The following is a 144,179-nucleotide window of genomic DNA, read 5'->3' on the forward strand; positions in this document are numbered from 1 at the left end:
CTATGTTCCAGTGGGGACTTTGTTTTGGTTACTGTTAGCACTGAGCTCTGAAACAGTGTGCTGCAACAGGGAGTGGCAGGAGGCTGCTTATTAACTAGTCATGACAGTATCTACCCACCCTGTGACTTCACTTCTGCTTTAATGGAAGGAAGGGCAAGTGGGTGGATATTGTCTGCCTAAAAAAAACATGAGACTATATTATTATTCTAAACCTAGCATATGCTAGAAAAATGAGAGACATTAACATTTTCCATGTTATTATAAAAATTTGCAATATACACAAGAAAATTGAAAAAAAAATAATTGTAGTGAACACCTACATACCCACACCTAGATTCTATCAGTAATATTTTAGGAAAGGTACTTTATATTGTATCTTTCCATGTATCCATCTTTCTATCCATCCATTAATTCACCTTAATTTTTCATGCATTTCAAAGTAAATTATGAACAGTACACTTCCCACCATATGTACTTCAACATGCATATCATTAAATAAATATGGTTAGCTTTTTCTTTTGATAAAAATTATATATGTAATGTATAATTTGTAAGTGTATGGTCACTGAATTTTTGACAAATCTATACAATAGTGTAACCCAAACCTGTCAAAATAAAGATTACCATCATCCCAGAGAAATTTCCCAAACTCCTTCCCATTCAATCTTTATTTCACCTCACCAGAAGCAACTACTGTTCTGATTTATTTTCAGTGTAGAACTTAATAGAAATGAATTCATACAGTATATACTCTTTTGTGTCTGTTTTTAAACTCAACATGTTTTGAAATTTATCCATATTTTGTGTATATTGGTATTTCATTCCTTTTTTTTGATGAGTACCATTCAAATGTATGGCTATACCATGTTTGTTTAACTTCTCTCCTATTGAAAGATACCTAAACTATTCCAGTTTTTGCTATTCTGAATAAAACTACTGTAAACTTTCTTAAATAAGTCTTTTTGTGGACATATATTTTTATTCTCTTGGGTAAATACCCAAGATTAAAATTACAGTAGAGCTCCATTTGCTCCACAATCTTACCAACATTTGGTTTATCCATTTTTAAAATTCTTGACATCTCAGTGAGTGTATAATGGTATTTTGTTGTGGTTTTAGTTTGAATTTAAAATGATGACTAATGATCATTTTTTGTTGTGTTTATTACCCTTCCTGTAATTTCTTTTAATGAAGTATCTGTCTAAATATTTTGCCTATTTGTTAGCTGGATGGTTTGTGTTTTTATTACTGAGTTGTAAGAGTTCTTTATACATCTTCAAAGTCAGTCCTTTGTCAGATGCATGTCTTGCAAATATTTTTACTAGCCTGTGGTTATTTATTTTCCTAATAGCTGCAAGTAATCAGAAGTGTTACATTTCAATGAAGCCTAATTTCATTTTTTTTCTTTTATTGTTATTGCTTTCTATGACACAAGTAATCTTTGTTTACCACTGAATTAAAAAGGTCCCTCTATGTATTCCTCCAAAAGCCCTATATTTTAGCTATAGGGTCATAAGTATATAATTTATTTTTTATTCATGTTTGGTTTTAGAGAAAGACAAATATCAAGGTTCTTTCCTTTTTTAATGGTACCATTTGCTGAAAAGACTTTTCCTTCCCCAAGCAAGCAATTACCTTCCCATTCTACAATATTTACCTTGAATTGTTCTTCTTTAAAATAGCAATTTTTTTGCAAATTTTATATGCTTATTTTTTAAATGTAAAACGAGCACTATTTACACTGTGTCAAAAATATAAGACCTGCCTCATCCTCCCCAGAAAAAGCCAGTCATAACAGACCAGTTGAGTCTGGCTCATGTTGTCATTTCCCTCTAATAGACAAAGGCTTCTATTACACAGAATAAGACAAGTCTACTCAGTCTGATGATTCAGAGATCCAGGGAAATGATTCACATGGCACTTCTTTAGTGCTGCTTACTAGCTGTGGTCTGTGGCTCATCTCCTTCCACTCCCTGACAGACAGACACCCTGCCCTCACAATTCTGAAATACTTGTTCCCAGAAAAGTCTAGGCTTTTCTCACTTCCAGGGATCTGCCTGTGGTTTATCTTTTCCATTAATGCCCTCATCCTGATATCTGAGGAGCTCTATTCATATCAGAGGAAGCTCTTCTCGATCTCCTCACAAATGTTGTATATTCCCTCCTAGATGCTCTCATGGCACATTGGTCATAAATGTCTTATATAACGTATCCATATTACTCTAATTATTCATCCTATATTTGTCTCTCCTCCTCACACACAGTATCCTTAACATGAGATTCTAGAAAGCATAAATCTCGCCTATCTTTCTTTGCACGTAGTAAGTTAAAACAATGAACATAACAACAGATTTGTTGGACAAGAGAATTTGAAATTTATGTTAAGCGAAGTAAGCCAGTTAGAGAAAGACAAATATCACATGATATCACTTATAAGTGGAATCTTAAGAACAAAATTAATTGATGAACAAAATAGGGCCAGAGGTATGCAAGCAGGGAGCAGAATAACAGACCTGGGGGAGGGGGGGCTGGTAGGCAGGAAGAGATTAACCAAAGAACATATATGCATATATGCACAAGCCGTGGATACAGACAATAGCATCATCGGGAAGACCTAGGGTGGGGTCAGAGTTGGGTGGAAGAAGGCAAAAAGGGAGAAAATGAGAGATACCTATAATACCAACAATGATAAAATTTTAAAAAATAATAAAATTAAGAAATAAAGTAAAAAATAAAAGTGACTAGAAGGATGTACTCCCCCCAAAAAATACACAATAAACCCACAAGAATTTGAATTTTCTGATTTAATTTAAACTTCAAATTTCTTTTACTTACTCATAATTATATTTATATTTACATTTACAAGTTCTCACATCTGGACCATCCAGTTTAGAAACTTTAATCATATTTTTATATCATGGAATGGAGAAAAACAACTCCCATGAAAGAATAACACACAACATTTGCAATTTTACATAGTGCATATTCTGAAATTTTCTTATATATGGAAATTGGAATAATGATTGTAGTGGGACATTTGAAGTACACCTTCTCAAACAAGTATTTTATGTGTAGCCTACTGTTTTTCAAATTAAGTCTCTTCTAGCATGCTATTAATATGTAGATGAAATCCCAAATCTGCTATGTACTAGCTGTGTGACAGGATCAGTAAGGACAGGCTGGGTTTTGCTGCAGTAACAGTGACCTTGAAAATCACAGTGGTCTCACTCACATTGCAAGACTCATCAGGAATCAGCCCCAGCCCTACTTTACATTGCCATCACTCTGGAATCAGGGTAGCGGAGCGGCCTGTACTTGGAATACTGCCAATGGCTGAGATGAAAGGAAAAGACACATGGCAAACCATACCTTGACTCTTCCTGGGAATGTCACCTACGTTACTAATGGCCACTTCTGAGTTCACAGAGCAGAATGCATAATCTTCAATTAGGGAGAAAATTTGGACCACAGTGTTTGGCAGAAGTAATCAATCCGCCAAGCGGCGGCAGGGCTCTGTGGCACCATTTATTTCTTTGTCTGAAACACCACCGATGCCCGACAGTGGAGAGCCGCGCTGCATGGCAGAACCCTGTGCTCTGTCAGGTGTCTGCTCACTCAGACACTGTTTGCTCCCTCGCCGCTAGCCCTGCTGAGCTGTCCCCCAGCAACTCTGCTCCTCCCAGGCAAAGGGAGCGCCTGCTGCTGCTGGCTTTCTCCCCTCCCCAGGCCTAGCTGTGAGCGCCTGGCTGCAGGGCTGTGCTGTGGGTCATCTCCACTTTCCTCCCTTCTTCTCTCCCCTTTTATTTCTGTTGTTCTCTTTTAGATGTTTCAATGCAGGCCTCTCAGGCATGCGTCTGTATTGAGCAGGGATTCCTCTGTTGAATTATAGTTGGTTAACTTGTTGAAATTTCAGGGGGGAGGCCAAGGTGTTTTCTCATGCCACCATTCCTCTGACTTGTTTCAATACTAAGAGAGAAGTACCGAAGTCTTCAAGCCATATTGTGAATTTGTCTATTTTTTATTTCAGTTCTATCAGATTTTGCTTCATGTATTTTAAAGTTGCTGGGTTTTTTTAAGACCCTAAACATTCAGAATCATTAGGTCTTCTTGGTGAACTGACCCTTTTATCATTGTGTAATGTCCCTCTTAATTCTTGGCAGTTTTCCTTGCTCTGAAGCCTATTTTGTCTAATATAAATATATCCCTTTTACCCTTCTTTCATTTGACTTTTAACTGAATCTTTCTTCATCCTTTTAACACATACAACCAGCTAAAATCCAATGGAGAATGTTGATTCATTGTAGCTCTTTCAGTAGAATGTTTAGGTTCTCTGCATATTTTGACTCACCTTCTGTGGATTGTAGTTTATATCAGTGCACTATCCAAAGCCTTCACCAAGCCACTTACACCGTTTCTGCATGCTCACCACCCAGTGGCTAGACTGGAACCTGGCGTGGGCTGCAGTCTATCCCATAGTTCAATTCTCAAAGCATCTGCTATGCTATTAAGCATCAGTTCTACCTCTGGCTCAGGGGCAAGACCAAGAGCTCATATGCATTTTATGGTATCATTTTTGCAGGCCGTCTCCTCCATTCAATCTCTCCAGCTCTCCTCACCACTCAGAGGTCCTCCTTTCTGGCCTTCTGCCTACAGGGTCTCAGCTTGAGTTTCCCTGCTCTACTATACACTCCACGTGACTGGATTGGCCTCTGCTGTCTGGCTCTTTGAAAGACTGACTACAAGAGGTACTGATAAGCTTCAAAGCTTTGAATCTGTTGAAATTTTAGACTAATTTTTGTAAAAATAGTCAGATACCCAGATACCAATTTTTCTTTTGTCTTCTTTCCTTTTTTCTGTTTTCTTTTCTTTTCTTCTCTCCTCCTCCTCTTCCTCCCCCCTATCCTCATTTTCATTTGGCTTTTGAATTGCACTTTTCTCCTCCTCCCCCTCCTCCTTTTTTGGATGAGTGTTTCCTCTCAGATTATCATCAACTTCATGTCACCAGTGAATCAAAGAGCATTAAACACCTTCTATCAGAGGCAACACAGGATGGAAGCAGGAGCATAGACGGAGAGACTTTATTTCCCTGGACCCAACTGCCCATGCGGCTTTTGACAAGTTATAGGCTTTCATTTTCTCTTCTGGAAGCACTAAAAATGCCTGATTCTGTGTTTCTGGAACTTTCCCTATTTTCAGTCTTCTCTTTCCAAATTAGGACCAAATTATAGCCCATTACTACCAAGATTTTTGCTTATTTTTTAAAATTTTATTCCTACCTCACAAGCAAGATATCAAGCTAACCATCCTTGTTCATTAATCAACTTCAGTTCTATTGAGGCTATTAAAGTCACTCAGACTTTCATATCCATGCTTCATGGTTTCCCACTCAATTCTACTCCAACTGCCACTTAGGTATTTATTAAATGTTACCAGAGTTAGCTCCCTTTTCTCACTGTATCAGGCTGACATTTCTCTCCTGGCCCGGTGATGATTACCTATCTATTATCTATCTCCTGTGACCATTGTCTGACTATGTCTTAAAATTGCTTTCTCAAATCAAGTTCATCGAGAAAAAAATACTTCAACACCCAACTGGATAGCCTCTCGCCTTTTCTCAAAAAGTAAACAGCTATGACTTGCATGCCCTATAACTGAAGAAGCCACCATCTGAATACCAGAACTGGTCCTAAATCAAAGGGGTTAAGTGGGAGATTTGTCCTCAGTTGCCTGCTGCACTCTGCCTCTCCTTGCAGTTCCTTTTTCTGTCCTCTCAGCATTTAGCTCTAGTTATTTAACTGGCCAAAATCCCCAGACCTGCCTGCTCTCTTGTATAAAAGGGGAAATTGTTAGGATACATGAAATCATACGGAATTGTTAAAGTCATACTCCTTCAGGGAACATTTACATTTTAAATAGCCTTGTCAGGACAAGTTATTCCTTTATCTTAATTCTGGATTTCCTAGCATGCTGATACTTGCAAAGAGGACCTAGTATGAGTCAGAGGCACCCCTAAAATTAAACAAAAAAACTTTCAGCTAATGTAAAGGATTGAAAGTGAGAAGAGTATTTTATATTGTTGGACTGTAGGGTGTTGGGGTGTCCTGTATTCCTGTATAAGAAAGATAATGTGTACATTTTGTTGTCCACAATATTCTAAGCTTCAAAGCACTTATAAAATAAAATAGTTATAAAATTAGGTGGATAAATGAGTGAAAGAAATTTATTATATTTTCTTAAAATGTATCTCTGATTGACCTAATCAAGCAGAATGCATAAAAAGTACTCACAAGCTATGGGTAGTAATAATATAATGATCTGCAAGGATTTGTAAAGCACTTCCTGCTCTTCAGTCATATCAATAGCCTTCACGGTTATAGAGAAGATCCATGTCACTAACAAAATACCTATTATATATGAGTGCCATGTAATTTTTTTAAGCAAAAGAGAAGTGAAGTTTATTATGGCAAAAGTAACAAAGCTCTTGGCATGTGAGATGGGTCCCAAAAAGGGTTGCCTGAGTGCCATGCATTTTAACTTAAACTGTGGAAACTATATCACAAAGTGTTTTATGTAGAACAACAGACTCACAATGGTTTCTAAGAAAAGGGGACGCATGGCTATATAAGTTTAAGAAAAGGTATAAATTATTTTTCCTCTTGGAAATTTAAAATGTATTTGACCATAGAAAAGGCTCTGAGTGGCTCTGCAGTAAAGAAATCTAACTTTTTTTGGCAAAACTTCCTCCAAATTGATGAAACTACTGGACACTTCATTTCAGAGTGCTCACTACCACTGTGATCCTGTACACATACTGCACAGCCCATTGTGGGGAGCATTCTCGCGAGACTCCTGTCCATGGGAAGGGATAGAGCCAGTACTTTTGCAAATCCTCCAGTTCATGGGCAGCGCTGTAGCGCACCATTTCTACCCTAAAATGCACAAATGTTGCTGCTTATGGAAACAAGCACTGGCACACTTTGTTGAATTGTTTTTCCTGTTCCTGTGGGGAGTACGTGGTAGATCCATTCATGTTTTTAATCCCAAATTCCTTCCACAGAATTAGGCCTTAAACTCTGCGTTTAGCCCAAACTTCTTTGTTTCAAAAAAGCCAGTTTTTAAAACTTCATTACTTTTTCTTTATAGCTATCACAAGGATTAGCAGAGGATAATTTGGGGGAAATTTTCTATCTCTGACACTCTCCCTCCCTCCTCCTTATACTAGTACATACATACATATGTACAATTTTTTCGTGGTTTGGTTTGTTTTTGTATTCTGTTGAGTAATATAGCATAGAGTAAATTGTATCCAAGGTAGTACATGCACATAACCAGAAAAAAAAAATGTGTAAGCAAATATATATAACCAGCCTTATTTTTTAACCCATAATGACCTACCCCCACAAAGCAGAAAGTTGGGAGAAATGTTGGTGTGATAGTTGAGGTGGTTTTGAAGTAAAACAGAATTGTGTGGATTCTAGGTAACCTTGAGCAAATTGCTTTATCTCTCTGGAATATGTTGTCCTTGTTTGTTGAATGGGAACATAACAGTTATTTGAAGACTATTTGAGATAAATCATGTAAATTCGTGGCACCTAACAAGTAATCAAAAGGCAGTAGTAATTGTGAAGGGAACAGCGTCATAGCAGAAATGTTATTAAAATCTAAGTCTTTAAAAATTGCATGTGTGCCATGTATACAGAAATCTAGGCTAAGACTATGTTTGATTTTACCAATGCCTTTTGTACGGTAGTTCAGATTTATGCCACATTAAAGATTCAATAAACATCTACAGGAACACTCTTCCAGCCCTAAATAGGGAGAATGATATTCTTTGACCCAAATTCTGGAAGCAAATAACCTCCCCACATGTCTTCTCTTCTGAGTAGAGGCAAATGGGATACTCAATTTAGATACTTCTCCTGTATCGTACATTTCTTCAAAAGCAACAATCATTTTCTGTGCAAAGATACTTCGATGCCAGTGGTGTACTTATTCCTATTTAAGTCAGCACTCAGTAAGTATTTGGGCAAATAAATGAATATTAGATAAAATTACCAATAGTATGAAGAGCAGGGATTTAAAGCAATGACTGGCAAGTAAAGAAAAAAGAAATCACACCCAGATACCCATTTTTCTAATACAACATTTTCCTTTTAATACCCCCTATTTGACCTCTCATATACTCTACACATGCATGACCTGAAACAAAACAAAGTGTGAATGAAACATAATGGTAAAAAATCCTCATGTTTAATCTCCCTTTGTTCAACTTCCCTGTCCCATGGTGGTGAAATGGGACAGAATCTCTCTGATGCAATGTCTCACAAATAGTAGAAATACAATACTTACTGCACTGTCATCTCTCTCTGTCTTACACACACACACACACACACACACACACACACACACAGAAACCCAGAGTACAGTAGACAGTGTTCCGTGTGACTGAAATCAAACAAAACACAAACAATGTCTGGATTACTATGACAACAGAGTCAATGCCACAATTTCTGGGAAGCTCTGGCAGCTGCCTTCAATTTTAAGTATTTGCTCTGCTACCTTATATCCTGTTAGCAGCTCTGCACACTTCAAAATGTGTGTCTTGGCCAATTAAAGAAGTTTCCCTGTGCTGTGTGCTTCGAAGCCTGCGGAAACAAGGCCAGAGCCAATAGGTGAAGCCCAGGGCTGAGCCACTTCATAAACCTCACTCAGGGAGAACCTAGGTGGTCTTCTCGTGCTCCTACAGGCTATGGGCAAACTGCAGTAGTGGGGCAGTGCTGTGTTCTTGTAAATTAATTACCGCAGAATTCCTCATTTCAGGGGAGGGTGTAGGTTTTATGTGCTATCATTTTTTCTTCTCTCACAGACATCGCCAAAGAATCAAAATGGAAAATGGAAAGGTGTGAGTATTTTGATCTCAGGTCACACTGAAGAGTCTTTTAACGTGATTTCATAGATTATTGATACCATTCATATAATAGTTTTCCAAAGTATAAAATCAAAATTGTACAACTTGAGTGAGCTGTAAAAAAAATAAGTTGATAGTGATAAACTTAAATTTACAATATTATTGCCTGTAGAGTTTAATGTTCATACGCAATCAACTAACAGTCTACTGGAACACTCTTCCAGCCCTAAATAGAGAGAATTATATTCTTTGACTCAAATTCTGGTAGCATGTCTTCTCTCCTGAGTGGAGGCAAATAGGATACCCAATTTACATACTTTACTGCCCAGGTCAGTTCTTGACACTCTAGGACAGGGGTGGGCAAACTTTTTGACAATGAGTTCTTAAACTGGACCGGAGGGCCGGAACAAAAGCATGGATGGAGTGTTTGTGTGAACTAATAGAAATTCAAAGTAAACATCATTACATAAAAGGGTACGGTCTTTTTTTTTTTTAGTTTTATTCATTTCAAACGGGCCGGATCGGGCCCGCGGGCCGTAGTTTGCCCACGGCTGGTCTAGGAGATAAAAACAAACAAACAAACAAATATCTGACACATGTGCCATCCAAGAAGTTGGTGAGACAGAACTCAGAGATATGAAAGAATTAGAATGCTCTAGAGAAAATATAGAACTAATGATATCAAATATCTTGCCCTCATCTAGGCAGTACTGTTAGTCACATTTTCCCCCCAAACCAACTAAACCCTCATTTACTCTGGGAAGTCTTCCCTGAATTTTCTAGCTCATATCTAGCCACATTTTTGTCTTATTTCATATCTTTGGATTTTAAAATGTGTTAACAAATAAGTCGCTTTCCCATCTAGATAGTAAGTCTCTTGGTCAGGAACCATATATGATTTTTCTTACATCTTCAAATCCAGTTGCTTTGTTTTGCACAAAGGATGTACCACTGAATTTTTACCTAATTATCATAAAAATAATGACAAATTATTACTGAAATATGAATTCACATAATGGAACAACCATAGAGGTAAATATTTATATGAGGTTATTATGTTGCAGGCACAATGGTAACTGTGACTCTGAGTTCCTTAAGCACAAGCATTGGTCTTTTTCATGCTTATTCCTTGTTTTTGTCCTAGCATGATGCCTGGCACAGTAGAAATGACAATGTTTGACTTAGGAAGGGAAGTTGGAAAGACAACATTGAAAGGAGGGAGGAATGAATCTGGGTATTAAAGAATAGACTCAAATATGAAAAAAAGTCAGGAATTCTAGACAAGAAGGACATTATCAGCAAAGGCAGATGGCTAAAGCTGGCAGTGTGGGAGCCTCCGTGTGTGTGAAACTACGTGGAAGCTATTCTAACTGCAATGAGAAATTTTCTTTATGATGACTTGGCACATCTGTAGAATAGGTAAGATATTTTTCATGCTGTGGAGATCAGAATAATTTAGAACTCAGGCCAGAAGTAATGGAGCCATTATAGGATCTTAAGAGGATGAAAAGCATTTTTTTTTTTTTTTTTTTTTTTAGGAAAACTACTTGGAAACAGCATTATGCAAGGTGGAGGAGAAAGAAAACAGTAAAGAAGGGAAATCAGTTTTGATCCAATTGTGATCATGTAATCATGAGGTGATGAGCCTGATCACCAGATAAAAAATCTTTTTTTTAAAAAGTGAGTGGGGTTTAATGATTAATTGACTGTAAGAGTAAAAGGGCAGAGACACAGTAAATATCCCCAAACTCCTAAATGTGTGACAGAGGTTGAGCTCATAAGTTGTGGTGCTATAAATTAAAATAAGAAAGTACAGAAAGTAGTTTGTTTAAGGAAAATGACAATTTAATTTTGTACATGATGATTTTACATAGCATGAGGTAGTAGAAAGAACATATTTTTATGTTAAAATATTTTTTATTGATTTCAGAGTGGAAGGGAGAAAGAGATAGAAACATCAATGATGAGAGAGAATCATCCATCGGCTGCCTCTTGCATGCCCCCCACTGCGGATTGAGCCCACAACCTGGGCATGTGCCCTGACCAGGAATCTAACCAGTGACCTCTTGGTTCTGGGTTGATGCTCAACCACTGAGCCACACCCAGCTAGGCTGCAAGAACATATTATTAATGATAGAATAAGCGTAGCCTCTAGTTCTGTGCAGAGCATGACAAAGGTACTTGGAGGTTCAATATTTATTTTTATTAAATCAATTGACATATCTGGGTATTTATGTTTCCTAAAAAATTAAAAGGGCACATAAATTCCTGCTATAATTATCACACTATGTGCATAAAATAAGATGGTGATTTTTAGAACTGTTATTGTCAAATCACAATTGTCAAATCTTTTTGTAAGTTTTAAATCAGAGACCAGGGGCAAAGGTATACATTTTTGCCTGATGCATAAAAAGGTAGTTTTTTTCCTCTTTTTAGGCTCTTACAGAAGGTTGCTCTCCAATATTCACTTTCAAAGGAATAAAAGATAATAAAACTATAGAGAACACTGAATTTATTTTCTGGGGGGGGGGGGGGGGACAGAAACCCTAGGATAGGCTGAGCTTTCTTCTGTCAGCCTATTACCTCTATTTTCCTAACTACAAAATAAGAACAAGACATCCCCTAACCATGTAATGTACCTGTTCTACAAGCTTTAGCAAACATGAGAATAGGGATGCTTAACAGGTAGAAGAGGGAAAAAGTGATGCTGGCCTACAAGGACATATGGCTTTCTAAATTATAGCAGATCCACAAGGAGCTAGAACCAAGAATCAAGGAGAAGGAAGGAGCCTGGTCACAGGGAATTTTTATTAAAAGGGGAGAAAGCACTCAATAATGATTAAGTGCATGGACTCTGGAATCAGAGAGAAAAGTGTTCATCTCAATTGAGATAAAACACAGCTCCTAGCTGTGGTGGCCACAGGAAAACTACTGAATTTAGCTAAGCCCACAAATTGTAGCATGGGTACCATAAGAGAATCTACCTTCTCTAATTGTAGAAAATAAGTACTCAATAAATGCTAGCTAACATTATTTAAAAGGAAACACTGTGAAATCTACTTTAATCAGCATGAGAACACCACTAATTTCTAGCCTCTAAATATAAGAACAGAAAAAGAAAACACAGGAGGGGGGCAAGGTGAGGAAGGGGAGGAAAGGTAAGGAAGGAGATGAGACAAGACAGCAGCAAGGATAGGTCAAAGAGGAGAAATGTGATAAAAATGAGAAAATGTGAGAGAAAAGTGACAGGAAACATTGAAAAGAACAGTGGTAAAAGAGAAATAGGAAAGGATTCTTAAAATTAATACTTATAATGTGAAATTTTCACATATAATTTCTTTTTTATTTAAATAGGAGCAGGACCAAATAAAATACAATTCTGAATGAAACTGGACACAAATGTTAATGGAAAGCTGAATTGGGGAGCGGAGGATAGGGGCAGAAAGGGCCTGGGTGTTGGCCATATGAGAACTGATTAATAGGGTGAAATATGACTTCATCTCATTCTTTCCTATGCCTTCTTTTTTTATATTCCTATAGCTATATAAAAATGCTTGTTTAAATAATGTGCATTGCAAGCCTTCTTAGTCAAATATGGTTTGCCCTTTATACACTATTTTAAATAAAGTACACTTATATAATTAGGAATGGTATATAATACAAAGTAAAGATATTATATTACACCAGGAAACTTAAGTTCTATAAAACAGAGGCTACATTCCAGCAAACTAAAAAATCTTTCTTTATAATCCCTATTCAGACACAATTTAGAATGAGGTAATGCCAGGTTATATGTCAACTAAACCATTCTTTCAATGAATCTCTGACCCAAATGCCTAAAGAATCTGTCTGAAGTTAATAGCATGTTGCAGAAATGAATACACTCTGTGGTCTATTTATTACAGATTACTACAGTTCTCACACAGGAACCAAAAATAATTTAAGTTACTCACATTATGCTTAGAAAATAAATATTAATGAATGATGACGGTTCATTGAGTTAGGACTTAATGCAATTTTCTTGTGAGCTGAGAATATCTTCATACACATTGAGATTTACACGTTTAGTGACCAGAGACTTCTGCAAATTTTTAATATGTAAGATATGAACATTCAGGGTTGGCCAAAGGGAAACCGTCTGGTGCCTGTGTTATATTTGATGACTCATCACCTCTCAACCCTCTCTACATCCCACACACCCAGAGGTACTGACCCAGGGACTCAGAGTTTTGGCTTCATCCTTTTCTATAATATTATCTTGTATCTCAATCCCTCCTTTGCAATTATTTGCTACCCAACATGGCATAACACAAACCAGACTAAAGAGTTCCTGAACATTCATGGATTGAATTTCTGGCTAATATATTTAAAATTGAAAGGTATTGTTCTTTTTATTTTTAAATAAAGTTCAGTGGTAGTGCTGTGAGGAAGATAATTTTGCTAGATCATGTATTAAATATATAGAGAACTCATTATTTTATGTCACATGTAGCCTGCTTTTGACTATTTTACTCCATGTTGCATCAGGCAATAATCCTGGCCAATTTCTAGAGTTATCTTCTGCTCCCTACTTGAAGGAGTTATAACAAAGTCAGACCCGGAGTAGGGAGCCTACTTCATTATGGGAGAAGGAGAACACATATTTGCCATGAGGTAGCCAGAGATCAATGATATTATTGGCACTCTATAGCATTAGGGTTTTAATAGTTATATTAGCAAAGCTACTTGAAAATTAAGATATTAAGTTATTAAATGACATTTGCACTTATTAAAACACCCAGGATTCCCCTTAAAAATATTCCACTTAATTTCTTTCTTTAGGGTTAAAAAAACCCCAACTGTTATAAAAGGCATTCATCAACATTGAATAATAAAATGGGAAGCACTAAAAAAGATTTCAAAGCAATGTTCTGAGAACCTTCCCATAATTTTACCACAAAGTGAAAACTTCTTCATTACAGTGGGGCCTTGACTTACGAGTGTCCCGACTAACGAGTTTTTTTGAGATACCAGCTGTCTCTTGGCCGATTTTTTGCATTGAGTTGATAGAATAATTTGATTTAATGAGCTCCTTAACGAGCTCGGTCTCAGAACGAATTAAACTCATAAGTCAAGGCCCCACTGTATTTGATAACTATGCATATATATTTTAAATGAATTTAGGTGACTATTTTATACCTCCATGTATATGTGTTAAATATGTGGGCATGTGTGTATGTGTGTGTGTGTGTATATATGTGTGTGTGTGTATATATATATGTATTTGAACATGTTGTGGACACCAGCATTTTTTTTTTTTTTAGTTTTTTAAAGATTAAACAACATACTGGCAATATTTCTCATTTTACTGGTAAGTAAGGTACTGTTAGTATTTCTATCATTGGTTGCAGAGTTGTCCAAACTAGGGCTATACACTATACATAATTTATTCACCTAATTGCTTATGACCATTTATATAGCTGCTTTTGCTTGCTTGGTTGTTTTTCTTTGTGATTTGTATTGAACAGATTATAAATAAATCTCTCCACATATTGCTGATCATCTTTTTAGAGATAAATTTCTAGAAAAGAAATTGCTGAGTCTAATGGCATGCCTGATTTTAAAATGTGATCATTGGTCCTCTAAAAATGTTACCAGTTTACATGCACACCAATAATATATTTAATTCACCCAGGATATAATCACAACTCAGTTGTTTTTAAATGTTAGAAAGTAAATAAATAAATAAGTAAATACTTTGCTTTCTGTTTTTTTTTTGTTAAGGAACTGTAACAACCTACTTACAAGTAATTAAAATGTGTCTTTTCAGAATCCCACTATTCACCCTAAATCATCTCTAGCAAAAACAAACAAACAAAACAGAACTGAGAGAGAAAATGAGGATGAGAGGTGTTTCTGTTGCAAATTTTTACACAGCTGTCAAATGAGATTGGTTGCTATTGTAGCAAGAGTGGCCATACCTGTCTGTGTGAAACTGTGGGGTTTTCACCTGTCAGGAGAGCTCTCCCATTCTCTCCCACACTTGCTCTCCCTCCCCTTTCCCTTTTCTTTCCTCGTTTCCTCCCTCCCTCTCCCTGTCTCCTTTGAGGCCATATCTTGTGCTATGGCACCTCCAATATTTATGATCACATCTCTTTAATTGACCCCTAAGAATCAGCATTGACTCACACACTCAATCGAAATGTGAAGTGGTTCTGGTAGAACATCATGAAGTTTAAATGACTTCAGCAATGTTCTTAAAACAAACGTCAAAGTGTTTGAACTACCAAAGTATAGCCTAGGATTATAAACCAAAGGTTACTATGGAATTGAGGGTCAGCTACCACAAAATCAGCTACAACACATGGGTAAGCAATTACACCCTCACTGCCTTTTATTTTCTGAAATGGCAGGGTGCCTTGGGCTCCCCCCACCCCTGTGACTTTGCCATGCCCTTGGCATTTGCCACATCAGACTGGCAAGGGAAGTTTCCCTGGTCAAAAGGTCATGAAGCCTTCTGCTGAGCCAAGATTATTGCACAAGCTCTCATACAGCACCCTTTCATGACTGCTTTGCTCCTCCAACTCTTTCATTTCCTTTAGGACCATCCCCTTATAAACCAAAGAGTTAACCCCCACACCTATTCAGATCTGGGGTCCACTAAGTGCCACATTCAGTCTCAAGTCCTGGCCCTGTGCTAGAGGAGGAAAGGATGATTCATATGAAATCAGAGGTGGAACATGGGAACAGCTTCATAGAATATCCTAATATCCCTTAATGATTCATAATATATAAACCTTCCATGAATGCACTTATTTTTAAAATCCATTTTAATTTTTATCTCTACCTCACGTAGAATATGAATTCTCCCAAAACATCAGAAGCAGTAACTTGCTATTGGCTTCTTAAAAATATAAGTTTGGCCCAGCTGGTGTGGCTCAGTGGTTGAGCATCCACCCATGAACCGAGGTCACCAGTTTGATTTTTGGTCAGGGCACATGCCCAGGTTTCAGACTCGGGGGCATGAAGGAGGTAACCTATCTATGTTTTTATCTCTCTATCTCTCTCCCTTCCTCTCTCTCTAAAAAATATATTTTTTAAATGTTCAGCAGTAGACACCCTTAAATATTCTGAAGGAGGGCTAACACCCATCTGTAAGTAATGGAAACAACATGAGTTGGGGAGTAAAATATAACTTGAGGCAAATCCCAGCTTCCCCACTTGATGCCAGTGAACACTGGGCCAGTATTTTCATCTTCTGGGGCTTCGCATTACTCTTATGAGAGCAAGTTAATATCACTTGTTTCTCTGGGTTGGTATGAGGATGAAATGATACAAAATCTGTGATTTGTGCTGCTCTGATTTAAAAATGTTTTTCTACTTCAAAAAATGTTCTTGCTGATGCATCAAATGAATATAATAACCAGTAACTATCTGCCTTAATATTTTAAAGACATAATTACAGTATTTATCTTTTATATAAGGTACATAGACTCAAAAATAACTCATTATGGTCACAAAAGTATTCATATTGACTCATACCTCCTTCTGGAAGAAAAATGACATTCATATTCTCTCTCTCTTCTCTCTCTCTCCTCCCCCTCTCCAGGCATCCAGCAAGGCTAGTTAATAGCTTAAGAAGGCTAACTTTCAACTGTAGAGTGATACTCTTAACTCAGAAGACTACAATCTGAATTTCTAATATAGGGACTTGCTGAGTTTTAACTCCCAAATAATGCTAACTCACTCATGTGTGTCTTTACATAGAATCTCTGTGATGTTTATAAAGTTTAAAAAATGCATATAAACTTGTAGTCCTTATTCTCAAGACTACCGAAAAGCAGGTCTGCCTTGCCTTCCACAGCTACAACACTCCGGATAATGAGAAGCTAGAAGCCTCAACTATGGAGAAGAACTGAGCTCTTCATAAGACACTGCCAGAAATGGGCACTGAACACGAAGCCATTGCTGGAAGCCGGTCCATCCTTGCTGCTTGACACAGTCGCTGCAGGAAAGAAACATCTGCACAGCATATGTTTCAAGGGACCTGGTGTATATAGCATACTGCTCTTAATATGTTTGCTCCCCTTAGCGCTGTGTGTTTTAACCAAGGTCACCTCTCCGAGAAAGGTTGTTTCCCCAGGTAGGGATTTTTCCCTGAAGTCAGGGAGGGGATGCCTCTCCTAGAAAGGTTGTTTCCCCAGGTAGGAATTTTTCCCTGAAGTCAGGGAGGGGATGCCTCTCCTAGAAAGGTTGTTTCCCCAGGTAGGAATTTTTCCCTGAAGTCAGGGAGGGGATGAAACTCCTTAACTAAGTGCCAGGCAGGCAGTTAATCACTACAAACAATCATGCTTAAGCTACATAATCTTTACTCCCTGGAATGGAGATAAGAAACGCCCTAACCTTTGTAATAGAAATTGACAGGATTAAAATCAACTGGGATAAATACGGATGTAACAAGACAATAAACAGCAGAACTTCGCTGGAGATCCAGACCAGAACTTGGCTGGAGATCCTGGCTAGAGATCCTGGCTAGGCTGCTGATCAACTGAACGCTGTCTCCGTGTCCTTCCTTCTTCGCCGACTCCATCCACACCTTTGGGGACCCCTGGACCTGCTGGGGTTGGACCCCGGCAAGCCATGACCTCCATGGGAATTCTATGGCATGTGCCACATCTACAGGTCAAACCCTTTTGTGGGAAATCATAGGTCTCTCTGAACTTCTCAGACACCTTCCTCTCTGTGCGTGGGTACCCTGCTTTTCTCTGCCCTCACTGGGGCTCCAGTCCAACATGCTTAGCCTCCATGCTGTATAAAATCAAACACTCCAAATAAAATCTGTGAAGTCTTTTTCATATCAAATCCAAAAGGATGTCTCTAAGCTAGGACATGGAAATAGGAGATTTCTTTAGGCCTTTTATGTTTGTTTTCATATTTACACTATCTATTGTTAGACCCCACCTCATATTTGATTTCAGAAATCATCAAAGGTGTTTGGTAAAATATATCAAAGGTGGATTCTATAAATCATGTCCATAACTATGCCACTGGATTACAGGATAAGAATGTTTCTGATCAAAGTTTTCTAGCTTATAAAAGAGCATACTTTAATAAAAAGCTGACAGTTGTTCTATCTAACCATAGGTGATTATGACTATAGGGGTAAACTAGCCTGTCATTTTTAATACCTTTTTTCCCCGATTAGGAAAAAGCCTGTTATCTATTTCTTTCCTGTGGCTTTAAGCATTCAAGGCTGCATCCGTAGTTTGAAATCAGCCACAGTGGAATAGGTATGCCATGAAAATTGTCAAAAGCGACAAATCAGTTCTTTATATATTTTCAGAGAGATAGTTATAAGCATTTATCAGCATGCCATTGAAATACAACCTATAGTCTATTTTATAAGCCAAACTGGGATGGCTACGAAGGAACACACCCAGGTTAGCTGCACTGAAGAGGTCTCTTTCCTGGGCCCCACTTTGCACATTTCAGAAGGAATTCAGAGCTCAGCAAAACAAGTAAAAGCAAATAAAGGACTCTTTACACATAACGAAGGCAAAGAGATTTGACAGGGATTGCGAAGAAGGGATAAGGCTGACTTAGATGCTGGTGACCTACTTTTAGTATTGTCTACTAAATCTCACAGGGAAGTGTTTAGCTCTGATTATAAATATTAATTAGATTCCAATCAGAGTACTATTTAAAGGATCTGTGCTCCTTAGGGAGAGGCATTTCAGATGATAGATAGATAGGCAGATAGATAGATAGATAGATAGATAAATAGATAGATAGATAGATAGATAGATAGATAGATAGATAGATAGATAGATGATAGATAGATAGATGCAGTGATATCTATATGGCATACACGTGCATAAGTAGCTCAGGTATGTAATATAATAAACTAGATGATTCTATGCTGTTAGAGACCCAGCTATAAAACAGGTGAATGAAATCACCCTATAGATAGACAGGATAAAATCTTTGCAGCTTTACTATGAATGGAAAGGATCAACATTCTTTAAGGGTTTTTTTGTTGTTGTTTTTGTTTGTTTTAATATTTTTTTTTATTGATTTCAGAGAAGAAGGGAGAGGAAGAGAGCGATAGAAACATCAATGATGAGAGAGAATCTTTGATCGGCTGTCTCTTGCATACCCCTACTGGGGATCGAGCCAGCAACCTGGGCATGTGCCCTTGACTGGAATCAAACCCGAAACCCTTCAGTCTGCAGGCTGATGCTCTGTCCACTGAGCCAAACCAGCTAGGGCCAACATTCTTTACTTTTGTATGACATCTTTCTTGTTAGTTAAGCACATCATCAGCTAAACAAAAATATTTATAGAAACAGCATCCCTACACATTTAAAATAAAGTTCCAAAGAAGCTGATACCCATTCAGTAGTTACTTCTTAAAAGTCTTAAGAGTAAGAGTAATTTGAGGCAGTAAGCTGCTTGCTATTATTCTGCACTGTGGGGAATGGAGTCTCAGGTTAGAGAATCTGCCCTAGTCCTTGAACTTGGTGCCAGCAAGATCTGGGAATGCTGAAAGCCTTGAATCGGTGCCTGGGAGAAGGGGGAAGGTCTTTTTTCTTTTAACCACAATGCCAGCAGAGTAAGGAGTGGCATTACTCACACCATACAGTCTTGCTGAGTCTACTGTTGCTATAAGTCTCATACCAGAACATGTTCTAAGCATGGAATGTGTGAAGCATATACCACACCACTCTGTTTTTGGAGGAATGAGACATTCTTTTAAAACCTGTCATCTTGAGTCCAACAATGTTCCTATTAAAGTAGCCACTGGGTTGTGTTGTGTTGTGCGAGTCTTTTGGAATGATAAATAAGAGGCTTCCTTTCCTTCTCTGGAAACACAATTCAACTGGGGAAGAAATTCCGTTTTTAAAGTTCTCCAGAGTTTAATACCCATACTTAGATTCCTTAGTCTAAATAGAAACAAAGGCAAATCTAGTTCACATATAAGGCAGTTAGAAAAGAAAGCACAAGTAAGGTAGTCTGGTTCTAAAAAATGTACCACAAACACAAAAAACTATAACTACTTTCATAATTTTATTTTTCAACATATCAGCCTTGGAGAAACACCCTGAGTGTAGGCTGTTGCTGGCAGGTGCTCTTGATTAAGGAAATAAGAACTGATTAGAGATGGACAAGAAAGGTTGAATCAGGAACGAAGTGCTTTTAAGATGGACTCATTTATATATATAAAAGGCTAAGTGTCCATCCTTCCCTCTGACCAGTAGTTATGATGCGCACTGACCACCAGGGGCCAGATGCTAAATGCAGGAGCTGCCATGATGCGCACTGGCCATTTAAAAATAAACAGCACCACGGACCTGGTACCAACAAACCAACACTCGGCTTCCCCCAAATGGGACACAGGCCCCACCACTACCCCAGAGCAACACCTCACCAAATCGCAGCCGAAGCTGCCAAGGCCCCATGGTGCAAAATGCGGCCCACAGCCCAGCCCAGCTCAGCTGTGGTTGCTGTGGGCGCCAGGTAATGACGTCATGTACAACACCCGGCTTCCTCTCCCTAGTGACTAGCCTCCTTGCAGTTTCTTCAGTCCAGGAACCTGACTTGCTTTATAGCCAGGTACAAACATTTTACAGTTTAACCAAATGTTTGTGAAGCGTTTTCACGTGCCTCATCTCATTTGATCCTCACAGAAGACCTGGAGTAGGTAGATAGGAGATTCGGGAGAATCCTGATCATGAATTTGGTTGACACTTCTATTATAGGGAAAGGACGAACAGCGATATTAAAATATTTCTTCTAATTAATTTCCTTCCAATGTGCATAAATCCGTGCACCGGGACACTCGTTAAAATATAAAATGGGCCCTAACCAGTTTGGATCAGTGGATAGAGCGTCAGCCTGTGGACTGAAGGGTCCCGGGTTTGATTCCAGTCAAGGGCATGTACCTTGGTTGTGGGCATAGCCCTAGTGGGGGGTGTGCAAGAGGCAGCTGATTGATATTTCTCTCTCATCAATGTTTCTAACTCTCTATCCCTTTCCCTTCCTTTCTGTAAAAAATCAATTAAAAAAACACATATATATCATGGTTGCTCTGGTGCCCTAGCTGGTTTGGCTCACTGGATAGAGCATCAGCCTGCAGACTGAAGGGTCCCAGGTTCGATTCTGGTCAAGGGCACGTGTAGGGAGTGGCTATAGGGTTAAGCCTCGAACTGACCTGTTGGCAAAGCCACAAACAAGTCCCAGCTTCGAGGGCACAGCCCTTTTAGCATAATTAGGCTTGACCTTATGGCTCCCTAGATCTTACCTGGGTAGCTAATGGGTTGTGGGAGATGCAGCAAGTGCTGGCAAAACAAGTGAGACTCACAAGAACATTGTAACTATGGTGACCACTACCTTGTTTACCTCTGGCTATAAAATAAAGGCTCAGCTTGCTGTCTGGATCTCTCTCTGAGGCCTCAGCCAGGCACAGGAAGATCCACCTACCCAGCTTATTCTCTCTGTCTGTCTTTTCTACATCCAAAATACCACGTGCGGGTGCGCATGTACAGTGCGATTGAAACTTCGTGGCCCAATGCCAGAAGTCGGTATTTTGTGGAAGAGCCACACTCAAGGGGCCAAAGAGCCGCATGTGGCTCGCAAGCCGCAGTTTGCCGACCAATGCATTAAGCCATACCAGCTGGATTGATTCTAAAATGTTTTGAAAATTAGCATTTCGGCATTCAAAATGCCTCTTTTTTAAAATATATTTTTATTGATTTCAGGGAGGAAGGGAGAGGGAGAGAGAGAAACATCAATGATAAGAGAGAATTATTGATCAGCTGCCTCCAGCACACCCCCTACTGGGGATCGAGCCTGCAACCTGGGCATGTGCCCTTGACTGGAATTGAACTCAGAACCCTTGAGTTCTCAGGTTGATGCTCTAGCCACTAAGCAAAACCACCTAGGGCAAACTGTCTCTATTTTAAACAAAATGTCATAAAGCATTAAACTGAGAAAATGTAAAAGTCTTAACATTTGTTTTATATTGTACTGGCACAAAGTATTACTTTCAATATAGGTCATATTTTTAATTTCAGAGGAATTTTCTCTGCTGACCTTTAAAAGGCAAAATTTTTTTTTCTATTTTTGAGTTTTCACCAGTATCAAATACTAATTTTATTGTCTGTGACTCACAGCAAAGGAAGTGTTCCTTTTTTGTAGATTATATTGATGATAATTTGACAATAAAGTTTTTTGTTTTTTTGTTTTTTAAATATATTTTATTGATTTTTTACAGAGAGGAAGGGAGAGAGATAGAGAGTTAGAAACATCGATGAGAGAGAAACATCGATCAGCTGCCTCCTGCACATCTCCTCCTGGGGATGTGCCCGCAACCCAGGTACATGCCCTTGACCGGAATCGAACCTGGGACCTTTCAGTCCACAGGCCGACGCTCTATCCACTGAGCCAAACCGGTTTCGGCGATAATTTGACAATAAAGTTTTTAAATTGACCAAGTTCAAGGTAGATATTGTATTTGTAAGTTACTCTTCTCAGCCAACTCTATTATGAACTTTGTAAGGGTTTTATAATTTTTAAAAACCTGTTCTTGACTGACATGCAAGCCTTCCATAATTACATGTCACCGTGCAATTCTTACGCAACGGGCCTGTGGTTTTCCAAATTTAGGACAAAGCATGTAGTTTTATCAGTGAATTGAGATTTAGTCTTGTTCTCCTTTGATTCCATAAATGGTTGTTCCAACTTCAAAAAGGGCCACCTAAGTTACAACTATTCTCTATTTTTTTTAAGGGTGAGAAATAACACAAATATTTGACATGCTGACAAGAGAACTTCAGCAACTTTCTCCCTGCCATGAAATACGTCACTCAGAAGCCCCGTTTCCTATCCCTAGACTTTCTAGATGAGTCTAGAAACAAACTCTCAGAAATGTCTGCCCATGAAGTTACAAGTGTTGACAAAACCTGAGTGATGGCCCTGGGAATGGAGGGTAGGAAGGACTGATGCCACAAATACTTACTCGTCCCAGAAATAGGAGGGCCATAGTTTCAAATATTCCAATGGAACCCTAGAATTAGACTGTACTGTGTTGAAAATGGTATCCTCCACTTGAAGATATTAGCATAAATTCCATGTTGAATCAAACCTATAATCCGTAATAACTTCCTTGGTAGAAGTATCTCAGATCAACAGACTGGCATGCTCTTAACTAGTTGAAAATACAAATTATCAACGACAACTTTTTGACTAGTTATGCTCAATATTTTCCCTCCATAATTAAAGTTAAAAGCATCTCAGCAACTTCCCCCTTTTAAAATCCATAGCTGTCTTCAATAATCACATGCATTATTCTGGCTATTTAATTCTTCACTTCTGCTTGTAGTGACATACTGTTGCATTAGGTAAGACCATTAATTTTGGTTGTACAGTCTCACTTGGTTACTTTTTATTCGTATAAAATTATCAGGAAGGGTTTTAAAGTTATATTTAAACTGGGGAAGGTGGGGTGGGGTAGGACACCACCTTTAAAGTCATTATTCTGCCTCTAATATTCGCTAACTGTTGTAAAGGTTGTAGGTGCCAGGCAATTCCGCCGGGAAAACTGAAATCTAATACTCCTATTAGGAACTCCCAACTAAAACAGGGCGCTGAAACTGCTGCCTGCAGCAGGGGTGCGGAAACGTGCTGCTCTTCTTGCCTAGGATATACGGTACAGGGGTACAGGGGTTGGCCCTGGCTCGGTCCACCTGCCGGCGCCGTTTAAAGTTTCTGAGGCTCGCAAGAACACAATGACTTGGATCAAACGTCCTAAATGGCAAGAAGGGTATTTCTACTGCATCCAGGAAGCCCCTAAACTCCTGCGGACTACGTCCTTGCAGGCGTCCATGCACTCGCCCGCCCTCCTCTATCACTGACCAGAGATGATTTCTGAGGATCCCTTGAAAGCCTGGAGCTTTATGGCTGGAAAATGAAACGACGCTGGAGTGTGGCCACATCATTATTTTGTGTCGCGCGGGACCAGATGGGCAGTCAGTGAATGGCGCAGGGACGTGATGGACAGTTTTATAATGTGATTTCCCCCCAGAAAGCTAAAGCCGGCTTCCTTTCCTTCTATTTCCTCTCGGTCTGTAGTGCTTGCGTTCTCCCCTGCTCTGCAATATCAATTAACTCAACTTCGCCGTGGAGCGGCCAAGAGGGAAGAGGGTGAATTGGTCTCTCTAATCTTGGTCAGAGTCGGAGGAGTGACGGCGACCAGGGGACTGCGGCGGGGACCCGGGGCGCCCCGCGCAGATTGCAGGGTGGATACGCGCAGGCGGTTATGGAGCGGACGGTGCTCTGGACCCGCCGCGGATAGACACCCTGGCGGCTGGAGGGGCCCTCTGACCTCGGGGCCGACTTAGCAGCCGCTGCCACCTCGCAGGCGCAGCATTTTCCTGCCATTATCACCGCTCTTGAGAAGTCATGGAAGACGCGACAGTGCCAGACCTCAGAGACATCGAGCTGAAGCTGGGGCGCAAAGTGCCGGAGAGCCTAGTGCGCTCCCTGCGTGGGGAGGAGCCGGTTCCCCTGGAAAGGATCAGGGACCCCTGTGGGGGGAGTAGCGGCGGCGGTGGCGGCTGTAGTAGCAGCAGCAGCTGCTGCAGCCTCCCTCCCTCCTTGTCGTCCTCCTCTTCGTCCTCCCCAACCTCGGGCTCCCCAGGAAGACGGAGCCACTCCAGCACCCTGGAGAGGCTGGAAACCAAGCTGCACCTCCTCAGGCAAGAGATGGTGAGTGCGGTGCGCCAGCTGTGGGCATGGGCCTCGCCGGCAAAATGCAGAGATGGGAGATGGGAAGGTAGGGCCTGGGAGAGAGGGTGGCCAGGGCTGCAGGGGTGGGTTCCGGTGCGTGGGAAAAGAGGGGGAGAGGAGCGCACAGGGGGTGCAGGTCTGGAGGCAGCCGCTGCAAGGCTTGTTTACCCCGGACTTTGCTCGGTTCACGGTTCGCCAAGAGAGCAGAGCCTGCTCTGTTCTGTGCACTTTGATTGCGAGGCCTTGGTGCTCCCTGGCTGCGTCCATTTAGCGGCCAGAACCCAGTCCCCAGGGCACCAATCCCCCCGGGTTTGCGGTTACTACCGAAGCATCTGGGGCCTGCTGCGAGCCATTCACACTTTAGGTTCCCAAAGGTGGCTCAGGCCATTGCGCTTATTACGGAAACACTTCCGGGTTTGCCGAGAGGTGGCGCCGCGGGGTGCCTGCAGCCTGGCTGCCTGACTTGCTCGCTAACTCCTCTCCCACCTCCATGGCCTCCGCCCCTTGGTGCAGCTGCTGTTCCAAGGCCACTGTTGAGCTGATTCTCCACAGCTGGTTCGGAAAACAATGGCCCATTCGTCCTGTCCTTGATGTTCTCATGAATAGCTTGCTACACTGTTTTGATCCAAGAGAGCAGGTGATCTCCAGGACCAGGGATTTGCTAAAAACCACTTCCTACCCTTCCCCCTCAGTCCTCAATCTGCAATTGTTTGCTGTGCTCTTTGCAAATGTTAGCCCAAGAAAGGGAGGGTGGGAGGAGGACAGGGACAGGGAACACTCTTTATTCCGGATGGATTTAGATAAAGGCACTTGCCATAAGCTCTTGTGCAAGTCACTTCTCTGTGGCCTTGGTGTATTTGTACAATGAAGTGGTTGGAGGAAATGATTCCTTCCTGAATATTTTGAGGAAAATGACAGCAAATCAACAGTATTTTCTACCAGGTTGGGGAGAAAGGACAGTTGCAACAGGGGCCTAATCGAAGGATGGTTGGAAGGATTTTCTACATAAATGATGCTGTCTGCCGGAGCTTCGCATTAAAAAGAAGTAACCAGAGGTGTTTCACTCCTCTCTTTCTGCAGTTGGAACACTCTGGAGGGAATGGATTCCACAGCCTAAAGTAATCTTGGCAATCATATGAGCACAAAAAGCCAGTCTTCAAGATCTGTCCCATGTTCAGAATTTTCACCACATGAAGTCTCTAGGAAACACTAAAAACCTCTCTCAAGTTCTTTAAAGCCAATCTATATCTTGTATGTCTCAAGTATTCATTTTCTCCCTACATGGAATGCCCAGATGTTTAAAAAAATATATAGTTATAGCCCTAGCCCCATGCCTCAGTTGGTTGGAGCATCCTCCCGTACACCAAGAGGTTGTGGGTTCAATTCCCTGCCAGGGCACATACCTAGGTTGCTATGGGTTTCATCCCCGGTGGGGGCCCATTTGGGAGGCAACTGATCCATGTTTCTCTCATATCCAGGTTCCCCTCTCTCTTTCTCTGTCCTTCCCTCTCTCTTTAAAAATAAATAAAAACAGCCCTAGCTGGTTTGGCTCAGTGGATAGAGCATCGGCCTGTGGACTAAGGAGTCCCGGGTTTGATTCCGGTCAAGGGCACATGCCCGGGTTGCAGGCTCAATCCCCAGTAGGAGGTGTGCAGGCGGAAGCCAATCAATGATTCTCATCATTGATGTTTCTATCTCTCTCTCCCTCTTTCTTCTCTCTGAAATCAATAAAATATATATTTAAAAATAAATAAAAATATATCCTCAGGTGAGAAGTATATATATACACACATGTGTGTGTGTGCATGCACGCACATGAATGGGTAGCTGTATGTGTATATATTCATACATCATGTGTAATGCAAATGATTTTATACTATATTTATGTTTCACTGTCCAGATACACAGGTTATACATATTAGTTATTCAACAAGTATTTATTAAGCATTTATTATACCTGTTAAGTAACTGGCTGCTGAAAGTACAAAATGAAAAAGTCAAGGAGCCTCTCTATTAAGGCTCTCCAATTTCTTGTACTCATTTGCCATTTATTATTTTTAGTATATCAAGCCAAATGAGTTCTGTAACTCCGTAGGTTAAAAAAAAAAGCATCTGGTTATTAACAACTAAAGACACTACTAAGGAGGAAAATTTCCTCCTATTCTTCTCGGTTCTTTGGCTGGTCTAACAAGTAAATTGACATAAGACAGATTAACAGGGGAAAAACAAATTTGATTTCTTATGTAAGGTAACCCCAATAAAATGTGAGACACAAGGTCAAGTTAGGCAGTTGAGGCTTATTTGAGTCTCTGAGAAAAGTAATGGAATAGGGCCCTAGGGCCTCAAAGGGGACAAAGGTAATTCTCAGGCCAAGAAGAAGAGCAGATGTTGGGAAATTAGATGTTTGCCTGGCTAACAGATAAAAGTTATCTCTGGTAATAGCTCTCTTTCTGAACCAGGCCCCTATCTACATTCTTTTAGGTAGTTAAGGGAGAAGTAAAATTTTTTCCTCCAGCCTGCTGGGTCTTGATTGTCTTCAGCTCAAAATAATCCAAATTCCAAAGTGGTATATATAGAGGTCATGTATTCTGTTCCTCTTCAACATTTTCCAGATATATCTGTTTTTCTTAATGAAAATGTTATAAAGTTAATAAAAATCTATTTCCCCAAACCAGATCTTGCTATGTGCAATGATTATGGTATCTTAATATATAAACTTTAAAAAGCAAATAGAAACAGTAACAGCAGAGGCACACTGCTAAATTGACTATTCATTATACTTTCTATGTGTAGCATCTATGCACTTAGGAGAATTCATGCCAGAACAGATGTCTTGTGTTCCATTTTGTACTCTAATAAAGGTCTCCATTGAGCACATGATAACACTGGCTATGAGACGTCAGAGAGAACGGACTGAACACAAGTATATTCCCTGGCCAATGTGAGAGTTTCCCCCCATTTTGCATAACTCTCTGGGTGTTCAGCTTTAGCATAGTTGCAAAGCAACAGATTTGTTTTCATGTAGACTTGGCAGTTTTCTTATAAACACCGAACAGATGCAGTTCTTCCTATCTTCCCCTGGTGTCTCCACGTAGAGAAGCTGAGCATGATCTCTTAATCATGATTTGTATGTCCTTGTCTATCCTCTACCATGAGCACTGAGTTAACCTTCTTAGTATTATGCATGGCCCCCCATATTTCATGCTCATTATTTTGAGATGTTCATAGATTTTTCTTCTGGATAGTCTAGAATTATCAGGCTTTGATCTTGCCTTCATAACTCCTTTCTAAGGTATACCTTAGCCATGCACACACCTTTCTAGAGACTTCCAGGAATTAGCCTCCTTTTCCTATTAGAATGGATGTGTATACCATGGACACAATACAGCATAGCCTTGCAGGGAAGTAGTCTTAAATTCTTTCCATACACATGACTTTATCATTGTCTCTCTCATCTCCTTTTATGCTTTTATGAATAATTTTCTTAACTCTTATTAGTTAATGTTATAATCCATGCTCATAGAGGCCTGTGAAATGCACTGTAATGGAAGAAAGTTGAAAAAAGATTGAACAGGGGGGAGAATCTGTTTCTGTGATCAAATTTCTTAATGTCAAAACTCTTATTAACAACATAAATAAGCACCATACATAATAGAGGTGTAGGAAGGAAAATATTGCAAAAGAAATTTTTCAGGAATATATTTGATATGACAGGCCAATTCAAGGTAACCATCAGGATTTTTGGAGGAGGGAGAAAATTTTCCTAATGTGTAAAGTATTTTGATTTTTATTTAAAGATGAGGAAATTTGACAATACAATAAAAAATGAAGAGATACACATAGGAAATATATGATAAAATTGGAAATAGATTTCAGACCTCTTGTGCAAATTATGCCCAATAATATTTGTTCACTACTTTTCAGTTCACAGAGTGTTTTAATATCTGTCATATCATTTGCGTAAGACCATACTGGGAAAGGAATTCTTTTCTTTCATATTTTACAAATGTGATCATTGTGGCTTAGAGAAGGTTGAGAAAGCAGGCCAAGGTCACACAGCTAATTAGTGGACAGAATCACAACTTAACTCATATCATCTGAATCCATGCACTGTGTTTTTATGACCATTCTGGTCTGTATCCCAATAATTTCCCTTCAAAATATAGTTTTTATACATCCGTAATATCTTATCACCCCCTAAAATACTAAGAGACCAATCAAAAGAATCCCTCAGGATGCATGCCAGGGGTTGTTTCAGACAGGAGTTCATTCAATAATCAACAAATATTTATTTAGTGCCTACTATGTACCAGGTCTGCCTCAAGACCGTGGGAATATGGAACAAAATATCTACTTTAAAAAAAGCCGGCCATCCAAGGTCTGTTATATTTGAAATTTTCTTCCGACTCTCTATGCAAAGACTCCTTTTGTTGGAGGGGGGTGGCACCAATACATTGTTATGAGTATTATACTTCTTTCAGCGCGTAAAGATTCCTTTTGCAACGTTTTCTTAAAAGTGGGACTTTAAACATTACTTATCAAATAGTATTACTCCAAGTTCTAGACTATCTCAGAATATCCAAATATTTTCCAATAATTATAAACAATCTTGGTCAGAACCTGCATTTGATTTCTTAGTGATTAATTTTATATTGCACTTTTACAGTATGTGTAAAGAGTTTTAGTGCTACTTCAATGCGTCCATTTCATACATCTAGCTTGAGCGTGAAAATTATCTACATCAATTTACTCTGGAAGAAATTTGAAATGCAGGAGATTATAAAAGCAATTACTAAAGAACGAGAACCTGGAATTAGAAGGAGTCTAATACACCTTCCCACATTTGCCTTCCTACATAATTACTGATTACAGAGTTTGTAAAGAAGTACGTATTACTTGTAGATGCCATATTCTGGATTTTAGTCAACTCTTTATTATGTTGGGATGGTTACTGCAGTGCCATTAGAAAAACTAATTTGAAAATATGGTGTCCTGATTTCCATATTTTTGCCAATTATTTGCATACCGGCTATGTAGTAGTGAGGTAAAAACAATCTCAAGTTAGTTATTTTTTCCTACTGTTAAAGCATTTAAACACCTCGCCCAATTCATCAACTCTTGCTTTAATAGTTTTCTAGGCAAATGCAGACACATCAAGTGATACTGGAACATAAATCAAAATGTTATCTTTCAGAGGGAAGGTGGGGTGTGAGGGTGGGGAGTGATTAGCAAGGAACTCATATGCATATATGCATAGCCCTTGGACAGACAATCCTGTGGTGAAGGCCTAGGAGGGGCAGGTGTGGGATGGAGGGGGTCAATGGGAAAAACAAAAACAAACAAAGGGGATATCTGTAATACTTTCAACTATAAATTTAAAATAATAATAATAATAATAGTAAAAAAAAAATGTTACTGATACTTTTTCTCACTGATCTTTTTCATGTGTGTACCCTGTGTTAAATGGCTTACTTATTTTGTAGTAAAAAGAAAAGTTACTGCCCCAACTGGTTTGGCTCAGTGGATAGAGCCTCGGCCTGCAGACTGAAGGGTCCCAGGTTCAATTCCGGTCAAGGGCATGTACCTTGATTGCGGGCACATCCCCAGTAGAAGGCGTGCAGGAGGCAGCTGATCTATGTTTCTAACTCTCTATCTCTCTCCCTTCCTCTCTGTAAAATCAATAAAACTTATTTTTATTGAAAAAAAAGAAAAATTATCTTAAATGTCCTCAAAAAGAATTTTACTACACGAACTTCACACTTACATCAGCAATACTTCAACTAAAGTAGGCAACAAGATTTATATCATGGGTTCTAAAATTTAGTTATTTTTTTAAGTTGGACAAAAACTTAAGGAAAACCCTTTGATATATAATTGAGAAGCTTAAAGTAGAAGGCAACTTCCTTGATGAGTTCACAAGAGAGCTGATAAGATAAAACGGGAATATAATTTGGCCAGAGAAAGATTACAAACAAATACATCAGCAGGTGTGTTATGCGATGGTGGAGATTAGACATAAATGTTGAGACTAACAGATAAAGCTGAGGAGATTTCTCACAGCAAATGTGCCTTGTACAAGGAATTAAAAGTGCTAATAACTATGTAAATTATAGGCTTAATTAATATTAGGGATAAAGACATAAAGGAGATCAGGAAATCTGATTCCTAACAGTAGATTCTTCTGTCATGTTGTGCATGGAGTATTATTAAACTTCCTTACTCTAGTAAACAAATCTTGTTGAAACATGTTTCCTTACACAGTGGCTCAAAATTAATGGCAGTGCAGGCAAAGATAGTAATGTTACACAGACAGAATGCTGAGGATTTATACATAACTTGAAAACAGTGACATTTCCAAAAAATGGATGAGCCCGAGGAATGTATGTTGAATGATTGGTACACTCATGAGGAACATATTCTGACAGAAAAAGAATTACCTTCCATTTTTATTCAAGTTACACAACCATACAGCCCTGACCTTGAGAGACCACATTTTACGCCAATTTTAAAACTGGTTGTGTTCACTTGGGTGATTGCGTGCATAAAAACACCTTTTTACCTTCCACTTTGTAGTGGTGAGTCACAATGAAAAGGCTTTTACACACACTAAGGCTTTAGCTTTTAAGCTACTACTTCTGAAACTGGGATTTATGTCTGGAGTTCTCTGGGGTCCCTGAGAATGTGTTTCTATTGCTTTGAAGGACATTTTTTTGTTGTTCCTCTTTAAAGGTTAATATTCACTACTCATGTGGTGGACCTCTGGTTGGCTGGAACCTTCACCAGCTTTGGAATCAGACACGCTAGGATTCCAGTCACGTCTAGAACAAGACAGGATACAAACCAACAAGGCCCAGCAGGCTGTCTCGGCCCAAAACTCTATCCCTGCGGAGACTTTAGCTCATCTTCCATGGTCCCTCATTCTAGCCGTGGCTCTTTCACTCACTGGTATATGGCACTGCGCAAGTTATAATACCATTTCTGAGCAAGTTAGAATACAATTTCTTTTTCACATAGGGATACAGGCATCTCTACCAAGGCGCCGTATGAACGCAATGAAATCAGAAAATCAGTTATTACATAGGCATTCAAAAACAGTGAGAATGATGACAGTTAACAGCTACTGTATTATGTCAATTACATGGCTGTTCTGTTGACTTTAGACAAGTAGCCCTAGATGGGCAATGCGGCTTTGCGACACATGAAAGCTTAGGCACCGCTTCTGCCAAACTGACTATCATAGCTTCAACCATGTCACTAGATCTTCCATAGGGACCGCATTTCTATACAAAAGCAAAAACGAAATGTGGGTAGCTTTTCCCCAGTTCCAGTGCAAGCATAGTATAGTACAGTGATGGCAAACCTTTTGAGCTCGGCGTGTCAGCATTTTGAAAAACCCTAACTTAACTCTGGTGCCGTGTCACATATAGAAATTTTTTGACATTTGCAACCATAGTAAAACAAAGATTTATATTTTTGATATTTATTTTATATATTGAAATGCCATTTAACAAAGAAAAATCAACCAAAAAAATGAGTTCACGTGTCACCTCTGACACGGGTGTCATAGGTTCGCCATCACTGGTATAGTAGCATAGGTTAATGAACCTAATTTCCAGTATCCTAGGTAGTCTGCGGAACTGGAGACTACTTAGAATGAGACCTTTCATTCATTCATTCATTCATTGTGAATTTATTTGGGTGGCATAGGTTAATAAAATTGTATAGGTTCCAGGTGTGCAATTATAATACATCATCTGTATATTGTATTGTGTTCACCACCCCAAGTCAGGTCTTCCATCACCATATAATGAGATCTTTCTATGTGCCAGGTACTCTGTTAAACATGTTATATGTATCATCTCATTGAAACCTTATAGTTATTGTAACTAAACATAATTTTCACAGTTATCTTATAAAGTACTGAGGCTTATTGTTGATGCTTAAGATTACCAAGATAGTAAGGAGATGAGCTAGGTTGTAGTCAGTATGTGAGCTTTATTTTTTTTTTAATTTACCTTTATTGTTGAAAGTAATATAGATGTACCCTTTCTTTCCCCATTGACCCCTTCTAGCTTCCCTCCTCCCCACAGGATCTGAACTTTTAACCATGACTGTAGTATTACATTTCATGCTTGAGAGTACTTCTATGCTTTTGTTGACACCCAGAATTAAATGTATATATCTGCTTTTCTTTCAGAATTTCAAAATATTAAATAGTTTAAACTGTATCCTTATTTACCACAGCTCTCCCAGGAGGAATAACTAAAGACATGGATGTTTATATGTAGCTATTTTTTATTATTATGTCTATTTATTATCCAATTTCTATGTATGTTAAAATGGCTATACCAACATGTACTTTTATTTTTTTACCAAAGTTAGACATACTTTATCTGTCATAGAAAAAAATTGGTGCTACAAGCCCAACCACTCTTTTAAAAAAATTTATCTTTATTATTAAAAGTATTAGAGATGTCCTCCTTTTCCCCCCATTGACTCCCTCCACCCCACTGGCACCCTCCACTACAGGCCTTTACTGCACTAGTCTGTGCCCATGGGTTATATATGCATATGTTCATTTTATAGATAAGGAAACTGGCTTACAGAGGTTAAGTAACTTGACTAAGTCACTAGAATTGGTTTCTCAGCCATTTATTCAGGCAAGGGCCACTGTGAGCCTGGCTACATGGTGGATCCAAATTACTCACAAATCATACTATATGTGAGTGCCATGAAGTGTGCTCATTTGCTGTGAATGCACGTTTTTACAATAATTTCATCACATATCTACCAATGGATCCATTGGTATTTCTTCAAAAACATTATTGTTTCCTTTTTATAAATTGAAGAGATGCTCTTTCATTATAAAACTTCCAGAAATATAGACATATTGAAAAAGGAAAACAAGCCCTAACCAGTTTGGCTCAGTGGATAGAGCGTCGGCCTGCGGACTCAAGGGTCATAGGTTCGATTCTGGTCAAGGGCATGTACCTTGGTTGCGGGCACATCCCCAGTGGGGAGTGTGCAGGAGGCAGCTGATCGATGTTTCTCTCTCATCGATATTTCTAACTCTCTATCCCTCTCCCTTTCTCTCTGTAAAAAATCAATAAAATATATATTAAAAAAGAAAAGAAAAAGGAAAACAAAAGTCTCCCTTCACTTATTCTCAATACTTTAGCTCCCCCCATATTATTCTATACCCCAAAGGAAACTGCTGTTGAAGTTTGGTATGAATCCTCTCAGGCCTTTTTCAATCTCTTCGCATATATCCTATCTAATAAAAGAGAAACATGGTAATTAGCATACGACCGCTACCCTTCCCATTGGCTAATCAGGGCGATATGCAAATTAACTGCCAGCCACAATGGCGGCCGGCAGCCAGGCAGCTTGAAACTAACATGAGGCTTGCTTGCTTCAGTGACGGAGGACTACAACGTTCCCCGCCTGCCTTGCCGGCCTCTGAGCTTGCAGTTTAAGAAACATTGTAACAAATATAGAAGCTAAACAAAACCCCAGAAACCTGCTTTCAGCCGGCCAGGATCTCAGAGCTGGAGTTATACATTGTTTCGATTATAGAACCGAAACAAACCAGATACCTGCTTTCAGCAGCAGAGGCCTCAGCTGGAGCCAGAGCTAAACCTGGCCCAGAATAAAAAAGAAAAATAAGAAAAAAGGGAGCAGTTGGGAGCTTCAATTGGCCTGAAAACAGCCCTCAGCCCCTCACCCAGACTGGCCAGGCACCCCAGTGGGGACCCCCACCCTGAAGGGTGTGTGACCAGCTGCAAACAGCCATCATCCCCTCACCCAGGCTGGCCAGGCACCCCACTGGGGACCCCCACCCTGATCCAGGACACCCTTCAGGGCAAACCAGGCAGCCCCACCCATGCACCAGGCCTCTATCCTATATAGTGAAAGGGTAATATGCCTCCCAGCACCGGGATCAGTGGAGCCGCAAGGCCTCCCGGCACCGGGATCAGCATGACAGGGGGCAGCGCCCAAACCCCGATTGCCCTGCGGCTGTGTGTGTGACAGGGGGCGGGGCCACAACCTCCCTATGGGCCCTGCTCTGTTCCTGACAGGGGAAGGCGCCCCAACCCCCTGATCAGCCCTGCTCTGTGTGTGACAGGGGGCAGTGCCCCAGCCCCCTGATCAGCCCTGCTCTGTGGGTGATAGAGGGTGGTGCCCCAACCCCCCCCCCCCAACAGGCCCTGCTCTGTGTGTGATGGGGTAGAGCCATAACCTCCCCATTGGCCCTACCCTGAGTGTGACAGTGGCGGCACCCCAACCCCCTGATCGGCCCTGCTCTGTGGGTGATAGAGGGCGGCACCCCAACCTCCCCCCCCCCCAACAGGCCCTGCTCTGTGTGTGATGGGGTAGAGCTATAACCTCCCCATCGGCCCTGCCCTGAGTGTGACAGTGGCGGTGCCCCAACCCCCTGATCGGCTCTGCTCTGTGGGTGATATGATGTATATACACATACACATATATACATACACATATATATACATATATACATTCACATAATTTTGTTGTTTTAGATTTCATTTTCCTTCATCTGACATGCATTGGATGATTACATTATGCCAGTTGGTACTGTAAACAGTTTCCATGTATATGTTGTTCTGTTCTCACCCCTGAGAACCTAATCTGTTAGGTAATACAAACAGATTCCTGATAGAACTTAAGAAATGTTTATCTAGTTAATTTTTATCCTATTTTATCACTTCTCATATAAACCTCAACCAGTTACTAATTAAAAAACTGCCTTGGTTGGGTCAGGCAGAATGTCCATCGCAGTTAAGCCTATATTCTAACTGACACATTTTAGTCTTCAAAATGTTAATCCCATCAGTCAGGAGTCGGGCACACTGGACTGTCTTTAGGGGTGATAGTTCAATCCTGACCTCTGATATCTTGTGATTAATTTCAGATTTTCGGGATAATTTCCCTCATTTCTAAGTTCTAGGGGGCATATCACATTCACATGCATGTCCTCCTCTACTATCAGCATCAGCTTTTCTTGAATAATTTTTAAGGTTTTAAAAAAGATTTGATGGATACCATGGATTCTTTTTATGCAAACTAAAAATGGTCAGAATTACCTGTTTGTAATTAAAATTATGGAATTTTCTCTCTGTATGTTAACTTAGGACTTAAGTCTCCAACTTTCCATATATTGAGAAGAAATTGAGAAGAAAAGTCCCTCCTCACAAGTCACTTTATCACAAGTTGGTGATAAAGTCCAACTTGTAAGGCTGCTCAATTCAGATACTGGTAGTTCCTTTGCTGACAATTTAATGATAAATAGCTCTGATTGGCTTTTCATTGGTGTGGTTAACTTTGTTTCCAAATTTTCTCTTAATTTCATAAAATCTTAAATTATGATGATTAAATTCTTTCATGCAGTCATTGAAACATGCAAACAGTATAAAATGATCTAAAGTGGAAAATACTAGAAAAAGTTCCCCACATCCCTTTACCCAATTTCCCCTCCTTAGAGACAACTACTAAGAATAATATTTTATGTATCCTCCTAGAAATTTTCTGAACACATGAAAGCATACCTCTGGTTTCTTACATACTTTAGCTATAATTATACATATATTTTTGTGACTATACGTGCATGCATAATTTTCAAACTGAAACTCTTAGGAGCTCATGTTGCAGCTAATTTTCTAGAGTCAGCAAACACTCTGGTATTGATTATAGGTATATATTGCTTCAAAGCATAACTTACAGTGCTGCCACTTTGGATAGATTACTGACAAAGTACAGCAGTCAGAGAGAATCACTCTATTTGTATAAAAATATTGCAGTTGATGAGGCAAAAATACAGAGTCAATAATCTCTAGAAATAGGAAGGAGCATCATAGGGTGCTCTCTCTCCAGGGGTCACTCCCACACCATTCCCTCCCCCTCTCCTTCCCACATAATCACGTATCTCCTAAACTCTAAGGGACCTCTTGAGACTCGCAACCAGGGGAGAATGGGCAGGGACAGCTAGGTCCCAGGTTGCTCTCCCTCCAGGGAGCACACCCAGCCATTCCCTTCCCCTTCTCCTTTCCCCACAGGTGTGCATTTCCTAAACTCCAAGGAACTGCACGAGACTTGCAACCAGGGGAGCAATGGGCAGAGGCAGCTCATCCCAGGCTAACCCCCGAAACCTGGCTCCAAAGTCCCTTTTTCTCTGACTTCCTGGTGAGCCAAGGCAGCCCAGCCCAGGCTCTCCTGTCGCTTCTCTATGCCCTTCCTTGTTTTACTGTCCTACGTATATTTTTTTCAGTCATCAATAAATTCTTGCTTGCTTCTCTATTACTACTACTACTACTACTACTACTACTACTACTAATAATAATAACAACAACAACAAAGAAAAGAGCAACAAAGGCCTTAAGGTAGAAAGAAACTATAGAGGTCATCTAGACCAATTCCCTACTGGCATGCTAGTCAGCTGATTATTTTTTTTTCAACTTCTTCAGTGATGGGTACTTCCCTGGATCACAAGACAGAACATTCCATGTTCAGACACTTCTATTCATTATAATTGTTAATTGGCAATTCCAGTTATTCATCAAAAAAACAAACTCTACAATCATTCACTATGGGAAAAAATGCTGTAGCATGTTGTGTCTACAAGCCATGGATTTATAACCTCAGATGAAAGCTCTCCAGTGTAAAACACAATAAAAGCTCAATGAGTTCCTCCTGGGTTTGTGGGTATATGTGTAAAACAAAGGACTTTTTTGCCTTTCTTGCAAAATGAGAAAAGAATGGCAAGGCCATGTCTTGGCAAGAGTGGAGAGAAACAGGCAGTCTTCTCACGGGCCAGAAGTGTGTATGTTCAAGGTGCCTTTATAGGTAAACTTGACACTGTATTTAAAAAAGGAAAAAAATATTCTTTGACATAGCAATTCTGGTGCCAGGAACATTTAGGATAAATATAGAAATTTACTTACCCTAAGGAAATAATGAATATGCACACAAAAATATAGTCTCTAATTTTGGTATTATTCATGATTAAAAAATAAAAATAATCTAAATGACCAGTAATGGTAGGTAGGTTATTTATGTGCATATGATAGAAATTTGTTTAGCTATGTAAATTATATTTTAAAATTACTAGAGGCCCGGTGCACAAATTTGTACATGGGTGGGGTCCCCAGGCCTGGCTGGTGATCAGGGTCATCAGGGCTGTCTCACCCAGTCCCAACTGGGGTTGGGCCAACTGGGTTCTGCCAGCCGGGGGTGACGGACAGGGGGAGGGACTGCAGGAGGTTGGCCGGCCTGCCGGAGTAGGGGGCAGATGGGAGGAGGGACCATGGGAGGTTGGCTGGCCGGCCCCAATCAAGGCAGGTCAGGGCCAACTGGCCTGGGGGAGGGACCGCGGGAGGTTGGCTGGCCACAGGCAGGAATGAGGGAGGTTGGTCGGCTGTGAAAGGTTGGCTGTGGGAGCGCACTGACCACCAGGGGGAAGCTCCTGCATTGAGTGTCTGTTCCCTGGTGGTCAATATGCGTCATAGTGACTGGTCGACCAGTCATTCCAGTCATAAGGGTCGTTTAGACTTTTATATATATAGATTTATGAACAGCGAAAACAGTTTTGAATATAATATGCTTAGGAAAAAAGGTTGGAGATAAAAATATCCTATAATATTCAGAGTGGTATCATTGGGTGGTGGAGTTATAGGTGATATATGTTTTTGTTTTTCTGTTTAGCTCTTGTTTCATCCAATTCCTCTACACCAAGTATGTCAAATTTGCGGCCCACAGTCCGCATGCAGCCACAACGAATACTCATAATCGAGTACTCATTTATGTCAGCCCTTTGTATTCAGCATGTCTCTATCGAAATAAACCTACGTTTCTATGAAAATTAAAGCTTTTTTTTTTTTTTTGCAGCCCACATAAACTTAAACCTTATTTATTTGGCCCATGTTAGCTGTTGAGTTTGAGATGCTTGCTCTACACTGAGTATATTTTGTATTTTGTTAAGAAAAAAAATGATAGAATTAAAAAAATAAAAAAAAAATTAAAGAATGTGTGCTTCAGAGTAAGGTAGAGTTGAAGTCAAGGAATTATAGCTCTGCCTTTTATCAGCTAAATGCCTTTAAGAGTTTAATATATATAAAATAGCTGGCGTTCAGCCTGCTAAACAGAAAGAGCTCATTAAGCATTAGTTTTTCTGTCCTTCCCATTTGATTAATAGCTTAACTCTTTGGTGCTTATAAGAAAAGATGAGATTAGAATTGTTTCTACTACTCATTTTTCCCTTTCTTCCCTTTATTCCATTTCAAAGAAAACGGGAGTATGACTACATGTAAAATAGCTTCTTGTCCTACACATACTAAGTCTGAGTTGCTAAGTTCCGCACTGAGTGCCTTTGCATAGAAGTAATACTTGGAATGCTTAGTGCCTAAGTAAGAATTGGCCACTTCAACTTAGGAATGTCCTCTCTGTAGAATAAGGTGCATTAAAAACCAACGGACCCTCATGATTTTAGTCACAGTAGCTGAGGCTAAACATGGACAAGTTCACCAAAGGAAGGTAATGAACTTGTCTGCTACTCTCAGAAATATTTACACGCATCCTACAGTCTCTTCACATGAGTGGAGGATATTAGGACTCGGATAGATGTTTGTATACATTTTTAGACAGAAAATTAGTTACTGTTTAAAGTGCAGAAAAGGGTAAGAAATAATCAACAAGAATCTCAAACCACTTTCTAGTCTTCTATCATTTTAAAAGGTGATAATAAAATTGTATTGCAAAGAAATAATGACATAAGGAACTAACAAGTATAACTTAATGACTGAGTTCAGTGATTTTAGTCACATTATAAAACTTAATGATTTAATGGTAGACTAGGAATTATTCACCAAAAAAAATCTTTCTGCAGCAAAAGCACATTATTATTTAAAATACATTTATTTATCTCTAGGGCTAAATATTTCAATGGGGTGAAAGTCTGACAAAATTCTATGAACATAATTTCATTTGTCACTTTCCTATTGTGCAAATTTTAGGCTATACATTTCAACTTGGTGAATAATATTACTATCTTTTTCTCCCTCACTATTATCACCTGGAAGGCAGAGGCTATGACTAATCAATGCTTATCTATATAATAAAACCCTAAGCGACCTGTATGGTGGAACGACCAGAATGACCAGTCACTATGATGCGCACTGACCACCAGGGGGCAGACGCTCAATGCAGGAGCTTCCCCTGGTGGTCAGTGCGCTCCCACAGGGGGAACGCTGCTCAGCCAAGGAGCAGTGAGCCGGGCGATAAAGAGCAGCGAGAAGGCAGGCGGTAAGGAGCAAGAGGTCCCAGACTACGAGAGGATGCAGGCAAGGCTGAGGGACTCCACTCCCCCAGTGCATGAATTTCGTGCACCAGGCCTCTAGTATTTCCATAATGCCCAGCCATTATTTAGGGATGGAGCAGTGAACATCTAAATTAAAGTACACTTTAGTCCTGCCTCTAAGTGTTGTGTTTGGAATGCGGTAGCAACATTTCCTTTTTGATTGGAAGATAGAACCCCAGTCCCTCCCCTGCCTCCCACCAGCCAAACCCAGTCACCTGGAACTTAGGTTGTTGGTTAAAGAAATATTAAAACATCTTTTGAGTGTTTGTTATTGTTCCACTTAACTGAAAGGGGTTTTTAGGGATAAAATAGGCAGGTTTAGGAAGTTTTAGGAATAAAGGGGTCTATGGGGGAGAACCACAGGACTGCAAAGCTGGGAGCTGCAGACGGTATACATTCACAGAATAAGGGAGCTGCCAGAAGGTATACATTTCCATAGAATAAGGGAGCTGGGAGCTGCAGAAGGTATTCATTTACAGAATAATGGGAAGGAAGCCACTCTTTCAGGGAGGGAAGAGGAAGGCCAAAGGGAATAGAAAAACAATAAGGGAGAAGAAGAAGGGAACCTCTCATGAGCTTTGAGCTCTGGAGCTGCTATAGTGACCAATCAGAGGGGATAGCAAGACACAAAGAACTGTAGCCTTTCTAAACCGTAGCAAAAAGGGACTTAGTGGGACTCTCTCCCCCTCCCCACATGGGAGTCTGTGCTTGTTTCTCAATAAAGTTCCACCTTTTCCTATTCCACCTTTTGTCCGTAGTTTCATTCTTTGAACCCACCTGGACAAGGACCCAGGAATCATCCTGCCCAGAGGAACACCGCGTGTTCCAGTTCAATGTTCGCATTTCATTATTACTTTTAAAAAAGGGAAGAACTCTTCTGCCTTTTTTGAAGCAATACAGCAGAATTTCTTCCTGGCTGCATGACCTACTCTATCCCCAGATACTGTCAGTCTCAAGAATCACTGCTCTCAGGGGCACTGCCATACCATAGAAATGGAGTTCTTTTTCTTCTCTGATCAGTACACCAATACATAATCATTTATTTTGGAAGCCTAGTTTAGTACCTGGGTAGCATCAGTCATCGGGGCATTAATTATCTGACTCTTCTTGGCACAGGCCTCAGTAGGCTTGGGGACGTAGGAGTACCATGTGACCTGGGCACACTGTATCTTATATGTTGGAGGCAGCTAAGCAAACTTCAGTGGAGTGTCACATTATCAACGTCCAGATGGGTAAGCTGGATGGACAGAATGAGAAAGGCTCTGTTTCCTGAGTGCTCATTGTAAGATTCAAAATGGAAAGGAGTTCCAAGGAATCAACCCATTTTTCTGTTTTTAATTTGGAACTAGTCTCAAAAGAGGGGAAAAAGCTACCAAATACTCCAGTATTGCTACTAAACCAGCAACAGTACCGGCTTCCTTCTGGACTGGTTTGTCCCTATGTGAGCTTTTTAAACACTCGTTTTCGCAGCGGCATTATTTCACCACCTTCCTAAAGCTGCACTAATGGGCTTTTGCTGCTTTTCATCTTCCTCTTTCTTATGCATGTTACCCACATCCACAGGAGGAGTTCCAAATATGGGGCAGGCATTTTTAAAACCCTTTTATTTTAACATAATGTTAGATTGTACATAAAAGCTACAAAAATAGTACCCAAAATCACTATATCACTATATACCCCTCATCCAGATTCTCCCACCTGTTAACAATTTACATTGACCTCATTCTCTCTCCTCCCTCCTCTCTCTCTCTCTCTCTCTCTCTCTCTCTCTCTCTCACACACACACACACACACACACAGACACACACACACACACACACTTCCTTACTTTTTTTTTCACCTTAAAAAGGGGCAGACAGGCGGAGCATGCCCCACCTTTCTTCCCTCGCAGGCGTGCATCTTGACTTTTCTCTCCTAAACTCTTAAGGGTCCCCAGGAGACTTGCAACCAGGGGAGCAATGGCAGCAGCAGCTCATCTCAGGCTTAACCCATGAACCTGGTCCCAAGGCCCCCTTTTCTCTGACTTTTCATTGAGCTGACAGCAGCCCTGCCACGGCTCACTTCTTTCCTATAATGTTTCTAGGGAGCCACTGCCCAGGCTCTCTCCTGCTGCTTCTACCCTAAGCCCTTCCTTGTTTCGCTGTCCCCAGCTTTCATAAACACACTCTCCAAATTAAAGAAAAAGGTGGCAGACATGCTATTACTTTACTTCTAAATACCTCAGTGAGTATTTCTCCAACGAGAACAGTTTCGGGGCATAAATGTCCTTCCTCCCTCTTGGAGAATCGCAGTCATAATTAATGACCTCCATCCTTTTCCTGCTGAGTTCAGACCTTCCCTGAGAATATCTTTGAAAGGACACTAGAAGTGGCTACTTCACATCGACCAGACCAGCATTCAGTTAGACAATATAGCAGGGTCTACCTGAAGCATATTAGGGGCAATCGGAAAACGCCCTCAACTTCTCACTTTCCTGTTGACTTAATGCCAGAAATTCTATTCTCACAAAATCATCTTTTCAGCCAGAGCTTATGTTCCCTATGAAAATATGAAGTAGCAGCTGGAAGATTTTGGAGCATAGGTGGTATCCAGTAGATACATATGAATGCCGGATACAGTAACAACACCATTGCCTTCTAATATTTGATCTGTATGGGAACAAGGATTTGAAGAGCCCATTTTGTTAAGTGAGAGAAAAGGTCACAGGAAAAGGATATAATTTTTTAGCATTTTTGTCTAAGAAAAGATGTCTCCTGTGAGTCATTATTTTGCACTTTACATCGTAGTTTACAAAGCATTTTCACATATGCTATCTTCTTTCCTCAGTCCTAGAGTTAATGATGTTATAATGCTTCAATGATGAATATAACACTTGCTACCTATGTTTCAATGCAATGTCTGTAGTTATATTTGCTAGAATACTGTATTTGCCCAATAAATGCGACTAGTCTTCTGCTTAATGCTATAGTTACTTGACCAAAGAAGTAATGACTCAAGCTATACTATCACTGTCATCACGTGCTAAACTCCTTTGGAGAGTTACATTTAATAGAAATATCCTTACGTTGAATTAACTCTTGAAAAACATCCACTTGTTTTTCCTTTAATCTGGCTATGTTTACACTTTGCCAAGAGCCATGCATGCCCTGACAACTCCGATGAAATGAAATATAATTTTAACTTTCATATTCTACTTCTTGAGTTTATTACTCCATTTTTAAATTTGTGTTTGTGTTTGCTTTTCAATGTAATATTTGTTCCAATTATCCCTTACTTGGAAGTTCTTAAAAATCAGTTTGGGGATGTCAGAATGAGTATGTGAGAAGAAAGTCAGGATAACTAAGAAATTTATGGTCTTCTTTACATGTGGTTTTGCCAGTGGGGAAAAAATGAACTAGAACTTGACAAAGATTATTTTGGTAAATTTTGGATTTCATGATGAATGCAGATTATGCATTGTCTTAATAGGACCCAAACATAAGAATGGGTCATAAAATCTCCCCCCACTCTTGTTGGTTACATTCCCTCCAATGCCATCCTTCAGTAGTAGCCTTGGAAATTATGTACAGTTCATGTCTGTAAACATGTATCCTGCTTCAAGGTAATCTTGTACCACAGGGAAATGAAATCTGTACCGTCTCCACCAGTACACTTAATGTAAAATAAAACTATTTTCTTAGATGTTTGTCTGGTATGATATCTTTGGTTTATCACCTAAACAAGTTGTTTTTTATTAGCAAACAAATTTGTTGTCCATGATCTTGATCTATACTTTGGAGTACATTTAAACTGATAAACATTCTTTTTAAAAAAAAATGTATTTTATTGATTTTTTTACAGAGAGGAAGGGAGAGGGATAGAGAGTTAGAAATATCGATGAGAGAGAAACGTCGATCAGCTGCCTCCTGCACACCCCCTACTGGGGATGTGCCCGCAACCAAGGTACATGCCCTTGACTGGAATCGAACCTGGGACTCTTCAGTCCACAGCCCGATGCTCTAGCCACTGAGCCAAACTGGTCAGGCCTGATAAACATTCTTTATGTGATGGTAAGCATTTTTTGGATGTATTTGGTTATTCAGTGGCAGTAATTTTTAATTACTCTCCTTTCCAACCATGTTAAACTTTACATTTATAAGTGGAATTAAAAGACGAATTTTATAGAACATGGAAAACTTATTTAGTGAAACAACTGACTACTTCTGCTCATATGTGGATTCTTATGTGGATTCATACATGATGAAGTCAGGAATTTTGAGAAGATCTTAATGGTTGTCATGATGTACACTGTAAACTTACTATAATTATTATATTATTATAATGATGAATACTGTAACTTTAAAGAGCAACTAACAAGGCAGTGAAAAAAGCTTTCTCAAGCAGTGCTTCTCTCAGCCATGATAGAGAGTAATCTTTTTCATGAACCAAAGCTTTACTTGGCATCAGACATGGAAAATCAACATGCTTGGAAGCACACTGCCAGCACAAAATGGAACCGCTCGGACATTTTTATTTGATTAATAAATGAAATGAGCTCTGAATATGATCATTAGCAGTCAAAAAATAAATAACAAGAACGAACGCGTAAATGGATGCTACATTCTGTGTTGGAGCCTTTTAAATAATCATAGCACAACCATCTTATCTTATTGGCATTGATAAGCAAGTGGGTTGAAATGATTATTGTTAGACTCTGTAACACTGTTTTATTTAAAACCACTAACCATTAAGTCTCCTAGGAGCACTGTCAAATGCTCACAACGCTGAGCTGGAAATCGAGATAGGGAGTGATTTACAGTAGATAAAGACAAGGCCAGGATTTTCTACTTCCCAAATTGGTTGTTTTGAGTGTCATGGAGTGGCCAATATAAATAGAGGAAAAGAATTTGCATTTACACTTTAATTCCAAAAGTTCAGACATCATTACTGGGGATGATCATAACATTAAGGGTTGGGTTATTTTTGTTTTCTGTCAGTCTTAAAACAAACTGATTCTATTTGGATTTCACCCCAAATTCTCAAGGAGTAATATACTTTTTCTTTTTTTTACTTTTACTTTTTTTAGATCATTGAGTTAATTTTGTGATGATAGTATCAAATCACTTGAAAAAGTTATCCTCTCCATGAAAATAATCCAATGCCTTTTTGTAAGCAGATTTTGGTGCTACTCATACTATCTAACTCTTCTAAGAACAAATATTACATGATTCACACACTTGGAAATGAGTCTAACAGGAATCTATTTGCCATCTCTTGACTTTACACATGAGATTAATTTGACCCAGCCAAAAACCTTGGTTGTTCCAATTAAACACTGATGATGCATATCTATAGGAAGTATACATATTTCCAAAGCCTCACCCCCTGCTGGGCCTTAAAGACAGATGGAAACTCTCAGTTGCACACCATTTAACTATGCAAATGCCTACCCTGGGCACGGTTCACCACCTCTGCTTCTAGAAATGTTACTATAACAGTAATCAAGTGAATGCAACACATATTTTTAAGCACAAACCACATCCCACTCCTGTATAGGCCCCAGAAGAAATACAGTTGAAAACACAGAGTTCAGATTATTTGCAAACCAATGAGGTTATTAGTAAAACAATAGCAATATTTAACCACCATGCTATTAAAAATTCTGGTCTAATTCCAAAGGCCCATGTTCTGTAATAACGTATAATTTTTATATCAAGCAAATTATATCTATCATAACCATTCAACACTATGCCTAAGACCTGGTCATTTACATCTTCATGTACAACTCCAGCCCCACCTAAGTTCCTCAGATGTGCCATGTGGACTCTTATTTCTTGACATTTGTATCGGTTGTTCTTTTTGCCTGGATATTTCTTCCTTTCCCGGTGCTGTCCCTCACACCTCATCCAGTCAACTCTGACTTTTTATCCTCCAAGTCATACCACGGATAACGTTGTACTATATATTTTTTTCTCATTTTTTACTTTTTATATCCCTCTCTAGAACATAAGTTCTTGCATAGCTAAAACCATGTCCAATATATTTCATCTCTATACATTTAGCAGAGTATAGGAGCTCAGTACTGGAGAAGTAAATTAGTAACGCTGTCTAGAAAGTGCCCTGCCAAGAACTGGTTTTGTAGGAGGGTAACCATAGGTGGAGGGAAAATTAGCCTGGGCAAATTTGGGGTAGAATAAGCACTTGTTAGTTAGGAATCTGTAATGAGAATGATGGAGGCAGGTGAGAAGGTTATGTGGGAATTAGTGTAATGAGATAGGAAAGGTAAAACAATCACAATTAAGAGAGAATTCTCAGCTTGAATATGGTTGGATAAGCAATAAGGACCAATTGTAGTTATTTGAGGAAGTTGTGTAATAAAAGCTGTTATATTTTTGCATACTTACTCATTTTTTTCCTTAAGATTTTCTTCTTGAGAACTAAACAGTTCCATGTGTTTTTTATTATGGGATCCTTAAAGAATGCTGTACTTTTGAAATACTCATAAACAAGAAAGCATACTGCTGATTACTAAGGAATGAAAGTATGCAATAAAGTAAAAAATGACAAAAATATTTTTGGAACAAGGAAAGAGAAGGTTATACTTGTACAAGATATAAATATTCCAAAATGTTTGTTTTCTTCCTACCAGATATAATTCCACGATTCCATAGGTTTTATAATTACACAATAAATTAATGTAAGTTGCCTGTATTAGAAAGTGGATATTTTCTAAACAAAAATATTTAATAATTTAATGGTTTTAATCATTCAACTGGCATTGAATGATCAGCTATTTATATAAATTTCCATGTTTATGATTGTGTGATTTATCTTGTAATTAAGGTTTTTTCTCATTAAAATGTAATATACACTCCTGATAGTTATTTTAGAAAGTACATAAGTATAAGTGGGAGGCAAAAACAATGATTATATTACCCAAGGCCATTATTATATAATTTTTGTCTTATTATATTCAATTATTTTTCTTCTGTAATTTTCCTTTGCAGTGTTGAAATCCTAATATATGCCTTATATATTTCTTTTTTGTAGAGCCTATATTTTTGCTTGGAATTGTATCATAAACCTTTTCCTATGTGATTTTCCTAAACCTAATTATTATTGCCTGAGTGAGATTCCATTTTTTGTGCATTTCTCTGATACTGGATATTTAACTTGGTCTTTATATTTCTGTTGTGATGATACAACAGTTCAGGTTATTTCCTTAACAATTCCTAAGCTGAGGGAATAAATGTCATTCCTTTTGCAACATGATTTTCTAATTAATTTTTTTGGTCAGACTGAATATTCGAGTAGGTTTTTGTTAAGGGGATCATGAATGCTGTCTCTTGGGCTCTTGCATAGGGAAAGGAAGCATGTAGGCCATGGGGCTCAGAGCCAGGGAGGTCTAGGTCTGAATCCCGGCTCCATCATTCCATGGTTGTAGGACACTGGAAATTACAGATCCTCTCTGAGTTGCAATTTAATAAAATATACTATTAGAGTTTTTATGAAGATTAGGTGAAAAAAAATATGAAGTACTTGTTGTAGTGCCTGGAACTAATACTTTATTAAAGGCTAGTTATTACTGTTTATGCTGTTATTAATGTTGTTGGAATTTTTTGCTATCACTATGGAAGTTAACCTGGATTAGTTAAAATTTTCTATGTGGGATTACAAACACAATAATTAAAACAGCAAATGCCTCCACTATCGCTAAAATGCATTGTTACCAGGACTGTTCCTCTATCTGCCATCAACCCTGGGGCTTTACCTATGAGAACTATGGCCCTTTCCTAGAATTCAATACACCACCCTCCAGGTGTTCTTTACCTACTTCCTGAGCAGTTAATTCTGATCATTGCAAAACCAGCCTAGAAAGACGTTATTGTTATTACCGAAAATTGAAATGGCAACCACACTGATTAATTTATAAAAGCAGCACGTACAGAGTGTTAGGAGAGACCAATGCCAAGTTTTAGGCAACTGCAGAAGTTTCATTTCTTTTTTTTTTTTTTTAATATGTTTTTATTAATTTTTAGAGAGAGAGGAAGAGAGAGACAGAAACATCAATGAGAGAGGGACATCTTCATTGGGTGCCTCCTGCACGCAGCACGCTTACTGGGGATGAAGTCTGGGGATGAAGTCATAACGTGGGCATGTGCCCTGACCTGGAATCAAACCAGTGACCTCTTGGTTCCTGAGTTGACACTCAACCCCTGAGCCACACCAGCTGGGAAGAAGTTACATTTTTGAAGCAAGAGACAGATAATAGGGAAAGAAAAATGGCCGTTCTATTACTTTTAGAGACACCCAAATACAATACTGCTTACACTTTATAAGCGGCATCCACCAAGATTTTAATTAGTAGAAAATAACCTCGAATTCTAGGTAAAGTTTGAGCTTTAATTGCAGTAACTTTGTCTTCTTTTTCTGTATTATAATTTAGGATAAACTTTTAAGTTTTAACTTTAGAATATTCTTTAAGGATTTTATTTGGGTAGGAGTCATATATTTTCTTTAATAGAGATATTAAATCAACCCAAATAGAGCCTTATTTAGATAATTCATACCCAAGGGAAAACATGATCTGGCATCATCTTTGCTAATTATATGGCAAGCAGTTATATCCAGTAAAACCCAGCAATTATTTAGTATAATTTTTTATCATCTGAGCTTACGAATTGTATTTATGGAAGGAATTCCAAATAGAAAATGAAACATTCCTTAAAAAAATGAATAGTTATTTAGGTGCTAGTTCACTGGGAAGCATTCCATCTTAGGGTATTTCTGTAATGTTTTATGGGTATTGAGTCAAAGTTTTATTATAAGCATCATTCTTATGTTTAGTTTATAATAAAAAGCATGTGTAATTATAACATAAAATTTTAAATGCTTCATAGATGAAATTTCAATGTAATGTTAGGAGAAGTCATCATCTGAGCAAAAATAGTGAAACCCTTGGTAATGTTATGAATCTGGGTGTCTGGGCATGTCCTGATGCATTCATCATGTACCATCTGCTCCAATAATTCTTGCCATCAGCTGCCATAGCTTGTCAGTGGGTACTGTAGATTCCTACCTATACATCTACCTTTATTCATTCTAGGATGGATTTTTCTGCATGGCTGTGACATGAAACATACTAGCAAACTACAAGTCCTGTATTTTAATAGGACATTTAAAAGCTATAGGAAAATTAGGACGCAGTTAAGTCTGCATTGCCTTGATTGTTTTCTTCTCCATGCTTTCCACCTGATGTGATAAGAACTGAGAAAAGTGAACCACCCTATTCCCACTAGTTCTTTTTAAATGTGGTGACCCATCTGTTGCCATATGCCAGGCATCTGCTTTTATCATCCTCATTTGTGATCCTTCAGAGATAGAAGTGATAAATTAACATTGAATTTATTCTAATTTTTACTGCTACTGCAAACCATTTAATCTGGCAGCAGTGATTTTCAGATGTAAGGAAATGCAAGAGGATAAGAATAGAAACAGCAATGTATTCCCAGCTACATTTTTTGAATAGGTGAACAACTTTTAGATAATTGTATTATCTCCATAACTCCATTTTGTAAACTTTTCATTTAATTTATTGGGGTGACATTGGTTAATAAAACGATGTAAGTTTCAGGTGTACAATTCTATAATACATCACCTGTATATTGTCTTCCTCCATCACCATTTCTCCTCCCTATATCTACTCTTTTATCTCCCTCCACCATTTCCCTCAAGTTTTTCCTCTTTGTTTCATCCTTTCACCTTTGTCACCTAGCCCCACAACCTCCCTCCCCTCTGAAAGCTGTTCGTCTGTTCTCTGTATCAATAATCTATTTCTATTTTGTTTATTTTGTTCATTAAATTCCAGATGAGTGAAATCTTACGGTATCTGTATTTCTCTAACTGGATTATTTTCACTTAGCATAATACTCTCCAGGTCTATCAATGCTGTAAGATTTCCTTCTTTTTTTATGAGTAATCCATTGTGTAAATGTACCACTGCTTTTCTGTCCCCTCATCTACTGTTGGTTACTTGGGCGTAGCTCCATTTCTTTAACAGCAAAATGTGAGGAGTGATTCTTGATTGTAAAATATGTTGAGATTACATCAAAGTACATTAAATCAAAGTGGTATCATATCGAGTGGGCAAAAATAGGTTTACAGTTGTGAGTACATGAGTTTATTACTTATTAAGTACTAGAGGCCTGGTGCAGAAAAATTTGTGCATTCGGGGGGAAGGGGGGTCCTTCAGCCGGCCTTTGCCCTCTCGCAGTCTGGGACCCCTCAGGAGATAACGACCTGCTGGCTTAGGCCTGCTCCCGGGTGGCAGAGGGCAGGCCCAATACCTAGGTGCAGCCCCTGGTCGGGCTCAGAGCAGGGCCGATTGGGGAGTTGGGGCACCGCCCCCTGTCATGCACAGAGCAGGGCGGATCGGGAGGTTGCGATGCCACCCTCAGTCATGCTCAGGGTAGGGCCGATTGGGGGGTTGGGGCGCCGCCCCCTGTCACACTCAAGGCAGGGTCGATGGGGAGGTTGTGGTGCCACCCCCTGTCACGCACAGAGCAGGGCCCATCAGAGGGTTGGGGAGCTTCCCCCTGTAATACACAGAGTAGGGCCGATAGGGGAGTTGGGGCACCGACCCCTGTCACACACAGAGCAGGGCGGATCAGGGGGTTGGGGCGCCGCCACTGTCACACTCAGGGCAGGGCCGATGCGGAGGTTATGGCTCTACCCTGTCACACACAGAGCAGGGCCTGTGGGGGGAGGGGGGTCTGGGGAGCCGCACCCTGTCACACACAGAGCAGGGCCGATCAGGGGGTTGGGGCGCCGCACCCTGTCACACACAGAGCTGCAGAGCGATCATGGGGTTGGGGAGCTCCCCTCTATCAGGCACAGAGCAGGGCTGATCAGGGGGTTGGGGCTCCTTCCCCAGTCCCGAACAGAACAGGGCAGATAGGGAGGTTGTGGCCCCGCCCCCTGTCACACACAGAGCTGCAGGGTGATCAGGGAGTTTGGGCACTGCCCCCTGTCATGCTGATCCCGGTGCTGGGAGGCATATTACCCTTTTACTATATAGGATAGAGGCCTGGTGCACGGATGGGGGCCCGCTGGTTTGCCCTGAAGGGTGTCCTGGATCAGGGTGGGGGTCCCCACTGGGATGCCTGGCCAGCCTGGGTGAGGGGCTGAGGGCTGTTTTCAGGCTGGCAGGTGACTGAAGCTCCCAACCGCTCCTTTTTTTCTTTTCTTTTTTTTATTCTGGGCCAGCTTTAGCCTGGCTCCAGCTCTGAGGCCTCTGCTGCTGAAAGCAGGTATCTGGTTTGTTTGGGTTCTATAATCGAAACACTGTATCAGCTCCAGCTCTGAGATCCCAGCTGGCTGAAAGCAGGTTTCTGGGGGTTTTGTTTAGCTCAGGGGTGGGCAAACTTTTTGACTCGAGGGCCACAATGGGTTTTTAAACTGGACCGGAGGGCCGGAACAAAAGCATGGATGGAGTGTTTGTGTGGACTAATAGAAATTCAAAGTAAACATCATTACATAAAAGGGTACGGTCTTTTTTTTTTTTTTTAGTTTTATTCATTTCAAACAGGCTGGATCCGGCCCGCGGGCTGTAGTTTGCCCATGGCTGGTTTAGCTTCTATATTTGTAACAATGTTTCAAACTGCAAGCTCAGAGGCCGGCAGCGGCAGGTGGGGAACGTTGGAGTCCTCCGTCACTGAAGCAAGCAAGCCTCATGTTCAGTTTAAGCTGCCTGGCTGCCGGCCGCCATCTTGGCTGGCAGTTAATTTGCATATCACCCTGATTAGCCAATGGGAAGGGTAGCGGATGTACAGCCAATTACCATGTTTCTCTTTTATTAGATAGGATTGTTTATTTTCCTTATGAGCAACTGTAAATCTACTTTTGCCCTAGACTTGTTAATGAATACTTATGCAGGCCAGTGCCTCTTTAATCCAAGTTGTAGAATTGTATCTTTTTATTTTTTTAAATATGTTTTTTTATTGATTTCAGATAGTAAGGGAGAGGGAGAGAGAGATAGAAACATCAATGATAAGAATCTTTGATCAGCTGTCTCCCGCACACCCCCTATTGGAGATCCAGCCCACAACCCAGGCATGTGCCATTGACCGGAATCGAACCTCAAACTCTTTAGTCCACAGGCCAACACTCTATGCAAACCAGCTAGGGCTAGAATTGTATTTTTTTAAAAAGATGATTCATTTTTAACCAATCCTAAATTGTCAACAGAAAGTTGATAGAATATTAAAGGCTAATACCACACTGATCATAGCACAATATAGATTAGAAAATTGATGTAGAGAAAAAAATAAGTAATATTAAAACCTATGAAGCTAATTAGGGGAAGAATTGCATGGTATTTCTGGTTTTAAATATCCAAACCCATACTTTTTTCTAGGGTACCGATCTGTTTGGGATACCATTTTCCTACACTGTTTTTATTTTGGACTTCATAAGAATACTAGAGGCCTGATGCACAAAATTCGTGCAAGGGTCTCGGCCCTCACAGCCGCGTCTTCGTCTGAAAGGTTGTCTGGACGGTCGATCTGCTATTTGGTCTAATTAGCATATTAGCTCTTTATTATATAGGATTGCAAAGAAATGCCCAAACATACTGAGTCAAAAAGAAAAACAAACAAAAACAAAATAAAACAATATATATTATAATATATATATATACATATATATATATATATTGTTTTATTTGATTTTACGGAAAGCACTTAGGTAAACTATTTCTATATGATTATAATAAATTATATTATGATAGAAAACAATATCAAGTTATGAGTCGGCATAATCAATGTATGAGCATGAATCTGTTAAGATCATCTGACTGTCTTATATCTTTGTAATTTTCACAATGGAAAAAAAACAAAAAAAACAGTGCCTGTGTGGTAGTTTCTCTTGACAAACTCAAACAGAAGATAAAATTTAGTTTTGACTAGGCATAGAGCTAATTTTGATACCTAAGGTATAAAAGCAACTGAAAATATTTAGGGTTTTACATAATGATAATTATGTAATTCTTATTATTGGTACAAAAATATTTTCCTAACGAGTATAAGCTGAGAAAGTGATCTCCTAATTACTATAATAATCATACTGCAATTCCACATAGCACCTTTCATTCAAGACCATCTATTACTAATTGTTATAATTATAAATAATCATCACACGCTATGGATGTAGCTGCATCTCTCTGAAGTAGCATCAGGATGCTATTTTAATGGCAGTTAAGTATAGTAAAGCTGGCAAGAGCTGCTCAGAAACTTGCTCATGAAGTGAATTAGCAGTATCTAGAAGTATTTCTTAGAAATATGTATCCTGTTCCTTAGCATGGGGCACCAGGTCTTTTTTTTTTTCCTCCTAATGGGAAATCTGGGATTCTCTAATCATCCATCATTTTAAGAAACTTTTACTACATTATCTTCACTAAACTGCTATTAGAATACAGCTTACAAAGGAACGTTTGTTTTAAGAACATTTTTAAATGGACTCAACTAAAACAAAGTGTGTTTAGCAATTAGGTGAGGAATAATTAATATGACTGCATTTGAAAGGCAAGAAACATACTTCTTTTGTGTCCATTAAAAGCACAAAACAGGAAAAATACACAGACCTCAGAGAAACTTAAGTATGTCCCTAAATTGGGAGAACAAGTCAAAACCCAAGAGGAAGAACATATTTGTCATGAGAATTTTAAGAACAATGAGATGGGGTTTATGGGCAGGAAATGGGAGATCAGAATAAGAATTTGGAGTCAAGACCTCTGCCTTTCTATGTCAGATACTTGAAAAGCACTTCACCCCATCTTTGCTTCTGATGGAAAATAGCCTCACTTCCCATATACAGATGGACTCTGAATTCTCAGCAGATTCTCCCCAAGACTGAATCTACCACTTTGGATTCTGGAAAATGAAATAATAGCTTACTCACACTTTAGCAAAATTATTTTTGGAAGAGGTAGCATCTGCTCCAGAAAGCAATGGCCTCATGTCAATCTAAGCTGCAGTCCTTGTCTAATTTCCTTAGACAGTCAAGTTATTTTTTTCTTTAACATCATTTGTTGTTGCAATTAATAAATGTTTGCCCAAACAGGTCTGAGATCCTAATGAAACCCCCTTACGCTCTTTTAGGTCAACTCCAAGTCAGTAACCCAGATCACAGCAGTGAGGTAGTACTCTCATAAAGAGCTCCTGTTTAAGACAATGCACTGAGCTGTTCTATGGGATGGACCATCGCATCATTGCTGAGTGATCCTTGCTCAACACTTCAGACATGGCATGCCTCCAGATTACCTTCCCACATTACCCTCAGTCTCTCTAGCTGGCTTGCCACTTCCTGAGCATGACATGAACTTTTACTTACTGTATGTATGTATGTATGTATGTATGTATGTATGTAACTTTCACCTCTTTAGGCCTTCACTGACTTTCCTCATTGCAGCTTCAAATAATTAGGTCTTTCGTTGCATAGGCCACCCCATACCCACTTCTCTCTATCCAGATCCATTTTTCAAAATTATTCAACTGCCATATATTCTTTTCCCAAAGAACATTAACCCATACTTATCCTCTGCTACACGTACATAATGTACCTGTTTTTTCCTCTCTCATCCATTTCTTCACTCAACATATGTTTACTGATTTGCCATGTACCAATAATCCTAGTTAGGAACTAAGATTGATGACCTGGATAATGTGGATCAGTGGTTGAATATCAACCCATGAAGCAGGAGGTCACAGTTCGATTCCAAGTCAGGTCACAATCCCTAGTAGGGGGTGTGCAGGAGGCAGCCAATTACTGATTCCCTCTCATCATTGATGTTTCGATCCCTCTCTCCCTCTCCCTTCCTCTCTCTGAAATGAATACAAACATATTAAAACATATACACACACACACAAAAACAACACGAAAGAAACTAGAATTGATGGATAGGATAGACCCACTGCATTAAAGGAGTTAATTCATGCTTAACACTTTTTTGTCAGTTGTCTTTATATTCAGTTGTTACCTATGTGCTTTTTTCTCCCATATCTTTAAAATTTCTCTATCTTGAAAATTCCCTTGTTCACATGTAAACTCTTTCTAATGTAGTCATCTCTCAGAATCAAACTCTAAGATTATTTTAACTATGCTCCATTAGACACATAGATAAATCTCATTTTTTGTGCAAACTGTAGGCTGATCATACACTGTTAATGTGCTATACCCAGGAATCAAGACATTTTAGGGCTGGAAGGAATTTTAAAGATGATCTCCAGTATTCTCATCTAACAGACAGAAAAACAGAGGCTTGGGAAGATTAGGTTGATAACTTGTTACAAGTCACTGGTTGTTAGTAATGGAACCAAGACCAGAACCAAAATTTTATTTTCCTTGCTAGTCTCACTAAACTACATCATCATTTGGTAGTTGGGTCACAGGCATCATTGGAGTAAATAAATAAATAAATCAGCCATCACCTCTGTTTTAAATTTCTTTGATTATCATTTCTCCTGGAAATAGATCAATATAGATATAAACATAACAAAATACATCACATTTCAAGGAGAGCAAACTCTCACATATCTAGGTAAAATCATCTACATTAATTAGAGTAAAATTTTAGGAGCATACTAAAGAAAAAATGAATGTAATATTTTAGGCAATCAATATTTTATTTTAATGTCTATAATACATTTTATTTAAAATAAATCAAACAATAATTTTTAAATGGTATCATGCAAAGGAATAGTTTAAACACTTTCATTTCTAAAAGACTAAAGAGAGTAGCACATAAATTTAGTCCTTGACAATCTTCAAGTGCCAGAGATATCATTAAGTTATTTGTGGAAAATAAAATGTGGACAGCTCAATAAGATTATGAACACTGAGTTATCACAATTCTTGGTATGTGCTCAATCACATATAATCAGAGAGATAAATCCACTGGAAATAACAAATCCATTCCTTCCTCATAGAATTCACCTTGGTTCACACTGAGAAGACAGTTTATTCTTATTTGAAATATTAAATTTAGGGTATTAAATGTTCTCTTATGCAATACAGGTAAAATAAAGAAGATAAGAAGTGATTAAAGATTTTTTAAAAAGTTAGAACTAGGGACAGATACTTAACAGAAACTTTTGTTGCAACACTTTTAAGTTTCTTTACATCACCTGCGTTATCTGTACTGCTCTGGGCCCAAATGCCTTTGTGCCAGATCTAACAGATTTCTGTCTGTAGCTACCTTTTTCAAAACAACAACAACAAAATAACAGTCAAAAACATGACTCATACAAATAACTCACCTATAGGCTAAATATTTATTTAATTCTTTAGTGAGGTGAACCATCAGGATGGAAAAGATGGATAAAGGAAGGAATAGAGGCAGAGGACAAATAGTCCATTGGAAAGATATGCTGAGGAAATAAGCTCACCAGGAAGCACCTTTTTTTTTATACCTGCAAGTCTGGGAACCCACAGCAACAGAATATCTAAATCCAGCGTGGCTGTTTTTGTAAAAATTTTTATTGGAACACCGGCACGCCCAATCATTTACCAAGACTGCTATCTACCAGTCATCCAAGGCACTTGCCCAGGGGCCTTGCAGAGACTTCAAAGAATATTTTGGGGGTAAAAGACATCTTAAATGATTTTCAACCTGAATTTAGGGTTTTTTTCTTCAGAAGGCAAAATTAAAAGGGTTTAAGTGTTATTTGAGTAGATTTAATTATTTGATTAAAGCACTCTCAGATGTGTCTGAACACAAGGAATAGCTATAGTTTGGAGTAAGAGTACAACATAATTTTAATTAACCTCCTTTTTTTTTTTTTTTTTTTTTTTTCTCTCTCTCTCTCTCTCTCTCTCTCTCTCTCTCTGTCTCTTTAAGCTAGGACAAAGCACTGAAACTTTCAGGTTAGATACTACGGAATCTCTATCTGAGCAGATAACAGAAAATAATAACTTTTTACTATCTCTCCACAAGAGCAAACTAAATTCTTCTAAGCCAATTTTTCATTCCAACAGAGGACAAAGAAAAGAAAAATAGTTCTAGCTTTGCATTCATACATTTATTGACAAGCTCCTTTGAAAACTTCTCCTAATAAGTCCATCTAAACTGAGCAAATTTTACCAACATTTTTATATATTTTATTACTTTCAGAATTATTATTTGTAGATATTAGGATTCAAGGCAAACAGATTTTATGTTTGTTTGTTTTGTATATTCAGTTTTCTACATCAAGTCAAGTTCCGTCCTTCACTATGTTCTTTCACATTCTGAACAATTTGCCTGGCCGGCGTGGCTCAGTGGTTGAGCATCGACCTATGAACCAGAAGGTCATGGTTCAATTTGCGGTCAGGGGGGATGTGCAGGAGACAGCTGATCAATGAGTCTCTCCCATCATCGGTGTTGCTATTTCTCTTCCTCTCTGAAATAATTTTCATTAAGAATAAAAAACTTTCCTTTTTGATATACAAAACCATATTTTTGTCACAGTTCTTTACCATGATTATTCCCAGTGTAGTCTCAACTGCATGACTAAGCTATCATTTTTTAATCAAATTTACGAATCTTTCAGAGAGAAACTGTAGAATAATCAAAGTCTGTCATATACATGTTAGCATTTTAGCAGTCCAGCAAAGCTTATAAACTATATTATAAGACCTCCACAGCCAAAAACATATTTTTCACACCTTTGTAGATGGCAAAATTAATATGTTCATTAAAATGACCCAAAGATATAGTCACTTTATTACTATAAAATAAAAGCAAAGATATCAGCCCTAGTCAGTTTGGCTCAGTGGCTAGAGTCTTCAGCCCAAGCACTTGAAGGGTCCCTAGTTCAGTTCCAATCAAGGGCATGTACCTCAGTTGCAGGCTTGATCTCAGTCCCTGGACGGGTCTGGGAGGCAACCAATCGATGTGTCTCTCTCACATTGATGTTTCTCTCTCTCTCTGTTTCTCTCCTTTTCCTTCCATGCTTTTTAAAAACCAATGGTAAAATATCCTCAGGTGAGGATTAACAACAACAAACAAAGATATCAATAACAATTGGTGACCAGTGTTTCAATAGTCTGTCCTCCTTAGAAATTATACACATACCCATATGTTTTTGTTTATTAACTTGATATTACTCTAAGTTCTAAATTAATAAATATCTTGCAAATTATGTTTAACTTGGTACAGTACAGAAAATTATTACAGTTGAATTAAAAAGACTAAGAAAGAATTATAATTACATATATTTTAGAATACATATTTGCATATTTTCTTAATCTTACATAATATATGGAAGTCACATTAGTTTATCAGTAACCCAGTATAATAAATTTAGGAAGTTAAAATTAACTAGTCTCCTTATTAGGTAATAAATCCAAATCTCAAACAATTAAATTATGTTTATTCCCCATATTGAAGAAATCAAGAAAAAGACACTTAGCTATTTATAACCTAAAATTATGAAAACAATTCATCTCTAAGGATTCACTTTGATTCTTCTACAAAAATGCTTCTGAGTTAGTATTGTCTGTAAGGAAGTTTTATTGTTGTTTTTGCTTTAAAAGGTCAGTGCATTCAGTGTATTAGAGTTCTTTTTTTTTCTTCTTGCTTAAAATTCTGGTAATATTAAATTTTTGCAAGTATTTGTTAGCCTCTATAATTAGATTTTTTTTTCTTAAGAGACTGTCTAATTTAATTCATTAATGTACTCTAGATGTAGAAAAATATTTCATTTTCTAATCATAAGCAGTAAAAGGTTTTTTCGATTAAATGCTCCACCATCAACAGGACTTGAAACTTCAATTCTACCACCTCAGGCACAGGGCACTAGAAAACACAGAGCACACAGGCTCAAAGGGTTGTTCTCCTACTCCGTGGAAACAGAATATTTCCTACGTGGATCTGAGCGCACCGATGGACAAACAATATAGACCAACTAGCATATTTGTTGTTGGCCAAGAATCTGAAACAACAGCAGCTAAACAAGCCAGAACAAAAAGAACCAGACCAGAAGAAAACTGAAAGTCAGAAAAGGTCAAGTTCTATTTCTGTTGGTGAGTCACTCCAGAAGTCTCTTTGTGGGCAACTCTGCTTAACTAGTCCCAGCAGGTAAGCAAAGTCTAATGTTCAAAAAGATGAAAACATGACTCTCTTACAAACCCAGAGGGAGCACATGTCGCAGATTTACTTAGCTCATTTAATGAGAGAACCAGCAGGATGGTGTGGACGTGAGAAACGTCCAAACACGTAGAGAATTTTATATTAGAGTTTACATGAGCAAAAAATGACAATAATTGCTGGGAAGCAAGATCTCAAATGCTCCAGGGAATGACAGTTTTGAAATTAACAAGGAAGATTACTTTCTCCAAGCAAGGTGGGGATTAGATTACTGGATAGTTAACAAGATTATGTGCTCTCTTGAGGGTGGTTATGCTTATTTCAAAGGTGTGGTTAACCTAGATGCACTCAAAAAAATGTACAGGTCTTGCTTAAGGCCAAGATAAACCTGCTAAAGAAGTTGTATGCCTAGGGCATGACTGCCAAGCATGGCCTTCCCAGTTAGGCGTTTGTGATCAGGTCACCCTGTGAGATTACTTTCTGGTGATCATGTGGCTGGTTCAAAAGAGAATTAGAGGAAAGGTTGATATATTTTCTGAAAAAGACATATGAAATCATTCTGTTAAGTTAGAGTTTCTCTGAGCAAATGTTTAATTTCCAGCAGGATAATAAAACCATAACCTTTGAGATTATTTTTTAGCTAGACAAAAGTCATTTTCATGTCATCCGGACACAAATCTATAAGCCAAGTTCTAACTTGATAAATCTGGGCCAAATTAATAGTAAATAGCAGGTCACATAAGAGTAATCCCATAGATAATTAAAATAATGCTTTGCTGGGCCTCTAAGGCCCTCAAAGAGATATTCAAATTATTTACATATCTTCAAGGCCATTGATTCTCTCTTTGGTTGTGTCCAGTCTACTGAAATATTCATTTACATTACAGTGTTTTTTACTTAGAGAATTTCCTTTTGAGTCTTTGGATTTCCATCTTCCTGCTTTTTTTTTTAACCACCTGTTCTTGCATATTGCCCATGCAAGAACATATTGTTATTAGATCCCTTAGCATATTAGCATAACTATTTTAAATTTTCAGTCTAATAATTCCAAAATCTGTGCCATATCTGAGTCTATCATTTCTCTTTTGGGTATTAAACCACCTTTTTTTGGAAGAAGAAAGGTTAGCCTGTGGGAGATGCAGATGGCCCTCAATGAACATGTTTTTGTCTTCATCAATAAATATTTACCTATTTGTTCTATGTTTTACTTTTTTCAAACTATAAAACAATGTATTAATAGAGTAGCATTCCATCAATAGGGTGGTCCATTAGCCGTTACCCAAAATTATCCACAAGTAAAAAGATCTCAGGCACTTGCTACTCAAAGTGTGGTCCATTTACCCAAAGCATTGGTGTATTCCTTATTCATGCTGCATAACATTCTAAACCTTGGCAAGGTAAACAGCAAACGTTATCTGACAGCTTCTGTGGGTAAGAGTTTGGGCACAGATTCACGGAGTGCCTCCGGCTCAGAGTTTCTTAGCATGAAGTCTGCAATCACCCTGTCTGTTTGGGCTGCAGTCACCTTAAGGCTGGATTCAGGGAGGACCTGCTTCCAAACTCATTCCCACCACCTGTAGCAGTTGGCAGCCTCGCTTCTGGCTTAGCTGTTGTCCAGTGATAGTAGTTTCTTATCATGTAAATCTCACAAGAGAACAGCCCACAGCCTGGCAGATGGCTCTCATTAGAGCAAGTAATATGCCCAGACAGAAACCACAGTCTTTTGGTTACCGTTTTTCAGGAGTGACATCCCATCATTTCACCATATTCTGTTCCTCAGAAACCAGCTGATAGGCCAGTTCACAAACAAGGGCAGGGAACTCTGCAAAGATGTAGATACACCGGGAGAAGTGGGGGGTCTTGGCAGATATCTGAGAGGTTGCTATCTCTACTGGCATCAGCTGGGAACTTGTTAGAAATGCAGGATGACAGAACAGTGAAGAGAATCTGAATTTGAACAAGATTCCACAGTGATCTGTATGCATATTAAAGGTTGAGAAGAGCTGTTCTAGAGCGCAAAGCTCTTGCACCTTATCCTGTTGCACAGAATATTTCCTCACCTAATTTTACTCAGTTAATATTACTTTCTAATGAGTGCAAAGATAAGTCTTCCTTGCAGTGCAGTAGCCCCCTACTCAACACATCGGAAAAAACTATGGCTGCAGATAGCAGGTTAGAAATAGAATTAAGAGAATGAGGAAGAAAAGGGGGGCATAAGGACTGACAAACAGATCTAATCTGAAAATCAATAAATCACTAAAAAAAAAAAATTACTGAAAGAGACGATTACATATTTGGGTGGGAAGGATGTCTGGAATCATGTAAAAAAGGGACTCTGATGCTATTTCCTCAGCACCCTTAAGTGCACTGCTGAGTAACTATGCATTAGAAATATTCTGTTTATACTTGATTCTGCATGGTTCTATTTACCTAGAGAAGTGTGTAGCATATTTTATTAGAAATATATCCAGCAAAAATTATAATATCAAAGCACAAATACTTGACTTTCAGATCTATTATTCCTTTACTAAGTACATTTTATACCTCAGTGATGCTTAAAAAATAATTTATATTCAATATTTGAAATCTTTTCATAAAAAATACTAATAACTTTTACCTGGCCAATGTGGCTCAGTGGTTGAGCATCGACCTATGCACCAAAGAGGTCACCAGTTCGATTTCCCCGTCAAGACACATGCCCGGGTTGTAGGCTCCATCCCCAGTAAGGGGTGCACAGGAGGCAGCCAATCGATGTTGATGTTTCTCTCTCATTGATGCTTCTATCTCTCCTCCCTTCCTTTCTCTCTAAAATCAATAAAAACATTTTTAAAAAAACACTGATAACTTTGGTGTAAACATTTTACATTTTCCTCAAATTCTAGTTATTGGAAAAGATAAATTACATAGCAGCGGTTCTCAACCTCTGGGTCGTGACTCCTTTGGGGGTTGAATGACCCTTTCACAGGGGTCGCCTAAGACCATCGGAAAACAAATATATAATTACATATTGGTTTTGTGATTAATCACTATGCTTTAATTATGTTCAATTTGTAACAATGAAAATATATCCTGCATATCAGATATTTACATTTGGATTCATACAGTAGCAAAATTACAGTTATGAAGTAGCAACGAAAATAATTTTATGGTTGGGGGTTACCACAACATGAGGGACTGTATTAAAGGGTTGCGGCATTAGGAAGGTTGAGAACCACTGCTTTATAGGAAAATAAATGCCCTAAGGGAGAAATGAAAGCCTCTGATCTACTTATCAAAAAATGTGGTAGGTTAGGTTAAGCCTTTATTCTGCACCTTCAGTCGGATACTAGAGCCAACTCCTATTGGCCTGTGTGACCTGTTTGCTAAATTTTCAGTTTTATGAACTAGTTTTTAGTCACAGTCACTCTTACACCTTAAAGTGTGTATTTATATAAACCTACAAATGAATAAGTTATGTGAAAAGTAAGGTAATAAGTACTCAAAACACATTACTTGGTAATTATTTACTACATTTTACTATTAGTTATTTTCTGAGGTTATTTAAAACATTTATTATTTCTATTGGGTGAAATACTATCTAATGCTGAACTACTGAGAATCTCTTACCAACCCTATGCCTAGTTATATCACATTGGTAGATTGAAGCTGACCATGGTAGGAGTATTGACAGCACAGAAACTGGAAGACACTATAAATCAGAACTTGACCTTTATTTTGTGGCCATAAAACAGTGATGGGGAAAATGTGAATACTGCAGATTAAACTGAAAAGGGGGCCGAGTCTTTAGCTATTACATATGAACAGCACACGCAGAAAGGGAACTATTCTTCACATATTCAAAACCCATTATCCAATTTAGCAAAGTTGCTCACACCACTGACCAACCAGCAAGGTGCAGACATAACGAGTGCCGAGGCACATATAACAGGTTTCAGTTTAGCACATATAATTTGTACTGGTGTGAAAAATAGTTTAACAGTAGATCACGTATGAGATTTAATGACAGAATTATTGAGAAAAGAGCTCGTGGATTAGGAGCAATTCCATTTGTTGAATTGTGGCTGAACTGCAACCACAGGTTCAGTTTAGCAAAAATGAACAAACGCATTCTCTGAGACTCAATTAGTTACATGAAATTCACAAGAAAAGGCGCTACATATTTTAGTGTTATTTGTAAAGTGTGTGCTACACATCTTTTATGCTGGTACAATTTCTATTACGTGTGTGTGTGTGTGTAGTTTTCCAGGGAGCCAGTTGTTAAGCATCTACCACCTCATCTTCCCTTCCCTCCCACTGTAAGCACAGCTACTACATATCACAGAGGAGCACTTTACATATCCCAGTCTTCCATGTAAAAATACCATTTTAAGTTCTAAATTATAAAAATGCACATGGTACAAATGTGGGGAGTCAGTGTTTCTGTTACATCATTCCAAAGAATTTCAACCCAGGTGATCACACTCTGCATGTATGTATTGAAAGCACTCAGGAAGCCAATCTCACTGCATTAGGATATGGGAAAGGAATTGACTTCACAGGCATCTAAGTATCTGATGGACCTAAAACCTGAGGGAACAAGGCTGAAAACTCCTATCCAACCAGCAGAAACCGTCCAGATCTCAGGAGCCGGCCTGGTGGCTGGAATTTATGTTTAAGACTCGGGAGGGTCACATGTGCCCCTTTCACATAAACCAGATGCAGCTTTTGAATTTAGCAAAACAACATCCACCAGTCAACTGTGCTGCTGATAGTTTTTATGTATGTAATTCCGTCTTTGGGGAAATAACTCTTCTATAAGGTCTTGGGAAAAGAGTGAACTGTTTTAGTTATTGTTCAGTTCCCCAAATAAACAACATAAATGGAGGGAGACAAAGACTGATATAAAAATGGAATCCTCTGTTGCCCAATTAGAAACAAATTGTGTTGTCAGTTTTTAACAGACTGAAAAAATGGAGGAAAAACTCTGGTGGAACCGCACAGACTTGTGGGTGGCTTGTCCCCTGAAGCATTCATTCCAAAGCAAAGGCTGTGGGTGGGAAAGCACAGTCTTCTAGACTGCACGGACACCAGCATCCTTGCGGATCCTCTGCAAAAAGAGTTAGCGGAGTGCTTCACACACAAAGCTGTTCATAAAATGCTGGAAATGTGAAGGGTTGGCAGGCAGAAAAACCTCCTGTGATCCTCAAATGGAGGATGTGGTGAATTTGGAGAGGGAGCAGATTTGGACACAAGAAGGTTATGCAAAGTGAACATGCAGATAAACTGGGATGAACTGCTGGAAAAACAATATTCCAAGCATATTTGAAACAGCTCTTTCCTTTAGTGCATACAGATGCTTTTGATTATGTTTGTATATTTAGAAATAAATATGGCTAGAAAAGAGCTTCCCCCAACTACACATCTGAAAACAATGTTGATTGGTTTCCTCTGATTTAAAACCAGGATTAGAGCATCATGTTAAAAAGCAAATCTAATCTGGCTTCCTTTCCGCTTGTTCATTATTATGGACCTGCTTGAAAAGTAGTCTTTCTCCCTTCTAATTCAGATGACAGACTGCTGGACGTTTGGGATTTAGGTCATGGATACTGTGGCTTTTACAGTAGGAATGCATAACTAAGAGATGGCTTGCTTTTATCTGATTAATCCATTCTCATAAATAAAAGGGGAGAAACAGTGAAAGAGAGCTTTGAGAGAGATATGAGAACATGGTGCTAACCCAGCCTGTAGTCGGACAAGATAGAGTAATGCCCTTATCTGGAAGACACAATTCTGCAGTTCAAGTGCACACTGCAGTCAATACACAGGCATGTTAAAGAGGATATGCATGTTTATCTTGGAGCAGAACACAATATGATTTTTATTTCAACCCAAATGGTAAGAGCTAAAATTTCTAGCACTGCATTCACATAGAGCTTAAACTTCTGGCTTTAGCCATGAGTTTTTACCAGCTAAGTCTTTTGCTGGAGATACTGAGCAGCAAAAGCGGTGCACCTTGTCTCCTCTATAATTTGCGGAATTTTCTCATAGCAGAAACAATTTAGTGAGCAAATGGCCACAGGAAAGGCAAAGAATGGGAGACAACGTCAGGGTGAGGGGAGATACTGAGATGATCTATCCTACAGAATCTTCTTATCAAATAACATCTTAATACCAAAAGCAGACACAAATGACAGCTGGGTCCCTCAGCCGAATTAAATCTTCTTTACTGGGTAGAAATCAGTCTTTGTTCACAGACTTTTACCACATCCACCGAGTCCAGTGGCTCACTGCAGCTCAGACAACACCCAGGATGTGGTTTTTTCAGGCCTATGTGCCAGGCCACTTTGCCCAAAGGTCACGTAGGTCGACAGAGGCAGTGGCAGGTTCCTCATTAACCACCACAAAAGAAGTTGGCTAGTTTGTCAACTCCCTCATTCACTGAAAACGTGACCGCATTCTCTCTTTCTGGGATTCCATTGAGCCAATTCATAACCTTTGGATTCTTTCAGTATTAAAATGAGAGTCTGAAAGAAAACATAGATCTGGAAAAGTTTATCATTAAGAATATTTGCTGTTTCAAGATCCTTCATTTCAAGTTCTGCCACAGACCCAATTCATCTCCTGTTTAAAAGTGATATGAAATGTCAGCATTCATTCCATCTAAAGTGCAGCAACTAAGGGCCAGAGTGGGAGAGAGGGAGCAGGGAGAGAGGAAGGGGCAGCCACTTTGCGGGATCAATTCGCGCAAACCTTTTCTTGGTCAATGTCCTATGTGTGTGTTTGCTCCCTTTGTGTAACTCATTGCATCAAGTGTTTGCGGAACACCTGTGCTGTGCTCGTACCCATTATTGCCTCCGAACAAACACAGTAATGTTTGGAGTGTGATTCACACCTAGAAGTCCACTTCCTTTCGGAGGTACTAGCTCGTAATCTGCACATTGAAGACAGGAGTAACCCTGCACCAGCTCCTCGGCGTCCCAATCCTGTGAATGGAGAGGCGTGGGGTTGCACGCTGGCAGCGTTTCAGTACTGAAGTGCTCTTTCCAGAAGCTGCCTCTGACCGTGACATGATTTACTTAAATAAAAAAAAAAAATTATTTTCTTCTAGAAGCAAACATGTCACTGGCCCACAGCAGAACCCAAGGGTTCTGGCAGATGGTCCAATCTGACAAAATCATTCAGCCCCTGAATGAACGCTAAGCGAGCACCTACTATGAGCCAAGACTCTTGTACGTCCTGAGCACAGAGCAGTGAAGAGGACACTCAGTCCTGTGCACTCAGTGGTACTTCCCTGCCAATGGGGGAGACAGAAAACAAGTGGACAAATAAGAAGCAGAATGATTTCAACGAGTGATAAATATGAAGGGAGCAGAAAGCCCAGAAATGTGGTGTGGGGGTTGTATATCATGTCCCTTCTCCAAAGTAGGGACACAGATTCAGATTATAAGGAGGGCCTCCCACCTCTCGCCATTCTCAGAGTAAGGTTACGGGACCTTAGAAGACCTCAGGTGAAAGAACTGCATGGTCTCCTGCCAACATAGCCTCTCTCTCTCTCTCTCTCTCTCTCTCTCTCTCTCTCTCTTACTCTCTTCTTCATCGACGGTCAGACTTCATAAGGACTGACATGAATAATAGTGAGAAAAGGCGGGGCAGCTACTGGAGGCTGCAGTGACACTGTGATTGAGTTCTGCGGTGGATTGCTCATACTTCCAAGGGTCATCAGCAGTAGCATAGCCACACCTTGGTTCCAGGAGAAAGCAGTGAGTGTGAAGCAAGCTGCCTGCAGCTCCAGGAAATGGATGGGCAGCGTGTGAACCGGCTGGCCCAGGGCTCCCACAGTGGGAAGCTGTTTACTCTCTCACCAAGGACAGAGAGTGAGACACAGTCGATCTGTGATCATGATCAGCCAGATCAACGCGTTCTAACTGACCCGCTTTCGTCAGTTTTTTTTCCCCAACTGTGGTTCAATGGCCTGTGAATGTTTGCTTTCAGAAGAAAAGAATTTTTTTATTTAAATAAATCATGTCACGGTCAAAGGAAGCTTTTGTTGCTTCATAGTCTACTCCCCTCTTATTCATATTGTGCAATGAATTTTTTTTTTAATTGTATTTGATGCAGCCGCTGTGCAGCTCAGGCAAAATTTGCTGAAATATTATCTTAAGTGTGTTTTAACCCTTGAGTGACACAGTTTTCTGGGAATGTGTATTATTATGTTTTGAGATCCCCAAATTATGACTATTTGTAAAAGAAAAAAAATCAATCATTGCTTACAACATACCTAAAAGAGATGGAAGAAATAGGAGACATGGCTTCTTTCTTAAAGGCACTTTAAATTTAGTCAAGAAACAGCTCAAAGACACAATCATAGGTAGCAATGTATGACCATACAAAATTAAGCTAAACTGTGAGAGGTAACTAATAGGACTTCAGAGGAGGCTGGAATTAGCAAGTAGGGTTGATGGAAGAGGTGGACTGGAAATAATGAATCAAACATTGAATTAATTAAACATTGGAGGATGGAGTAGATTCAGGGAGGAAGACAGTAAAAGTATTTCAAGTGAGGGGAATAGCAGGGACACACCCAGAGCTGAGCGTAGGCTGGGAGACTTGCCTGGGACAGGGCGGGAATGTGAACAGATGCAGCTGTGCTCATTTGGGAAATGGTCTCATTTACAGTGTATTGCACCAGCATTTATACTGTACCAGCAATGGGCACAGCGGGTTTTATCAGCTACAGTTGCCTGACTGGAGACATTTGCAAGACTTTGGCTCATCCTGATTTTCTATGCTCCTCAGTGGACTAAGGCAAATTGTTGCTGATTTGTAAATATTTGTCGTATTACAGTATTGTGATGGCTCATGGGGTGTATGGGTGAATTGGAACATAAAAACTGCCAGAAACTCTCCTTCCCCAACAGGTCCCTGCAAGGTCATTGAGATGACTCCACAAATAGAAAAGCTAATATATGATGATATAATGATTCCTTAATTTCTACACATTTCCCCTCTTAGACCTACTAAGTTTACATCCTTCTGTTTGTGAACACCTCAGTGAAATGATTTCACTGGTTACCTCCCACAGAATTTGTTCTCAGTGCTCTCTCGGAAAAGAGAAGGAAATCACCCAATCACTTTATTGAATATCCTATCAAAGTGAAGGGTTTTTAAATTGTACTTTGTGCTTTTAATATTTATACATCTATATTTTATCCTGTGATCTTAGATCTTTGAAGTCCCTGGTAGAAATTCCATCTCTCCTAATGTTTGTTCACCACATTCACTAAAGGCAAAGTTTGCCTTCAGTTATGGATTAACTCCTAACCAGGAAATATTTTTTACCAAAATGAATGCCTAGATTTGAAGACAATAGGTCCCTTTCTCCCTTATGGCTTGAGTCACTTGTGACCGAGTGCCTTTGAAAATTCTAGACACCTGTAAGTTTGAATTAGCCATGGATGTTAAAGAGAATTAGCAAAGCCCAGACTCTTGGGTTAAAAGATTCCAACTGAAAAAAAACAAAAACAAAAAACAGGAATCCATTTCAAACCATAAAGAATGTGACTAGGGCCCCTGGTGGCCGAACGTGTCCCTGCCTCCCAGTCCAGGCACTGAAGCCTTTATAGGAGCCCCATCTCTCCAGCTCCAAGAACAAAGGGAACGATGAGAGTTCCTGCAGCCCCCCTTTTCCCATCTTCCCCAGAACCACCGCACACCTGATGTTAGCAAGCATTCCGCTGAAGAGTAAGACCCACAAAGGAATTACGGTTTGTGGCTTTAAAGACAGATTTCTCCAAGGTAGCTTAGATCTATCAGAAGAAATACACACTGAGAAGGCACTTAGGGGAGTTTTAGAACCTTCCCAGAATTCCATATCCCAATTTTGATCGGGGCTGCCCCTGACATATTTCAAGCAAATAAATCTACAGAAACTATCTGTACACTGCATCTTGTAAAGTATATCAGCCTAGTATAATGGTATCCTTTTGGATTCAAGGAATATTACAGCAATTTGGTTCCTCTTAGAAATAGGGCATTATTGAGTACTATATATGTTCATAAATCATAAAGAGAACAGACCTCTTCTGTACTCTCAAAGCTTTTCTGTTTCTCCATCTGTAAAATGGGGATAAAAATAATATACCTGTGGTATAGAATTACTGTAACGAGTGTTGAGCTTCTATAATGATGCCTGGCACGTTATCACTCAAAAAGATAGGAGCTGCAACAAGGATTATGATAATTCCTAATTTCTACACATTTCTCCTCTCCCTGTCTCTTAGCATCCACACACATATCCTCAAGTAAACTTGGATAAACTATTAATTGGGCCAAAGAGAGCATACGTGTTTTAGCTGGAACCTGATATTCAGTATGAAATTTCCAGGCATCTTGGTCAGGGTCAGGGATGCAGTGGGAGTTTCATTGTCTCTTTTGGAGCCTGATGCGTCCGGCAGGAAGCGAGTTCCTTGATTATGACTCCCGCCATGGGTCAGCCGTTTTCAAAAACATCCTGAGATCGAGTGAATTTAGTCTACGAGTTTAAAATCACGGGCTGAAGAAGAAAGAATCCAAATGCATGTTGGGTCTTTCACGAACGTAGACTCACTGGAAGGTCTTTCCTCTCTCCCTCTTCTCTGCAGGTTAATCTCAGAGCCACGGACGCCAGGCTCATGCGCCAGCTGCTTGTGATCAACGAGAGCATTGAGTCCATCAAGTGGATGATTGAAGAGAAAGCCACCATCACCAGCCGAGGCAGCAGTCTCAGTGGCAGCCTGTGCAGCTTACTGGAGAGTCAGAGCACCTCCCTCCACGGCAGCTACAATAGCCTACACGATGGCAGCGACGGGCTGGATGGCATCTCCGTGGGGAGCTATCTGGACACCTTGGCAGATGATGTGCCAGGCCATCACACCCCATCAGACTTGGACCAGTTCAGTGACAGCTCCGTAACGGAGGACTCCCAAGCACTGCGCAAGCATCCCAAATTGGATTCTGAATACTACTGCTTTGGCTGATGACCCAGGTTTTTTGCATGGGATTAGTGTGCAATTAACTTGTATTTATCTCTCTTCTCTGCTGCTATATTTTTGGTGTGATTTTTTTTTTTACATGATAACCTTTAAAAAAAAAAGAAGCATATTTTGAAACTGCTTGATGATATTTCTGTTGCTCCTAATATTTCTAATCTGGATTCATCTATTTTTCTCTTTTACATCTCTATTTTTATTTATTACAATGATTTTTTTTCCTCTCCCTTCTTTTCCAGTGGCACAAAGAAAGAAGGGGGAAAGAATAAGCAATAATTATGTTTTTGCTTTTGTTTTCAGAGCAAGGGGTCAGGGATTACATCAAAAACTTTGCTAAATTTTGCAATAAACCAAAGTCTGATAACAGCTAATTTTGTTGCTTGCATTCCTAAATGATTCAAAGTGTCATTGTCTAGAAGATACTGAGGTTTATTACTGTTTATAGAGTAGATTGAACAAAATGTCTGGGACCAAGTTAGGTATTATTTCCAGTCCACAACTTCCTAGCATAAAAATCAACAAAACTGTTAGTCACGTATTTTTATGGCAATCATTTGGAAGACTCAACGATATGAAATCTATTCAGTTCAACTTTGTGTTCATAGTCTTGATCAGCACTTTCTCATCAGTGATTCCTTTATTTATTTTTTTATTTTTATTTTTTTTAATCCTCACCCAAAGATATTTTCCCATTGATTTTTAGAGAGAGTGGAAGAGAGAGGGAAAGACAGAGAGAAATATCAATGTGAGAGAAACACATCAATCGGTTGCCTCCTGCATGAGCCCTGACCAGGGCCCAGGCCAGGGAGGAGCCTGCAACGGAGGTACATGCCCTTGACCGGAATCAACCTGGGACCCTTTGGTCCGCAGGCTGACGCTCTATCTACTGAGCCAAACTGGCTAGGGCTTCTCATCAGTGATGCTAACTGAAACGGTAGACTATGTTGTGTGGTAATATTTGATTCTCCCAAATTTCAAAGATAATTGAGATGAGATATGATGGTGATTAGAGGTTAAGCCTCAGGGGTGAGGAACATCTGGCCCGCAGGCCATATAACGCCCTGAAATCATTTGGTCTGGCCCTGCTAAGGCATTAGGGGTGAGTTAATTAAATGTTTAATCAAATATATCAGCTAATTCTTAAGTTGATAACTTTGTGTGTCCTTCGAATGATGTTATAAATACCCAAATGGCCTTTGGTTGAAAAATGATTCCCCACCCCTGGGTTAGGGGGTCCTAAATTTAATTGTATTTTGAGATTTTCTTAACATTCACTTATATGCATTTTGCAATTGCAATCAGATATATAAAAACTTAGAGAATACATATGAATGGATGGATAGCTATATTACATGCAAAGCAGAATCATTATTCACTTATATGCTATCATTTCATCCTGCGGTGGATAAATAATCTCTTAGTTGTGATGTGATTTTATTAATCCTCCACATTTCCTTTACCTTAATGATTCCTAGTGAGTTAATCTGTTGAGATGTCAAACTGTATTTTGTAATGATACATGTTTCTGCACAAAATATTTTACAATATGAATCAAAAAGTATTCCTATTTAAACTAAAAAATGTCCATATTCAAGACATGGTTTCCCCAAAATGTCCTTTGTTGTCCTGTGTACCTATAACACACTTGTCAAATGTATTGTTTGTTTCCAGGACATATATTATTCAATTTACGATTAAAATCTATAGGGTCTATCTTCTACACTGGTCCTTTTTTATAAACTTCTTGATATAATGTTCATCACAACAATTTCATAATGTGGGGATTGTCTCCCTTCTATGTTTGAGAAACTAAGATATACAGAAGGTAGGTAAATGGGTCAAATCACCCAGTCAGTGTCAGAAGTGGGATTTGAATTTGGGTATGTCTTATTCCTAACAATAACACTCAGCAGACTCTTCTGTGCCTATTGAACTTAAATAATAAAGTACAAATGAGAAAGCAAATATAAGCCGATGACAACAAGAAAAAAGTAATGAATCATTTCCCTTCCAATCACTGGGACCTGCATTTTCCAATTCTGAGCTTCCAAACCCTTTGCTGAAATCACATGTCCAGAGTCAGGTTTGTGCCTATAGGCGAATCAGGCTGTTGACCATATGCCAACTGTTCCTCGTGTACTTCACTCTTTCTGCTTTCTTTTACATTCCCTTAATGAAAGCTGGTTGGTTGGCTATTTTGTTTGGATTTAATGTGAAGTTAAAGCAAGCAATTTTTAGCACACATGACCTAGTTGAGAAAACATTCTTAGAAATATGACTGATAAATTTCAAACAGAGGGTAATGAAATATGTAACCCTATGTCTGCACCACTGCAAGGAGAATGTCCCCAATAAGAGGGATATGGGCAGAGAGCGAGACTATATGAAGCATCAAGAGCAAATTCTAACCCCTTCAAAACCCAGCATTTGCCTAGATCAAGCCAGACACACAGAAGATGATTTGCATCCTCGGATCACAGTTTCAGATGGTAAATTCAATCTGGCAAATTTCCTTTTACACCCTCCTTTTTCCAATCTGCTTCCCCTGCTTTTGTCTATCCCATACCTTCTATAAGTCCCCCTTCTGTAGAAAGGAAATGAAAAAGCATAGGAGTATACTATGAAAGAAGTATGTGGAATAGTTTTCATTTATACATTATATTTTAAAGAGTCTGTAATAAACCTTGGCAGAGTATGTAAAGATAAAAATTTTTTGGCTCTATGAGTTCCAATGTTTTATGTTCTTTTACAGTTATGCCTACTTTTTTCAAAAGATACCAAATATGGACTCAGTGATTTTGACATATGGAGTTACATATAAGCCACCAATGTTTTGATAGTTGAGTTTACTAAGAGGAGGGGAATGTATACAACATTAATTAATTACTAACATATTCATTGGTCTCAAGAGAACAAATGCATTTTCTGCTAAAGAATCCCCATAACTATGCCTGACCTGCAGCATTTGATGTTCGCTCTCTGTCAGCACCACAAGGAAATGGGGTAGAAACGTTTAAGCAATGGTGCCTTTCACACTATTCTGTGTTCTCCCAGGAAAATAGAATTTTTCTCCGTTACATTAATCTCTCCATTTTTATAGACTTGTTTGTCTTATGAGAGGGAGATAATTGAAGGTAAGGAATTTAGACAGCTTAAAGCTAGTACATTGTGAGAGTTCTGCAAAGAAATGAACTCTAGATGACTAATGCAGAAGTCTTGACTGAACTTCAAAGAAACTCCAATATTTATACTACCAGTCAGCCCCAAATTCCATAGCATAGTTTTAAGTATTTGTCAAAGTTAAGAAATGCAGTGAGGAGTCTTTGCTGTTTGGCGGATTAGAAAGGCCCTTGGGGTTCCATGAATAACTTCAATCAGGCATCTGAATCCCCAACTCATCAGAACACAAGCGTCCATGATGCCAAACTAAGTCGTTATTTTGGGGCACTCATCTTACTGGCATCTCAGCAGCAGCGAACACATTTGATCACTTTTATTTATTTATTTTTAATTTATTGCTTTTAAAGAGAGAGTAGAAGGGGGAAGGAAGGAGGGAAGGAAGGAGGGAGGGAGGAAGGGATTTGCTGTTCCACTTACTTATGCATTCATTGGTTGGTTCTTGTTTGTGCTCTGATCAAGAATCAAACCTGCAACTTTGGCAAATCAGGATTTGTTATGGTCTGTAGTCTTCCCCAGTTCAAAACATGATGCCTCCACTCACAAATGCTCAGCCCAAATCCTTGCAGTCATTTTTAACTGCCATCTCTCACACCACAACCAATACTTCATGCAAATCACATGAGTTCTACTTTAGAAAAAAATTCAGAGCCATAGCTGGTGTGAGTGGTTAGAGTGTTGGCCCTTGCACTGAAGGCTCTAAGGTTCGATTCCCAATCAGGGGCTCGAAAGTGAGTTGCAGGTTGCATCCTGGCTCTGATTGGGACACATGCAGGAGGCAACCAATCAATGTCTCTCTCTCTTCCTCTTCCCCTCCCTCCCCTCCCTCCAGCCCACCCCTTCCCTTCCACTCTCTTTGGAAAGCAATGGAAATATCCTCAGGTGAGAATTTAAAAAAATTTTTGGAATGAGCCACAAATTCATATTACCACTGTTACCACTCTGCCAAGTCAGCATCATTTCTCCCTGGGACCACTGCAATAGCCCTGTCTTGTCTCCTTGCTTCCACCTTTACCTTCCTGCAGGCGGTAGTCAACATAGCAACCAGAATCATCTTTTAAAATACAAGTCAGATTTTTGCCAGCCTGTGCTGCAACTATGTAATGTACTTCCATCTCCCTCTCAGTGTAATCCAACTCTTCACAACAGATTATAAAATACTACACAACCTGGCCTTTCTACCTGTCTGACCTCTTCTTAGTCCATTCTTTCACCTCTCATTGTGAACCTCATTGGCATCCTCACTATTCCTTAAAAATCTCAAAACCCCTGCATGTTCCCACCTCAGAATCTGTTCATTTACCATTTTCTCTTAATGAAATTTCTTCTCCCAAATATTTTTTTTTAATATATTTTTATTGACTTTTTACAGAGAGGAAGGGAGAGAGATAGAGAGTTAGAAACATCGATGAGAGAGAAACATCGATCAGCTGCCTCCTGCACATCTCCTACTGGGGATATGCCCGCAACCCAGGTACATGCCCTTGACCAGAATCGAACCTGGGACCTTTGAGTCCGCAGGCCGACGCTCTATCCACTGAGCCAAACCGGTTTCGGCTTCTCCCAAATATTTATGTCTTGATTCCTCTGTTCTGTTTGGTCTCCAGTCAAATGGCACCTTGTTTGAAAGGACTTCTCACATAGCACACCCGGCAAATTCTGCACTTACCCTGGATGATGATTCTTCATGTCATCCATTACTTAATACTATTGTGTGTGTATATATACTCTCTGCTTCCCTACACTAGAATGTAAGGTCTGTGAGGATGAGAACTGTGTTTTGTTCACTGCTGTATCTCGTAGAAGAGTGTCTGTCATGTAGCAAATGCCAAATACATGTTATTTTTTACTAAAACAATTATTTAACATTTACTGGGTGCCTTCCAGGTACCAGGCAGTGACTACACCAGGTCTTGGGGATACAGAAAGAAGGGAGGCATAAACTTCACTTTTAAATACCTCATTTGTATAGTATGTTTCTTTGGTAGGAAAGATAATGCTCCACCTGCACCTCCCCAAAGATGCCCATGTCCTAATTCCTGGGATCTGTGACTACATGGAAAAAGGAACTTTGCAGACGCGACTAAGTTAAGGGTCTTGAGATGGGAAGGTGACGCTGGATTATCCAAGGGTGTCCAATGTAATTACAAGGATCCTTACAAGAGAGAGGCAGTGGTGTGAGGGAAAGAGGTGTGACCATGTTATACTTTTGGCTGCGAGAGAAGAGCCACGAGTCAAGAAATGCAAGAAGCTTCCAGTCGCGAAAAAAGGAAAGACACAGGCATTCCCTAGAGCCCTGCTGACACCCGATTTTAGCTGAGTGAGACCCACTGTGGACTTCTGAAGTCTAAAATGGGTCTGACTCAGCTAAACTCGGCTGTCAACAGGGTTGTTTTCAGCCCCTCAGTTTGTAGTGATTCGTTAATGTGGCAAACTAATACCGATTTTGGGAACTGGAAGAAGGATGCTGCTTTAACAAATACCTGAACATGTGGACATGGCTGTGGAATTCAGTAAGGAGCAAATACAGAATGAATTTTGAGGAGCATGGCAGCAAAGGCCTAGCTTGCTTTGGACGGACTATTGGTAGAAATGCGGATCTGAATGCCTCTGCTAATCAAGAGCCAGGAGGAAGCGAGAAGCACAGAAGGGAAGACGTACGCTGTCTTAGAGACACTTAAAGCATCACAAGCTGATGATTGGTAGGAAAGATGGTAAAAGCACCGCTGCTCAGGGCTCAGAAGCAAATGAAAAACACATTATTGGAAACTGGAAGAAAGAGAAGTCGTGTTATGTAGTAGCAGAGAGTTTAGCAGAATTGTGTCCCTCAGTTATATGAAAGGCGTAACTTGTAACTAATGAACTTGATATTTTTCTGAGGAGATTCCCAAGCAAAGTGGTTAAAGATGTGGCTTGGTTTCTCCCGGCTTCTTCCAGGAAAATGCAAGAGGAAAGATGTGAGGAGGAGGGAAGAACCTAATCCAAAAGGAAGCAGGGCTTGATGAAATGGGATATTCTTGGCTACCAGATCGCAAAAGACACTAAAATCAGGAGCATCACTTTCAAGAAAAAGTGTTCTGGATACAAAGCCAAGGGTGTGGCTGGATGACCTTTGTCTAATGTCTCCGAAGGCTCAGAGGGTCTGAGTATTCAGTCACAGAGATGTCTCTTTAAAGAGAATAGGCATGTGATTCATGGATCCCCCCAGCCTTGTCAGCAGAACACAAAATTAAAGATATGATTATCTAAGAAAGGCCCAGGGTGGAGCTTCTTTTCTAACGGGGTGGATTCCTGTGACATGCCAAGGAAACTCGCAAGGGTCTTGAAATTCTTATACTAGCAGAAACATTGCCGGCTTGGACCAGAAGGGAGAGATCAAAATGAAAAAAGGCAATAGAACCCACTAAAACCCCACAGTTAGGAGCCAGGCTGGTAAAACTAATCAGTGTCAAATACATGCTACTTCTGATGAAAACTGGAGGATGACTAGAAGGTTGGATCCTCAACCTCAGAGGGAAAAGTCAGAAATCCAGAGAACAGAGCTGAAAACCACAGAGGATTAGTCCCAGGCTTTTAAACCGAACACTGATGCCTCAGCTGCATTTTAAAGCTGCTTGGGAATGTTGGTGCTTTTTTTTTTTCATTCCTTTTCTCCCTTTTTGAATAGAGAGCTCTATAACTGGTACCCCACGCCTGTCTTACCATTGTATTTTGGGAGCAAATAACTTGTTTCTTGAGTTTCATAGTTTTGCACACGAAGAGGAATTCTCCCTCAGAATGGATTAAACCCAGAGTCTCGCCCATACTTGATTTAGATGAAGAAATGTAGGCCTTTTGAGATGATGAAATTTAAATGAGGTTTTAAACTCAATAAAGTTGAGGCTTTATTGAATTGAGACATTTGGAAATTTTGGAATGGGGTGAATGCAATTTGCATACGAGATGGGCATGCATTGTGGGGGTACAGGGAGTGAACTACGATATTCAGTGTAATGACATCCCTAAGGTGTCTCCATCCTGTGAATGTCCCCTTGTGTTACCTTACAAATACAGTGCCTTACATGTGTCCTCCTCTGCTTTAGTCTATGCTTTATCGCCAAAGAGGAAAAAATGTACCTGAACAAGAAGAGTTCTGGGCTAAATTATGAGAGGCTAGATTAAGATTTGGCCAACTGCCCACACTTTTACAAATAATGTTTTAAGAAAACTCCTGTGGGACCAAACTCCCATTCCTCTGACTTCATGAATAAACATGATGAATCATATAAATATTCCTGGGCTCCTCGCAGCAAAAGTGACACCAGTGTCAGCCTCTACTCTGGGAGGAAGTCCTGAAAGTATATCTTCCGGAGAAGCACGCGCTGAGGAGGGCGAGTTGGACCATGTCACACGGCAGATCAGCTGTGTGCCCCGTCATCTCCCAGCACAGTGGTTAAGTGGGAGAGCAGCCATTCTTAAAAGCGAGGTGTTTTAGCCTTAGCTGGTTTGGCTTAGTGGACAGAATGTCGGCCTGTGGACTGAAGGGGCCTGGGCTCCATTCCGGTCAAGGGCCCCTGCTCGGGTTGCAGGCTCAATCCCCAGGGGGAGGCGTGCAGGATGCAGGTGATCAATGATTCTCTCTCATCACTGATGTTTCTGTCTCTCTCTCCCTCTCCCTTCCTCTCTGAAATCAATAAAAAATATATTTAATTAAAAAAAAACTAGTTATTTTAATTTCCGTAAGATAATTTTCATTTGCTTATTTCTTTAATGATTCATAATTCATTCGGAGTTACTGTATCTTGAAGTGTTTACTATTTGACGGCCATTTGTTTGAAGACCTGTTAAGTTTCAAGTACATTTTCCATACTGACAAAAATGGATATTATAAAGGTACTTACAATTATTGGTTCAATAAAACGCATTTGTAGCTAGTAACACTTGCCTCCTTTTCTCTTTATTTTCAATGCTACCTCAACCACAGCCAAAAATAAAAATTGTTATAAAATATTTTTAGTTATTTATTTTGAAAAAACATGTTTCCTGCCCATATGCAGCTTATAATATAAAGAAAAATAAAGAAAGGTAATTACAAAATAGTATGATAGATGCTAAATAAGGACCATGGTCCAATATGCAAAGAGGTATTGTTAAATTCATGCAAAAATCACTAAATTATGTCCTTGAAATATATCAAAAGTATACCTCAGGGAGGTTTATTTTATTCACTTTCATTAAAACAAACATAATAAAATCATTTCTGCATAAATCTTAATCACCACCATTAAATTGTGTTTTAATCCTGGGCCATTTTCTAAGAGAACTATTTAAATTAATGCTAATAAATTGATGGTTTAGAGTTTGTTAACATGCTAACATAGCACTCATTTGTTACTTATTCCAAGAAGATGAATTTATTAAATAGAATCAGTATAAAAACAAAAGTGAGCAAAAATACCTATTTCCTTCATTTTTACCAGACATTGAATACCAGAAACTGCATCACGTGAAATATTGTTCTGTTGGTCGAATCTGATGACCTCAGGTATGGTAGCGAATCCATGCTATCTCTGTCCTTGGTAAATCTCTAAATAAATTAAGTCCATTCCAATAGTAATGGTCAGATCTAAGATTTTAACTTAAGCTTTACACACTCCAAAGTTCTCACAGCATGCAAATTACAGCACAAAAACATTACACTAACTCAATGTGTCTTTTCTTAGCTTGAGAAGTACCAAAAGAATATTTGTTTGCATACAGTTATATTTATAGCCAATATGCGTTTGGTATGGTCCAATATCATTTAAGTCTGAAAGATTTAAATCTAGTTTTCCAAAGCAGAAGGATTTCTCAGGGCAAGTATCGAAGTGCTACAGAGGTACTATAGAAGCAGAGAAAGGAAATAGACAGAAATAAATTTTTCACAGGGTTTTAATTCCTTGCACAAGATATAGTTTCTATTTGGATTTCATTGACTGGTGCATCAACTTTACACTATTTCTATGTAATCATAGTTATCATTGTTGAGATGTTTAGCAAAGCACTCCCATTAAACACACATTCTTTCAGATCTCCTCACCCATCACTCGGGATGACTGTGTAGCATGCTTAACCTCAGGTTTGGTCAAGCCACGCCAGAGCCAGTGCTGGGACCCTATCTCATCCACCTGTCCTTAGAGTGCCGGATTCCAAACACTGCCCAAGTTGTTAGCATCATGCACACAGCCTGTGTGTCCAACATGGGTGGAAGAATTGTCAGAGCCTGCATTATTTCATATTTAACTAATGATAGATCATGGACCAGTAGGGAAACGCTGCATTCTTCAAGTTTTTAGATTATTCTCAAGAGTAATTTACTACAATTATTTGACATAAGCCAAATCCACCTATAAATCAAATATAGTTTTAGCTATCAACTCTGCATTTTTTCCTTCTCATGCAAAGGAATATAGATATATGAGAACTCATAAAATCTCCTACTCCTTTATCACAGATGCATTCCAGCTTCTTGCCCCTTGGCCTTCCTCTCAAAGCATTGTCTCTGTATTTTTAATTGAGGATTCTTTGCAAATAGAAGAGTGATGACTCTCAATCTGAACATTTTGTCAGTCATAAAAAGTGGACTGAGGTAACTATTCTGCTGGACCCTCAAAGACCTAATTTTTTTTTTTTTAAATCAGAGATGATAAGTGTTAGGTCTTGAAGGGCTGCAAGAGAACATGTAGAGAAATCCATCACTTTGCATATGAAAAATGAGGAATTGGGGAACTTGTACTGTATGATAGACAATTCAGCCAAGTTGCCTTTTAAATTATGTTTCAGAAAATGATCTGACCCACACTTACCACAATAAACAAAAATAATAAACTCCATTTAAAGTATAAATATAAAAAAGGAAAAAGAAGGACATTTAAGGACTGATATGGGATGTTCATTAACCTGCAGTTAAGGAGTGGTAGAAGTGTGTAGTAAAAGGCACTGGTTTGAGAGTATTTCTGTTCTGCTAATTCCTAGTCGCATGAACAGAGAAGTGCCTCAGTTTTCTCATTTGTAAAACAAGCATAATGAAACCCGCCTCATGGAATTGTTGAAGGATTGATATTTGGAAATTACTTGGAATACAGTGGGGCCTTGACTTACGAGTTTAATTCGTTCCATGACGGAGCTCGTAACTCAAATTACTCGTATGTCAAATCATAAAGTGAACGAGTGAGACACATGATGCTGGGCTGATGTGGCGTTCACTGTGACGTTCGCTGCGCCAACTAGTGGTGGGGTATCTGAAGCTGGCTCATAACCCGAATTTTAGCTCGCAACTCAAAGCAAAAACTTGGCCGAGAGACAGCTCGTATCTCAAAAAACTCGTTAGTCGGGACACTCGTAAGTCAAGGCCCCACTGTACTACCTTACACATGGAAACACTTAATTTATCATGTTACTGTCATTATAATAAATAATTAAGTAAAGGAATCTGTTTATATCTAAGGAGGAAGAAATTCAGATGGGCCCATCCTAGGGAATATAATTTAGATTCATATACTATTGTATGACCAATCCAATAATCATTTCCAAATAACTCCTCTATATAGATTGCAGAAGTTAAACTGTTGCATTTGTAGCCACCCTTGCAGCTAGCCATGGCTACGAGACAAAATTTTGGCCAATAAGCTGTGTGCAGAAATCTGACAAGGGTTTTTGGAAAACATTTTGCTGCCTTTGAGCTGTTTATATAAACCATTCCTGAATTCAGAATATTCTGAGCTTCTGACAACCTTATTTCCTATGGCGGTTGTAAGACTCTTGCGAGAAAAGGCACTAAATGTGCAACTTGCATTTCTATGACTGTTAACACAGTGCCAGCAGTGAATTACACAAACGAAACAGTTGTTTTCCTTCTGTCCTCACAGTCATCATTATGCAGCTAATAAATCTGGGGATTTTTTTTAAAGCAAAACACATTTTTGCTTTTATAGTACATGCTTTACAGTAATAGTTAAGCCTTTAAAATGATGAGAAGATGCTAAATTCAGATTCTGTTTTCTCAATTTTAGTTTCTGGACCCCAACCAAGGTGCACAGAAAATTCTTTAGACATCCAGACTTTCTAAAACATTGTTAATTTGCTGTTTCAAATTTCACTTGGAGCTATGTTTAAGAAAAAATGGAAAAGATATTTATATAACGTGTCACTTTTTAATTTTAGGTCCCTTACAGATACAATACCAGGTAAATGATTACTTACTTTGGTAGATTTATTATAGAATGAAAAACAAAGCCAATATAAGTAAGTGCAGTTAAAAATGTACCATAACTGACCTACTTTTCCTACTAGGTTTGTCAAATCAATCAGTGAGAAAATGATAGGTGACAAAATGATGGCTGGTGATACCATTTACAGTCACATACACCACTTATCAGAGAGATCATTTTAATTCAATAGAAGTTCACCAAATGATTTACCAAAAATCTACCGTGACTCTACCTTCTTCCAAATTTTTACTACCCATAGAACTTTGGAACATTAAAATTCCTGTGGATTTTCATTGGCATGACTCCAGGCTTAAATATTTGCCAGCAGTTAGGGTGAAAAGCTCATTAAATTGATGACTAGGGACTCCCACTTGAGTTAATGAGAGGCACAATGAAAATAACCCCACATTCTGAAAGACTGGCAGTTCTATGAAAATGGCTGAAATCTCTGAACTCCAAGATGACGAACTAATTAGAAATGCTAAAATCTCAAGTCTTTCAAAGAACTTGCAAAGTTAGACACGTTGAGTCCATTGAATGCTGTTTTGGAAAAATAAAAATAATCACTGTTTAAGAAAGTCTTTTTCCATTTCAGGTTCTTATGTTTGATGAGGAACATATTTGAACCTACGGGCTTTGAAGGCCTTAAGAATCCAATTTCAAGGTTTGACTTGGGAATTGGGAACAGAAATGCTATATATATATATATATGGTTTTCATCACAAGATTGTATCTTAAGCGTTCTACAGGGAAATCCAATAACTGATCGCTGGGGTCACTGTGATTTGTTACCTGGGAATTACTTGGTTTTAAATGAAACAATTCACTTTTAAATAAATATTGTGATCCATTCTTTCTTTTAGTGATGAAAATACTTACACATTCTTGCAAAGGCTTGTGTTTCTAATTATGAAAGTCTACCCTATTTCATATTTCAATAGGATTCATTTGGAAGAAATAACTACAAAACATGTTATTTTTTTTAATGTAAAATGTCCTTTTAGTCATAGTTATTCTATAGTTTTATACTATAGCACACTGCCTTTAAGAACTTTCTACTAGGAATAAGGACACATATGTAATACCTTAATCAATCAATCAATCAATCAATAAAATTTTCTACTGCAGAAAAATTTCCTTACCTTAGCATTCATATGCTTCATCTGGCCAATTTCATTGCAAAGTAAGAGGAGACATCCTTCCCAACAGGAAGAGCAAAAAGATTAGGAATGTTATAAAGATTTAAGAGATAAACCATAGAAAAAAATTCTCACTAAAGATTTTCTTCATAATAAAGGTCAATAATAAGCCCATGATAAAAAGTTGCAAAGCACAAATCATGCTAAACAACCAAGGTCCAGAGGCCAGGAGATCATCAGAAAAAGACCACACTAGAGACTACATCAGAACACAAAGCTAAAAGTGTGCAGCCTTGACAGAGGAGAGAGCTTTGGATTCAAACTGGGAAAGAGGGGATACACATCCACTATCCAGAAGAGTAGGCAGTTCTAAAGACCTGCAAAGGCATGGCTCAGGAGGGAGTCAAGCCAGGGCAATGAGCCCGGGAAAGGATCACACGCACTGTTCTCACCTTGAAGACTGATCTGCTATTCTCTGAATATGCCTTGAAAATAGAATAGCCATGCCTTTGCTCTGCTTTGCTTTGCTTTGCTTTCTCCATCATCCAGAATGCCATTCCCTCTGCTCTCTACCCATCCATATCCATTTATCTTTGAAGATCTATCTTCTCCAGGTAGCAGTCAGCTTTTCCATTAACCTGTGGCATTCATTAACCACACCACATGTTTGGTACTTAAGAATTTGCTATAACCCTGGCCAGGAGTGTCATCCCCAACAACAAAAGGTAACAGTTCAATCACTGGTCGGGGTGTATACAGGAGGCAACAGATTGATGTTTCTCTTTCACATCGATGTCCCTCTCTCTCTCTCTAATTAATAAACATCCTTGGGCGATGATTAAAATAATAATTTGCTATAATATGATGTGAATATATGTGTATTTGAGTATATGTATGTAGAAGCAATTTAAGGGTGAAACATAAATGTTTAGCTCTTCATTGCTTAGAATGTTATATATTTCATAATATTTATTCTCACTATGTGTTCAAAGGATATTTCTAGAAGCAGTTTAGTTGAATTTATTGTTAAGTTCTACTAAATAAAAGTAATTTCACAGCCATTAAAATCAACAGTAAAAAAGTATTAGTATGATCAACATGTTGTCATTATTCAAATTATCTCTACTATATGGTAAAAACAAAAAATGAGGCCAGAATTAAAACATATCAAAGAAAGGAACAAAGGCAAGTTATATAATATTGTGGTTAGAAAATTAAAAACTACCAAATTAAACGTTTAAATTAATAAAGGAGTCAATAAAGTAAATGAGTAGATCAGTATTTATTATATGTGTATTATTTTGTTATATGGCAGAGTCATTTCAGAGATGTGCCAGGAGATACCACTTTACAATAAGAAAAAAATATAAAATATTTAAGAATAATTTCAATGAGAAAGAATTCAACCTACCTGAAAAAAAGAAAAACTATAAAACTTTCCAAAAGTTACAATATAAAACTTGCAAAACTGTAAAACTGTAATCTATGTATGTTTATGGCACTAAATAAGAAGATAATATAGATAGATGTAGAAGAAACAAAACAAAAAGAATCAGATCTAAATTTCATCTAACAGAAAACTGGTCAAAAATATAAAAGAACATATTCAGCAAATGAAGAATAATAAAAAAAAGTTCCCTACCATATAAAAAAACCTTGTAATTAAGAACTATAATAAATAAAACAATGTGTTGCTGGTACAAAAAAAAAAAAACCACACACAAACAAACACAGATACCTGGAATGGAATTAATAAAATTATAGATTAAGATTTGATATTTATAAAAGGAACATCTGAAAACAATAGAAAAATTAGTTTATTTAATCAATGACATTGAGATAACATGTTAGGAATTGGAAGACAAAAATCGGTTTTAGGTCTACAACTCACACTAAACACTAAAATAAATCTCATATGTATTATAGTGTTACTTTGAAAATAACTATAGGAGAGTTAGAGAATAAAACATTTAAATTTAAATATATTAGCATAAAAATAAGATATCAAAATAATGAAAAACTTTATATGTGAAAGTTAAAACTGAAATTTAGAACAAGATAAGTAGGTGAGGGGAATAATTGCACCAAATGGTATAATAAAAAGAATTAGAAAAAAAAATCTTCAATATCCCAGTAAATAAATATCCCATGAATATTCTTCAATATCCCATGAAAATTTCAAAAAGGGAGCTCAATTAATAAAATATATAGGACCCTAGCTGATTTGGCTCAGTGGATAGAGAGTCGGCCTGCGGGCTGAAGGGTCCCAGATCCAATTCCAGTCAAGGGCACATGCCTGGGTTATGGGCCCAACCTCCAGTGGGGCGTGTGCAGGAGGCAGCTGATCAATGGCTCTTTCTCATCGTTGATGTTTCTATCTCTTTTTCCCTCCCTCTTCCTTCTTCTCTGAAATCAATAAAAATAAATTTAAAATAAAATAAAATACATAGGAAAAGTAACCTTAGTAGTAATTAAATAATGACCAAAAATAAGAGTCCATTTTGCTTCTCCAAACTTTCAAAAATATATTGGTACACATAAATTGCCGATATCCAAGTAAATGTGTATTATTCTTTACAATTTCAAAGTATTTATTATTATTATTAATTATTATTATTATTATTTTGTTAATTCTCACCCAAGGATATTTTTTCCATTAATTTTTAGAGAGGAAGAGAGGGAGAGAGACAGAGAAATATTGATGTGACAGACACACAGTGATTGGTTGCCTCCTACATGTGCCCTGACTAGGGCTGGGGATGGATTCTGCAACCAAGGTACATGCCCTTGACCGGAATCAAACATGTCAACCTTACGTTGGCAGGCTGGTGCTCTAACCACTGAAAAAACTGGCTAGAGCAACTTGAAAGTATTAAAATGTAAAAGATTTGAGAGTAAAACTACATAAAATAGTTCTCCAAGGGAGGAGAAAGCCGGTAATTGGAAAGATGTTTACCATAACATTAGTTAAACTAATGAGGTAGAAATAACCTAAATATCTACCAATAGGGAAATGTTAATTAAACTGTACTACATGCACTGGAACTGATACTACTATTAATTATGATAATGATGATGATAATGAAGTTTACACAGTAAAATAAAAACGTTTGTACGAAGTATAAAATTATAATGATTCTTACTGTTTATTAAGAATGACTACAACTTTGTCAAGAAATATGTGCATGTGTGAAATTTATTATATGTATTATTGTGGTGCTTTTCCCATTTGTATTATGAAATACTATAACATTGCAGTTACATTTTTAAATTAAAGATAACTTAAAAGGCTTGCCAAATTTACCCTATCACTAGGTTGTATCAATTAGTCAGTCCTTTAAAGAGTCCATTTTCCAGAGAGAACCAAGATGGCGGCATAGGTTAACGCTGGAGTTTGCTGCTTTGAACAACTACTTCAAAAGTGAAACCAAAAAACGGAAGGGACATTACCCAGAACCACAGGAACGCTGGCTGAGTGGAAGTCCTACAACTAGGAGGAAAGAGAAACGCATACGGACACTCAGAGGAGGCGCAGTGCTGAAGTCAAATTCTGAGGTGCGGAGTGCGTGGAGTGGGCTGGCGGCGGAGGGCACGGTTGGCGTTTTCAATCGGGAGGGAGTCGCAGACTCTGAGCTCCAGATACAGGCGAGTCTTTAGGGACCCAGACTCAAACGGGAGAAGCGGGACTGTCTGGCTTCGGTCAGAGCGAGTGCAGCTTTCTCTCTGAGGTTTGCAGCGGGTGCTGGGACTCAGAGAGGCAGAGCCCCTGGGGACAGGACTGAGAGCCGCCATAACTGCTCTCTCCGGCCCACCCTGTTGATCCTGTGCGACCCGCCCCGCCCAAGCCCTGCACACAGGCATTTGCTGGATAGCCTCAGGCAAACGCCAGATTAGCACCTCCCTAGAGGACAGTTCTCTCACTGCTGACACAGCTGATTCTCATAGCCACCTGGCCTGGAGGTCAAACCCTCCCTGGTATTAGCTACAACAATCAAGGTTTAACTATAAGACTGTGAACAAAGACCACTAGGGGGTGCACCAAGGAAGCATAACAAAATGCGGAGACAAAGAAACAGGACAAAATTGTCAATGGAAGATATAGAGTTCAGAACCACACTTTTAAGGTCTCTCAAGAACTGTTTAGAAGCCGCCGATAAACTTAATGAGATCTACAAGAAAACTAATGAGACCCTCGATGTTATATTGGGGAACCAACTAGAAATTAAGCATACACGGACTGAAATAACGAATATTATACAGACTCCCGACAGCAGACCAGAGGAGCGCAAGAATCAAGTCAATGATTTGAAATGCGAGGAAGCAAGAAACACCCAACCGGAAAAGCAAAATGAAAAAAGAATCCAAAAATGCGAGGATAGTGTAAGGAGCCTCTGGGACAGCTTCAAGCGTACCAACATCAGAATTATAGGGGTGCCAGAAGATGAGAGAGAGCAAGATATTGAAAACCTATTTGAAGAAATAATGACAGAAAACTTCCCCCACCTGGTGAAAGAAATGGACTTACAGGTCCAAGAAGCGTGGAGAACCCCAAACAAAAGGAATCCAAAGAGGACCACACCAAGACACATCATAATTAAAATGCCAAGAGCAAAAGATAAAGAGAGAATCTTAAAAACAGCAAGAGAAAGAAACTCAGTTACCTACAAGGGAATACCCATACGACTGTCAGCTGATTTCTCAACAGAAACTTTGCAGGCCAGAAGGGAGTGGCAAGAAATATTCAAAGTGATGAATACCAACAACCTACAACCAAGATTACTTTATCCAGCAAAGCTATCATTCAGAATTGAAGGTCAGATAAAGAGCTTCACAGATAAGGAAAAGCTAAAGGAGTTCATCACCACCAAACCAGGATTATATGAAATGCTGAAAGGTATCCTTTAAGAAGAGGAAGAGGAAGAAAAAGGTAAAGATACAAATTATGAACAACAAATATGCATCTATCAACAAGTGAATCTAAGAATCAAGTGAATAAATAATCTGATGAACAGAATGAACTGGTAATTATAATAGAATCAGGGACATAGAAAGGGAATGGACTGACTATTCCTGGGGGGGAAAGGGGTGTGGGAGATTCGGGAAGAGACTGGACAAAAATGGTGCACCTATGGATGAGGACAGTGGGTGGGGAGTGAGGGCAGAGGGTGGGGCGGGAACTGGGAGGAGGGGAGTTATGGGGGGAAAAAAAAGAGGAACAAATGTAATAATCTGAACAATAAAGATTTAATTAAAAAAAATAAATAAAAATAAATAAATAAATAAATAAAAAATAAAAAAAATCTGGAAAAAAAAATAAATAAATAAAGAGTCCATTTTCCAGCACAATTTAACTGCCAAATACCCTACAAGTGCTAGGGAACATACTTCCTACTTTATTTATGACATGGTTCTGCAGTACTCTACAGAAAGCAGCACTAGAGGGACACTCTTTTATTTACTTATTTTTATTGATTTTAGAGAGAGAAAGAGAAACATTGATTTGTTGTCTCACTTACTTATGCATTCATTGGTTGGCTCCTGCATGTGCCTGACCAGGGATCAAACCCCCAACTCTGGTGCACCGGGATGACGCTCTAACCAACGGAGTTACCTAGCGAGGGTGAGAAGCTCTTGTATAAATTATTTTGTATTTATTGTTTGGTGGTTGTGATATCTATGAATCATTTGAAATACTTTGGAATGGAATCTATAATAATAAAAGCATAATATGCTAATTACACTGGGCGTTCTTCCAGACAACCTTCTGGACAAAGCTGAGGCTGCGAGGGAAGCCCGGGTCCCGGGTGCCAGAGGGAACCTGGTGCTGGCAGCTGGGGGAAGGCCTACTTTTGCACAAATTTCATGTATCAGGCCTCTAGTATTCTATAAAGCAAGATTATCTTAAAAATGACACAGTTTCAGAAAACTAGATAAAATTACCAGCTATTAATGAAACCTGAAGTTGATTTGTTTTGATTTCGTGCTCTGAGATTATCACAGATGAAAACCTGGTATCTACCCATGAAAAGACTTTTAAAAAGCTTGTCAAAAGCAGTCAGTACTAAGAATTATTTTCCTATCAGTACTAAGAATGACTGAATCTGTTTAACTTAGTGCCAAACACATTATAGATACTCAATAAATATGCATTTTCTGATTGATATCAGAAAAATATCTCACTAACTAGTCATTTTCCATAAAGCCTCTTAATGTTTCAAAACACATTTATAATTTGATTTTGTATAATTCGATTTTGTAATAATGCGTGTTACTTCTCAGACTGGCACAGTTACCTTTCTGATTTGTACATTATCCTCATGTGGCTGTGCTTGGTTTCATAATTAAACCCGGAGTATAATGGCTCTCACTGAAATCGCATTCAATTGCAAGTGTCTATGTGCAACAGTTCAGGCAGTTTTTCTTCTTGTAACTTACCAAGTTACCTGCCATTTTAGTTTCTTGTGTAGGCTTGAATTTAATCTGAATTGAATTATCACAAAAGAACTGAAAACTCCATAGCATAGAATTCCTTGAATTGTGGAGAAAATATGTTCACATACAGCTAGAAGAAAAATGGAGGAAGTTGATCTATGTGTGGTTATGTGAATTAAAATGTCACACTATCTGGGATTTCTGACAAAACACAGAATTTTCAACTAATCTACTTTAGATCTACACTTACATGTTTGGAAGAACAGTGAGATAACATGGGGAGATGAGAAACAGTTTTTATGAAAACAAATGTAATCTCTTAAGTAGTCATCTACTCTGCAGGCTCATTTATGATGTGCTCTGACTGTGGTGGCTGCAGTGTTGGAGATAAAGTTAAAAAGAAAAAAAGCTCAATTTGATCTTAAGTAGTTCACAGTTACATTTAAAAAGGACAATGACAAAGTATTATGCTATAATGAATGTGGCAGAAATCACAATAATAAAAAATCACACAGATATTTGTCTTTTTCTCCACCTTCTAAAAGTATCATTTGTAAGCAAGGATTGATTATAGAGTTACTACTAGAGGCCCGTGCATGGATTCATGCACCCGTGGGGTCCCTCGGCCTGGCCTGCAGGGATTGGGCCAAAACTGGCTCTCCGACATCTCCTGAGGGGTCCCGGGTTGCGAGAGGGCGGTTCTCAGGTGGCACACCCTGGAGTCGGGCTCCCTCCTCTCTGGTTCCGGGTGCATCACCTGAGAACCGCAGCTGCCAAGTCACCGCAGCTCCGCAGTTCGGCAGCTCCTGTGTTGAGCATCTGCCCCCCTGATGGTCAGTGCACGTCATAGCTACCAGTTAGACGGGCGCTTAGGCTTTTATATATATAGATTTTTCTAAGAAAAGTCGTGGCTGTAGCTGCAAAATGGTGAGCCCAAAGAGGCATTTACTAGCTTTGTGGTAAAAATACAAGTACTTGGGAAAATGTTTAAGAATTGTTAAGGTTACAGATTGGTGACAATGATGGAAGGGAGACATTAGAAAGAATAGTTAAATTTCAATGCAACAGAGAATTGTGGAGAAAGTCTAAGAGATGAAGAAGCTGTTAGAAGGAGGGATCATTAATTGGTAAAGAAAGAGGAAATCTATGTCAGACTGTAAGGAGGCACTACTGGGTTTTAAGTGGTGGAATCCCTCTTCTGTGATATCAACATCCTTCAGTAAAAATAAAGGTAGATCTTTAATGCTTTTTCTTTTCTTTTTTTTTTTTTAAGAAGGATTTGGTGCTTCTCCAATGCATCTGTATTTGGGACCAAACCAGTTTTCTCCAAACAAGGGAAGAAAGGAAAACTGTCAAAAAAGAGACAAGAAAAAAAAAATAACAGCCAAATACAATACATGGACCTTGTTATAGTTTAATTGAAACCAACCGGAAAAGCTGTCTCTGAGAAAAATTTGAATATATCATTCATATTAGATAATATTAAGTAATTAATAGTAATTCTCTTACGTGTAAAAATGGATCCAATTTTGAAATTTCTTATCAGAGATACATACTGAAGTATTTATGGATAAAATGACATGATCACTATAGTTTATTTTAAAATGCTCTACTAAAAATATAGGAAGGAGAGAATACACAAAACAATTACTTAACATTAATTTCATTTTTAAATTTGGTGATGGGTACATGGGTGCCCATTAAATATTTTTTACTTTTTATATGATTTAAAAACTTTCCATAATAAAAAGTGAAAAATAAAGATAATGAAGTAAAGGTTTTCCTGTTCCTCTTTCTAGCAGTCTGAAATCACAATTCTAAAATTCCCACTTGGCTCTCTATTGTATATTATATTTCTCTGTTACTCTGTCCTATCTTTTCATTCACTGTAAACATATTATCCTTTATATCTTTGAACACCAAAGAAATAGCTGCTTCAAAAGTCTTGTGTGAAAATCCCAACATCTGGGCTATCTCAAAGTTGGTCTTCACTACTTTACTTTTTTTCTTGAAAATGGTCACATTTTCTAGTTTCTTTGAATTTTATCCTGGCCTTTGTCAATATAATGTTGCTAATAATCTAGATTCTCTTATATTTTTGAAGAATGAATACATTAGTTTAAGAAAATAATTAATTTGGTTGCACTGGTTGGACTCAAAGTAAACTTTATCCTCTGAGCTGCTCCAATCTCATGTCACCCTTTTACCCTCAGCTGTATTTTGGTCAGTGTCTGGTTCAGGCAGAGACTTGGGCAAAGCCTTCCAGAGCGTTTGGGATGCCACACTTCTGACTTCTACTCCCTATGATCCTCCCTCACTTTTCAGACACTTTGGTTTCCTTAAAGTCTGTATTCTGCCTCTTCGGGCATGACAGCATTCACGTTCTTTTAGAATTTTAGCCACATCATAAATAATCAACTTCAGCCTGCTTTTAGGCTAAAAGTCATAAACTGACAAAATCTCCCTATGCCATTTCCTCCTTCCAAATCTCAGCTTACCTCTAAAATATGCCTGTTTTTATTTTCTCTCCACATTATTTTTAAGAAATTTTATCCACCTACTGTTGTAATCCTTGGAAGGGTTGGGGTTCTTGGAGCTTCACTTGACATAACACACACACACGTGCACACATACACACACACACACACACTCACACACAACTACTTAAGGCTGAAATCCATAATGAGGGTATAAGAATATTAAAAGGTATAAGAGTAGCATTAGAAAATATAATAAATGAAAAGATCATTGTAGTGGTGAAGAATGGATTTAGAAAGAAAAGGAAATATTGCAAAAGTTTGCATTTGTTACAGATATATTAGTGCCAAAATAATAATATACTCAAATTTTAGAGTTATTAATACATAGATTAGTGGGTGGAAATATTGTAGACTAGCTGAAGATAAATTTGAGAAAATTGGCTGGTGTCAGATTATGATGACTTCACGTGACATATTTAACCTTTTCCTAGAGAGGGACTAGAGAAGGGTGCCCAATGACAATGGAAAAAGCTATTCATATAACAACTAGAGCTCATTTGGGAGAAAATTTATAGACTCCCCCAAATTTTGTAATATATTTTACGTACAATAGAAACAGAGTCTTCTAGTGATCATTACTCAGAGTATAGAAATATCAAATCATTATGTTGTATACCTGAAACCAGTGTAATGTTGTATGCCAATTATACCTCAATTAAAAAAACAGTGAAATTTATATCCTAAGTCAATCTGTAAATTTTTGTAGACCAAGAATTACTGCTTCAGGATCCATGTTTTCTTAGCAAAAAGAAAAAGTGCACCCCTAATGCTCTAAACCTATCTATCAACAGTGAACCTAAGAATAAATTGCCATTTACTAGAAAGAAACTGCTCATTTTAAAACTAAATGTTACTGAGATATTACAAGCATGACTTGCTCAAGACAGTTTTGGATTTACTATAGCAACAGTGTGCCGCAAACAGCTTCTCACAAAGCAAAGAGTCATTCCACAAATGGCTAGTAATAAAAAAGTGAGATCAATATTGCCCTTACTATAACCTTTCCTTAAAATAAGCTTTAGCATGTAGCTTTAAAAAAATGAATAATATATAAAAGTGGTTTACATCTGAGAGAAAACACAATTTTTAAAAAATATATTGTGGAAATACAGAAAACATCTGAAGGACATCAAAACAATTGACATGTAGTAAGTAATTACAGATTTGTACAACATACATTACTAATAACCTTTCTCTCTGCACTTTCTCCTATGGCAGGTAGGAGGAAGTTTTAAGTTCCGGTTTTAAGTTCCAGCTTCTATAAATAAAGTAATACTAATAATTGTAATAGCTATTATTAGTGAACACTAATTAGATATTAGAAATCATGAGGTATATTACATTTTAAATTTAATTACTGATATGCATTTATAACTAAGATATCATTACCATGCTGTACATAGGAAGAAATTATCAGGGGGCATGGAAAGTATATCAATGTGTAACCGAGATCACAAAGACAGTAGATAGCAGAGCTGCGAATGGTATCAGCTCAGTTTAACACCAAAGACTTCTATGTCCTGTGAGTTCCACTGTGCTGATACCACTGTAATATTGCCTGCACCAGTGGCCAGATGTCGCCATCACTAATACAAATTCCGCATCTGCATCCCAGGTTCATCGTCATCATCCAAAGTAGCACTTGCCTTCAGCAATCCATCCTGCCACACTGCATGTGTATCTGAGAAATTAAAATTATTTGTGATTCACCTTCCCACTCGTGGGCTACCACAGCAAGGCAGAGCCAATTGACTCATAGCTTAGACATTAAAAAGAGATGGATGTTTATAAAACTCTATGCAGAGAAATGTATATTCATTCTGCAATGTCAGTATTCTGAAAAGAGAAGCACCGCCCCTTAACTTAATTGTTTTGTGAGTTAGAAAGTCAGAGTGATAGCCTTCCCGAAAGGTGGGCATCTTTAAAGCCACAGCCAACTCTCAATGATACTGTGGCTTAAATACAGTTGGTTTCTTGCAGGCCTAAGCTGCCTGAGAAGCACCAGTTGGTGTTTATAGTTAGTCATCTGGCATCTTAACTGCAGAGTTCCCACTGCAGGCTTTCATGGGAATCTGTTTTCCTAGTCTTAGGGACTCATGCGTTAGACCCGAGATTTTTTTTTAAGAAAAAATAATATATAACTGCTTATTTCTGAGATATAATTTATGCTTTCCAATTTTTAAGGGTATATTCTCTTCCAGCTTCTGCATGTTGTTAGGCTCTTTCCAATGCCTTTAAATAACTGTATTTAATATTTTGTCCAGATTTTATCATTGTTTTATGTGGGAGGCTTTGTGCAACCACATCTCTACAACACCATTACAAGAAGTTGTCTAGACTCGTGGTCGGCAAACTGCGGCTTGCGAGCCATATGCGGCTCTTTGGCCCCTTGAGTGTGGCTCTTCCTAAGCCTTAGGAGTACCCTAATTAAGTTAATAACAATGTACCTACCTATATAGTTTAAGTTTAAAACATCTGGCTCTCAAAAGAAATTTCAATCGTTGTACTGTTGATATTTGGCTCTGTTGACTAATGAGTTTGCCGACCACTGATCTAGACCAAAGTCCTAATATAAGATTCAAAGAGGGTTCATTTTTGGCATGGGAGTAAATTCATGAATATTTTTAACTGATGCAAAATTGTGTGTGAATACATTATTGTGAGGAGAGAGACCATGACTTTCTTCAGACTCTCAATGAGGCTTATGACACAGAGAAAGGTTTAAAACCACTGCCTTACCAAGGTATAGGTGTGCTTTGAAATTTCACTAGTTATGCTACTAAAGTAGCTTTCATCTGTAGTTACTTCTTTTTTTTAAGTATTTTAAAATATGTTTTCATTGATTTCAGAGAGGAAGGGAGAGGGAGAGAGAAATAGAAACATCAATGATGAGAGAGAATCATTGATTGGCTGCCTCCTGCATGCACCCTGTTGGGGATCGAGCCTGCAACCAGGCATGTGCCCTTGAGCAGAATCAAACCTGGAACCCTTCTGTCCGTAGGCTGACACTCTATCCACTGAGCAAAACCGGCCAGGGCTCTCCTTATTGTTTATGATCGAAGGCCAGATGTTTATATTTTTATTCTTTTCTGTTCTAAGTATGGGTATGGAAAAAAACAAAACAGAATTTTGGATTCTGCATCCCTGTGCTCTTTCCTCCTCTGCTCCAGGAAATGGACAGGGTTTTGCATAAAAAGATGTGAGAGCCTCATTATGTACATCATGACATAGTGGTACTAAAAACTCAGCTCTGCTTGCTGACGTCTGGCAATGAACGCATTATGCAGAATCCGATTCATCAGAATGGAATGGAACAGATTTAGTGTTTCCTTCAAAGTTTAGGTATATAGATTCTTTCAAATCTCCCTAAACAACAGTATGCCATTCAATTTTAAAACCTGATGGAATCAGCCCAGGTTTAGAACTCGCTATACAGAGAGCTCAAATTGAATCCACATTATTTAGTTATTGGATTTTAAAGAGTTTACTTAATTAAAAACAGGCAAACAAGTGTGTTGGTTCTTTATTTTTATACTGTCTAAACCTATATTATGAATTGTGGAGTTGGAACTGTCATTCTAATATACTGTGGCTAGTGACTTTTATTCATTCATTTATTGCATAATTTTCAACACCTACTCTGAAATGCCACTCTTTAATATAGCATAGTATTTGAGCAAGAGGAGAAAAGACAGATGACCAAACATACTGTGACAATAATATAGTATTGCTATTTTATCTGCAAGCACAGGGCTTGTAGGATGACATTAACAAGATAGTTAAAAATATTAGAGATAGCATCTGGGGGAGGGGATACCTCCAGAAATTCTTCTTACATGATTACAAAAGAGTGATAAGGTATTTATCTTTGTGTGACTAGGAGTGGGTGATAGGGCTTGTCAGAATGAAATTGAGCAGGATAATATGTCAATTTTAGAAATATGGGAGGCATTCAATACGCGAGGTAGGTACCATCCTGATGTACAAGTGGTAGGAAATGAGGTTGAAGAGTTTGTCTGGGATAAGATTATGAAATGGGGGTCTATAACCACTAAGAATTTGAAATATGGAAATAATAAAACAATTTTAAAGCCTCATTCTCCACATAATTTCAAGATTAGCTTAGGCAATGAGAGGAGGATTATGCAATCCTTAGGCAAAAATGCTACTGCTAACAATTTATGGCAAACATTAAAGATAGTACTTGACTAATCAAAGAGTTAATCCATATTTAACAGTGACTCTGGTTTATTTTCTTACTCACCAAGTAGCTTTAAATACATAGAGGTAGGCAATGCAGGTTTACACTTGTAATACAAATAAATAATTCAATACTTAACAAATAATAATACAAGAATAAACTATGTCTCGGGGACTCACAACTGTAAACCTACTTTTGCCCACCTCTGTATGTAATATCCTTCCTTCCTTCCCCTGCCTCCAATTCCTCTAATTCTTGTTCTCAGATGAGCTTTATTTCATGAAAGAGAACTGTTAGAAGCATGAAGAGAATCTAGATGTTGCCCAGAAAAGAAGAGAAGAGAAAATTAAACAAACCATCCACAGCCTCTACTGGGATGAGATTAGTGTCAAGACAGTAACTCCTGCTTTTACAACCTAGAAACAGCATCCGTCGCTCTATCAACCCTTTACCTCTCAGGAGCTCCAGTGGCCACTACACAATAAGCAACTGCATTCTTCACAGGAAAGAGACTTGCCAGTTGTCTGAGAAGGAAAGACCTCCAGATACAAGATTCAGCATCTCATGTGTCAGAAAGAATCCCTTTAAAGAAGACTAAAGCTAAAAATGTGGAATTTGTGTTTTTGATATTAACTTATGAGTCTAAGAAGGTATTATGCATCATATTGTGGTCAAAATATACAAAAAGCACCATTTCCAATTTTTAAAAAAAGATAGAATCTAAACTCATCTCTCTCTCTCTCTCTATTATATGTGTCCCCGCTCTGGAGTTCGACCAGGAGACCGGGAGTTAGATTGCTGCACTGACCACCAGGGGATGGTGCAGAACGAAGGTAGGCCCTGGCTGGCAGCCGGCAGCCAGGGAAGGAAGGCCCCTGCCAGCAGCCGGAAGGCCCTGATCGCTGGCCAGGCCTTGGGACCCTACCCGTGCACAAATTTCAGGCACCGGGCTTCTGGTATTACTATAAAGTGTTGCGATACACATACAGAGACACCCACACAAGGCAGAGTTACAGGCTGACACAGAAAGTAGGGCATGTTTTAATTGGGAGGCACAAACAACATAAATGGACTCTTCCCGTGTGAATCCTACGGAACATTTAGAGGCAAACTGTTGAACTCACCCAGTTTGCTTTATTAGGAATAAACTTGGCACTTTGTTTTATAATCATTCTCTCACTGCTCCTTTCCACAAACATCACAATTGCACAGACTCATGATACTTGCAATTGTTTAATTTTGCAGAACAAGCAGTGTCATTCATCATCTTTTATTTCTCCATAGTTCTAGCCATTGGTTCCAATCACTGAGGGAAGTAAACAAGAAGTACAGCCACAGTCAGCCTGAGAAGCCTGCTATGTGATACTGGAGACAGGCAAATGGATTGGGAAGAATGTAATCAGTTGGTAAAAAGGACAAAAAAGACTTCACCTTAACATTAATTTTAAAAAAACATTTGTCCTCTTTATGTATAATTGTGTGTGTGTATACAATAATATTACCAAAAATTTGGTTTGGAAATAGTGAAATAAAGTATATTTGTTTAAAGGATAATCTCCATACATATTTATTCTAATCTATTTACCTTTCTCCCTGATGATTAAATTATTAATAACTACCTTTTATAATAATTCTAATGTTCTTACCTTCCATCAAAAAGCTGATTGTAATAAAATACTGAGGACAACCTGCCAAAATTTTGGTCAGAGATAGAGAATTAGATAGTCTCTAACAATGAAGAAGAAGAAAGGATGATTTATTTCCTGGCTTATAAAAGAGAACACATGGATGTGTGGTTATAATGTAAAGATCATTCAATCCTAAAGTAAACTAATATGTTGGGTTTCCCTTCCAAGAAACAATTTTCTAGTGAAAACAAGCAGTCAATATATTTGTATAAGCAAACTTTGCAAGTCATGTGTCTTTTTTAAGTCAAGAATATTCATAGCCTTTTACCTGAGAATTCTAATAAATGAATTCTTTTTTTTAGAAATAACCTAGTTTAGGGAGAAAATATATTCCTAATGCTATTAATTACAGTGATATTATAATAGAAATTTGAATATCCAAAACCCCAAAATGGAGTAACAATTAGGTACATGAACTATAAATATAAGCTAGAATATATTATAATTGAAATTAGTTATAATAGCATTTTTAAGTATGGAACAAATATAAGCTCATACATTTAAATAAAAATGGATAGTTCAATAGTTAAAGAAATCATATATATGTGCACCAGGATACCAACATCAGAACATTCATAATAGCCCTAAACTGGAAAAAGCTGAAATGTCCATAAATAGTACAATGAAAATAAATTGCTGGATATTTAGACAAGGTAATACTATATAAAATGAAAATGAACTGTAGCTACAAGCAATAAAAGAGATATATAATGTTGAGCAAAGGTACAAAATCTATATAGTAAGATGCAATTACGTAAAGCTAAACAACAATGTTACTTAGAAAGGTCTGCATAGGCAGTATAAGTCCAAGTAAATAAGTACAGTGAAAGGAAGGACATGATTATTATAAGATCAAGACAGCAATGACCTCCAAAGAAGAACAAAGAAGATACAATCAAGGAATTAAATTGCATACCGGCTTCTAGGATGTTAACAGTGTCCCGTTTCTTTTCCTGGGTGGTGGTTATGTAGATGATGCTTTTTATATTAACTGTTTTCTGTATTTTCATATCCAAAATGATATACTTCACAATAATAAGTGTGTTTTTTTTTAAATATATTTTATTGATTTTTTACAGAGAGGAAGGGAGAGAGATAGAGAGCCAGAAACATCGATGAGAGAGAAACATCGACCAGCTGCCTCCTGCACATCCCCCACCGGGGACACGCCCACAACCCAGGCACACGCCCTCGACCAGAATCGAACTCGGGACCCTTCAGTCCGCAGGCCAATGCTCTATCCACTGAGCCAAACCGGTTTCGGCAATAATAAGTGTTTTTTAAAGTAAGTCAGAATGCCTCATGTTTTCTCAACTCTAGAGGTTTAGCAGAAAATAGAAATTGAACTAAGACTTGAAGCATATGTAAAATTAATAAAAGATAGGATGGAAGGTATTTCCAAAGATATAAAACTGCATGCCCCAAAGGAAAGATTTAGATAACAAAATAGACCAGTTTGGTTGTACTGATGTGAATATGAAGGAGAATAAGGCAAAATTAAACTGAAACATTACAGGCAAAAGGAGCCCCTGAACACTAAGCACATTAGTCACAGCGCCAGGAGGAAGGTCGTGGTATTTTATCTGACCTGGATAACAATAATCAGACAGGCCTGGGGTATTGTTTTGCTCTCCCTCTGCCCCACCTGAAAAAATCATGTCATCCCAACACCCTGAGCCCTGGGGCATAAAACAGGCAAGGCTGGAGCACTGTTGGCAATTTCCTCCTTCCGGGACTGAGAGTAGTTGAATAGATCCACTTCCCAGCACCACGGAGTTACAAATCCACCAACTCCTACGCATCCTGGTCTCTAAAATGAAATTTCGGCTTTGGTTCCTGCATACCCTTGTTTCATTAGTTCTTGTTCCAGGGAAAGCTTTACAGATTGTGACTGGAGAATCCCGATTCCCTCCTCCATATTCCTCTGCCCGGTGGCCACACCTGGACCCCACTGGGAATGTGCTCAGTATAGTTTGCCTTTGGTTGGCACAGCTCCTCTCTCTGAACACCCTTGGCCTCCAGGTCTGCTCTACAGTTAATTTGTGCCCATTGCCTCCTCCTCAAGAAGCCTGGTTGGAAGAGGTGCGGGCAAATTTAATGACTTGTTTGCATCTCCATGCCCAACTTTTTCAACAAGTAATGACAGGCATGAGCATCAACTGCTACATATGTGCAGAATTAATGTTATCACATGTTTGCTATTCTTATCTAAAATGTTAATATCACTACTCCCACAAGTGATGGAAAAACTGAATAAACATATGTTGCAGTTATTAAGTGTAATTTTTTAAATACAAAATAATTCTATTTTTATTTTTCAGGAAAACGTAATCATACTTGCCTAAACTTCTTTTTGAAATATACCACTGCAGCTCAATTCCTTGATAAGAAGTGAGAAAAACCTAAGAGTAGTTTTCTAATGGCCTGTAGTGTTCTATTTGTTAGTTGTGATGATTCATACACAACATTTTCCTTTCCCTTAAGAATAAAGAACCTCCACAATCCCACCACCACAACCAAAAAAAAAAAAAAAAAAGGCATTTTGGGGTGTTTATGTTTTAGCTAAATAAATTATTTCTTGATTTTAAAAAGAATGAAGAGTGTTTTGTTTTCAGATATTTAGTTTACATAATATTTTCCCCAAAAAACAATCATAAAAGAGAGTGGTACAAAGCCATTAAAATAGCTTTGTTTATAAAGTATCCCCCCAGAGACTGTGATTTGCAGTGATACAAATGTCAGATGTTTTTACAAATAATGATTATGCTAACATTGCATTACTGAATTTTCTTCTATGTAAATATTTGTTCCAACCCAACTTACCCCGAGTTACTCCCAGTGAAGCTGCCACTGATGTGCGCTCCTTCGGTTTTTGCTGTGTCTCTGTTCTCTCCTTCCCTGACTGCTGCCTGAGCCAGGGCACAATCCAAGTGATTTGTCAGCTCTAAATTACTGACTCATGTGTGCTGCATATTATTACCGTAATGTTTTCCCTCTGGCTGTTTTCTATGCAAAATTGTAAATCAATTTCAGTGTCTAAATGGAAATATAAAAAAAAATACCTACCTGTAATTGCTTATGTGCTTGTCAAGATTCTTTGACTGCGGATAACTGGCAGTTACTCAACTCAAGCAGAGAAAAGGAAAAAAAAAAAAAAGGAATTCAGGCACCCTCAGAGGACAGGAAAGACACCAGGACCTTAGTGGACTTCTCTCAGCTTTCACTGTTTATGTCCATCTCTCTGTGAAAACTGGCTTTCTCTGCTTCCAAGTGCGCATAGGAGAATATGCATGCCCCGTGCTCCTGAGGTTTTCTTGGTATGTGTTTTTTTAATCCTCACCCAAAGACACATTCATTGACTTTTAGAGAGAAGGGAAGAGAGAGAGAGAGAGGCAGAGAGAGAGAGAGAGAGAGAAAGAGAGAGAGAGAGAGAGAAACAGACATCACTCAGTTGCCTCCAGCACACGTCCTGACCAAGGCCAGGGACTAAACCTGCAACCTAGGATGTACCTGGACCGGAATCAAACCGCGACGTTTAGGTGTTCGGGAGGACGCCCCCAACTGAGCCACACTGGCCAGGGCACTCCTGACTTTTAAGTTAAAGTTCCAAACACTCGTACAATTCAGTGTACTATTTCTTGGTCTCTATTTCAACTTCTAAGAGAAGGAAGGAGGTTGCCCCAACCTCATCACATATTAAATCCTGGTAATTACAAGGAATCAAAACAAACCTAGATGCTGGAAATCAACCCCTTCAGATAGGAGTGAAAATGGGTGAAATATGCCCACTCTAAGCTGTCTAGTCCCAAACTAGCCTTTTTGTTGTTTCAAATGCAAATCTCCACTGTTAGCACTACCGTGGACCTAAATTTGAATTCAGGCTTAGAGCTCGAGAAGAGGCTGACGAGTTAAACAGACGTATCTTGTATCTTGTAGTAATTATTCCCTTTAAGAGAAAACACAAAAGGCTTTCCGATCTACTCTGGGATTCAGTTCCCTCGGGTAACGTTGGCATCTACGAGGCTGCCGCTTCCATTCTCATACACAGGCTCACCAAGCAGGTAGACAATGTGAGGCGAGCAGGAGGAATGTGTGTGACCAGGAAGAAGCTGCCTGAGCAATAGGCAAAAACAATGTGTAATTCATTCCTCTTATTAATGAGCCATTTCCCCTTCAGGCAAATTATTTCACTGCGGCATGACAGTGAAGGGCTTCCGTAGGCCTTCTTGACAAACAGGACATGCGGTTGGACAAGTGCCACTATTTGAGAAAGAAACACAGGCCTTTTCAGCAGAGCTTCCTCACAAAGCCACCTGGAGAGAGAACACACTGTCCCATCAGTCCCAGATTACCTGATGCGAAACTTCAGAGATCTCCCAGACACCAAAAAGAGAAGAAGGTACTTGGGCAGTAAAGAAAAACTAAGACTTACAGAGAACAAAGTCAGAGATAAATTTAATTAGTGGCAAGAGATTCTAACAAGGCACATATTACAGAAAATGGAAATTAAAAAGATTATCCTCAACCTATTCTTCTGATTTTTTATAGAACCTATGGATAGCTCAGAGGCAGAAGATCCAGAATGAAGGCATGTCATCAGGCGGCAAAGTACTTCTACTGAGAAAGGATGGTTTTGGCCCTTGCTGGTTTTGCTCAGTGGATAGAGCCTTGGCCTATGGACTGAAGGGTCCTGGGTTCAATTCCTGTACCTTGGGTGCAGGCATGAACCTCTCACATCGATGTTTCTCTCTCCCTGTCTCTCCCCGTCCTTTCCACTCTCTCTAAAAACCAATGGGAATATATCCTCCCGGTGAGGATTAACCAAAAATAAAAAAAGAGAGGATGGTTTTGTATGTGTTGCTTAAAAATATTGGGGCATAATTAACAAAGCAAATATTTTGATGAGACCAAAATCCTTCTATCCTGTGCATAACAAGAATATTATCTCCTTTGCTATGATTCCAGAATTACAAGACATTTCTCAGCAAAGTATTCTTTTTCTTATCACACCACTTAGGAGATAGGGAATGAATAGGAATACAACCAAACTGAGAGTCAGAGATATCTGAAATGTTACCAATTGGGGGCGGAAATCACAGTGCTGCAATACTTTAAAAAGAGAATAAAGGAGAGAGGGAGGGAGGGAGGGAGGGAGGGAGGGAGGGAGGGAGGGAGGGAGGGAGGGAGGGAGGGAGCAGGAAGAGAAAAGAAAGAAGTGCATGATTTCCTTGAGAAGTCCCATAACCACTGGCAAATTGGCTGTGTCTCCCTTTACTCTGTCCCATTTTACAAATGTTACGGCTTTAACCACTTCAGGGAAGGAAGTACAATAAAAGGGTGTGATTTTAGAATCACACAGACGCCACTGATTCTAATGAGACCGCTGTCAGGATTTTGGAATACAGATTATGAGCTTTATGAAAAGTATTCGCTAAAGACAGCTCATGTGTTACTTTGATAATCATAACCAGTGTTTACATTGTGCCAGACAGTATCGAGGTGCTAAACCATGAAGTGAGTAGTGTTTCATATGAGTTTTGGCAGTCCTGCAAACTCAGATGAGGATACCTGATTCAGGTTACATTTTACCCATGTCTTTCACCCCAAAATTCTATCACTGTAACCACTGAGGTACACATGCTGATTTTTCAGCTCAAAGGACTTTCAGCTTCACGCTGAGGACAACATCCAGCCTAAGGAAGCTAATCTGCCCCCACCCCAACACCTCACTCAGGACAACATGGAGGAGGACTGACTCAGCTCCATCCTGGCATGGAACGTCAATTCCCAGGGAAATGATGGTAAAATGAGAGGCTTGGACGATAACATTTTATCTTCTGTGAGGTTATTATTACTGCAGGGAGGTCACATTGCATCCAACCTTCCCAGACTCTGAAACATAGTCTGCCACAAAAACTGTAGTAACTTCCTACCTAACTGAATTTTTTGGAACGAGAATCCTTCTATACCACTGACTCAGTTGCAAATAAATGGTTTTATTTTTTTCATATGCAAAGTATTATACAAATGGAAAATGTTGAGAAATGTTTTCTCAAAACTATTGGTATTTATAAACAACTGGTTTCTAGATTAAGAGTTCTTAGTGGCCTTAGAAGTTTTTTCAGTGGTTAGAGCATCGGCCCTGGGACTGAAGGTCGTGGGTTCAATTCCAGTCAAGGACACATACCTAGGTTGCAGGCTCGATCCCTGGCACCAGTCAGAGTGATCCCTGGCCCCAGTCGGGGTGCGTGTAAGGGGCAACCAATCGATGAGTCTCACATCAATGTTTCCCTCTGTCTGTCTGTGCCCCTCCCTTCCACTCTCTCGAAAAATCAAAGGAAAAATATCCTCGGATGAGGATTAACAAAAAAGTAAAAGACTTGTATGCATGCATATAAGCATAAGCAATAGATGCAGACAACAGGGGGTGAGGGCAAGACTGGGGAGGATGAGGGGACAATGGGGGATAAAGACACATTTGTAATACCTTTATCAATAAAAAAAAAAATTAAAAAGTAAGAGTTCTTTGTGATGGAGGGTCATGTCTCGCCTATTTTTGTATCCCCAGCTTCTAACACAGCACTTGACACAGTAAGATCTCAGCAAATATTGAAAGAACAAATGACCTCCATATGAAGCACCACCTGGAGAGATGAGGCCCCTCATTGCCCTCCTGTGAGGCAGTGACGCCATTTGGGAAGATAAAACCCAGTTTGAATTGAGTTTGCATTTTTCTATTTTAGCCAGGGACCAGGATCACAAGAAAACAGCACAATTACAAGGGTACGGATGCTAAAATCCCCAGAGTTAAGTCAGGGTTCAGTGTGAGGGAAGTATTCATAAGGCATTCATGAGGCTTGATTACTGAGGCCTGTTATAATAGAAGGGAAACAACCTGACTAGCAATGTGAATGTTGCAATAGGTCCGGGCATATCAGTGAAACGATGAAATGAAATATTATACATTATCCTGTCATGAAAACGTTTTAGAGTCTTTAGTAGCACGATGGATCAAATTACTTCATGTCATAGTTCAGACCCTGTTCACCTATACACCTTTCTTTTTCCTATTCTGGCTCTGCTGCGGTGACTGGCTATGCCTAAATTCTGATTCACATGAGCTCAAATTGACACAGTCTGTTTCAAGTCAAATAAAGAGCCTCTTGCCTTCCGCCCCAAGCCTCCCTGTGGACAGAAGCCTGGCTCATACCCACACATGTGAGGGAGCTGATATCTTGTAGGGCAGGGATGGGGAACCTTTTTTCTGCCAAGGGCCATTTGGATATTTATAACATGATTTGGGGGCCATACAAAATTGTCAACTAAAAATTAGCCTGTATATCTGGTCAAACATTGAATTAACTCACCCCTAATGCCTTGGCAGGGCCAGACCAAATGATTTTGTGGGCCTTATATGGCCCATGGGCCGGATGTTCTCCACCCCTGCTGTAGGGCAAAAGACCTGGGAGAAAGAGTAGCTAGTGGATAAATCTGTCCCCTTCCCTCCCCGTGATTCTATGATATAGTTTATAAGCCTCTTGGAGAATGTTTGCATGAGATTGAGCTGAAAATTTTATATTGGTTATACCTGCTTTGCTTCTCTTTTTCCTCATTCCTGTTCTCAGGAATTGCATTCCCTGCTGAAATAGTAGTACATAAGCTTTTGTCTCAAGCTCTGCTCTCTGGAGAAACCAGGTAAAGCATTTAAAACGGTCCTAGAAAGAAGACCTTTAGGCCAGGATTTTGTAGCTGGAATACCCAGTGATAGAGGGAAGCAATCATTTTGGCTGCATATGGTGGGGATAGCAGTACACTGATAAGGTCTCTCCCCGAAGCTGTATTACTCCTGTTCCCGATTATATTATAATCTGCAGGTCTTTGATCATTGTTGACATGTGAGGGAACATCAAACTGGTTCATTGATTTGGTGACAGTCTACTAATGTGACTTGGTGAGCAGGAAGCGGCAAATATGCTAATGCCCTATTAAAAGACATGCATGTCCGATGACTAGAAGTAAGATCTATGAATCCTCAGGGTCTCCCATATTAGTGAGGTTCTTCTGGGTTTAGCGGCCTGGGCCCTTTAAGGTAAGGTATGTGGTTGTACCTTGCACCTTACTAAGAAGAAAGAGATAAACCACTTGGCACTCTTTGGCTTTTGAAGGAAGCATATATTATACTTGTGCTCAAACCCATGTATTTTGAGACTCAGAAGACTGCTAGTTTTGCATGGCACTCAGAGGAAGAGAAATTTGCAATAGATAGAAACTGTGGGGTGTGCTCCCTGCCACCTGGACCATCAGATCAGCTACTCCAATGGTCCCTGGGTTTTCCATGGTGGATAAGAATGTGCTATGGAGTTTCCGGCAAGTCCCTGGAGTTATATATGGAGCAAAACTATGCCTTCAGGGGCAAAACTCTCTGCTTGCTAAACAGTTCCCAGGGCACCTGCGCTGTTGTGGGGACTGAGTAACGGTCGTTTTGGGATGACCCACTGTAAACTGAGTGTTTCCATATCTGAGTTATAGTGCACCATAGCAGAGCAAAGTTCTGTTTTTTATACAAATTATATTTCAGGGGGTGAGTCGCAGTAGTTCCCGGAGCAGCAGCAGGTGATCAGGCTCCCATGTAAATTACCTCTGTGACACTGACATCCTGACTTCAACCCACACCTATGGCCATATGGAGATATTTCATTTCATCTCATTTCATTTTTTCATTTATTTTATTTTATTATTTTATTTTATTTTATTTATTTTACAATCAATGGAGAAGGACTGAACTTGGGCCTAGCTCATGGCTGGGTTGATACAATATGAAAACAGGTTGCAGCCATGGTAAAGCCCTACAGTGAGAGGCCTGAGGAACCGTGGGGAGCTGTAGACAGGATTAGATTATCCCCTTTGTATGGAGGGGGCAGTGGCCTGAAGTCCAAGCACACAAGGACTCCTGAGCAGTTTGGGGTGGTTGATAAAGAGCTAGCGAGGGGAAAAGATTGGGAATTTAGGGCCACGAGGATATGGGAGAATACTAGGAGATGCTGGGTAGTGCAAGGGGTTTACTGTATCAGACACGGAAGTGCTTCAGCTTCTCTCAGATGCACTGTCTCTTGTTGCAGGTGTGGTGCAGCATGTGTGTCTGACCAACGTGACATAGATGCAGGCTGACATCTTCATGCCTCTACGGGCCCTCTCGCCTCGGGCCTGGAACTTTCCCACTAACACTAAGTTCTGAGACATGATCAGACCCCACCGACCCCCATCTTTATCTAAGCAAACACCATGCACACCTTTAGGGAAATTCATATCCTGTGGGGAACTGCTTGGTAGGAAATAAGAGCCAATGTACAGGATGGGGCAAAAGTAGGTTTATAGTTGTTCCTATAGAAAATAACACAACAATCAATAAATAATACAAGAATGAACTCTGTGTTTCATGTACTCACAACTATAGGTTGTCCCAACAAATGTATGTAAACACTATGAGTAATTATAAGGGCAGTGTTTAGTAAAATACATTTCGTTTTCAAAGTTAAGCTATCTGCTATTAAAGGGTGTACACATTTTTGGGGGACACTCTGTATAAATCTTCTCTTGCCCATCCCTGTATAAATTTTCTCCCTTTCTCCATGGATGGAAAGTCCTTATATATAGTTTGTGAAGTTTCTCATCGGATGGATCCCAAGACCAAGTAACCAGTGCACTTATTATCAGTGAACTTGCCATCACCTATTTTTTATTTTTTAATATATATCTTTATTAATTTCAGAGAGGAGGGAAGAGGGAGGGAGAGAAAGAGAGAGAGAGAGAGAGAGAGAGAGAGAGAGAGAGAGAGAGAAAGAAACATCAATGATGAGAGAGAATCATTAATTGGCTGCCTCCTGCACACCCTGCACTGGGGATTAAGCCCGCAACCTAGGCATGTGCCCTGACCTGGAATTGAACCATGACCTCCTGGTTCATAGGTCGACCCTCAGCCACTGAGCCACGCCGGCCGGGTACCATTACATCTCTGTATTAGCTTTCCCTCACCCTTCTTTACTCCCTTTGTTCCTCCCTGCCCTGCTTCCTAGATTATACTCCAAAATAAAGCTCCAGGCTCTGATTTCTGGGAAACTAGCTTAAGACACAAGAGAAAAATCATAATGATGTAACGTTATGTGGCAACAACGGGATACAAGATTGTGTATCAGAATGACTCTAGCTTTGTAAAACTGATGTCTAGAAAACAGTATTAAAAATAATCTAATAAACAGAATGTTAACGAGTGTTATTTCTGGGGAGCAAGATTAGACATGGTTATTCATTCATTTTATATTTCATGGTTTCTAAAGTTCTCACAATGAACATATGTTGCCTTCAAAACTTGGGGGAAAAAATGTCTGGGGAAAAAAATGTCAGCAGGTTCTGCAAGAGAATGTGGTCCAAGAGCATAGTCACTGTGATGTATCAAATTTCACAGCAACAAGTGTAAGTCAAAACCAAGCGAATACAAAGTAAAAAGTCAGAGTCTACCAAAGAGAAGCAGTTTGTTTCTGAATACGTAGTTGAAAGTGGCAGTTTTTTCTGGTGGCTGAAGTCTTTTTTGATTGATTACCTCTCACAGAAAACCTACCACAGATATCTAACAGAGGTACAGAGGTATGGTGTCATGTATCTATTGCCCATTGAAAAAACTGACAATATTTGGGGACTAAGAAGAGGATAGTCATGAAAGCCATGGACAACACATTTGAAATTTGAAGAAGCCCAGAATTCCTGATCACCCAAGTCATGGAAAAGAGGAGAAGCTATTTCACTGAGAAGAAATCATGTTACAGGTAGATTCAATAATAGATCCGTTACAAATCATTTTCATGGGGGATTTTAATAATATCCATTCCTAAATGAAAACTGCTATCAAGTTTGCCATCTCCAAGTTTTACTAACCATTCACGATAAGCAGAATCCTCTGATCTCATATTTGTTTTCAGAGACAACTGTCTGAAACATCCCCAAACACTACAGTACTTTAAACTCTTTTGTACTATGGCCGATCGCATAGCATGCGGCACAACACTGAGACATTGCCGAAGATCCCCTCCGAGAAGGAGAACTTTCCCACCAGATGCAACATTCAAATTCAGTTTCTCTTAGTAATCTATGGCGCTTATAGCATGACTGGATGCCATGGTGCACTCATCAATAATGAAAAGTTGGGCCTTTTTAATGATTTTAGCAACTTTCACTCTTTATATTGAGTCTAGAAATTGAAGCTTCATTTAATGGAATGGTAATTTATATTAGTAATGAAAGGTTCTCCCACCGAGAAGTAAATTTGCAGCAATTCCTGAAAATACTGTGGGTAAAACAGTATTAAAACTTTATAAAGATATGGTTTTCCATATCTTTTCTGGCATTGCATGCAATTGGCACCAGTGAGAGCTTTATATGTATCACGCATGCATTAGTCGACGTTTATTTTTAAATTGCCAGTGCGCATCATATGTATCAGCCAGTCGGTTGGTCAGAGGATCGAGTGGACGGTCAGTCACTTAGATATATATACACACACATACATATCTCTTTAAGTAACTTTGCTGGATTGTTTGATTGACTAGGACAGAACACAAGATCACTGTGATGAGTGATTCAGGACTTGCCCCCCTTTCTTTTCTATGATTCCATTGTCTCCACTAAAGGACTGCCCCACCCACAGAGTCAATTTTCTGAAAGAGTGACTTCATTCCTTGCAATAAAAAGAAATTGGAAATCTACTTAAATTATTGTTTGCACTTTCAGACTTTATAATCAACTAAATGGTAATTTCCTGTTTAACCATCTAATCTTGCTATCTCTAAGTGAACACAGTATAATTTAAAATACTTATTCTGTTAATAGGCTTTCTTTGCTTTCATGTGTAATAAGTTGCAAATACCACTAGGATCTATATAAAAATCAGAATATCTTTTTTCATTTGTTTGATGAAGCCCACGCAGTACATGTAATGTCAGATAAACCAGGAGCTCCTAACAGCAAGAACTGTGTCTTCTCCATTTTTAAACGATCTTAAATCCATTTTTAAATTGCCTAATATACCTTCATTTCCTATTTGCAGCCTATTTTCTCATTGAAAAATTTTAAAATCTACTTTTATTTACCATTTATTTAGTGCCAGACATTGAGCCAGGTACAACATTCACATGATCTCACTGATTGAGTCCATGTATATGACGTTCTAAACACATTCCTGGTACCAAGCATTTAATGAATATTGGCTATAAATTCCTCACTGAATCTGCATGTACCTAATCATATCCCACGAGGTAGGTATTACTTCCCCACAGCCCACATGAGGACACGGTGCTCAGTGAGGCTAAGAGTGAGGCACTTTGCCCAAAGCGAGCCAGCCAGTCTGTGTCAGAAGTCAGGGTTACCGTCTCCCACGCCACCCCTTTCACCACACGTGATTTCAGAATATTCTTAGAAGGACTTCTGTGGTTCATCAAGAAATATGTGCACTGAAAATATAGGAACTAAGCCCAGTTGAGGCTCTGGGGAGGTGAAGTCCGCAGGAGGAGGAGGACAGGAGGCAGAGGCTGCTGTAAAACCAAAAGGGAACCCCGCCTGGCGTGTGGGTGGCCTGTCCCATAGCACGGGCCATTAGGGCTTATTCCTCCAGCACTGCTCCGTACCGAGGACTGGCTGTGCATACGGCACCGTGTGGACACTGGACGATCGGACAAAGATGGTTATGTCAGAAGTGCTAACTGCTCTTGTGAAGCAAAAAAGCTAATAGTAAAACAGACCCAAGACAAACAAACAAACAAAATATCTCCAACCTGGGATATATCCTATGAAGAGAACAAATAGGATGCTGAAATAGAAACCTGGTTACAACTTTAGAGATTCAGGAAGCAGTCCTGGTAGTTTTCCAATTTGCATATTAACTTTTAAAGTATAAAGTAATGCCATTTACAACCACCAAAGTGCATCATGAATAGAGACTGTCCAATAAGTACGATATTTTTTTTAAAAAATTCATCGTATAATCCATCACCCATCACATTGATGAATTAAAAATAAAACACCACTTTGTCTTACTGGATTAAGAAAAAAATATTCATAAAATGAATCATGTATACATGAGAAAAACTCGGTTTTATTTCAATGCAGGGCATTTTTTAGCCTAATGGGAAATACACGGAAATACGCAGAGCACAGCAGTGAATCCCACACTGTAGTGCGCATGAGGATCACCTGATGCACCTTCATTTCCTATTTGCAGCCCACAGGAAATATAGGGGCGCATTCAGACACGGATTTCTGGGATCACCTCCTTTCCCTCGGAGTTTCTGACTCACTAGGTCTGGATTGGGGCGCAAGAATTTGAATTTCTAATCAGTTCCCAGATGACATGAGCTTGCTGACCTAGGATACTGACCATACTTTGAGAACCTCTACTGATACTCTCAATTGTGAAATGGCAGAAGCACTTGCTGTGAAGTCAGGCTCAAAATAAGAATTCTCACTTCTATTTATCGTGTGATGACCCTACACAGAATAAGAAAACTAAAGCGTAAGAAGAGGTTCAAAAATTGAAAGAAAAAATCCATTTATCTTCATTTGCAGACGATATGATAGACCACACAGACAATCCAAACATTCCTTTTGTAAATGACAGCATTTAGTGTATATGTATGTGTGAGTATGTATATATATATGTGTGTGTATGTGTGTGTGTGTGTATATATATATATATATGTAATATATATATATGTAGTTTTCCTCAAGAACCAATAAAAATTAAATACATGTTTTATATAAAATTTCCTCGAAAATTACAAACTACTTGGGAATATAGCTAATGGTATAATGCCTGTATGTAGAAAAATTCTTTAATTTACTAAAGCAGGCAAAAAACCTAGGAAACTGATGGAAAGATATGCAGTATTAATCATGCTATTAATCTATTAATTTACTTAATCTATAAATTTAAAGCAACACCAACCAACATCTCAGCAGAATTTTTTCATAGAATGTAACAAGATAACCTTAACTTAATTTGGAAGACTATAGAAACCAGGGATGTAAGAAAATGTGGAGAAGTCAGAGGAAATATAGAAATTAGAACTATAGTCAGAAACACTAATGGATCAGAACAGAGACCCCAGACATAAACACATACACAACCGGACAAGGTCAAATTCCAAAATTAGAACATTTGTAGATGTTTTGAAAACCTACAAGTTAATTCAATGTATTTAATTTAATAAAAATATTACTATCAGAACTAATGGGGTACCCACCAACTTTGGAACAGTGGTACCACTTGGAAGACGGGAGGGGGAGCTCAGGGCATCCACCTGTATTCCCAATACAGCGTGCCTTATAAGGTTTGCAATCATCAGCCAGCTCGCCATGAATGCATGCTAGTAAGACTGTAGTGACTCAACCAATTCCTTTCTTCTTTATGCATGATGGTGACTCGACACACTTTAAGAAAAATCTCATCTCGAGAGAACCAAGATGGCAGCATAGGTTAACGCCAGAGTTTGCTGCCTTGAACAACTACTCCAAAAGTGAAACTAAAAGACGGAAGGGACATCACCCAGAACCACAGGAACGCTGGCTGAGTGGAAGTCCTACAACTAGGAGGAAAGAGAAACGCATACGGACACTCAGAGGAGGCGCAGTGCTGAAGTCAAATTCTGAGGTGCGGAGTGCGCGGAGCGGGCTGGCGGCGGAGGGCGCGGTTGGCGTTTTCAATCGGGAGGGAGTCGCAGACTCTGAGCTCCAGTTACGGGCGAGTCTTTAGGGACCCAGACTCAAACAGGAGAAGCGGGACTGTCTGGCTTCGGTCAGAGCGAGTGCAGCTTTCTCTCTGAGCTTTGCAGCGGGTGCTGGGACTCAGAGAGGCAGAGCCCCTGGGGACAGGACTGAGAGCCGCCATAACTGCTCTCTCCGGCCCACCCTGTTGATCCTGTGCGACCCGCCCCGCCCAAGCCCTGCACACAGGCATTTGCCAGATAGCCTCAGGCAAAGGCTAGATTAGCACCTCCCTAGAGGACAGAAGTTCTCTCACTGCTGACACAGCTGATTCTCATAGCCACTTGGCCTGGAGGTCAAACCCTCCCTGGTATTAGCTACAACAATCAAGGTTTATAGGACTGCGCACAAAGACCACTAGGGGGTGCACCAAGGAAGCATAACAAAATGCGGAGACAAAGAAACAGGACAAAATTGTCAATGGAAGATATAGAGTTCAGAACCACACTTTTAAGGTCTCTCAAGAACTGTTTAGAAGCCGCCGATAAACTTAATGAGATCTACAAGAAAACTAATGAGACCCTCGATGTTATATTGGGGAACCAACTAGAAATTAAGCATACACGGACTGAAATAACGAATATTATACAGACTCCCGACAGCAGACCAGAGGAGCGCAAGAATCAAGTCAATGATTTGAAATGCGAGGAAGCAAAAAACACCCAACCGGAAAAGCAAAATGAAAAAAGAATCCAAAAATGCGAGGATAGTGTAAGGAGCCTCTGGGACAGCTTCAAGCGTACCAACATCAGAATTATAGGGGTGCCAGAAGATGAGAGAGAGCAAGATATTGAAAACCTATTTGAAGAAATAATGACAGAAAACTTCCCCCACCTGGTGAAAGAAATGGACTTACAGGTCCAAGAAGTGCGGAGAACCCCAAACAAAAGGAATCCAAAGAGGACCACACCAAGACACATCATAATTAAAATGCCAAGAGCAAAAGACAAAGAGAGAATCTTAAAAGCAGCAAGAGAAAGAAACTCAGTTACCTACAAGGGAATACCCATACGACTGTCAGCTGATTTCTCAACAGAAACTTTGCAGGCCAGAAGGGAGTGGCAAGAAATATTCAAAGTGATGAATACCAAGAACCTACAACCAAGATTACTTTATCCAGCAAAGCTATCATTCAGAATTGAAGGTCAGATAAAGAGCTTCACAGATAAGGAAAAGCTAAAGGAGTTCATCACCACCAAACCAGGATTATATGAAATGCTGAAAGGTATCCTTTAAGAAGAGGAAGAGGAAGAAAAAGGTAAAGATACAAATTATGAACAACAAATATGCATCTATCAACAAGTGAATCTAAGAATCAAGTGAATAAATAATCTGATGAACAGGATGAACTGGTGATTATAATAGAATCAGGGACATAGAAAGGGAGTGGACTGACTATTCTTGGGTGGGAAAGGGGTGTGGGGAATAGGGGAAGAGACTGAACAAAAATCGTGCACCTATGGATGAGGACAGTGGGTGGGGAGTGAGGGCGGAGGGTGGGGCGGGAACTGGGAGGAGGGGAGTTTTGGGGGGAAAAAAGAGGAACAAATGTAATAATCTGAACAATAAAGATTTAATTAAAAAAAAAAAAACCCAAAAAAAATTAAAAAAAAGCAGAAGATGGGCATGGTCTCCATGCTAAGAGAGCTTACAGTCAGGGAGGGAGAAACAGTAAACAAAGTATCACTTTAATTAGTGTATGATTTATAAACTAAGTTCTCCAAAGACAAAAATAAATCCTATGACAATATGACAAAAAAAAAAAAAAGAAAATCTCTTCTCTTTTCTCTAAAAGTTTCTTTGGGAAAATTCAATGAAGCAAAAACGCTTCGATAATCACTAAAGTTGGCAAGTTGCCTTGCTGAAAATTATTACCATACTGTGATGAACTTCTGGAAGTTGTGTTCATCAAATTGCGAGAAAATGTCATTCCCTTACAGGAAATATTTGGTTTCAGCAGCCTGTAAATCTGTATCCGCTCTTCTAAGTCACTGAAATCCAGTACCTGGCTCATCAGAATCAACTGCAGATAAATCAGTTTGAGTCCCAGCCATTTGGCGATCCTCCCCAAGACACTGTTAATATTAAAACACTCAATGGCACCTGCTTAGCATGTTGCCTTCATAGGCTATTTCCAGTTTCTTTGTAAGCTTGCCAAGTGTTTTCAAATGAGTCCCCTGGGAAAATGACCTATCAGTGATTTTTCCTGCATTTTCTCAGGCCGATGGAACAGTTCTTTGATCAGGTGAACCGAGGGCTGCTCTTCTTAGTTTTCCAAGCACAGAGAAACCTTATGCGTGTGCAGCTAGGGAGAGAGCTCTGTGCTGGCGCTGGGTGGTTTCATGCCTTCCTGGAAGCATGAAAGCTGCAATCAGGATCTCCAGGTCGGAGGGAGAGAGGACATCTCAATGTTTCAACAAAAATTATGCCAGGCCCTTTTCCAGTGCATTCGTGGGAATGCCAGTAATTTGCTCTTTTCCATTACTTTTCTCAACTGTATCTTCTTTCCCTTCCCACCCAAATGCTCCTCCCTTCCCCGACCTCAAACACACACTGGAAGGAATTATAGTTCTTTCACAGACAGAGAAATGTTTTGTTTCCACTATCAGAGGTAAAAAAAAAATTTAAAAAAATCTAATCATAATGAAGTCATCATTTTCAATAAACTAAGGAAAAAAGTTATTTTTCTTTGTTTCTTGGAGTCTTGGGAGCACACATGTTGTTTAGAATTGTCACACCCTCTGATGATGGAAAACATTAGAGGAGTGGATTTCACGTCAGGAAACCTCCGGAGGAAAAATCCCTTCCTCTGGGATGGTGTAAAGTTTCTTTTTCCAAAGAGGGCAAAGGATCCGCTAATTAAGATGAAAGCAAAACCAGGATGCCCTGACAGCAGTGAAGTTCCTTTGTCTCTTTCCTCCCCTGGCTGAGAAAGAAATCTGACAGATTAACTCTAATGGGCGGGGGGAGGGGGTTGCGGGGCAAGGGGAGGTCAGATTTCATTTTCTGATTGAACTCCCCTATATTTTTAATAACTTTACATTTAGAAATAAATCAATTTCAACACTGGGCAATCATAACATCATTGAGAACTGGTTTCCCCACCTGTGAAATGTGGCTTTTTTTTTTTTTTTAACCTACCTTAGAGAATAATTATAAAGACCAGCTGTTGAGAGAATAGAGGTGGTGAAGGAGAGGAAGATCCAAACATTTGCAGGAGTTTGGGGGGCCACTGTAATGTGATTGTCAAGGTGAGAGGAGGATGGGCTCTGTAGGACTGGGATGAGCAAGTGCACTCACAAAAGCATTTCATGCATTAAAAAAGTTAACACTTTGCCAGACAAAGAAAAAAATAAAACAAAACCACAAGTCTTTGATAGCTCCCAAATAATAGGTTGCAGCTCCTGGAGTAATGAAAAAAAAGGGGGCGGGGAGGGGACCTCTGGGTTGAGACAGCCTAAGAATTTGAAATTACCTCAAAGTATAGGTCCTATCTGGTTCTTTTTTTTTTTTTTTTTTTTTTTAAATATATTTTATTGATTTTTTACAGAGAGGAAGGGAGAGAGATAGAGAGTTAGAAACATTGATGAGAGAGAAACATCAATCAGCTGCCTTCTGCACATCTCCTACTGGAGATGTGCCCACAACCCAGGCACATGCCCTTGACCGGAATCGAACCCAGGACCTTTCAGTCCGCAGGCTGACGCTCTATCCACTGAGCCAAACCGGTTTCGGCCTATCTGGTTCTTAAGTACCTTAGGAAAGTTACTTAATTTTCTTTTTCTCCCAGCTTTATTGAGATATGAGTGACACCCAATATTGTGTAAATCTGACACCCAACACTGTGTACGTGTTGATTTCACACATTTAGAAACTGCCAAAGGCTCAGCACTGCAGCATTAACTCCCATCCCCATCCTGTGAAGAGTTACCGTTTCCTTGCTGTGGTGAGAACATAAAGATCTACTCTCCTAGCAACATTCAAGAATATGATACAGTATTACAAACTATTATCATCATGCCATAAATTATATCCCCAAATGTGTTCATCTTAAAGCTGGATTGTTAACCTTTGACCAATATCTCCTATTTCCTCTACCCACCTACCCCCTGGTAACCACTACTATACTATCTGTTTCTCTTAGTTTGCCTTTTGTAGATTCCACATATAAATGTAAGTGACATCATACAGTATTTGTCTTTCTCTGTCTGAGTTGGGAAGTTATTTAATTTCTTTCAGTCTTGATTTTCCCCCAAATGGTAATACTGGAACATAATGTTTCCATGCTGAAACATCATCATCATCATCATCATCATCATCATATATGCCTTCTTTGGTGCTTGTGAGACTTAAACAATATCTCGTATGCTCCTCAATAAATGTTACTTGTTACCACCTCATGAGAGCGCTTTGTAGTACACAATAATGTTCTGTACAGATGGAAGGAGTGTTTGGTTTGTTTTATTTTCATTCACTATATGACATTTAAATAATAAATTTATGAATATCAAATAAAATAAAAAGTTCAGTTAAATTAATCACTTCCAGGGTAATAGTAGATATTATTTTAACTGCTATAATTATGTAATATGAAGATAAGTGTTTAATTTTTAGATCCTTGTAGAGTACATTCTTGTGAATAATTTCAATAGAAAAGTATTCAAAAAAAAAAAGAAAAGTATTCTATTCTGGCACACAAAAAAATCTCAAAACTATAATAGAAATATTTGCATGAATTCATATTGATTATTTTGCATAAAATATACATAACTCACAACTCAGATATTGGCCATTTCTACATTTTTCATTATATGTTTTATGGTTTTTAAATTTTCAATGAGAATAACCCTAGATCTTAATAACAGAATCTTTTTAAAAATTGTTTTCAGACAATAAGAAAGAAAATATTAGGTACACTTCATCAAAAAAAAATTGATCTATAAAACCCCTTTTTTTTCTTATAAAATATATCATACACAAAGAAGCATATATAAAAACATATAATTTAAAGAATAAAAATAAAGCAATCACCCTTGGAACTATTACCCAGGTTAACTAATAGATCACTGTTAGAAGCCTCTTTTGTGCCCCTCCCAATGAAGTTTCCTTCCTTCCCCAGATCTAATCATAATCCTATCTGTGATAACTATTTCCTCTCTTTCCTTCTATGCATGCATATTTAAACAATGCATTGTTTTAGCTTTACCAGTCTTAGAACTTTGATAAAATGAAATCACATTGCATATATTCTGTACCTACTTCTTTCACTCAATATTATGTTGACAGAATGTTCTTCTACATTGGTGTCTGCTGTAATTTGTTCATTTTGCTTGTAGTACATTATTATAATGCATGTATATACCATGATATATTTATTCAATTTATAGTAGATGAACATTTGGGTTGTTTCCATTTAGGAATGTTATATAAGAGTTGCTCTGAAAATGTTTGTGTAAAATGTTTTTCAGGTAAAAGAATTTCTCTATAGTATAAATCAAGAATGGAATTCCAGGATCATAAGAAATACACACCTTCAAATATGCTGGAAAATGTCAAATTATTTTCCAAATTGGTTTTATCAACTGACCATTGCAATCTCCTTGCTCCACATCCTCAACAATATTTGATATAGTCAACCATGTTCTCTTCCAGGGCTCATATAGCACCCAGAGGAATCTTTTCAAGACTTTAGTAGGATTACATTCTTGCTTTTACCTCTTCAGTGAATTACCTGTCAGAATACTCAAATACTTGCTCTATACCACAATGTATCTTTATTATTGAAAGTATCACAGATATCCTCTTTTTTTCCCCCATTGGCCCCCTCCACCCCGTTCTTAGCCCCTCCCCAACCCCATGTTCATGGGTTATGCATATATGCATATAAGGTCTTTGGTTAATCTCTTCCCACTCCCCCTTCCCACTGAGATTCATCAGTCTGATGCAAACTTCCATGCCTCTGAATCAATTTTGTTCTTCAGTTTGCTTTGTTCATTAGACTCCACATATAAGTGAGATCATATGATACTTGTCCTTCTCTGTGTGGCTTATTTCATTTAGCATAATACGCTCCAAGTGCTCATCAGTAGGTGAGGTGCTAAAAAATCTGTGAATGTATCATTTTTCCTTTAATTGTTCTATAGAGCCAAAGCATTTAAAATTTTTATCCTTTTAATGGAATTTGGAAAATGAATGAAAAATCTACATGAAATTATGCAGGGCCCATCAAGACACTCTTAAAGAGCAAGTTGGCAGACTGGTCTCCAAGCCAGACTCCAATTATTGAAGCTTTGTTTCTTCTTTCATAATTTGGGTAACTTTTCCTAGTATTTACTTTCCTTGCCTTCCAGAACTAGCTTAGACCTTTAGTACAATATTGGATATAAAGAGTGATAAAAGGCGTATTTGTCTTTTTCAGAACCTAAAGGGAAGGGTTTGGCTTACTTATTAATGCCATGTTTGTGTATGAATGAAAGTTGAATTGCATATGAAAGGCTTTGAGGGGCTTATATTAAGATACTATTTTATATACTTTTTACTTCAATCTGTTCAACTTTGTATTTTTAGGAAAAATACAAGGTGGTCATGATGTATTATTACCCTTGCTTCACATTGCTGGATTCAGTTTGTTAATATTTCATTAAGTATTTTTGCACTTATGTTAATGAGCTTAGCTTAACTTTTTCTTACTCTCCTTGTTAGTTTTGGTATGCTAGCTTTAAAAAATGAATAAGGAGAAGAGAATATCTTTGCATTTTTTTCTGTATTCTCAAATACTGAAATTATTTATTTCTTTAGCATGTAGACCAACCCTGTGGCAGTCACAATGACATGTTATCCGCAAATCTTGTTTCCTTTTCCTCATGGCACACAGACCACATACATTTGTGGGGCCATGGGACTAAGTTCTGACCCATGGAATATGGTCTACATTATGAGAGAAAATGGGATATCATATGCTTAAGTGCTTTGGCATAATGAGCACTCCTATTTGAGACACATTTTTTCAAGAAAACATTGCTCATTTAAAAAATATTATTAATATAAACAAAAAATGATAGTTGTGTGGATTAAAATCTGTATGTAAAGGACCTAGAATAAAAGCTGAATTTATGTTTAACAAATGTGAATCATGACTGTCATTTGACTTAATAATGGTATATTTATAACAACACTACTACAATTTTCAGAGACTTAACTCCGAATCTATATATTCCATAGTAAAAACAATCCATAACTTCAGTTTTGAAATGAAATAACAATAAAGTCTTTTGGATTAAGTTACTCTACTACTATCATACAAATATTCCAAATATTTTAAATTGGGGGAAATAGAAATGTGTTTGAGGAGCATTCTTAGAACTTCAGAGTATTTTGTTCCATTTTTCATCAGGCGTCAAAATGGTCAAGAGCAATAGCAGGAATAAAAGTTTCAAATCAAAGAAGGAACCTAAATATCACAGAACTTAAAAATATATAGTCATAGTCAGAAAATTTAAATATACAGAAAGAAATGTAAGACGTATGAAAATCACATTTTGACTCCCCTCAGAGTTAGTTATTCATTTGAACCCTTCTGTACCAGGCTCCCTTCTATACTGATCAATACTCGAGATCTGGGAGACTTCTAGATCTTTCACAGACTGGAGGGTTTCCCAGTTCTGGGAGAGTCACCACCTCTGTTCCATTCAGAGCAATAATAGGTTAAGTTTAGGCAGGAATAATATTATACTCTCTACAAGGCCTGCTCTTTTGATAGGTGAAAATTAGCTGAAATCAGACTAATCTGAACCTCAAAAACAGCCTTCGAAAAAAGGGGTACAAATGAATTAATATACTGATTATTTTTATACAAATCCCAGGTATTATTACAATACTCTTTCTTTACTTCCCATTGCCACTGCCCAGCTGCCAGTGTCTTTGGGTTTGAGGTAAAACAGAAAATGTACTAGACCACACAGTATAAAGGCTAAGTATACAAGCAGGAAGAACATAGGTCAGGCCTTCGCGATTTGGTCTGCCAGACTGGTTTGGTGAGGGTGATAATTATTAACATGACAGTTGTGGGCATGGTAAATGGTCAGGGAGGCAGTATGGACACTAGGAAAGGCACTAGGTTTGAAATCTGTGATAATAAAATAATGAGATTCCATTCCTACTACTTTTCATTATGAATGATTGTGAAGTTGTATTTCTTCACTTCGCAAAGGGGGTCAGTAGGAGGCGTGAGTCCCTTATGGGTTCATAGCAAGGAGCAAGGAGATAAAGGAAAGCTTTGTAAACCAGAAAGGCCCAGACACATTAGGGGACAAAGAACAATTATTTGAGAGCTAAACCCACCTGGACAAAGACCCTGCCTCGCAGAAAACTGATTTCATAGAGTGATTAGCTTATGAGGGTTTTATGAATATAAAAATATGCATAATGTACCATAAATACCATCATGGAGAGAAAAGTAAGAAAGATTAGGTCTTTTGTGGCAGCCAGATGTATAGCTCCAATAAACTCTAAGTTCTGGGGCCAAAATCAATGTTCTTTCCAATGTGACCTGTTCCAAACAGCCTCTGATAGGATCACTCAGGAAAATGCTGATATTGCTGAGCCCTGGTAATTTGCTGCTAAAAATAAAACTGCCATGGTCCTCATCAATGATGAGAATCAGACTTACTGTACAAAACAAAAAGCCACAAGCCCTTTACTGTGAAGATGACTTTACCTCTTGGTTATGAAAAGACTTCTTTTCAGTGGGATCAGAACAGGATTGAACAAGTTTTCATAAAAAAAAAAAAGTATGTAAAGTAAATGTGAGGAATCAGTACATGGGTTATATAAAACCAGAATAAAAGTTTCAAATCAAAGAGGGAACCTATTGGTAAATATCACAGAAGAAATTAAAAATGTATAGTCATTGTAGGTAAATGTAAATATACAGAAAGACATATAAGACCATATATGAAAATCACACTTTGACTCCCCTCAGAGTTAGTTATTCATTAATGATTTGACCTTTCTCCTTCTCAACATTTGTTTGGGGAGGAAGATTTAAAAAGGACCGTTTCTCTGCTAGGGACTTTCCTCACAGCAGTTCTAGAAGCAACTCAACATTATCTCCATTTTACAAAGTAAGCACTGAAACTCAGAGAGGTCAAGTCACCTGTTTACAGACCGAAAGTAGGATTCAGATTCAGACAAAATGATTTCAAAGTGCAAGGTTTCCTCTGAACCCAAAGACATTGAGGTGAGTGGTGCTTAGTGACGGCAAAATAGGAAGCCTGGGAAGACTTGGAGCAGAGAAGACACTTGACAAAAACTTGCATTTGTCAAGTGTCTTATGCATTTGTAAAGTGTCTTGACAAATGCATATTTATGCATTTGTAAAGGACAATTCTATTAAAATTTTCCAAATGTTAAAGGCTAGTTAATGTTTAGAATTCACTTGAAAGACTCATTTTCAGAACTTTATAAGATACAAGTTCACCAGGAATTCATAGCAGGTAACATCATGACTGAAAGACTTAATGGAAGATATTGGTCTTCATTCATTCATGCATCAGATAGATTTAGGAACTACTGAAAACATGAGGATAAACAGACCACAGTATCATGAGTAGCCAGACCACATAATAATACAATAAATGCAAAATGACATCAACGTAAGTGGTTTGGGGTACAGCAAGATTAGAGCAACTGGCAACTATCACTGAAGTAGGTCACTGGCGGCTTTCCATATATATTGAGTTTCGATTTTTAAAATCCTCATCTCAGGATATGTTTATTGACTTTAGAGAGGAAGGAGGGAGGAGAGAGAGAAAAACATCTGTGTGAGTGAGATACATTGATTAGTTGCCTCTTATATGTGCCCTGACCAGGAATGAACCTGCACCCTTTTGGTGAATGGGATGATGCTCCAACCAACTGAGCCATAAGAAACAATATACATATACTCATAAGAGAAGGGCATTCTAGGCAGAAGGAGCGGTGGGTACAAAGGTGAGAAAGCATGAAAAAGCCTGGCTAATTAGAGAATTTGTAAAAAAGTTTAGAAGGTCTGGAGTATAGAACATAAGTAGAAGAGTGATGAAGAGCATGAGGCAGGTAGTCAAATTGTGAAAGACGTTAAGGTTCAAATTAAAGAATTTGGTGGAAACACACAGACTTACGTCAGAATTAGTCCCATCTGCTCTACAATCTCGATTAAATGTGAGATCTAAAAGCAACAACCACAGATGTTGCTCGTAGTATATCTGTTAAGATCAATGCATGTGAAAACTACCCATTTGTTAAGTCCTAGGCAATGGATCTGATCTCCTCAAGCAGAATTAACCTGGGCCACTTTTTGTGTATTTTACAGCACTTTCCACTATCTTACAATATCTGTCACATTTCACTTTATTTTTTTAAAAATGTATTTTATTGATTTTTTACAGAGAGGAAGGGAGAGGGATAGAGAGTTAGAAACATCAATGAGAGAGAAACATCGATCAGCTGCCTCCTGTACACCCCCTACTGGGGATGTGCCCACAACCAAGGTACATGCCCTTGGCCGGAATCGAACCTGGGACCCTTGAGTCCGCAGGCTGATGCTCTATTCACTGAGCCAAACCGGTTAGGGCACATTTCACTTTATATTCTATAAGTGAATTGTGCCATTTCCCTCAACTACAATTTTAGTCCCTTGCTTATTTCTGTGTCTACCACAGAGGTTGGGTTAAATGAATGGCACCAAATGGAACTCAGGTAAAGTATTATCTCTTTCTCATAAATTTTATAATTGTTATCTTTATTGAATGAAGGCGATACCAGGAAAGGTCTCTCATAATATGGTTAAACACACACACACACAGACCCACAAGAGAACACTGTGTTTGGTCACTCACACCTGACCCTTTGTTTTTCTTAGACTTGAGTCAGCAGAAATAGGGAGCCCATGAAGACAGCCTGTATTCCCAGCCTCTGTGACCCTGCTTACACATCTAACTGTTGTGAAGTTTACCCCCATTATTTTCTTTTGCAGCCTGTACATGTGTGTGCCGTTTACCTGCATGAGAGAGAAACTCCCTCTTCTAAAGAATCCAGTTACAGAAATTTGGGAGGCATTGAGAGAGGTGGCTGGTCAACATACTAGTACACATTTCGTATTTCTGCATAGAATGACCAACTGATCTCTTTCAAGGTAATCTTGGCTCTAACTGCTAATCTAGATAGGAAGTGCCTAATCTTTACAGACCTACTGAAGAAAGGAGTATGTTTTTTCTTTGCTTATCACAGGTTCAATTATAGGATAAAACCTCAAAGAAGTGTGTGCCAAGCCACCCAAAGGGCTCAGTGTAAAAGAAAAAAAAAAATCTAAAATGTTAAATGCTAAGGGAATACAACAGTTACATGAACTAAACCCCAAATAGGGCTATAAAGGGAGTATGGAAATCAGAAGTAGAAAAGTTAAGATTTTTCACGTTGCTTCCTAGAATTTTTATTTCATTTTTTTGTAGCTAACACATCACACATTTCCAATTAGATATTTATGTGAATTTACCCTGCCATAGTTAATAAATCATTTTAGGGTTTTTTTAAATAGTGCTGAATTCAAAAGGTATAAATCCTATAGCTAAAGGTATCTAATTTCATAGATATTTATGCTAAGCTCTTAATAATCATATCTATCAGTTTTATGCCATGATCTTATTATTTAGTATACAAGTACATTACTTTAGTTCAGGGGTCCTCAAACTACGGCCCGCGGGCCACATGCAAATACAAATATTGTATTTGTTCCCATTTTGTTTTTTTACTTCAAAATAAGATATGTGCAGTGTGCATAGGAATTTGTTCATAGTTTTTTTTTAAACTATAGTCCGGCCCTCCAATGGTCTGAGGGACAGTGAACTGGCCCCCTGTTTAAAAAGTTTGAGGACCCCTGCTTTAGTTAATGATGCTTTAGTTTCCTATGGGAATTAATGTGATTTCTAGAAGTATTCATAGCTAGAAATGCATCTTAAGCTCTGGAAAAATGCAAACAACTAAAACCAGTATCATAGTTCGTGATGAATTTTAGGAGGAATCAACAGTTCCTCAAGTTCCTTCAGTGAGGATTACTTAGGTACATGATTCAGGGAAGGGGAAATAGCATGGGAGAGAGGTGGTCTCAGATAAGGGGTTTCATATTCCACGATTGCAAAGAATTTAGGAGAGTCTTAATACTCTGAGGCTCATCCATTGTGATCAATTATATAAAAAGATCTAAGTGGATAGCTTTTGAAAAATGATCTGTTTCTCTCTTCTCACCGCCCTTACCCCCCCCCCCCCCCCACACACACACACCAAGATATGTCAGTCTGTTCCACACCATCATGCTTCGGGTCTTATCTTGGTAAATTCATTTTGTTCATTAGATTCCACAAATAAGTGAAATAAACCAAATAACCTGTATACTTATGTGCTTAGTCCATGGACACAGACAATAAGGTGGTGAAGGACTGGGGGTGGGGGTGGGGCAGAAGGAGGGGGGACGGGGGACATCTGTAATACTGTCTGTAATACTGTCAACAATAATATATATATAAAGAAAAAGGATATGCTTTTTTCTATCATCCTTTTGGTACCAGAAAACTCAATGTAATTTACTTGTGAATTGTGTGCACTCTTTTACATTGCATCAAAGGTAAAATTAAGTACCTTCTTTGGTTTCTGTGTTCTATAAAAAATATATATTATTTCTGATTTCTCTTTTGAATATTCCTCTAATATATGTGCTATCATTATAATATGCAGAAATTGTTTTTAGAAAGGAGAAAATGCACTATAAATCAAAAGAACAGAAAATAGATCAAATTATAATTCATTATTCTAATAAAAATAAATTATTATTTTTTCATCACCTTGGAAAAGATGCAATTTCTGTAACATATTTTATTAGATAAATGTTTGGGAAGATTTGAAGTTTCTTTCCTTTTGGTTTTACTTTTTTCTACTGTTTAAAAGAGAAATAGCTTGGTTATGTGAAACCTCTTTTCTGTCAAAGAGGGTTTAATTCTCTTCTAATAAATTTTATATTAAAGAAGACAATGGAAACCAATGATGGGGATCGACTCTCCTGTGAATGGGAAGAATCAGTGACTCCCAGTTTAGTAGTTTGGAAAGCTAATGCAAATTGGTGCCACCAACTAAGATACAGATTAAAGAAGAGATAACAAGTTTGAAAAGGAAGATGATGAGCTCAACAGTAGTGATACCATTCATTCATTCATTAGGATAAAAAAAAAGAAAAAGAAAGACAAACCATAGAGGGAAAATGTCAGCATCTAAGGTAACTACTCACTGAATCCTACCACAAACACCTCCTCCAAACACTAGATGGGAGACCCATTTCAAAGGTGAGGTTTCCAATGCTGATGTGAAAAATGGACCGCAGTTCAGGGAAGCACATAACACCTAATAACTTAGATCATCCCCTCGGGTTGAAAGGTAAAGTATAATGTAACACAGCCCACAGCCAGAGGATAAACCGGCTTGGGTTACCAGGCCATTGTCTGGCTGCCCTCATCAGAAACATAAACCGTCCCCACAAGTTTAAGATAAAACAGGCCAGGCCTGATCATTTGACTCAAACAAAACCATCTTAAGTGCCACTGCTCTCTTCCCTGCTGGCTGGGCCCAGGGCCCTGTGTCAGGCCCAGCTGGAGACTGTATCTACAAGGATTACGGTTGAGTTTTCTGAATCTGCCCTTTTCTTTTACACACACTCACTAATATGATCATTGTGTTTTTATTGAAACAACATGATAAAAGGTGCATAAAGTCTGAAAACGGTAACTGCACACGGAGAAATTCCGCCAGGAGCAGTACCACCCTGAGATGAGTCTTGAAAGGCATTAGCTTTGTGGGATTTGGCCGCCTGTTGATAATATTTCATGTAAGTTTCCACGGCCAAAAAGAAACACATCAATCCAAGGGATTTTTGCAGCTCCCCCCACCCCGTCCCTGCCCCATATGTGAAAATACAGAGGGAAAAAGTGCATAATACAGGCTTCTAATAAAACTTTGGGGATCATTTTTACTGAGATGGTCATACATCTGTGAATATTAAAAATAAACTTTGGCACTTTTATTCTTTATTGTAATATTATCATCACTTATTTCCGTCTCTATGAATATTTTATGCCCCACCCATTCTATGACCCAACCCAAAAATAAATCTACTCCAAGCAAAACATGTCTGCTTATCTAAACAATGCAAGCAAGTATAAAAGATTAAGATCAAGTCCCCACTAAAAACTGAGAATGTTAAAAAAATAAAACTGAAGGTGTTTTTTTTTTCACAATGTTTGCTTCAAATAATATTCTCCTGGAGACACTGTAAGCATTCAATATTTCAAGAAAGAAGCATTCCCTTTTGTAAAGTCTAATAAGCACTGAAATATATTTATATTTTTCAGAAACATGTGTAGATCAGATACACTAAAAAATTAAGGCAATTATTTGTAAGATTCTAAGAAAGTAGGTGATTTAGTTTTTGTTATAGTGATTAATTGCTTCAAATGTTTCTTGTCTAATTAATCAATTCATTAATTAGTTGATCATCTATTATATTTCAGACCTGTGCTAAAAAGAATTATAAATGTAAAAATATATTAACATGTACACAACATTTATATAAATGTAGTTTAATTATTTTAAATATGAAAATGTCAAAAAAAGGGACCAAAAGATTAAAAGTAAATGTTCTAAAATGTCCTGATTCATTTACGACTTTTGATGTTTAAGATTCACAGGATAAATACCTTCAAAGGAAGGTATTCCTTTGTGCAGTGAAGCTGAGAGAGAAAGAGGGATGATTCCACTAAAAGTGGCTCAGATAATTAGATTGTGCCTCCTTTGTGGTCTTTGTAAATATTTGATTAAAAAAAACTTCTCAAAACAAAAACAAAGCAAGTATACTGATTTGGCCTTTTTCTCTCCGTGTAGACTAAGTCTAGTGTCACTCTGACACTTTACTGAGATGTAATTGACAATGAAAAATTGTATACATTAGAGCTATACAACTTGATTTGAAACATGTACACACTGAGAAATTATTCACAATTAAGCCCCTTTTTGTGTTTTGTGCTTTGTTTACAGTTTGGATTATTTTTACCATGTATATGTATTAGCTACTTAAAGTAAATATATAACATTGTTAAATAAAAACGATTTTGTTTACCAAAGATAAAATAACAAGTCAAGTTTAATGAGTCTTATGAACTGGAGTGGAACACTGCTTATAATGAGTTGACCGACTCCATTTATGCAAATCCCCACTCTGGTCCTTTCATGTGAAGTTTTGCAAAGCCTCTTGCGGTCAGCTGCAGGCAGCAAGGGGCTCTTTGGAGTTCAAGATGGAAATGAGACCAGGGCTGGACTGGGAGCTTTACACAATGTCAGTCCACCCTTTCCCTGTGGAATAGGAATTGTTGGCAAAGCAGACATCCTCTCATAGAATAGTCTCAGCTTTCTCTTTGAAAAATATACAAAAAAGAAAAAGAACATTCTAACATGCAACCACAAGGAATGTGCATTAGGATCCTGTTTAGAGGAATCAAAATCTGTATCTTGAATCAGGATTCTGACTGCCCTCCATATGTCTGTCTGAACTAATAGTTGGATGATCCTTGTCTTCATTTTCGTACAGTGATATTTGAAAGCCTATGGCATTCACTGCACTATAGTAAGTTGTCAGTGAAAAGCAAAGTTAAATGGAATGTTCCAAAGTTATCCAGTAAATTCATCCTAAGAAAATAAACAACCAGAATAATTCAAGTGAAAAAATTCCATTACCACTCTTTTTTATTCTAATTATCAAGTTTATTTTGGCTGCATTATCCTAACATCTATTATATCAGGACCAGAATACACCAAAATAACTGAATTGAGTTATATTTCACTATGAATAATAAGATTTAGTAGTCTGTTTGTATTTGAAAACTTATTTTGGAGCTATTTTAATGAATGTCCTAACCTTATATCTCCCTATTCTGCAAACCAAACAAGTTCAGTCATCTCAAAAGTTGTGCCAAACAAGTTCAGTCATCTCAAAAGTTGTGCCAAATAAGGTAAGAAATAATGTCAAGGGGGGGGGGGAAGGAGACATATGTAATACTCTTTGTAATACTTTAAGCAATAAAAAAAAAAGAAAGAAAGCTGAGGCAATCTGAGGTTTCACAAACCCTTCACAGATTGCTAATGACTTTTCATCAGCATTTGTCTATTATAGTTACTTTTATATCCTCTAAAATGCTACCATTCATTTAAGCAAGTCTGAAAGGGAATTTTTATAAAAATTTCCTGGGAAGGTCTCATAATATTTGTATGTTATCAATTGCAGATTATGACAAGATTTTGGCATTGACATCTATGTGGTCTTGCTGGTGTGTGTTAGTTTATCCTCACCGGAGGATATTGATTTTTTAGAGAGAGTGGAAGGGGGAGAGATAGAGAAAAACATCAATGTCAGAGACACATGGATTGGTTGCCACCAACACATGTGCCCCAACCAGGGCCAGGGATCGAACCTGCAACCTAGGTACATGCGCTTGACCGGAATCAAACCTGGGACCCGTCAGTCCCCAGGCCGACACTCAATCCACTGAGCCAAACCAGCTAGGGTGTATTGCTGAGTTTTCCATTCTGTGATCCTAAATCAGTGATGGCGAACTTAAGACACGCGTGTCAGAGGTGACACGCGAACTCATTTTTTGGTTGATTTTTCTTTGTTAAATGGCATTTAAATATATGAAATAAATATCAAAAATAGAAGTCTTTGTTTTACTATGGTTGCAAATATCAAAAAATTTCTATATGTGACACGGCACCCGAGTTAAGTTAGGGTTTTTCAAAATGCTGACACGCCGAGTTCAAAAGGTTAGTCATCACTGTGACCTAAATTCTACTCCATACAGATGAAACTAAATTGTGCATTTTGCACTGTTACCCAGGAAGCTCATCCTCTTCAATAATGAGGGGGGCACTGACTGTAGTTTTCTTCAGGAATGGGAATATTGTGATGTAAAAAGGATCCGATACCCTAAGCCCAACACTGAAAAACATCTGGTTCACTCTGGAGTGCACCACCCCGCAGTCAAGAGGAAAGAGAGTTTCTTGAAGCCCCATATCTCTAGCTTGCTTGCTGCTAGCTAGCTTCTCTGACTATATCTATGTATATAATTTTTTCTACCATCTTGCCTTGTGCAATATAACACCGGGAGATGATTCTAGGATCTAGGTATACATGCAAGGGAAAGTATTATGAACTCTATACAATTAAGAAATATATAGTAGTATGTGTTTTCTCCTCCCTCATACTCATTCTCCAGCCAGCCAAAAGCATAATCCTCCTAAATGAAATTCTCCACGGCTTAAAATCTTCCAATGGCAACACATTGCCTGCGAGACAAGCACAAATGCATTGCAGGCCACACAAGCCCAACTATTACCCGGTTGCTACTTGTCTTCCTCATCTTTCATTTGATGATCTACAATTACCAGATTGCTATAGTTCCTCAATGCACATGATGATGAATTATGCATGCTATTGTCCATGTTTCCTCTGCCTGCACTCTGACAGACCTTGACCTGGTGACCCATAATTAAGACTTGGGTCATACATATCTCCTCCAGAAAGCTACTTCTCAAGCCACAAACCCTCCTGAACTCCTCAGACGGAACAACGGGCCCTTCCTGTTGATTCCACAGGACCCTCCGCTGTCTGCCGTTACAGAATATATCATAATGGGTTTTCTTCCTCCTTCCTTCTCAGGAAACTGAACGCCTCAAGGTCAAGGACAAAAGTGTTCACCAATATTTTACTCATCTCTATGCTGCCACCCACCTTTCAGGATGGGAATGGGTGGAGAGACACAGAGAGAGAGAGAAAAGCAAAGACAAAGATAACAGAAATGTCTAGAGAGAGAACCATGACACAAGAGGAATTCTAGAGCCAAACAATTTGCTTAAAGGAAAACAAACTTCATTACAGGAGATTGTCTGGTATGTCTCTCTTGCTTTCAATCTGAAAGAGTAAAAGGAACACAAGAGTCAATTAATGTTCATGGGTTAGCTTCTTGATGAATGGTAAATATTATCTCTGCTTCTACAACATGCTGCTTCCCCTCTAATCATTTTTTCTCACTTGAAATGTCTGTTCCAGCTCTCTAGGCCCATTTTGACATAACTCTTTAAGCCTGGGCAAGGTATTATGTCTCCATGCTACCTTCTACAATTACTCCAGGAAACACTGTTTTTATCATCTCTGAAACTCTAGAACACTGACCCTTTCCTCTCACCACTCATACATATTTTAGGGCTTTCTTTCCTTCGTACTTGTTTAATCCGATTAACATATTGATAACTGTATTGTGGCTAAACCACTGACACTCATATTTGATACTGACAATAAATAAAATTAATGCTCAATTAAATGTTTTTTCTCTTTTCTCTAATTTCTCTTTCAGTTAGAATATTAATAAATCTATGGAAAACAGTTGGCTAGATTTGAATGTATTTTAGACTTCTTTTACCCATCTGTGTGTTCTTTTCCTTTTTTTCATCTATGTGTTCTTATAAAAACCTGGAATTTCAAGTGTCTGAGGGTAGATAAAGAAGTTGTTTATAGACTGGGGAAAGCTTACTTCCCCTAAAGTAATTGAAAAATATTTAATGTTCAAATTTGCCAGGTACTTTCTATGTGACCTTAGGAAAGTATATTTCTCTTTCAATTTTAGGTTCCTCCTTGTAAAATTGTACACCAGATGATAAGAGGAATCTTTCCACATATAAATTTCCAGTGTGTACAAACCCATAATATCTTGTTTTGATTGGTGTTAAAGAGTAGTTTTATTTGTTTTTTACTTTTTTAAACATATATTTTAATTGATTTCAGAGAGGAAGGGAGAGGGAAAGATAGAATCATCAATAATGAGAGAGAATCATTGATTGGCTGCCTCCTGCACGCCACTTACTGGGGATCAAGCCCACAACCCTGGGCAGGGGCCCTGACCAGGAATCAAACCATGACTTCCTGGTTCCTGGGTCAATGCTCAACCACTGAGCAACACCAGCCAGGTCAGAAACACTTGTTTAAGAGCTTTTATTATTGTATTTACTTTAAGTGCTTTTAAAATAATACTAAGTTATTTCTCATACAACACTCCACTCTGAGGAATGTGCTATTGGCAGCATCCTTCAACATATAAGGAAACTGAGGCTCAGAGAGTAACATTTGGAAAGCACAGGTGAGATTTAAATTTAGCCCTTCCACCCTAACACAGCTATTATAATTTCTATCTCTACCCATCTAGCCTTTGCATATACATATATTTCAACAGTCTTTTTGTTCTGATTTCTTCATGGACTTTTGAAAGTTAGAACTGCCAGTATTCTCAGGAATACTTTGAATAGTCTAAGAAGTAACTTATGGAGAACAGGACTAAATAGGGGAGTAGCCACAGACTCTTGTGTACCAGTGGTAATCAAACATATGTTTAGTCTTTACCTTTGAAAACATTTCTTAAAAAGCATTGGCAGTTGAATAAAATCAAGAATACTAACCTCTAATAATAATGACTTATATTAAAAAACACATTCAGTATCTCTTATCCTCACATCAATTCTACTGGGATATCTTCCTTTTGACTATCTCTGTTGTTGATTTTCCTTTTAATCCATCTTGTGCAATGTCAATAAATCTTCCAAAAATGCAAAATTTATACTAGAATATATCTTTCTTAAAACATTTAATTATTTCCTAAACATTTAAAGAGTTTACCTTTAAAAAAAATTTTAAATTTACTGATTTATATGTTATATAAATATATGTGTGTATAAGTAATATATAATACTTATAATACACTACAGGGTATGGGGCAAAAGAAGGTTTACATATGAAATAAAGTTTATTCTTATATTATTTTCCATCTGAACTGTAAACCTACTTTTGCTGCACCCAGTATATATAACTGTCACAATTCTAAGACATTCAATTTTCAACCTATATTTATAGAATAATCTTTTACTCTCTGTTTTTGCCTCATCTTACTCAAGTATCCGATTATACTGAATTATTTGCTGTCACCTGCATCTGATATTAGCTTTCCATGCTTTTGTTTATATTGACACTTCTTCACTGATGGCATCCTATTCCTCCTTTAAGGCTCAACTCAAGTATCACCAACTCAACTTTCAAGACTTAAATGTAACGTAAACCTGGAAGTCTCTCAATCATACCAATGTGCTTCCAAAGCACTGCACATTTGTGCCATACGTGACATTTTATCATCTTATTTCTTCATGTGCCTATTGTGTTTATCATTCAGCCCTAACATAGTCCTGGAACACAGTAAGCGAATACTAAAGGTTTATAAATCCATAAACTATACTAAGATGGCACAGAGGAACTATTACTTGTATTTAACAGAAGAAGCATATTCCAAAAGTGAAAGTGACTTGCTGAGGCTACAGACTAACTCCTAGAAGATATTAACACCTATTACGAGCACATGAGAAAGCTGGCTTCCCAAGTGTTCCTACCTTTCTCGTGATGGGTAGCAGGAACTGAAGAATGACAAGGCTGGGGATGGGGGTGAGGGAGGTTAAGTATGTGCAAGGAATACCAGGGCAAAGTTACAGGGACTGAATTATGAATGCTTAAGTTTTATGACCACAAATCTCAAACATCTCTGCGAATTCCTTTTCATAATTTCTTGGTCAATTGAGACAGCTGTTTCACATCTCCCCTTTACCCTCCATCACTCTTCAGGCACCTCCTCACTCACCAACGCTGACCCTTCTTCCTTCAATAAAATAAGTAGAAGTAGCTGCATCACAGGCTTATTGCAAGTAAGATGGGTGAACAAATACACATATGATAAGGGAGTAAGGGTGATCTTATTTTGACATGTGGACTGCAGTGATGACAAAGGCTTAACATCTTGACTGGGAACAAGGGGTTGGTCTCACTTTCTGTCCTTACTCTGTATCACTGCTCCCCTCCCCACCCCCAGATAATGTTGCCAGAGAGAGAACAAGATCTCAGATATACTGCTGTCTTGGATCATTTTAACTAGTTCTCTGGATCAATGTTTATAAAAACAGAAAGAATAATGACAGGAAGAGACATGAAAGAATGTGTGAGACTTACAGTGACTAAAAGAAGATGGAGCATTTCATAACTAATTGGATCTTCTGTTGCCACATGATGAAAAGAAGCAGCTCTTTATTTCTTAGAATTCTTTAGGATAATGCATACTTTTTAGTAGTTAGATTTCCTTTCAGTGCCTGTACGGGATGATAGGGCCACTGAGACTTAGGGGAGAGTCTGGGTGACAGTATTGCTCACTGAGATCTGTACTTTATACAGTTTAGAAATCACCTCTTCAATTGTACTGGCTTATAAGACTGTCTACTCCCTCAAACTGTGGATTTATGTGTATTCCCAACACCTAGCACACTGCTAAATACATAGTAGATATTCAATAATGCTTATAGAGTGAATGCATGTTCTAGAAGTTGGGTGAAACTTCAATTCAGAATGAAACAGAATGCACCCCATTTTAAGGAAAGTTATCAATTTGAAATCATTACATTATTGATATGATTTGCATAGGACCTCATAAGACAAAAATTCAACTAGAAGCAGTGCTGAAAACTGAATACCAACATTATTCATTATCTAATGTGAGAATTAAACTTTCAGAACAAACTGCTATGTTATGGCTTGATCTTTTCATATTTTAAAAAAGCTCAGGAAAAACCACAATTTAATAACTACTTTCACCCTAAGATGCCACTACTAAGTAGATTTAATTCGTATCTGTGAGATTTACTGTATTGTTCATCAGAAATTTCTTCAGAAAAATGGATTATTATTTCTTCAGTGTGTTTCAACATTAATACTAGTAGGTTTGTAGCCATGACCTGGAATACTTGTAGTGTAGGAAGAAGGGACAAATTGAGAGTTTCCTGCATAATGTTTTCCTCTTTGATGCTGGTTCATTTATAACTTTTTTGATGTAGTTTTAAGGTGACATTGCCAGATCTAAGCATTTTCACATAAAATAAAAATTTACTTTAATCAAGGTGAAAGCACAAGGAAATGACTTTCCCTTAAGTCATCGCTTTTTACTTCTGTGGGTGCATGTTTTCCACTTCCTGTGGGATTGGCAATGCAGTCTATGATGTTTATCCTTAGCTTCTTACATCTCTGAGAGCCTTATAAGGCTCTGCATATGATATACTTGGTTGGTTTATTATAAACAGGACATACTCCAAAGAAAAAAGGCTTATCATATTTTCTAACTGATCTTGAGTGGATCAAACTAGTCCCTGCTATTTAGAGCAAGTTCAAATATTTAGCCTTGCCAAACACAGGGTTTCTAATATTTTAACATAATGTTTAATGTTGCCTAACTTTGTTTGAATATTGCTGAAGGATCCAGTCAAAGGAAATCCATAATTCTTTTAGATTCACAACATAAGGCTTAAAGAAAAAGACATTTGCAATTATTTCTATCTTACAGGAGATTCTAATTTTGCATCAATTTCCTATATGTAAGGCAATTCACCTTTTTATTAGGAATTTCTCTCTTATCCAATAGGATTGTGCTCACATAGAGAACCTTGGGATGCAGTAAGTGGATACTAATGGCAGGTTCTAACAAGGAACTCAAGTGATTACTGGCTATGAGTAAATGCCTGGGCCTCTACTCTTACTCAGAGCTCATTCACTGACCTGTTGATTCAGCTGGGCTCTTTGAATACCTAAATCCAATAGACTTCTGCGTTTCAGTAAGGCTTTAGCTTTTTAGTCAAGAGAAACCTGAGTGTGAAGTAGAAAATGTGTGGAAGCTGGCACAGGGACCGCTGTTTCCATTCCCTTCATTAGAAGTGAGATATTTTTGTGGTTTACAAGAACGTCAAACCCGTGATCTGGCAGAGACCTGCCATTCTAGATTGATTTTGCATCAGGCTTATTTGGCACATCAATAGTCATTTATATGGATTCTACTTTTCCAACTCTTAAACATTACTCTTTGACTACTTATAGGAATCTGCCTCAGTCTCTCCATAATTCTGTTCAGGTTATGCTGTTTAGTTAATCAGGTTTGTCTTCTCTATCTTCTTTTCTTCCCACCTTTCTCTGTGGGCAGCCCAACTCCCAATGTAGGCTCTCAGACACTTCATTCTTTTATTTGTCGAGGAAGAACTGCAGGTTATCCAGGGTGCAGATGGATGAGGGTATGAGGAAGCCAGAAGAGTTTTCATGTTAAGTTGATATAATCCAAAAAGTAAATGGAGGGAAAACTTTCCCACAGTCATGATTCACTTTCTACATGTGCAAATATTTAAGTTGTAGGTGGTATTTTCAGAATTTACAACCAAACTCAGATCTCCAAGTTTCCCACAGGCAGACTTCGCTATGTTTAATGGTTTAGGAGTTCATGCTTATCTAGTTAGCTAATTAGTTAGTTAGCTATATACAAAACTAATATCTTGTCTACCAAAAGTTAGAGAGTAAACACATCTCAGAGGAAATAAGCAGACCTGGGCAAAACCCCCCAGCTCTATCAATAGATTTTTATACATAAGCAAGTTCAATTTAGCACTTTAACATTCCGGGATTTATTCTCTTCTTTAAAGAAGGAAATAATTCTGGTCTGTTAGGTGTGAGAGAAATCTAGAAGTGATATCTATCAACACATTGATAGGGTCATTTTGCTGGTCAAGTTACAAAGGCGGGCATCTCTTCTGCCCCTGTGGCTCCATATGGATCCTGAAACTTGATTGATGAAAATAACGTCCTAGCTTAGAAGACCACTCTTTGAAGATTATGGTACTACTTTTAAAAGTTGCTATGAATAACAATTAAGAAAATAGTTAAAATACAATACAGTGTACCTCAGACAGTGGACTCTTAGTTAATGTTAACCTTTCTTGTTTATGATGTTAATAATTACAATCATGCTAATAAGCTGTGATGCAAATATATGGGTTGTAATCAAAATGCTGTGAAGCTAATAGATTGGACACCTGGGAGCAGGACACTGGTCAGATCATCATAGTCTGGAGTTTGGCCTTAGCCTATTGGCGCAGTAGTAACACAATGTTGGTTCCTACTAAGGGATGATTCACAACTTCCAAACTCACAAATAAACTTAACAAGTTACAACGAGAAATGTAATTATCACTCACAATAATCCTACTAGTCACAATTTAATTCAGCAAAAGAAATCAGGGTAAACTACGGTTCATAAGACAGTGGAAACAGAACCAAGGTAGAAAGCTGTGCGAACTTAAAGGTGAAGGCTACCACACTTTATTAAGCTGATGAATCCACAGCCACTATTAGAATTAATTTACCAAATGGAGAGGACAACGTATAACATAGAAGAAACAGAACTTTCTATCACCTAGTTACTGCTGGTGACTCACAATCGATGGGTCTTATTATTTTTTCTCCACCTTTTCTAATATCCACGTTGGCAAGTTTCCTTCCATTGCCACTCATTCTTTCTTCCTTTCTTTTGTTCTTCCTTTTGCTTTACACATTTTTCTTTTTCCCTCTCTTTTTTTTTTTTTTTAAGGCAGAATAAAACACATTTCAATCACCTACAACTTGTATATGTTAATAGAGCCATTCTTGTTTAATCCTGGTCAGTGACCCTGGCTATTCAAGATTCACATACTGACTTTGTGAGTTGTATTTACAGTTGACTAATCTCATTAAATATACAATGATTTTGTCTGATTTGTTTCTTGCAGAGAAGATGAACTTAATATTCTGGAGGTAACATGCTTTACTCACACCATGTATATCAGGAATGTACTCCTTAATAGGTCAATTAAACACATAATGCATCTGAAGTGTACCATCCCCACAGAAATTAGTGACTGACATGTAATAATTTTCAAGGCTTCAGCATTGAACCTAAGACACTAGAAACCTAGGTCCTCTGCACCTCCCAATGCTCCTACTATCCCCAGCTTTCATGGCCCAGCTAGCCAGTCATGGTGGCTCCCAGGTCTGAGGGTGATTAGATTCCACACTGAAAAAGAACAGGACCCGTCGGTAGGCTTCTGACCAGGAACTCCTCTATCGGCTTCCCTTTTCACTGAGCTTTATGACACCCAGGCAGAATTTTTGTTTTGTTTTTTGTTAATCCTCTCCTGAGGATATTTTTCCATTGATTTCCCGAGAGAGTGGAGAGAGAGGGAAAGACAGAGAAATATCGATGTGAGAGAAACACATTGATTGGTTGCCTCCTGCATGCGCCCCAACCAGGGCCCAGGCCAGGGAGGAGCCTGCAACAGAGGTAAGTGCCCTTAACTGGAATTGAACCCAGGACCCATGGGTCCACAGGCCAATGCTCTATCCACTGAGCCAAGCCAGCTAGGGCAGAAATTTTTATTTTCCTTACCCACTGTGACCTAGTCTAGAGATTCCTATATAGAACTCTTTAATTTATTCTAAAGTAATTTTATTTGAGTAACAATAGCCTCTACCTCCACATGATTATGAAGGAGGGGAGGATTAAAACAATATAATACAAGAAATTATTTAAGAGTTCCTGAAAAATATTAAATGCTCAATAATCCTCTTCTTCCCTTATACACTGAACAATAAGGACTATGAAAGTGATATTACATTCCCAGCACTTAGCACCGTGCCCAGAAGATGGTCAGTGGTCAAAAATAGTGGCTGAATGAATAAATGTACAATGAAAGGGAAAGAGGAATCAACACACCCTTTCACGTGACTTAGAGTCCCAGGGCCCTTTGTCCTTTTCCACCACAGGACCCCAAAGGAGAGGAGTGAACATCGCCTGGGAAAAGGTGACCTTGCCCAACACTGTTAGCGCTAGCATGAAAGGTGTTGTTTTCTTTTATTTAAATCTTAAATTCTTATAGAATTTTTAATACAAAAATTATGTTTTCAGCTACTCCATCACACCTTATTCTTATGGGTATCTGTGTTCATCTTTATGCTTACCCTCTGGCATCACACCTTTACCCTAGGAGTTTAGAACAGTTATGACAGGGGCAGGCACTTGGAATCCAAGTCTTTTGAAGTTTCATACCATGGAATTGGGCTCCTCTGGCAATCTTACACCGACAAATATACAGACTGTTAAAACTCATCAGAATGAGCACTGTGTGTGTAAATTGGAACTCAATGAAAATTATTTTTTTTAAAAAGTACATATGTTGTTTTGAATCCTCCGAATCATCTCATGGGAAAAGCAGACATCATCATGTTTAAGAAATCTGCCACATTATTCTGTGCATGGGGCTTATAGTAACTTACATTTTTAAAAATGCTAATCTTGTACTACATCCATTCTCCCTCCTATACGGCATGAGCACAGATACCTCCAGGTAATTACGGACGGTGGAGGCAAATGATAGGTCATGTATGCAGGGTACTGGCATCTAGACTGACCCAGGAAATAAGATACTGAGTCAGCACAACTGTGGCTTATTTTTAAGAACAATGACCTAGCAGGCATTTAGAATCCAGGTCTTTTGATGTCTCCAGCATCAACCATTAGTTTGTAAGGCATCCGAATGACCAGTATTTATATTATTTGGCCGTCTACTGGATCCTCAGTTACATCCGTCTGAGACAGGGAAAGTAATAAAGCCAAAGCTAAATTACAGAGACCACTGTGGAGAGACAGCCCCTCATTAGAGGATGAAACAAAATATTAGAGAGCTCACCGAGGGTGACCCGGACTTCCGAAATTAGCAGGTGAAAACCCAAAAGTCCAGCGATTGTGCTCTATCGTCTGTCAGCAAAAACCACTTTCTTTGCTGGTTTTTTTTTTCATGTCTTCAATTTTCAAAGATTAGTTTAAGATTACAGGAGGCAGTGAGTTTTAATTAAAAGTAGATTGAATAGATTAGTGGACTGGAAAATGGAACAGAGCCCTGATGCTTAATACAGTCAATTATTACTAATATTTCTTGTAGTTTCATGAATTCATACTGTTCTACGGCTAAGCCCTACTTTTATTATCTTGTATTTCAAATGTAGTATATGTATTTACAGATACATTTCATGGATCCCTCCTTTAATTACAGCTGTTTAAATTATTTTGTTAGAAGTCTTTATTAAACAAAAATATCATATCTAATCCTTGATAGCACATTGTTATTAACAGAAGTTAATAATTCTGTAGAAGGCTTACTATCTAATTAATAAAAGATTGTGCTTTAAGGAGGAAGGCAATCACAATTTCAGTTATTTCATAGCAACGGTAGGAGAGGAAGCTGGTTAGGAATGTTGGGTTATTGCTTATGGAAGAAAGGAGAGATGACATTGGTTATCCCAAAGGGAGCTATTTTGTGAAGATGAGACAAGAGTCTAACTGCATTAGGAGACAAGATCTTAATGATTACCCACGTAATCACATTATGAACATGATATTTAAATACTGGGGCTCTAAAAATAGCTGAATATTTGAATAACAGACAAGGTTGTAACTGTTATTGAAAATTAAGTTAGATACATGCAATTTATTATTTGGTATTATTTTCCTTCCTTTTTCTATCATATATTTTCCCCTTATTTTCTGGTATAAGTTAACCAAATCACCAATTATTTATTGAATGCTTATTTTGGGGAGGCATTCTGGTAGGCACTGTGGTAACCTTGCCATCAAATGGCTCATAAATTCACTGGCGTTGGGAAGTGGGAGAAAATAAACACAGTAAAAACTGAGTGGCCAGACAAGACATAGATGCACAAAACAGCAGGTGAAATGTCCCAAGGCAGCTCCTGCCTCACTGCCTGGGGAACCCTTCGCATGTTCCCTGCAATTCAGAGGTGCCAGTGATCACTTCAACCTTGGAGGATGACCGAGGGATTCACTTACTTTACATTTTAATTTATTTGTACTGAAGTATATTAATGATGTAGAAACATGTGCATGGTAAGTATTCCTTCTACAAGTTTTCACAATTAGATACATCCAGAAACCACTAGCAAAACAAGACGTTAAATATTTCCATCACCCCAGAAAGATCTCTCACAACCCTTTCTAGCCAATCCCGTATCTCCCTTAGAGGTAGCATTTCTTGATTTCTATCACCATAAATTAGTTTTTCCTATTTGAACTTATATAAATGTGATCATAGAATATAACTTCTTTTAATTTTGGTTTCTTTGGATCAACAGATTCATCCAAGATTCATCCATGTTGTAGATATTCAGGGTGGGGCAAAAGTAGGTTTACCGTTGTATGGAAAATAATACAATAATTAGTAAATAATAATACAAGAATAATCTCTGTTTCATATTCTCACATCTCTAAAACTACATTTGCCCCACCCTGTATTTAGTACATTCTAATGCTAATAAAAATGAATAAGTTCTAATAATTTCCTTTCTAATGCTAAGTAGTTATGCTCTTAGTTTCTTGGTTATCTGTCCCATGAAGTACTTAAAACAATATTAGTTTTCTACTGAAACATAACAAATCACAATAAACTATTATTTCATAATTCTTTAAGTCAGGCTTAGGCTCAGGTGGGCTTCACTAAGTCCTCTGTTCGGGGTCCGGAAGGCCTAAGGCCTAGGAGCTAACCTGCTGGGCTTTCATATGGAACCCAGGGAATATCCCACTCTTGGGTTATTGGAAGAATTCAGTTCCCTGTGACTATAGGTCTGAGAGTCCCATTTCCTGGCTGGCAGTTAGCTGGGGTACCCTTTTGGCTCCTAGACAACACCTGTATTCCTTATCATTTAACTCCCCTCTCCCCCATCTTCAAGCCAACAGAGGCCCATCAAATCCTGTGCTTAGAATCTGATTTTCCCTTTGCCCTCCTCTTCTGACAGCAACTGGAGAAAATTCTTTGCTTTTAAAGTCTCCTCTTCAAAGGTCAAGTCTGCCATACAGTAAAGCATTAACAATCATGGGAGTGATATCACAATCACATGCTCTGGGTAGTTCAGGCTGTGAAATCTTGGGGGCCCTACCTAGGAATTGTGACTAGTACATTAACTGGAATTATCGTCTCAATTTATTTATTTAAATGATTGAAAAGTGGCTGGAGGAGTGAGCGGGGGGCAGCAAAGGTTGATAGTACAGGTCAAAGAGCATCACCCTGGTCTGGACAGGACTGAGAACTCCAGACTAGAAAGAAACCCAGGAAACACCTCATATATGGCCATTTGTAAAACACCAGGCAGAAGGATTTACAATCTGTTGGAGACTTTTGGAACACTTAATTATAAAGTGATAAGAGCACAGCAACTAAGTGAGCCAGAAGAGGAAGGAAAATACCTGCTATTAGAACAAAGAAGTCTAACAGGAAATGAAGCGTAATCAGAGAACAATATCTGGCTAAGCAATAAACTCACTTACATAATCACATTAAGCAGACATCCAGTACTGATTTAACCAAATTATGGTCTATTTTTACTGGGAAAATGGAAGAAGGAAAAAGGGGATATGTGATATAAGACTGCTAAGATTAAATCTTCCATAATGTAAGGTAAACAGAAATTGGTAAATAAAGAGATATATCTAATTTTAAAATATGAACATAAATGACAGCATAAATTAAAAGAATTTGAGTAGGTGGTGATGAGGTAGGGCAGAGGGCTTTTCTTTTCCATTATAAAATGTGTGCTACTTGAATATTAAAGCGACATAGATTTAAAAATACAAATTACTAAAAAGAAAGATAGCATGCATGCAGACATTTCATGTTTCAACAATTACCCAAATATATTTAACTCATAATCTAAACAGAACTGAGCTTTTGTACTCTAAGATTTTTTTAAAAATTGTATTAGTTTTAGCAACTTTATCTCATTTTAATTTTTTTGCTGTTGTTAATGATTAAAATAATTTTAAATCACCTCTACAGAAATTCATTTTTTAATGTATCTCACTTCTCTTCAATCACATCAGCTTGCAGGGGATTGGATATGGGAAGTGAGATTAAAAACTGCATCAAAGTTGTGGAAGAAGCAGACTATAAAAAGGGCCTTCAGAACAAAGAAAGAAGCCTTTTTAGGCTCAATATTTTAAGTAGACTGATTCAGGGGTTATACATTCTGGGAACATTGAATTCTAGACTTCAGCCATCCCCTGAGCCAGGTCCACCTATAACAGGTACAGGGGTTCTTTAACCTGGGGCTTCACGAAGGCAACACAAGGATTTGTCTAGACTCGCAGTGGTTATCAACCTTCTGGCCCTTTAAATACAGTTCCTCATGTTGTGACCCAACCATAAAATTATTTTCGTTGCTACTTCCTAACTGTAATGTTGCTACTGTTATGAATCGTAATGTAAATTACTGATATGCAGGATGGTCTTAGGCGACCCCTGTGAAAGGGTCGTTCGACCACCAAAGGGGTTGCGACCCACAGGTTGAGAACCACTGGTCTAGAGTGAACACTCATTAACAAGAACCACACACTGGCTTTCTTATGCCTGTATATATTCCAATAAAGAGAACTGATTCAGTGTGAGGTTTATCAGGCTCTAGTTTCGCTTCACCAAGTAACCAATGACAGCCCTCCACACTTCTCTGCTGAGAAAGTAATTCTACTCCTGCCTGGATCCTCTGTGTTGTCCAGGCTCTTCTCACACATGTTCCAGGTCTGCTCTGGTATGACTGCAACTTGCTTCACAGCCCCTCTACTCATCCAAATCACTCTCTCTGGAAATCACTGCCTCATGATACGGATCCCTGTTTCTCTAATCCTAGTGCTTTATGCAGCCTTTTCAAAGCTCTGTCTATTCTTTGCAATCATGTTGTTGTGAAATGTGGCATTTCCTATGTATCACCATTAAGCATTTCCTAAGCAAGGTGACTTAGGACATTACCATTTAATCTCTTCTTGCATGGGATCTTACTGGTAGCATAATTATGGGATACCTAGGAGACATTAAATGGTAATGTTCTAAGTTACTCTGCTTATAATTATAGGCAGCTAATTTATATTATATATTTAACTGAATAAATATATACCAAGAAGTTATATTAGGCTCTGAAATGATGAATGAGATGCGCTGTCTGGCCTCAAAAATCATAGAGCTGAGAAGAGAACAACAATTAAGGAGGCGGTTTTAACCCAGTTTCTCGTGTGCCGTAATGCAGAGGGCCACACGAGCTCGGGTAGCACCTGAGAGGGACACTGAACACAGGCGTAAGAGGGGGTGCGAGGTGGCTTTCTCAAGAGGCCACCCTGACTCTGATCATTATTTCGAACAATATTCCTTGATGTAGGAAAAGAAAATCCACTTTATTTCTAACTTCTTCTCCTCTTACAGAGGTCCCACTGAACTCCCAACTCACAAACTCTCCCACCTTCCTTCCTGGCATGACATCCCATTAGAACCTAGATTCTCAGCGGATTTGGAAAGAGATTGTTCCGTGTAGGGAACACGCAGTCTCAGCTTATGTGTAAAGACTCATGTCACCGAGTCCAGCATTTGCTGGCCACTCCACACTAGCATTTTAAAAAAACAAATAGCAAACACACAAAACTTCCACGTCTTAGGGAAACACAACAGACGTGCTTCCAGTTTGCTCTGCCGCTCTCAATGGTCGGGAGCTGACAGCTGCAGCAGGAATCTCACTGTCAGTTCCTACCTTTCTCGACTCCCTATAAGAAAAGAATGGCGTCTTTACAATTCTTTTCACACAACCTCTTGGCCCACATGAGCAAATCGAACTTTTAAAATGACTGCATCTTTTCGAGTTACGTGGAGACAGAAAACATTTACACTATAAACTATAAAATACCAGAAATTCCACTGGAGCAGTACCCTGTGCGT

At 38.6% G+C, this 144,179-nt stretch overlaps 1 protein-coding gene and 1 pseudogene across 1 annotated transcript; both read left to right on the top strand.

Annotated features, from left to right (window-relative positions):
* Positions 1-23,610: 23,610 nt before the first annotated feature.
* On the top strand, positions 23,611-70,274 carry LURAP1L (leucine rich adaptor protein 1 like). Its single transcript, XM_036331162.1, has 2 exons — positions 23,611-24,652; positions 69,762-70,274. The coding sequence occupies exons 1-2, from the start codon at positions 24,347-24,349 to the stop codon at positions 70,134-70,136; spliced, it is 681 nt and encodes a 226-aa protein (XP_036187055.1). The 5' UTR covers positions 23,611-24,346; the 3' UTR covers positions 70,137-70,274.
* A 73,219-nt stretch (positions 70,275-143,493) lies between these two features.
* Positions 143,494-144,179, top strand: part of LOC118666831 — a 1,666-nt pseudogene continuing 980 nt past the window's right edge.

Source organism: Myotis myotis, unplaced genomic scaffold (assembly GCF_014108235.1).
Source record: "Myotis myotis isolate mMyoMyo1 unplaced genomic scaffold, mMyoMyo1.p scaffold_m19_p_12, whole genome shotgun sequence".
NCBI classification, from domain to species: domain Eukaryota; kingdom Metazoa; phylum Chordata; class Mammalia; order Chiroptera; family Vespertilionidae; genus Myotis; species Myotis myotis.

Excerpts from the sequence above, each read along its gene's own strand:
- LURAP1L (XM_036331162.1), top strand. The coding sequence starts at position 24,347 with ATGGAAGACGCGACAGTGCCAGACCTCAGAGACATCGAGCTGAAGCTG. Across the intron at positions 24,653-69,761 it reads ACCTCCTCAGGCAAGAGATG|GTTAATCTCAGAGCCACGGA; the intron begins GTGAGTGCGGTG and ends TCTTCTCTGCAG.